The following is a 144179-nucleotide window of genomic DNA, read 5'->3' on the forward strand; positions in this document are numbered from 1 at the left end:
ATTTTTCTAGATTCCTTATGATAAGGAGATTACTGCAGAGCCCTGTAGCTGAATCTTGTGCCCTTCTCACCCAACAGGGCTTTTAAATGCTCAGAGTCTGGCTGGCTGGGGTGATGGCCGGCTGGCTGGTTGAATGGATGGATTGTACCAGCCAAGATCACCTCAGACTTATTGTAAAGCACATGCCGCTATTGCTGACTGGCTGCATTCGTAAGAATCGATGGCAGATATATTCTTGATTTCAGAATACAGAGCAGGGAATCCACAGGCTGAAAATAAAAAACGATGCTCTTTCTCAGAGCACAGAGATTTGCTGAAAACAAACAAACAACAAAAAAAACGTCATCCCGAGGCTTTCTCATCGTTCACCTCTCGGATTAGCAGTTCAGCCCTGTCCCGAAGGGAGCAAATAATAATAATAATAATAATAAAGAGCTGGTTAAAAAGCCGCCCTGAGGACAACAGGTCTCCCGACTTCTCTGTCTCTGTCCCTCCCCACCGCCCCTCCGTGCCCAGCCGCGGGGACCGCCTGCAAACGCGCCCCGCGCGGCCTGACCCGCACTCGCCTCCCCTTTGCCTTTCCTCATCCGTGCACAGCCGGAGCCCGGGCTCTGTTTTATTCCTACTCCTTCTACAGCCTCGTCCCCCAGCGGCCCCCCGGAAGGGGTGCGCTCCCAGACTTTTCTCGTTGCAGCTGTGGACGAGGAGGTGAGGGGGCGGCCCTGCTGGCCGCGGCCTGTGGGGGCCAGGGAGGGGGCCGGGGAGTTCCCCCCCCCCCCCCCCCCCGCAGCCGTGCTGTGGACAGGCGAGGGGCTCCCATCCCATATCCTATCCCCTCGCACTTCGGTGGCACAAATCCTCCACTCTCCCCGCCGCCCTTCCCCCCGCCGCCCCCTTCAACCCCTTGCCCAGCCAGGGGTGCATCTCCCGGCTGCCTCGTCCAGGAGGGCATGCTGCCCTTGCTGTCCCTCCCCTCGTCCTCCTCTCTCTCTCTTTATTCCCCTTTGAAATCCTTTCAGCTCCTCTCACCACTCTTATTATGAATATGTTTTCCCTGCTGTGCCCCCGCGCTGGCCATTAGCCCTGTGCAACCTCAAAGGGATGGGTGTCTGGGGTGAGATGTAGCTGGGGAGGAAGACAAGCCTGAGGAAGGGAGGGGGGAGAGAGAGAAAGGGAGAGATTTTGCTGCCGTCTCTGGGCTGATTGGAAGAGACAATCATTGTATCTGCGGACGGAGGATTAGCAGCTAAACTTTTATTGCTCCCTTTTGTGCGTGTGTGTGTGCAAATGGAGAAGTCTTTTCTCAGAAGAGAAAATCCTTTCAGGCTCCCTGTGGAGGGTGCAGTTCAAGGAGGAACTCAGGAGCGGTTTGCCTGATCCATAAAGTGACCAGGTGAGGGGAAAAGACCCCTCTCCTCTCACTCTTCCTCTCCCAGTTTTATAATCATTCTTCCCCCACTGCCGCCACCCTCCTGTCCTTCCCCTCCCCTCCCCTCCCCTCCCCTTCCCTGCACTGAGTGAATGGAAGAGTCTCCAGGATTTTCTTCTGCTTCTCGCCCTGGACTGGAGAAGTGAGGGGACATCTCTCTATCCTCATCCATCTCGCTCCATCCATACCCGAAAGGATTTGAGACAGTGCAATGTGTTTTCATCCTCTTGCCGCTGCAACCACTTGATACTATGCAATGCGCAGGGAGAGGGCTTTGCAAAATGGATTTGTTCGATTTTAAAGGATTTCTTCTCTAATAAGGATCGCATTGCACACAAATATGACTAAATCCCCAATTTGGTAAATCTTTCTTCCCCCCCACCCCTCCTCTTTGGGTTCCCTCCCGCCCACCCCCACCCCTTCAGAGGAGCAAGCACAGGGAGCTGATGACGGACCCATTAATCCCTTCTTCAATGCATCAAAAGAAGCCGAAGGGCTGGAAGTCGCTGGGCTCGGAGTCCTGCAGGAAATGCTTCGATCTGCTTTTGGTTTTGTATGAAACTGGTGACTAGGGGCTCGGCTAGCCCCGCCGCCGCCCGCCGGCACCTGGATGCACGGGTCGCCGCCGCCGCCGCCGCCTTGCCCGCCGCCGCGATGCAACGCTTCTGGTGGTGCTGCCGGTAGCTCGGGTGCGATGGGAGCGAGCCGGCGGTGATTAGTGGAAGGCGGCGAGGGAGAGCGAGCGAGAGGAAGGGCTGCTCCGCTCTGCTGTGTGTGGGCTTCAGGATTTTTTTTTTTCTTCTTCTTCTTCTTTTCCTACTTCCATCCTCTCCCCACCACTGGAAGTCCTCCCGTATCTAAATGGAATTAGTGGAGACCGAAGCCCCTTGTGTAAGGCACAGACATGACCCATGGGCGCAGCTTCTTTCACAGTGAGTATCTCCCCCTCCCCGCCCGCCCCCTCCCCGCCTGAGCTCAGCTGCCGCGCACGGGCTCGTACCCTCCGCTGCCTCCCCAACTCGCCTAACGGGACGCCCAGACTCCGCGCCCTGGAGGCAATCTCCCCCCACCCCCCAAAAAAAACAACCCCACCACCCCTTTCCCCATCACTCTGCGATGCAGCAGAGGGTGGTCGGTATCTCTCAGCGCCATGGTCACGCTCGTGTGGGCTCGTGGCTGTCACCCGGGCGCGACGCCTCTGGTGTTTTTTGGCGTGGTGAGGGTAAAGGGTAAAGCAAGAGGCGGCCCCCTTGCTGTCTGCGCTGCGCTGCTGCCCTGGCCGGGACTCGAATCCGCAGCCACGGGGCAGCGCCGAGCGCCGCAGCGGGGAAGGCCAGGGCGGGCGGGGGTCCTATGCTGGCGACCCCTCGGGAGAAATCCTCCCGGAGCGGCAGGGAGGCCCCGAAATGCGTTAATTATTCGTCGGAGACCTCGGGCTGAGTGGATGGGACCCTCTCCCCTGCCACAGTTTTGCAGAGGGTCCCCTCTGCCGAAGGGGCTTGGCTGGACCCTTCCTTTCAGCACATCACTCTACGCCCACACCTGTAAAACAGCAGTGCTATGGGCAGGTACTGCTTTTCCCAAAACTCTTTTCTAGGCTAAACCGTGTCCATGCCAAATCATAGCCTCTAAAAAGCTGCCTGGAAGAGTGATAAATCTCTTAATATACAACTTGTGATGAAAAAAATGCATGGATCCATAAAGATGCAAAGATGCGTAATCAGTGGAACTAGAAAGCGTGATTATAATTACACTCTTGATTAGGAGAGAAAAGTGGATGAGGAAGACAGAGAATGAAACAAAAAATGTGGTGGAAACTTCTTTGAAATAATTCCCAAACCCAGATAATGCCAATGTTGTTACAGTACTGTCAAAGCTTCCCAGGTGACAGCTTTGAATGAATAAAGACTGTGTGACTGATCTCTTTGGAATCTTCTTCTTCCTTCCTTCCTTCCTTCCTTCCTTCCTTCCTTCCTTCCTTCCTTCCTTCCTTTCTTTCTTTCTTTCTTTTTCTTTCTTTCTTTCTTTCTCTCTCTCTCTCTCTCTTTCTCTCTTTCTCTCTTTCTCTCTTTCTTCCTTCCTTCCTTTCTTCCTTCCTTCCTTCCTTCCTTTCTTTCTTTTCTTTCTTTCTTTCTTTCTTTCTTTCTTTCTTTCTTTCTTTCTTTCTTTCTTTCTTTCTTTCTTTCTTTCTCTTTCTCTCTGTCTTTCCTTCCTTCCCTCCTTCCTTCCTTCCTTCCTTCCTTCCTTCCTTCCTTCCTTCCTTCCTTCCTTCCTTCCTTCCCTCTTTCCTTCCTTCCTTCCTTCCTTCCTTCCTTCCTTTTTATTTTATACCTCTGTGAGAAGCACTGTTCTTTTCCCGTTGTTTGAGAAGGAAAAAGTCAAGGGGTTATAGAATAAAATGGACTGTCTTGACTGCTTGAGTGAAAAATATTTTGTTATCTTTTCCCATAAAGCGCATAATTGTAATTACTTTCTGGCATCATACATACTTTTGTAATGGTGGTGTTAATGCCACTAAATCAAAAAGATTTTTTTTCTTATTTATTTATTTATTTTAATATGGAAGAAGTATTTCACTCCAAATGCTGGATATGATATGTACAGAAAAAAAGCTTAGAGTCTCTTAGTCTGTTATTATCTATTACATTTTACATTTTATTATCAATACAATTTTGACTCCTTATTAATAATAAATACTGGCTTGCTAATGTGTAAGTGTAGCTCCCTGCTTTGGAATAACATGGTTCTGCAACTTGGAAACAGTCTTTCTAGTGGTTACAGCTGGAATTGAAAAGACCGGTGTTTTTGCTCTCATATCTATAATAATATCCTGTTGACTTGGACTTAATCTCTTTAATTCTCTGAACTTCAATTTTTAACATGTAGAAAAATGGGGAAGAGCTAATAGATAAAGATACTTGAAAGGAAGCTGTTAGAATAAAATATGAATTAATTGCCCAAGAAGAAACATTTCTCATGTAGGGTTTGTTTCGCTGCTGTACCTTCTATTCTAGCTTTCATAAATTTGTGGGAAGAAAGAATGTTGGCAGCTGGCTACATATTCCAACAACAAACCACCTTAAATATTGAGAAATTAGATTTTGACTAGTGAGGATTAAAGGCATAGATGCAGTATGTTCACTGCATGAAACCCAGCTAAGTAAATGAGCGACTTAGTGAATGCGTGAATCCTTCATTGCCTTCAGATTCTGACATAGCCGATGGGCAGAGTCCCAGCTAGGATGTGTTTCCAGAATCTATCCCTGAGGACAGTAAAGGCATGAATGGTTGGGTAGCATCCAGATCTGAGCAGAAGATGTAATGTTCTCACTGAATGCCCATGACACAGAAGAGTTTTTAGCCACCAGCTCTGCCAACATCCGTCTCTGTTAGCTGGGGGATTCAAAAAGACAGGGAGTGTGAGCCCGACCAAGAAATAGTGAATATGCTGCCAAGCCTTCATTTTCCCAGCACTTCAACCTTTCCCTCTTTAATAAGTTAGCCATCATCCAGAGCTAAAGCCCTCTGTCACACAGGAAGAGTCAAAGGCATAGAAATAGAGATCTCCACGTTATCAGAATATGGAAAATACAAAGAGACTTGCTTCCGTCAAGGTAAAAATTGCACACAATTTGAAGTAAAAAAAGCTGGAAAGTATGCAAGCACCATCTTCAAAAGGACCATTTAGGTACCTTCTTACTAGCTCTTGATGATCTTTGGTGTCTCTTGGGGATAAGAGGAAAATCTGTCTTTCAGTTACATTTATTAAAGATTACAGGTCCATCAATTCCTTGTCATAGTCAACAATATAAATGTCAGCAGATCAATCCAAAATACTCAGGATAAATAAGGAACTTCATCTCCACTTTAACTTTAGTGCAGTCTGAGCACTATGTCTGGGCTTCATGCCAAACTAGCTGGGGTCAAAATTCTGAGCATTCCAGGAACTCATGTACCTGTTCTTTCATGCTCTTACTATCCCACTTTCTCCAATAGCCAAAAAAGACGTGGGAGATGGGAGAAAAATATGATCATCATCAGTGCATGTCTGCTTCATCAGATTGCTGTCCAGTCACTTCGGTCTTCCAAAGCAGCCTCATTGCTACTGATCTGAACTTTTCCCTCTTAGCCTTAACACCCAGAAACTCAAGAATTATCTCCAGGTTAAAATCCACATTTGTTCCCAAGCCACAGCTGTCCTATTATGGTTGGAAATAGGAGATTTTTATTTGTAAAATAGACTGCAAATCCACTGCAGCATAAAGCAACATACCCTCGTCTAGTCAAACAAACTAGATTAATGAGACTGTTAAGCACACACAATAATTTATTTCACTGAGGGTTTGCATATGCCTCAGTGGAAAAAGCCAACCCCTCACTTCTTTCATAGCTTATGGAAGTACTTATTTTCAAATATTATTATGCCATGGCAAGGGACCTAAGTGAGACCAGTGGCACTGAAACTTAGTAGGTCTTTGTCTATAAATACAGAGTTTTTTATTATTATTACTGAACCCACTGACGATTATATATATAAATATTGGTAAAATATTTTCTTCTAATATTAAAAAATGAAAAAAAAAAAAAAAGAGGGAAACATCAATGCTTGGAAATTTTGTTTTAAGCCAAAAACTTCTCCTCTTAATTTGGATACATTCATAAAGATGAATACGTGGGCAGATCACCAATAAATAAATAAATAAATAAATAATTTAAAGATGCAAGTAAATGAAATATTGGTTTTGTACAGTAATTTTATTTAATTTATATCCTTTTCGGATAGATGTTTACAGTTGTTTTGTTTGCTGGCCCTATCACACTGTTATATCATCTAATGTATATTTCTCTTTCAGTTGTAGCAAGTCTAATCATCCTACATTTGTCTGGGGCAACCAAAAAAGGAACAGGTATGTAAACATCAGACATTTTTTCAGACATCATATTAAAGCCCAAAGTATGGATTTGAGTTGTTTAGGTCTGTCCTTTGTTCATCTGCTTTTAGTATTAGTGTTCATACACTGTCATAAATCCAATGGTACTTTTTAACAAGTTAGTGAGTTACTGACCTGATCCATGGCTAGATCTAATTAAAGGCTTGGACTGACTCTTGCAAAGGCTGTAAAGTCCTACTACCCGCCCCCCCTCCACCCCCCCTTTCCAGATTGGCATGTTCAGATTGGGTACTGAGCTGTCTAATCTTAAAGTCTTTTTGATTGTTGAAGTAGAATTCAAAATCTGAAATTAGGCATCCTGGCTCCTCCTGCAGTTTTGAGGATAGAAAAAGGTTCTTGAAAACCCTGGATTTTAAGTGTGGTGACAGCCAAGCAGGGAGAGATGATAAACACAGTGTGTGTCTGAATTTGTGTCTGAATGCTCAGTCCCTGCAGGCTTGAATTCATTTTAGGAAACTAAGATCCACACCATCCTTAGCTTGGATACAGACCATGAAGGAAGGGAAATGCATGCAGAGTACAAGGCAAATCTCTTGTGGTTAAAATCATCCTTGGAAGTTTCAGGACAGGAAGAATCATCCTGTCTCTGTTTGCATTGATCATAAGAGCAAACAACTCACCTCTGAACATGAGAGGCTTAAGTTAGATAGAACGGTTAGATATAGGCACCTGATTTGGAGCAACACATAGGAGGCCTTACACAGGAAGCCTGGGTGAGGTCTAGAAATTTCTACTCTTCCTAGAACCTACTATCCTTCAAGCCTAATTTTTTCCCCCAACAAATCCATTTATTTTAGCTTACTAGTTAAAGTCCAATGTTCAAGAAGTGATTCTTCATCTCCTTCAGCCTGAAAAGATTCAAAGCTTTATGTCCAGGCTCTCAGAAAGTGTGCTGAAAGGAATGCAAGAGTTTCAGGGCTAGGAAGAAAGCAAATGAGAAGGACTGATTCTCCTTTCTAGTGACTCACCTAGGAAGAGGAAAGTTCTGGGCTGTGATTTGTGACCCCAGAGCTATTTATTCATTTTACAGCAAACAGCAAAATAAAAATAAAGAATATTTTTGAATCAGAATCCAGGATTGCCTCCATCCATCTCTGTCAGGTGAATCTAGAGTGAAGCCACAGTAAATTAAAAACAGTTCTTACATTCTATCAGTATGATGTGATTCATTTATTTCTTCTTGATTTTGTGACTCTGATGTATTTTGGTATTACAGCCTGAATCTTTCTGACAGGGTACATGTTTGAGTCTTTTGAGATGTGAGTGGGAAACTCATGTTTCCCATTCTTGAGCATATGTTTTTCCTACAAGGTTGTTATTTAAAAAGCAATATAAGTATGACTTTCCCTAGACATCCAAGCCTCTTCTTTGTTTAAAAAAAAATATGTTTTCAATGAGAATTATATGTTCATACCCTTAAAGAACTGACTCATTTCTCTCCAGATCAATGATCATACATGATCATACATGATCAATGATCATGTTTCAACAGAAAAAAGCTGAGAAGAGACCACCAACAGAAGGAACTGTTTTATTGTGTAAGAGATTTCAAAGCCTCATAGGAACATAACAATTGTTGAGTTAACTATATAATGCTTAATGTGATCATTTCACAGAAAAGCAGACTACTGCCGAAGGACAGAAACCAGTGCAGTGTGGAACTTGGACAAAATATGCAGAAGGAGGCGTCTTCACTTCTCCCAATTATCCCAACAAGTATCCTCCTGACAGAGAGTGTGTCTACATTATTGAAGGTGACTAACAAAATAATCTTTGTATTCTATCTTCAACTGATTCAAAAAATCTTTACTTTGCTACTTGTGAAGAGTAGGTAAAGCCTGTAAGATCATGATCAATCTTTTCAAGAAGCAAGGTTTAGGGAAACTTTTTTCTTTTCTTTTCTTTTCTTTTCTTTTCTTTTCTTTTCTTTTCTTTTCTTTTCTTTTCTTTTCTTTTCTTTTCTTTTCTTTTCTTTTCTTTTCTTTTCTTTTCTTTTCTTTTCTTTTTTCTTTTCTTTTTTCTTTTCTTTTCTTTTCTTTTCTTCTTTTCTTTTTTCTCTTCTCTTCTCTTCTCTTCTCTTCTCTTCTCTTCTCTTCTCTTCTCTTCTCTTCTCTTCTCTTTCTCTTCTCTTCTCTTCTCTTCTCCTCTTCTCTTTCTTCTTCCTCCTCTTCTCTTTTCTCTCTCTTCTCTTTTCTCTCTCTCCTCTTTCTCCTCTCTCTTCTCTTCTCTTCCTCTTCTCTTCTCTTCTCTTCCTCTTTCTCTCTTCTCTTCTCTTCTCTTCTTTCTCTTCTCTTCTCTTCTCTTCTCTTCTTCTTCTCTTCTCTTCTCTTCTCTTTCTCTTCTTCTTCTTCTTTCTCTTCTTCTTCTTCTTCTCTCTTATCTTTTCTTTCTTTTTCTTTTCTTTTCTTTTCTTTTTCCTTTTCTTTTCTTTTCTTTTCTTTTCTTTTCTTTCTTTTCTTTTCTTTTCTTTTCTTTTCTTTTCTTTTCTTTCTTTTCTTTTCTTTTCCTCTTCTCTTTCTTTCTCTTTCTTTCTTCCTCTTCTCTCTTCTCTTCTCTTCTCTTCTCTTCTCTTCTCTTCTCTTCTCTTCTCTTCTCTTCTCTTCTCTTCTCTTCTCTTCTCTTCTCTTCTCTTCTCAAAAAAATAAATAAAATAAATTGCATAGCATACTAAGAAATACTGGCAAATACTAGATTAGTTTTCTGATACTACTAATAAATTAGCTCATGTAGGAAGTACGCACGAGTTCCTTAGTGATAAACAGTATAATATAATTCAGTATTTTCAGAGAATGTATAGAATCTAAAATACTGTAACATGGCAGAAGACAGAATATTTAAAAATGAATAAAATGAATTAAAAAAAAAAAAACAGAAAAGAGTAAATATGAACACGAACCACCTGTAAGACACAATTCTCAATGAGTAGTTAGATAGTTGCAGATCTGGAAGTAACGCAAGAAAGGCTAGAGGTATATTACGAGCAAGTTACATGATTTCTTTTCACCAATCTTAGTACAATGGATGTTGAAGGGATTCTTATAAAAATAAATCTCTGGAAGGTAATAAAGATTAGATACTGTCAGAGCTTAGTAACAAAAAAAGATGAATCAGAAACAGAATTGGTAAGACAATTGGTAAGACATTGGAACCAAAAAAATGCATGCACAAGTTGGGAATACATGCGAAATAGAGCACTGATAATTGCTCTATCCATGCTTAGCTGGACAGAATTATTTATTTATTTTATTAAGAGTGCAGTTGTTTCAAGAAATTTACAAAGGCATATACAGAATTCAAACTGCTTTAGAATCTCCCAAAAGACACAGAAAACAGTCAGTCATTCCAAATCTAGTGATGAGTTAGTGATATAAAGACATTTCATAAAAATCTTCCAGGGAAATAATTGATGGTAAGTGTTGTATATCTTGGTTAGGAAAAAAAAAGTCACAGCAAAATGACTGAGATCTCTGAATTACACTTTAGTGTAATTTAGTCAGAAGCAAAGAGGTGATTATAAATCAGGAAGTCAACAAGCCCTTTGAGGAAAAGTTATGCTTCTCCAATATTCTTCCAACTTGAGTCTAGAATTTAAGCAGATGCGTTGTAAACATATAAGTTCTTTCATAGTTTAGAAATTGTTTTAAAACAACAAAAATCAATAAGTATAATAAACAATGCTCTACTAAGTATTATATTATGATATTTTTCTTACACTTACATTGCTAAATCCACATTTTTTTGTATATAGTAGTCCAATTATCTTCTCAACATTCCCATGAGGCCGGGAGAAAGTAAGCCTATTTCATCTTCAGGAAACTGAGGCATGGAGAGGTTTATAATCAAAGAGAAGAGCTATGGAAACAAAATATGACCACTTTTGTAAACCCTAATCCAGTATCTTAAGCCATGAGTTGTTCCTCTCATTAGTAAGAAGGTGTTTGAATGTTCTTTATAGTAAAGACATGTCTTTATCATATTAATTAATTGCTTATGAAAAGATGGTTAATAAGCTGAAAGGTGGCTTAATACACTATTGAAGAAGACTTTTAAAATAGCTCAAATTGGAAATGTCTAAGAACAATTAAGAAAGGAAATATTTAATCAAACATTTTCTATGATGAAGATGAAATTCCATGTTGACAAGTCTGGGGTAATGAGCAGTACAAGAAATAGCCTGAATTCAATAGACATATTGTTATAAAAAATAATCATTTTTGAAAAAAAAAATCTCATAATTTCTTACAACATTCTTGCTTTCTACTGTGTGTCCAACCATGTTCAAAAGTTTGGATTCTAACTGGCTAGCTTAAAACCTGTGATAATATCAGCTGTATCAGTATGTAATTTGATGAAAACTGTGTATACTGCACAACATATTCAGCTCTACCTGTTTCTGTCTTCTAAAAAGATCAGCAATAGATATGTCTGAAAAAAGTCACCAAAATAAATAAAAATGTCTCAGTAACCATACTTTAAAAAGTGATGGTTTTGGAAAAAGGCAAAAAGAGACACACCGAAGGACAAATATACATATATATATATATACAGTAGTTAAAATAACTTATTTGTTCAAATTTATTCTTTTTACAACATATAGATATGACAGAAAAAGATAACGAAGTGAAAAACTTTTCCTATATCTTTTATGTACTCATTGACATAAGATATTGAGGTTAAAGGGTTAAAAAAGATTAGTTTTTTTACTAATTGCAATATCTTTGAGGCAGGATAACAGTATATGAAGTGGATAATCTTTGCTAATCCAGAACCTAAACATCCGTTAAACTTGAGCATAAACCAGAAACATCTCTATATACATATTATTCCTAAAATTAATATTAAGATTTCAAAAAACTTGGAATAGCTTCTCTCTGCTGTCGAATATCAAGCATCAAACTAGGGGGACTGTTAATGTGATCCAGAATAGCATTCCCACATTCCTCTCTCCTCTTTGTATGTCTTAGATAATTCAGTGTGCGAGGTTCTGACATCTTTGTGACCTAAATTTAAATACATATATGGATCAACAGGTTCTTTCTTGTCTGCTTGCTTTCTTTCCTTTTTATTTATTTATTTATTTATTTTTTGCTATCATACACAATCTAGGGCAAATTCTGGTGGCTTCTCTCAAACACCATTCCTACTGACTTTAAAGGACTTGTGTGAGGACTGTAGCATGTAGTCTGTTGTAATAAAATTGAATTTCATTTAACGATACAATTTTGCCCCCTGTATTTTAGCTCATCTTAAATGTATGCAAGCCTTTTATCATTTCAAAATTACCTTGGTGAAGTAAAAGAGCTGGCAAAAATTGCCATGATCATACACTGTGAGTTTCTAAAAGGGAAAAGGATTTTTGATTGCAGTGGAGCCTATACTAGCAGTCAAAGGCATAAGAAGATCAAACAGCTAGAACTTTCTTTTTCTTTTTCTCTCTTCCCCCCCCCCCCCCTTTTTTTTTTTCCTTCTATTTTGGTAGTAATGACAATTAGCTGTTGGAACAACTAGGAATTTTGAAGTCCAGGTTGGATGCCTTTCTAAAAGAAGTCCTTTAGGTCATCCAGAAGTCATGGACTCAGTACAAAAAATATTATGCTATAGAGGAGCTTCTGGTGAGTCCCATCTGCCTTTCAAAATACATTATTTATTTATTTATTTATTTTGGTTCAGTCTTATTGGGCATATAGAGAATGTAGGAAATAGCTGAGTGTACACTCAGCATTAAATTCCCTGTTGGCCCCAATTTTACCCTTATTTTGCATATTCATGACTCTTACCTGGCAAAATTCGCAGCTGCTCAGAACAACCGCAGCAGCAGCAGCATTAGCCTTTGCCAGACTGCAGAAAATTTGGCACATGTGCTTCAAAGGGAAATATGCACAGGAATTTCTGTAGGAACAGATTTGTTGGTGCTAAAAATATGTGGGGAGAGGGATAGACACAGTTTAGACAATATATTTTAAGAACTGATTTGGAAATCTAGTATCTTATATGTTTTGATTATTTTATTTTTTTTTTTTATATATATATATATATATATGTGCTTGTTTATAAATATAGGTATAGACTAGAATTGATTTATGGAGATATAAAGTAAATCTTCCACTGTATATACTTTTGGATATTTAAAGTTAGCTCTCTTGAAGATCTTCCATATTTTTGACTTAAGACCATTAAACACTTTATTTCTAGATATTTCACTGTACGAAAAATCTCATGTCAAAGACCTCTGGTATTTCATGGTGATTTTTGTGTCCAAAAAGTGTTCATCAAAATGAGGAAAGAATCTTCTTTCAAAAGGAGGTTATAAGTGATTTACTTGTCAATAATAGCTGAACAACCAGAAACATCAAGGACTATTCAAAACTATCAGTTCTGTACAGCCCAGATAGATGGGGGTAGGTGTTGAGTTCAGTGTCTCATTTCCATGCTACTGCATAAATTGAAACAGATTCTTTTGCTTAACTTCAGCTGTCAGTTATGGAGACCTAGAGGCTGATCAGAACTAAAACCTTAATTGCATGTTTGTTGCTGAAAATGTTCTTCTGCAAGTTGGAACCCAATATCTTTTATTTTCATTGAATGTAAAATCTCAAGATAGCACTTGTGTAAGATAATTAGATGAAAGATGACAAGACATGTAAGCATTAAGAAGTCTTTCCATGGTATTAAACATCTTTGAAGACAGATAATTAGAAGCTAAATATGGAAAATTTTAATATTTGAAGTACAATCACTTTATGAGATAGCTTCAACATATTTAATTTGGACTTTATAACATCTTTTTTTCTGACATTGTAACCACCAAAATTTTGTTTGAAGTTGTGAATATGATTTACCTGTGAATGAGGATGCCAGAAGTGACCACTTTGTCCCTTCTTTTCTGATTAGATGGCCAGATTCTGCTCCAGTGTGTAAGAGATATATATTCTCTTTTTATTGTTGTGGCTGCTGGCTGTTTACTCATTTTATTTTTTTTTATAATTATACATTATTCTTAGTCATCATTCTGTACTTGTTATCACTCTATTTCTGTAAGTTTTAAATTTGCACACAGTTTATTGTGGAAGGCAAAACTGTGGCATGAGGCGTGTTCATACAATACCTGCTTGATTCAGTTCACTTATAGCAAAGAAACCCTTTGTAAAAGTCAGAGTATAACTCTAAAAAGACACCTTTTTTTTGCTAAATGGCAGCTAAAGTTGGGAGTATTAATCATGTGTTTCGTTCCCTTACTGTCATTTTCAGGAAGATCTGAATCACTTTTCTTAGGCAGATTATTGCAACCAAAACATCTAATTTTTTGCTCTAAGATGAAGAATGGAAATGTATTTGAAAGCACATAGTGGAAAGGTAGCATGGATACTTGCGCAGTATTCCTTCCTATCTTTGCCCAATATTCTGTAATCACCACAGTCACTGTAGTTACAGAAACACAAAATGTTACATTCCCCAGACAAGTTAGGAGAAAGAACCTAGAACCATTTGGGCTAGTGTGCAGAGCAGGTTGGGACATGGGCTGTACCAGTGCTAATACTAAAACTTAAGTCAGGCCTAAGACTGATTGGCACAGTCTAACATCCTTTCACCTTCCTAGTGAATAGTACATATCCAAACTAGTTGTGAATAGTCCTTGACCGATGAGGACCACCACATCATGCCTAAGAAAGTTCTTGGCAGTTCTGACTGGCATGGGACAAAAACATGCCAGGAGGTGTTTTTAATGGTTAAAGGAGTGAGGACAGTCAGTGGCTCAGCCCCCAGCCTTGTTTTATTTAGCAGTGGAGAAGCAGTGCTGATGAACTATCAATATTCCATTGTTGCAGTGGTGCAGCCTGTATACATGGGAGACCTGGCGAAAAGTCAAATCTTCCTTGAACTTTCCTTGAGCTGGTGTGATTTTCTGTGATCTTTTAACAAGAACTGAGCTAGACTAGAATAAGCCTTATCTTGACTTTGTTGAAAAATAAATAAAAATAGAAGAGAGTAAACTATAGCAACATGTTGATCCTAAAACTAGTTTGCAATGTGAGATTCAGAGTTCTGTATGGATACTGTGAAAGTTGTGTAGTCTTTAACAGGCCATACTTTTACCAAATCAGTTGATTTTATGCTTAAGTTTGTACAACTGAGTTTCATTTACCTTTTTACAAGTCCTTTTACAAGAACTCCTTTTATATTATAGTGAGATTATAATGGACTTTAAGTTTTCTTTTCAACAACAACAACAACAAAAATATGTATGATATGTATAACTCAGAGAGGGCCTTATGCCCATTCTCACCATATGTTAAATGAGTTTTGGGTTCAAGCAAGGTTTGCTAAGGATTTAACTTGCTTGCTTTAACTAGGCTTGCACTGGTAAGCCTTAGCATAAAATGGAGTAGTGAGACCTAACACTGATAGTTTAATGAGGACAAACGTGTTATGTTAATGGCATATACACAAGAACGATGGCAAAGATCATTTTTGAAGCAGGTATCTCCTTGTTGCCATGGAAAGCGGAGTAGCTATATGCTGTGTTAAGATGCTGTTTGACACTAACAGTACTAATGGAATTAATCTTCATATCTAGATTGCAACATTAACAAATTAAAATAAATCTTTAAGTAGGATAGTAACATTATATTTTGGATAGTGAGTATATAAAACTTACAAATCTTAATAAGAATTCTCAAGTTTACCCAAAGTGTTACTCTCTTGGAGTTTCTGATACTTAACTCTGTATGAATGATGAATAGCTCTTAACAAATCTCTTTGCATAGAATAGGGGCATACAAAATATAATCGCAGACTGAAAGGTGATGATTGCTTTCTTCTCCCCTAGTATTTTTTAGTTAAGTTTAAAACAATATTTATTGTAAATATATGACACTGAGAATAGAAACATATGAAAAAAAATCAATGATATCTTCCAGTTATTCAGACTATTTCTATAATCTAAAAGATTTATTTCTGTATTTAAACCTCACCCAAGGTAGCATTAATTGTCTTTACAAACTTTATTCCCTGATTTTAATTTTTTTTCCCACTTCCAAAATAGTTTCATTTCCAGGAACAGTGAATTTCATATAATTCCATATAAAGTTTTAAGTTTTGATTTTTCTATTAAACTTGGATAGACAAAAAGATCACAGGATGAAAGTATTACAGAGAAATACATACAACTCATTTACCTACAACTTCCTTTAAATAACAGTGGGCCAATAATAAGTACTTCTTAATTGTGAACTTGTTCAATTTTATAGCAGTAGGTAAGGAGTTTGTATTTTCTGTTAAATCTTTCAATAAATAGGAATCACACAAACATATTAAAATTAGAAGTAAAACTATTAAAATATTTCTTCTTTTCAAATAACCTGTGTTATTAATTTCAAAGTTAACTCTTCAGAATCTTATAAAATGAGCCTGTATTAATTTATATAAGATAGTTGCAACAGGGATCTGTCTGATAAGGGTATAAGGTTTACCTTGTATCTACTTATTTTGTTCATTTTAATTATTCTCATTTCTTACTTGACTAAGGAGCTCATCCCAAAAAATTCATCTTCAACCATTTAAAAATGTATATGTGATCTATTTTCTGGCCATGTTAATCATTTTCTCACTGTTCCTGAGGTAAGAAATAAAAGGATATTTGGCTGCCAGAGTGGCAGTAGTTGCCATGTTAAGCTTATGCAGTAAACTTGAAGTTGGATCTTGTATATTTTAATGTGAAAAGAATGATAACTTGGGCAAAGCTCATAGCAATTTCGGTCTCTTCTAATATTTGTAAGGTGTAGAACATGATCCCATGAGAGGTGGAGGATGCAATGACACAACAAACCTTTGTCTTAGCAGAAAACTTTATTAGAAAAAAAAGTATATTACACCAAGATCTGTAAACATACATCCAGTGTACATTTTTAGCTATGGACAGGATTAAGTGCAGGAGTACATACCCCAGGGATTCTGCATCTTAAAATTTCTAGACAAAACTATGATTTTCTCCTTTTAACAAAATGCTATAGTTCAAACAATAAGTGTTTTTCTTTTTACACAAAATGCCAGGCAAATCTTGTTTTTGAGATCATTGTGACTGCTACTAGCCTATGAATACTGGTACTAAGCTATGAATAAAGACTATTATTATTGTTGTTGTTGTTGTTGTTGTCTGAGTTGACCACTATAAGTTTCTTCAAGTTTTTTCTGCAGAGTATTCTTTACTCTTTACTTAGTTAATTTTGCTTCATTGTTATTCTTAAATGAAAATTCACTTCACTTTTCCTAGGTTATAAATGAGATGATTATATTCAAGCCAGTCATTGACTGCTGTACATATAGGAATAGAATGTGTGCTTAGTCCTATAGCACAGTTCCGACCAGACTTTTCTTCATCTTTGTGATCATCAGGTTAAAAAGTATTCTGATTAACTTTTCCCCTCAAAACAAGACTGGTTTTCCAGATATATAAGATTCTTTGAAAGATTTTGTGCTTGAACCAATTGTTCCTAGGCTGTATTTTGTTTTACATCAAACATCTCTCTTTTAGTTTCACTAAAAACTACTGTCATAAGCACTTCTAAAAGAAGAACAGATGAGTAAGCTTATGATGCAAAATCTAAAAAAAAATATGCACTAATTTTCAAAAACAGAAAATACTGTTTTTAAGGATAATGTTGATGCATATGTTAAGATTCATAAATATATATATTTAATACTCTTAATTTTTTTCAGATTTTAAGGATTTTGGTTCAGAAAATAATTTCATTTTCTTTTCATTTCTAGCTGCCCCTAGACAATGCATTGAACTACACTTTGATGAAAAATATTCCATAGAACCTTCATGGGAGTGTAAATTTGACCATATTGAAGTACGAGATGGACCTTTTGGCTTTTCCCCAATCATTGGACGTTTCTGTGGACAGCAAAATCCACCTATGATAAAATCCAGTGGCAGATTTCTGTGGATTAAATTTTTTGCTGATGGTGAGCTGGAATCTATGGGGTTTTCTGCTCGATATAATTTTACACCTGGTGAGTACAAAACATCATACTTTTTAATAGAAAAAGCTTATCATACTAATTTTGTTAATGACGTATAATTGTGCCATTGTAACTAGTATTAATGAGGACTATATTTAATATCAAAGAAAGTATTCATAGATAAGAAAATGGTATAAGGTATATATCTTTTGCATAACTAGTAAGGCTAATTCAAGGAAGAAATTTTCAGTACAGTTTTGTCCAAGATACATATACTCAGCCTCTGTAGTTTTTAAAAGAATTGTTTTCAATATAATTTTATAGAAAATCATTCAAAATAATTAATGGGTAGTTATGTGTTTCTTGCTTGATTGCTGGACTGTACAGCTTTTCCTTCAGAATGATCATTGAGAAAGTATTCTAATAAAAAAATCTAATTATCTCCGGAAATTCTATTGTTGTTTTTCCACTTCATCAATCATTTTCCTATCTGAGGAGTAAAGCAAACTGTAGCCATAATTGTGAGATTCAAATACTAAAAGCTATTAAGTATTTTTCTAAAAAAAAAAAAAAAAAAAGGATGTAAATCTTAATTGTAATTGCACAATTATTCCCTTTTTGTCAATTTTTAAACTCAATTCATTAAAATAAGGTAAAATTCTTAGGCAAACTTCCCAATCTTTTTTTCCCCCACTTATTAACAAAAGATTGCTGATCTTAATTTTCATTTTTGGCTGAAGCTACAATATATTGCACTGCACTGCTGTATTTGACGTAGTTCTGTACTTTCTTGTTTTGAGTGATGAGTCATACCTTAATATAGCCTACTCCAAAGCACTATAATTATTATGTAATTTTGTCAATTATGTCACTATTGTTTCAACTAAGTTGTTGTGTTAGGTGGAATGATATTTTTTAGAATATCTACTAAAATTAACTGGCTCAACATTCTGCTTGCTAAATTATTCCACTAGCACCATAAAAGATACCAGGACTACTTGAGTGTTCCTTTCTGTGGTCTTCTCTGATGCAAGGAAAATAGTTATAAAATTACACAGGGTAGTTCAATATTCTTTTAAGTCAAATATACTGTATTCCAGAGGGAAAACATATTTAGAAGGTTTAAAGAGGAACAGAACACAGAATTTCTTTGGAGAATAACCTGAGAGCCAGATAAACATATCTATTGTAAATGCAAAGACAATTTTTTCCATACAGTTCTCAGTGGGTTTTTGTCATTTTCCTCACCATCTTCCCCAAAAGTTCTTTCGTTTAGATTTCATGTCCTTGTTTCAAAGAGATATGCATTATGAGTGAAAAGATGTTCATAGCAGGACCTGAAGCTTCTTCCGACTAAAAAACTCTCAGGTGAAAAACAATTTAATGCACCATGTTTTATCCTCATTCATTTTCTCCTGATGTAAGGTGGTTTTCTACACTGAGATCAATGTTTTTTTTGATCTATATTACTGTAGCAGTATAAATTATTCCCAACTTCAGATGCAATAGCTATCTCGTTTATTATTATTATCTCTTCCTCTTCCTCCCTTCTTCTTCCTCATAGTTTGTAACAGAAAGCTATACAAATGGTAATGGACTTCTATGAATATTGGCCAGAATGAAGATATGATTAATTTAACAAGTGCGAAGCAGCACTGCTGCCTCCTTAATCACCAATAATAGGATGAAGTTATCTTTCTAGACGAATTACTTGACCAGCTGTTTATTAGGTGGAATGGATTAGGCCTGACATTTTGAGATCCACTGTCCAAAGGTTTGCAGTGAAAGGGATGACTGTCAACTCATCAAAGAGTGACAGCATTCAAAAGTGTGTAACAGAGTAGCAGAGAGGCATTGGTTCCAGATATTATCACTCAAACCCTCTGGATCCATTTTGGGTAGTGACTACTTCTGAAATTAAACTATTTGCATAGAAAAGATCAGAAGAAAATTTTCAGCTAACCTCTCTTTAAAAAAAATCAATAATATATATATATAAAAAAGGAAGAATTCTGGAACTTTTCTTTCTAGAGCAGATGTTGCTCAGGGAGATGCAGTTTGTTGCCTCCATCTCACTAAGTGCAAGCAACAAACTCCATCTAAATGCAGTCTTGTGTAGGAGGCTTCCTCCATCCTGGTGGTGAGAACAATAGAGGTGTCTGTTTAGTACCATCAGTCTTTGATGGTCCCCACTTGAGTGGTCCTCACACACTGCTGAAAAGTTCCTCGACTGCTACCTTTGCCGGTGGTAACTAGATCAAGGCTTTTGCTTGTTGCTAAAAAGAAATGTGATGTTGAGTGTGGTTATGTGTGTGTGGAAGTATGACAACTTAAAAAAAATAAGTAAGTAAATTTTATCTAAACTGAAGCTGCAACCATTTATTACTATTTGGCTGGTACATAGAGAAACAGGAAAAGAAATTATTTACTATGTCTCCAGGGTGTACATAAATAGCTAACTGGACGAAATTGGAAGAAAAAGATCAATTAGGGTAACTGGACAAATGTTCCAATGAAGACCTATTAGTCTGTGCAAAAGGAAAGAGCTGTCACCTGAGGCTTTTTAAAACTAGTCAGCATTAAGTCCTAAAAAAATAAATTATATAGAAGAATTCTAAGGAATAAAGTAATATTTTGCATTTACTAAGCCTTTTCTGTTTCATAATTTCTTTGATCTCTTGGAGTTTAAATGGTCAGAGTCCTAGACTCTGTGCAAAGATTGAGCTTCATCAACTAAAGCAAAACACCAGTGGAATTTCAGCAGTCTGTCAACAGGTTGGGATCTCAGGCATCTTGAAACAAGCATCACTGTCTTGTCATAAGCTCCGTTCTGTTTAAATAGAACAGTACTTATTTTTCTCAAAGCACTTTTCAGCACTCTGAAAGATGAAATCTAGCAGAACAAATGAATTTAATAATTCCAGAACTCCACACAAAACCAAAACAAACACTCTAAATAAGAGAAATGGAGAAAAGATTATATTTATGTTTTCATTTTTATAATTTTTAGGGTTAAGCAAAACGTGTTTGAATAAAGCTGTATATATGGTATCATGCCTGAATATTTTTAATGTAAGGGAAGGACTTCTCTTTTTCTTTTATGTTATTCTAGGTAAATGTCAGTAATAACAACATGCAATTTGGATGTAAAATAAAGTTTCAAATATTTTGTACATGTGAAAGTTAAAAAATCTCAGATATGATAGAAAGAACATCTCAGACTACAATATTTTCAGGTTGTTCCTTGGTTCATTCTGAATACAAATCAGATTGGCTAGGGAAAGACAACACAAACTGAATCACATGTTAAATGTCCCTTGCTCTTGTTTCATCATTTTCAGGATCATTGAAAGGCCTATAGCACAAATTTCATTTCACATCTCTGTGTCCTCGTACTCCATCTGTTATCCTCATTTCTCCTAAAATGTTAATGTCAAGACCATTTTCTGAGGTGATGTTGAATCACTATTTTGTCTAGTCCAGTCTTGCTGTTTCAAGCATTACTTCAATGGGACTTATTCTTGAAAACAATTCTTCATGATTCATTTTTTTTAAGCATAGACAAGGATTCAGACAGAGAGAGGACATATTTATTTGGGCTGTGTTACTCAGCTGGAATAATCAGATTTTTGTTTATCCCAGTCCCTGATTTTGCAGGACAGTGGCTTAAGATAGCAAGCACATCATTACTTTCAGTCCCATCACTTAATAGAAACCATCTGTGTTTTTATTTAGCCTCATTAATATAAAGGTCAGTCAGTAATGCTTTCTGTTCAACTGCCTGATAATGGAAAAATAAAAAAAAAAACTTCATACTCGTATGCACTGAAAAGTGGGGCATAAAACTGTCTAAACAGAACAATGGTACTTTTACTTCAACATTGTACTGGTACAAGTAGCTGTAGAAAGTCAGAATATTACAATAATGACATCATTGAGGAAAACAAAAAACAAAATGAAAAAACAACCAGGTAAAATTCACCCTGACTGGGGAAGGTCCATATTTTAGGACTGATGAAAAATCAGTATTATAGGTGCACTGAATTCAACTGCAGTTTGAAAGAAGTTAGATAAGATGTTGTCAAGTCATTTTGACACCTAATGTCCATGTCCTGTCTGTGTATATTTAAGCCTCCCAGCCATCTGGGATAGGTGAAGAATATTTGCAAGGGCTTGCTCACCTGTTTTTATTTATTTTATTTTATTTTATTTTATTTTATTTTATTTTATTTTATTTTATTTTATTTATTTTTTAATTTAATTTAATTTAATTTAATTTAATTTAATTTAATTTTATTATTTATGCTTTCCATTTCTCTTCAGAACTTGGTCTCATTGCTTCCAAGTTAACTTCAGTGACAAAAATTATTAGTCAATTTGTAATCGATTTAAGTTTTCTGAACAATTAACCAGTCGTATATGTAACTGTGAATGTGTCAGTCTCGTCCTTTGGGAAAAGAGTTGGTTTGAAATTAGTGAAATGACTCGCTATAACCTTTTCTTTAAGCTTTTGAGCTGGAACAATATTTTTTGTTTGCTTGTTTTGTTTGAGTTTATTTTATTTACTCAGGTTTGTAGTCCTCAGCACTTCAAATTGCTATAAACAGCTTCTTTGAGTTATGAATTTTTAATGTGTCCATACAAGTGTGCAACAATCAGGCACTACATTGCCATTTATAATAAATGTATTAGGACTTCTGGTCTTGTGAATAAGAATGAATTTCACTGTAGCATCTAGGATGATAAATTTTCTTGTTACAATTAAAATCATGATTGGCTACATAAATGTTGTCTTTTCAAGGGAATTTGTTTTGCTCTGTGCTACAGACTCCATTAACTTCTATGAACTGTAGGCTTACGCCCAGAGTATTTCAGTACCATGCGTATCAGAAGGTAATGGAGTAATATGTTCATTTTAAATTTCAAGTTTAAAAGAATTTATTTCATAGAGCAAATGAGTGTATATAAGATCTTACAGGATTCTCATGTTCCATAATACCTTTTTATCACATCCTTATTTTATTTTTAAATTATTATTATTATTATTTATATTTATTTTTTTTATTTTATTTTATTTTATTTTTTATTTTTTATTTTCTACAAAAAATTAAAAAACAATAGAAATAGAGGACAGTTTTAAGTATTCGAATATTGCGGGGGGGAGTGAGCGAACTATTGCAGGGTTTTCTAACAACTGCTTTCACTGAGGACATGAGAATTACATTTGCGTTGACTGTGTATAAACATCGGAGGGAAGGGGCTTTCTAAGTCATGTAGTGTTGTCTCACTGGGATTGCAAGCAACATGTTTCTAACTCATAGCATAAATATTCAAATTTGTTTTCCTTTATTAATGGATCTTAAAAGACTTTTTTTTTTTTTTTATCTGGTTATTTTCTGCCTCGGACATTCCTATGGAAGCCCTGTGTCAGAATCCAAATTATTATGATTTCTCAGATATAATTATTCATGGCCAGTTTATGTCTTTGTTTTCTTGCACCAATATTACTTGTTGGCTTTGAAATACCTTTTGTTGTTGTTGTTTTTTGTTTTTTGTTTTTTGTTTGTTTGTTTGTTCCCACCAGGAGTACCTGCCACTGCAGCATAAAGATGTTAGTCATATCTTTTTTAAGATGTCAATTTGCTTGGCTGCACAAGCCAAATTCTTCTACTCTCTTTATGCCATGGACTCTTTGTTCCACTTGCCATCAGTACCACCCCACCTCCCTCCAAGAGCCTCTGTGTGTCTTCCACAACTAGCTGAACACAGACTTCTAGAGGAAGTTTACTAGGACAGTGTAGAGTAGTATAGGTACAAATAATTATTTTCTACTTCCACAACTTCTCTTGTTGTATATGTGAGCTCACCAATAAAGATCATTATGGTGTTGCATTGATAAATATTATTTACAGAGGAACCACATTTATCTGACAAAGAATCTATCCTTTCAGAAGCATCTGGGAGGAAACTAACAAAATTAGATGAGAATTCAAAAACAGTACAAGAAAAAAGAAGGCTTTTTAATATTAAGCAGCAGTTTTACAACATGATTCTAATTCTCAAAATAGTTTATAGTATTACTTATTTCAGAAATCTAGAAAAATCTTAGAGGCAAAGGAGGATTTTCCTTAAATATTATCCTTTTCACAGAATCACAGAATCACAGAATCGTCTAGGTTGGAAGAGACCTCCAAGATCACCTAGTCCAACCTCTGACCTAACACTAACAAGTCCTCCACTAAACCATATCGCTAAGCTCTACATCTAAACGTCTCTTAAAGACCTCCAGGGAGGGTGACACAACCACTGTCCCTGGGCAGCCTATTCCGACGCCTAACAACCCTTTCAGTAAAGACGTTCTTCCTAATATCCAACCTAAACCTCCCCTGGTGCAACTTTAGCCCATTCCCCGTCGTCCTGTCACCAGGCACTTGGGAGAATAGACCAACCCCCACCTTGCTACAGTCTCCTTTGAGGTATCTATAGAGTGCAATAAGGTCGCCCCTGAGCTTCCTCTTCTCCAGGCTAACAACCCCAGCTCCCTCAGCCACTCCTCGTAAGACTTGTTCTCCAGACCCCTCACCAGCTTCGTTGCCCTTCTCTGGACTCACTTGAGCACCTTTGTGACTTGTGACATTTCTTACATTTTTTCGCCTAAGGATACAGTTTCATCTTTGCATTATTACTACACTGAATTGGTGAGCCTCAGGTTTGATATGGAGTGGTTTACCTTTGCTTTAAACACTGTTGCAAAGTGTAGAAATAAGTAGTGATCCCATGGCATTTATTTTCCTTTTCAACCATTTGATTTGTCTGTAACATTTGTGAAGCATTTGGAAATAATACAGAAAGGAAGATAATACAGAATTTTTACTGAACAGAAAGCCTGGGTAGTCTTCTTCCACAAGTGTTTGGAAGCAAGTTGATTACTACAAACATTTTCACATATTCAGAATAGCACTTCCAAAACTTATAAAACATCCTACTTGGTATTTATTATTCAAACACTTTTACACCTATGTTCTTCAGGGAAAAAAATAAGAACTTCTTACTTCATATGTAGCAAGTAATGAGTTTTTGAATGCTCTTCAAAGCTGTTTCAGCAGATTTTCTAACAGTTCTACTGGGATGCATTTCTGGGTGATTGTGTTGTGGCCCCATCTTGGCACTGTTGTCTGTTGGTGACCTTGGCAATGTGAATGTGGAATTAAAGCAATTTTTCTTCTTATCCATTCCTTAGGCAGCTAAATTTTCATCTTTATGTATTGTATCTACAGGTTTCTGAGGTTTATGGCCAATAAATCTAGACAATCATCTCAATCCTTTTGTCTAATCAGCATGACTGTGGCCCTTCTGTTAGGCAGAGAAGCTATTTTCTATTGGAGCCACAGACCTGTAAGTGGTCTAATTCTTTAGCTGTCCCTATGTGAAATGATGCTTTTACGTTAGATACAAAAACATGTTTATATCACTTGTTTTCTTTCATCTATATTTGATAATTTGACATCTGCATAAGTTCAAGTAACTGTGCTGTTTTATTTTTTATCATCTGTTCTTTTACTGAAGTATTTCTCAAATCTAACACCAACAAGTAAACCTCCTTACTGACATATATAGTTTTCCATAGCAGGTTTTTGTACTCTTTGAATAGTTCTCTAATTTTCCTTAAAGAAATTGACACAAAACCTTCTTAGTAAGTTCTCTGTCCATTGTAACAAAGAAAAAGTTCTTGCCCAATAAGTAGGAGCTCTTATTCTACATAAAGTAGTCTTTGAAAAAGTCAGTCATGTTTCTGTCCCTAGAATTGAATATTTTTACAACATGCAATGGTTAGTAAATGTGTTAAATTCAAATATACCATCTGTCAGCTTTCAGTATGTATACTCAACAATTGTTTAGCACTTAGTTATTTTCTTATGTTAGTATTTATACTTTTTGTCAAGAAATCGATTCAGAGGGTCTCTTTTTCTTACCAGTACTGAGGTGGTTTTTACTGAACATTGTTTTGTATACTTTCAACTCCAGTGGGTATATGTTGTCATCTTAATAGATATTTTCTGATATTGAGTGTATAATCTATGTTGATTTGTTTATTGGTTGTTAACTAATGAAGACTATGTAATTCTTTCATCTTAAATATCACATATGAGCTTCTTTGGTGCCCATATCCAAAAGTAAGACTGTGCTTACTTCAACTTCAGTAGATATTTTGTCCCACCTTTTATCTATGCATTTTATCTGTTCTCTTTCTTTCTTATGGGATATCAAAAACCTTACAATCTTCAATATATTATTATAGTGGTCTTAAGGGATAGAGAAATACAAAGTATTTTCTGTATGAGGAATAGAAATACAAAATTATTGTGAGGTAGATGGCAACTGTATGGCTATGCATGAAAGCAATAGAAAATCATGTGCTTGAATCAAGTTTCTAAATACATGGACTTATTTCTAGCTGTTTTTCCCTTTCTCTCTCGCAGTCTCTCTGTATAATATATCCTAACTCAAGCTATTGACCAGTTCTTTTTACTACATACACTTTTACCTTATATATATCCATTAAGGATTTATGAATAAAGTCTATCTCAGTAACTGTAACTGAGGTATATAGCAAATTGAGGAATTAAAAAGTTAAGATTTTAAGCAAAATCTTAAAAGAATCCAAACTTTAAAATGAAAATTTATAATTAAGGTTATGTGATGATGATAGTGGATTCATGCAAGTCACCTAATTATTGTGAGTCCTGTGCAATGTTTGTCAATGCTGAGTAGATTAAAGATTGTTTTTTTCTTTCTTCTAATATTAATTCCCTTTGAGCAACGATATTCCTTTACAATCTCATGAGTAGAACATTCTTCAGGTAAAAAGTGTAAGGCTGAGAAAAAGTTCAGTCACCAAATATAGAATGTCACAGAGCATCCCTATTTAAAGTTTGAGAATCCAAAATTTGCCAGCTTCAAGTAATCTATTTCTTCAATGTCAAGAAAGCTTACACTGTATCTTGCAGGTGTCCTACAAGTTAGCTTTGAAATTGAAAATAGAAAGAAAGAAAGAAAGAAAGAAAGAAAGAGAAAGAGAAAGAAGAAGGAAAGAAGGAAAGAGGGAAAGAGGGAGAGAAAGGAGGAAAGAAAGAAGGAAAGAAAGAAGGAAAAGGAAGGAAGGAAGGAAGGAAGGACGGAAGGAAGGAGGGAGAGAGGGAAGGAAGGAAGGAAGGAAGGAAGGAAGGAAGGAAGGAGGGAGGGAGGGAAGGAAGTAAGGAAGAAGGAAGGAAGGAAGGAAGGAAGAAAGGAAGAGGGAGGGAGGGAGGGAAGGAAGGAAGGAAGGAAGGAAGAAGGAAGGAAGGAAGGAAGGAAGGAAGGAAGGAAGGAAAGAAAGAAAAGAAAGAAAGAAAGAAAGAATAGGAAAGAAAGAGAGAAAGAAAGAAGGAAAGAAAAAGAAAGAAAGAAAGAAAGAGAAAGAAAGAAAGAAAAAGAAAGAAAGAAAGAAAGAAAGAAAGGAGGGAGGGAGGGAGGGAGGGAGGAAGGAAGGAAGGAAGGAAGGAAGGAAGGAAGGAAGGAAGGAAGGAAGGGAGGGAGGGAGAGCAGGGAAGGGTGGAAGGAAGGAAGGAAGGAAGGAAGGAAGGAAAGGGGGAAGAGATGAAGGAAGGAAGGGAGGGAGGGAGAGCAGGGAAGGAAGGAAGGAAGGAAAGAAGGAAGGAAGGAAGGAAGGAAAGAAAAGAAAGAAAGAAAGAAAGAGTAAGAAAGAAGGAAAGAAAAAGAAAGAAAGAGAGAAAGAAAGAAGGAAAGAAAAAGAAAGAGAGAAAGAAAGAGAAAGAAAGAAGAAAGGAAGAAGAAAGAAAGAAAGAAGGAAAGAAAGAAAGAAAGAAAGAAAGAGAGAAAGAAAGAAAGAAAGAAAGAAAAAAAGGAAGAAGAGAAAGAAAGAGAAAGAAAGAAAAGAAGAAAGAAAGAAAGAAAGAAAGAAAGAAAAAGAATAATGAAGGAAGGAAGGAAGGAAGGAAAGAGGGGAGGGAGGGAAGGAGGGAAGGAAGAGAGGGAAGGAAGGAAGGAAGGAAGGAAGAAAGGAGGGAGGGAAGGGGAGTGGAGGGAAGGAAGGAAGGAAGGAAGGAGGAGGGGGGGAGGGAGGGAGGGAAGGAAGGAAGGAAGGAAGGAGGGAGGGAGGGAGGGAAGGAAGGAAGGAAGGAAGGAAGGAAGAAGGAAGGAAGGAAGGAAGGAAGGAAGGAAGGAAGGAAGGAGGAGGAGGGAGGGAGGGAGAGGGAAGGAAGGAAGGAAGGAAGGAAGGAAGGAAGGAAAAGGAAGGAAGGAAGGAAGGAAGGAAGGATAATTTTCATTCCTGTAAACCTTTGAAATCATCTTACATGCCGAATGTCACTAGCTCAGCTGATGTCTTTCTTTGCTTGGGAAAGCCAGTGAATCATCTTTGTTTAATATATGTTGAAACAGATTTGCAATTTATATTGTTGTAAGTCCAAATGTTAGGTATTGTTATTTTTCTTCTTTTTCAAAAAATGTCCATTTCATTAAGACCCTTTGGCCAAAATAATAATAAAGGCAACTATAATTTAACATTGTAATCCATCAAAAGTCTCCAAAATTACTTTCTTATACGCCCAGGGATAATTCCAAAGAACAGTTGCTTAAGCTAGCTATATTCAAATACTGAACTGACAAGCTACTAACTCTAGTCCCAGTTTAGCAAAAGACTTCAGGACAAGTCTACCTTGAAGCACATACCTAGATCTCTGGCATCTCACCTAGACATGGGTACTTAAAGGTATGTTCAAATACTGTCTTCCACCTTGCCATCTACTGACCTATGTCAAATTGAAACATTTATTTATTCTGGAGAACTGAACTACCATTTCTTCAACTCTTTTCATGAATCAAAATCTAGTTTTCCTACTTTTAACTCAAATTATATCAGTTTGGTGACTGTCTATTTAACCAATATTGTAAACCTAAGATAGCCTTAAGGAAGATAAGTTTATTCACTAACTCCCTGTTTTCCTTTATTATATTTCCTTTATTATATTCTGCTACAATAAATTGAGTTTTTGTATGTGTTAGAATGACATTTTCTGTGCTATTCTTCTTCTAGACATCCTTGCTCCTCAAAAACAAACAAACAAACAAACAAAAACAAAAACACAAACAAATACCAACTCTAAGTCATCTGCAACTATTTTCCTGTGTATAAAAATAATTCATTTTCTTCAACCATGGTTAGAACAATTCATTCAGCTGTGTTTTTTAGTCCAACTCAGTTTGTCAGTCAGGTTTACCTACTCATAAATGCAGTGATACTAGTTCTTCAATCACTTGCAATGATTAGTGGGTTCCTCTCCTTGGATTTTATATTTTGATATAAAATAAATAGATTTTTGCTACATTCCCACTATGTAAACTTTTGGTAGTGCATCCATTGGCAACTGAGCTTTTTAAAATGAAAATGGAGCAGTATTTGAAGATAATTTTTTGAAAGGAACAATTATCTAATTATAAGAGGCTCTTTTTAAAAATAATTATGCTGTGTGTGTGTGCATTATTATGTGCTCCTTTCTCTAAAACTGGAGTTAGGCTCAGACAAAGTCTCTACAAACAAAAGGTACCTAGAAAAAAGCCAAAAAGATCTTCTGTCCCTCCAAAATCTGATCTCCTTACTCTATCTGAATTTGGAATTCAGTAGAAGTCAGGATTGAGAAGTTGTCTTCCCAAAAATGGAGAGAAACTGAAAACTCTTGATCTTGAGCTAGCACAGCTACAAATCTCTCAGAGAATGGTGTGTGTCTTCCATGTTGTATGCTGTTGACAGTATTTTTTAACTAATTTATTTACTCCTTAGTATCTTCATCTATTTATTCAGCAATCTGGAGACACCTAGGAATTCCTACAACCTCTGTTTTCTTATCTTCTTAGCACATTTAGGAACAAATATAAATACATTAGATGCTGAGATATTTATTGAAATAAACAGAATGTAAGCAAAAGTAGATTTTAATTTTAAAAGATTTTAATTTAAAAAGATTATTTTGACCTGGCAATTCATTATCTTTCAATTAGATTTTATACATTTGCACCGTCTGTCTTTCCTTTCCCGTTTAACTAAAAACAAAACAAAACAAAAAAAGCTTGTTTGCTGGAAATTGCATATTATCTATAAAATATATTTTTAATTTATTAGTGCAAAGTGATACTTGAAGCTACTTTCAAAGTTGGCATTTATGATTACTAAATGAAGACCACTGAATTCCTTAACTCTTCATGTCTTCCTAAAATGTAAATTTTGTTTTTCAAAGTGGTTCCACTGCAGTCCAGTGTTTGTTTAACTAGTATAATCTTATGCATAAAAGCATTGTCTACAACTTCACACAATGCAGAAAAATTCAGTTTAACAGACCAAATTCTTTCCAGTTTCAAGATGGGATTCTAATCATATCATTGATGTTGGATACAGGGTCAGATGTGTTAGATTTAGTCTGGCATTCTGCTCTGCTATGATATTCCCAATCTAATCCAGGAGTATTTTGCAATTGTTAAGGACTGAGAACTTTTCACTAGGAATATATTAGTAATTCATAAATAAATCAAGTGATACTACTGGCAGCAAAATTACATCTGCTACATTTTCAGTTTCTTAAAAAAACAAAACAAAACAAAAAAAACCCTGTGGTATCATAAATACCACAAATACTCAAATACACAAATATATTTTGAAATCAAGAGATCTGGTGCCCTCAAATATTCTTGCTCTGAAGACTCTACTCAGTTATGTCATATGTACTTAGCATGACAAAAGCACAGTCTGTAACTCACTAGATAAATGAGAGTGTGACAATAGTGTTTCTTCATATAGATTTGCAGATGAGAATTTATATTCAGTGAGACAAAATGTCTCAGTCTGAGCTACACAGTCTAAATGGACTCTATTAAAGAAAATTTGTAACGTTTGTGGTAGTAAGATCTACCAAAAAACTGAGAATACAATCTGAACGGAAGGAGAATCATTGCAAAACTGTAAAAATAAGTAAGCAAATGCTTTTGACCAACACTTTAAAATATTGCTTCAGAGATCATTATACGTTAGAGATGCAGAAAGGTTATTTGAATACTTTGATGTCGAAAGATTACAGTGTGATTTTTGTTAAGAAAGATTGCTTGAGTCATGAGAAAGATGATGAGAAAAGAAATGCCAAATATTTTCTGAGAATTAAATTCAAAAAAACTGATGCCATGGCCAATCCGTTGTTAAAAATCTGTGGTAGCATGACAGAAGCAGACAGCGTGAAATGTGTTATTGTGGTCACATATCAATCCCCTCGATGACACTGAGAAGCCAGAAGATGTTGTGTAACAGGACTTACAAACATCATTTGCCAGATGTTATCTGATAGTTGAAGCTCAAGAGACAATGTTATCAAATCTGCTGGCTTCGATATGTGGGTTAATAAAGATCATATGATACCATTTCTTGACTTTTTCCTTTCCTTTTTTTTTTTTCCTGTAGCTCATTTCTAAACCCGATGTTGAAATTAATATTAATAGAGAATGCAGCAAATTATTATCAAAAGTATTTTCTCTTTAATGATGATCTGATTTTATGGATTACGGTTATTAACTGCTATCAACTACAAGTTCATGCTAAATTATGCAAAATAAGAGTGGTGGTTTTTTTTTTTTTTTCATTTCTTTTAATAAAATGCATACTGGTGTAGTAGTTTAAAAATCAGATTTGGATAATTTGAATTTCTTTAATTGTTTATGCTCTCCCCACAATGAAAATTTGTAGCAGTAATAAGTTATTTGTATTCTAAAATGTTCATGTCAGTGATATTCCAATATATGTATATTATATCGAGATCTACTAAGTGCTTTTAAATGAAATGTTTTATTTAGAGTGTTTTTTTTTTTTTTTTTTTTTGTTTTTTTTTTTTTTTTTTTTTTTTTTTTTTTGTCACTAAAGCTTTAAATGACTCTGTCAAATCAAGCTAGGAAAAATCCTGCTGTTTGGCAGCCAGAAACTTGATCTGGTCGAATGAAATTTAATTATTGCCTGCCTGGATAAGCAGCTGACCCCATACATAAAAATCCTGAGTACTGTGACTTATGATCATGTCTGACCTGTTGCTGACAGAGAAAACTGTTCTGATATCTCTTTTTTTTTTTTCTAAATATTACCATATCAGTGGATGAACTGGAGAATTTCTAATCAGTACTCAGTTTGCTGTTCTTTTCCCAGTCTCTTCATCCAGTTAATGGCAATATTGAATATTGTATGAGGTAGACCAAGGGCCTATGAACACTGCTGTCCTGGTTTCAGCTGGGATAGATAGAGTTAATTTCTTTCTAGTAGCTGGTATGGTACTGTGTTTTGGAATTAGGATGAGAATAATGCTAATGACACACTGATGTTTTAGTTGTTGTAGAGCAGGGCTTACACTTAATCAAGGACTTTTCAGTCTATTGTGCTGCCCTGCCAGTGAGGTGGCTGGGGGTGCACCAGGAGATGGGAGGGGACACAGCCAGGACAGGCTGGCCCTAAACTGGCCAAAGGGATATCCATGCTATATGGTATCTTACTGAAAAATAAAACTTGGGGGAATTGGCCAGGGTGGGACAGACATCCTCTGCTCATGAACAGGCTAAGTGTTGGTCAGCAGGTGGTGATAAATTGTGTATCGCTTGATTTTATGATTATTTTATCATTGTAATTAACAATTATTGTTTTTATTTTACTTTTCCTTTTTCATCCTATTAAACTATCTTTACCTCAACCCAAGAGTTTTAACCTTAACCTCCCCCCGCCCCAACCCCTCCCCCCCCCCCCCATTCTCTCTCCCATACCACTGGGTAGAGAGGAGTGAGCAAATGGCTTGTGGTGTTTAGCTGCTTGCTTGGTTAAACTGCAAAAACTGCCTTTCCAAAGCGTCCTTCAATGGATCACAATGGCTTTTTAATATTGAATGCAATGCAGAAGACCAGTTTTCATTCTTTGCATGATACTGAGCTGGTCAATCAATGTAATATTCAATACACCAATTGCTAAATTCATATCATGTTGTGGGCCTAAACCTGTTTATGTTAGAATGAATATAAAAACTGTTAGCAAATCCAGTGGTAATCAAATTATTCTTCAGACTGGTAGTCTTCAAAGAAAAAGAAAACATAAAATCTGTTTTCATGGAAACTATAATTTTTTTAATCTAAATTCCCAAGCTATGACAACAGAATTTTAAATTATGTAATAAGGTATGTGAATATAATCATTGTTTAGCCTGACTAAGAGTGAGGCTTCTGTGGTAAGGAAAACCAGAAGTAACTTTTTTTTTCATTAGACATAAATCTAAATCTGTTCAAACTCTAGATTAAGATCTCCAGTTATCCACAGACCATTTTTTTTTTCCCCTCATGTTTATGACAAACAAGTTTCAGAATCATTTAGTGAACATTGAGCATGTGGCATAAATGATACTCAGAAGAACAGACAATCCATTACAAGGATCTTGTTTAAAGAGAAATTATGAAATGCTGAGGACACTTTGATTTAGAATTTATCACCTTGCTAATTTTTTCATGTGGATATATGGCAAAACTTGGCTTACTGTTACTGATGCACAAAACTTTTATTCATTAATTTAAGTGGAAACCATTTGGGGATAGGATTAATATGAATTATGTTTATTTTAGTCAAATACATAGTAAAGCATACAGTAGGGTTCTCCTCTTCAAATAATAGAAGTCTCAACTGCCCTGGTGTCTTGTTTCTAACAGATTATGTCTACGTTATATCACTACTAGCAATTAATCATGGTTTGGATTTTACTATGGCACTTTAATTGCCTGAAGTGGGATCAAAATGATCTATTCAAACAAAGAGAATGTCATTCATGAAGTTGTAACCAACAGAAAGCAGCTGAACTGTAAGGCAAAAACCTAGCTGTAAATCCTTAGATAGAGAAAGACTTAGATAGAGAAAGACAAAGTGTTTTCCTCCTGGAGTCTCAGGAGAAGCTGAATTTCATAATGCTGGGAAGAGTGGAAGGGTTATTGTTCTCTTCTCATATATTAGTTATATCCTTTAAATATCTAGATTTTATCCTGTATAATGAAATGTAAAATTCATAATTATTTGGGTAATTTAAGTAGGAATTCACAATTTAACACACACAGCCTTCTTTCTGAGAACTGGACTATCCTGAAAATCTTCCTGCTAGAGAAAACTTCTACACTGTGCTGTTAAAAGATAAAGAAGGAAAAGATAGTAAAAGAATATCTCCAAGGCATCTCCTCAGAATATTCTGCATCTAAAGCTCATGAAAACCCATCTTCACATCCTGTAGAGAAGGCTGTGTAAATTTGGGAAAACTGCTGGGGTCAATACCTCAGTGCTCCCTGAAAGAAAATGATTCCTAGGCAATAAACCTCCAAAAAACAGCTGAAAGAAAAGCAAAACTGCTATCACCGAAAGCTATACTGTTATGTGTCCTGGAAGGACAGGACAGAAGTTTTTTTTTTTTTTTTTTTTTTTTTTTTTTTTTTCCCTGAAGATGTTTCTTGGACTTGGTGCTGATATGCTTCCTTCAGCAATTCCTTGAGTTGCTGGGCTTTTAGAGTTCTTCTTATTTGATAAAGTGGATGTTGCATCATCTGTGGTAGGCATACACAACAGCAATTAGCGTAATGATTTGGTTTAATAAATGATATATATCTTTTTCCTTTAGAAACAGTGCATTCAGGCTCCAGTGAAGTAGGGTGAAAATCTAGAATTCTTCCTTTGTGTTAAATGTCTACAGATTTCTACTCTATTTTAAAAAAAACATCCCGTGACGTTGGCTTTTGGAATCATAAAAATATTTTATTATAGGAGAGCTCTACAATATATTTCATCCAATAACTTCCCAAAATCTTGAAGCTGCACAGTGAACTAATGAAAGGCTCTGTACTATGGCTATTTCACCTTCCATTCTAAGGATCATATTTTCAAGAGTATTGTGTCTATTTCTTTTCTTCTAGTATCTTATATGGCCAGATGATTAAACAATCTGTTGTTTTTGCAAACACAGCTCGATTCCCATTCTCATAAGCTTATTCACTTTAACAAAAGTACACCTGGTGCTTTGCTAGGCAGTAAGAGAAAAATATTGGAAAACAAAGAGATCTCCTGTTAAAGTGGAAGTTGAACTGTTCACACATGAGAACTAGAGGAGACACTTGTGGTTCTCATGAAAGATGAAGTTATCTCCATAAAAATGACATAACCTATATGCCATAGCTGGCATGGACAGCTACAGCAAGGGGTTGTCAGGTAGTGTTAACACTATGCTGATGTTTCTGTCTGTATTGGAAACGTGTCTTACTGTGTGGTCAGCTACAGGTTATTCAGTACTACTTGAAGTAACACAAATCATATATTCTGTTGAATATAATAGCTGAAAAAGGTGTAGCTCTTCAAAATAATTGGGAATGTTATAGTGAGTGTATTTGTTCTGGGTTAAAAAAAAAATTAAATACAAGGAAGGCCTTTCTCTTATGATAAATTCACAATGGTTACTTTATATTGCAAAATTATTCCTTTAAGTTCCCTTTCTCTCCTGGTAAATCTACACAATGGACTGTTGTAGCAAGAACAGCTTATTTGAAAAGATTATGCACAGTTATGCAGTGGTAGCAAGCAAAAAACATGTAAATTGATTCAATCTGAAAAAGTAACACTTAGCAACCAGTTGTGGCTAAACCTTCTGAGTCATTTTTCCCTATACACTGCAGAGTGAACTGAAAGTATTATTTTCTTGGAGTCATCTTTAACATATCTGAAACTGAAAGTATTATTTTCTTTAGAGTCATCTTTAACAAATTAGTGACACAAACCCTAAGCCTTAATATTATTATGATGAAATTGCGTAACTGGGCCATATTTAGTATTCAACATCACTCTTGAAAGGCTCTGTGGTAGTTTTATGTTGTACCTCTTTCTTCCTAGTGAAGTTTAGACACAATTAGTCAATCACAGGAAGCCACTGAGATATTGTATTGGGATGACACATATGCAGTACTGCCCTTGATGACTGACAGTCAGTCCTCATGGTTCTGCTGCACTTTGTCAGTAGAGATTGCTTGGCTGCTATTCTCAGATAGAGTGGGCTCCTGAACTCATTCATTCTTGTTTCACACACTTCTGGGCAACTGGCAGATAAAGGTATATGCAGCCCCTGAAATATATACAGCCACTGTGCTGCATGACGGGAGTCTGATTTCCTAATTGGGGCATCCAGGAGTTAGAACAAATATTTAACATAATAAAATTATCTGCCAAATAATCCCACCCAGATCATCAAGGACCCCAGACTTCCTGTTTCCATTGAGCAGTCTCAGAGTATGACATTCTTGCCCATTACTACTCTCCTTTATAGAGTAGGTCTATAATGCAGTATCAAGAAGTACTTCCCACTTTTGGAATTTAGCTGCACATATTGAACAGTCCAAACACTGTTTGAGGACATGACCTATGAGCCCCTCTCACCTTCCAGCACGGTTCCTTGGTTCCTGTCCATACAAAATTTACAGTGGAGAAAGAACCTGCTCTAAATAGGTGACAGAGCAGACAGGGGAGGGAAGCAGGCAAGATATCAAGCAAGATATCAAGCCTGCCATTGTGTACACAAAAAGAGAAATCTAAATTCAATCTCTGTATTCATGTATTCTTTTCTAGTGGAGTTCATTCAGACCATTTCTTGTCTAAGTATTTTTGACCAATCTTAGCAAGATGCTACATAAAGATATAGATTTTCTTTTTCTGATGATACTGTTTTTTCATTTCCAAATGGTGTCAAAGAAACAAGTATTAACTTTTGGTATAAAAATGCCTGGCTCTTGTTAACACTTGCAGTATTTCTCATCTCAGATCGCCATGGTAGTGAAGTTTGTATGTCAGTATAATATACCAGTTACAGCCTACAGACACTTTGCTTGTCAATATGAACTAAGATCAGCAAATATGACATTAGAAGAATTAAAAACAAAACAAAACAAAACAAACAAACAAACAAAACCTCTGGGAGGCAGTCTGTGTTACTTCAACAATACTACAATACTATAAGGACTCAAATTGAAGTAGCTAGGGTAAGTGTATTGTATTTTTCCGTGATTTTTTAAAATTATGATTTTACATCCCCTACTGCTTGCAGCTTTCATTTATAAAATTTCTTCCTAAGAAAATTAGTAGCTGTGTACTTTACTGTGAATCAGATCACCTAACAAAAGGCAAAGTAGTCTCTCCTGATGGAACTACATCTTCAAAAAGAGAGAGAACTTCATCCAGAGTATTCTTTCAACTTACTTAGTTTCACATGACTTCCTGCTGATGTAGGACTTTAAGGTGAAAAGTTAAGAGTCTTAGTCACTTCTACATAAACACTTATTGCCTTTAAATTCTTTCATGACTGTGCTGAGGAGTGAACAATATACAAGCATTGTTTTAGATTATAAATATGTAGCCTCCAAAACATCTGTCATCGCTCACAATATTTTTCAAAAAAAAAAAAAAAAGTACACAGAAAACAAATAGCAAATGTAGCACATACTCTTGCCAGATAGAATTATTATAGAACTGTTTCTTCAGGGTGTAGAGCAAACTGTATATTCTCTTTTAAGATCTTGTTGTATCTTTAATACAGATATAAACATATTAATTGAAGTTTCAATAAGACTACAGGGCTGAAATATTCCTTGGAACAAATTTCCTTTTCAGCTGACAAGACAACAGTTTTTATTTATTTTTATGTGTCTACACCACTTAGTACTTTTGTACTACTTAACACTTTTCCCTCACTCTCTCAGCAGAACATTTAAGTCCCCTTGCTTGTACACCACAAAATGTTTACTTGTAGAATTTTTTTTTCCTATTTTATAATTATTTTTGTGATTCTTTAGCATATTTCAATACTTTAAAAATCTTTTGGTCATCATCCAGTCTTTGCATTGCATCATCAAATACTAGAAGACAACCACGTAAAATAACTTAGAACAATCCTGCCCTTTTTTTCTGAGTTCTGCAAGCTCTGCTTTTACAGAAATCACCACTCAAGAATGCAGGACTGACTTAAGCTCCCAGAAATAATTGTAAAATTTACCTGGTTTCATAAGCTTGAAAATAAATAACTAGTGGCTTGCTAAATATTGCAGTTCTACTTACTTTTCCACAAGCATTTGCATGTAAAATCAGGTCTTTGATAAATTCTATGATAGGCAACAATGTGTATGCATTAAAATTCCTTAAATATTAATAGAATGAAGCTTGAGTGACTATTTCTAGTTAGTCAAATACAAGAAAATGAAAAGATATATCTATAGCTGTCTGCTCAGTAAATGAAATTGAATATTTTCCTTATTTAGCAAATAAGGTTTCTACATACTGTGAATATTTTTGGTATATATCCATTAAAAATGTAGTTTTTGTGTTCAAAAACAACATCGACTTGCTTATGTTTCAAACATCAGCTCTCTATACCATATAGTTTGATCAAATAATTCCTTCTTCTCTTATTTATAGAAAAAAAAAATCTATCAAAATGTCTCACAATTTAATTGCAAAACAGGTTTCATATCCGCACCAGGATTCTGTGGCACACATTTCCTTCATCTTGACTTCTGACCATACATTAATTGTTCATATTCTTTAATATGTATACTTTATTCAGATACAAACAATCCCATGAAATTAAGTAGATCCTAGACCCAAGATATTCTAAGAAATAGCAAGTTAATCTCCACATGACTTGAAACAAATTCCACCAGAGTCTGCCTTTTGACAGAGATTTGTCTAACATATGCTATTACTTTAGATTTATATTTTGACTAGGAATATCATTGTCAGCCACTTTTGGTGTTTAGTTATTACAGTATCACCGAATGATGGAGTTTGAAAGGGACCCTCTGGATCATTTGGTCCAACCTCCTGCTCACCAGGGCAACCTAGGGCAGACTTCCCGGGACCATGTCTAGGCAGTTTTTGAATATATCCAGGTAGATCTACAACCACTCTGAGCAACGTTTTCCATTGCTCCATCACCTGCACAATAAAGAAATATTTCCTCATGTTCAGAGGGAACCTACTGTATTTCAGGTTGTGCCTGTTGCCTCTTGTCCTGCAATTGGTCACCACTGATAAAAGCCTGGCTCCCTCTTCTTTGCAAAACTCCCTCCAGCTATTTATATACTTGGAGAAGGTCTCACCTGAGCCTTCTCTTCCCCAGGCTGAACAGTCCTAAGTCTCTCAACCTCTCCTCATAAGAGAGATGTTCCAGTCCCTTCACCATCTTTATGTCCTTTCTCTGGACTCTCTTCAGCATCTCTGTAGCAGTTTTGTATTGAGAAATTGAATTTTGGACACAGTACTCTTGGTGTGGCCTCAGCAATGCTGAGTAAAGCCTTCTTGGTAGCAAGAGCACCTTTCTGACTCATGTTCACTTGTTGTCCACCAGAACGCAGTATGTACTAGTGCCTGGGGCTGTTCTACCTCAGGTGAAGATCTATGAACATCTTGTTGAACTTCATGAGATTCCTGCCGGACCATTTCTCTGGCCTGTCAAGGTTCCTCTAGATGGCACCATTGACCATCCACTACTCCCAACTTTGTGTCCTCTGCAAACCTGCTGAGTATATGCTCTGCACCATCTTCCAGATCATTAATGAAGATATTGACCAGAATTGCAGCCAATATCGTGCTCTGTGGTATACAAGTAGTTACTATTCTCTAACTAGACTTTGTGACACAGATCACCATCCTCTGGGTCTGGCTGTTCAGCCATCTCTGTTTCCTCATCCAGCCCATTTTTTACAAGTTAAGGAAACCTATAGATTATCATAATTTTCTCCTTGGGCCACTGAATTTTCTTGTTCTGCTTGTTTGTCAGTAACTCAAAATAGCCTGACACATATTTTTACATCTCATAATATTTTTCAAATGTAATTCTGTGCTTCACAGAGATCTTACAGGAAAACTTGTGTTAACTAAACATTTCAGGAATCTATTATTTGTAGAATGGGTTGTAATATATCACCAAAGGAAATTTCTGGATACCCTTTTTGTTTCTTTGTTTGTTTAAAAGAGATATTCAATGTTGAAACAAAGAATACCAGAATTTATTTTGGCTGCAAGGTCTTCCATTTACATAACTTTTACACATTTACACGTTTCTTATATAAATCTCCTGTTTTACAGATTTCATTTAATGACACAGATCCCAATTTAAAAATAAATAAATAAATAAATAAATCCATGTACTACAGTCTTCTCAAGACTTATTACCTCCTGTTTTTCTCTCTCATTATAAGTGATCAATCTTATTTTTCACAACAAAATTTTTCTGACTTGGGATTCTTCCCTAATGGAACATACTTTTCATTAGGTGCAAAAGAAAAGAATATCTGGCTATCAGAAGATCTAGACAGTCAGTATTTAGCTATCATTAAAAGGTTTCTGACTCAGACAAACTGATAATAACAATTTGATTGAATCACATACAGAAGAGCTGCTAAAGTATAATCTATTTAATGGTAGATTATTTCAAAACCAGACATTTGTTTTGGCAATATGTTTAAACATGGTAGAAATCTCAGTATTTCTCATAATGCCTTACTTACAAATTGTTGCTTTTATTATAATAATACTGGTTATTAATGTGTAATAAAGCATGTTATACACTTTATTGCATTATCACTCTCAAAATCATAGAATCATAGAATCATTAAGGTTGAAAAAGACCTCCAGGATAATCTGGTCCAAATGTCCCCCTACCACCAATATTACACACTAAACCATGTCTCTAAGTACCACATCCAACTTTTCCTTAAGTGCTCGCAGGGACAGTAACTCCACCACCTTCCTGGGAAACCTGTTCCAATGCCTGCCTACTCTTCCTGAGAAGAAATTTCTCCTAATTTGCTACTGAATCCCCACTGGCGCAATTTGAGGCTATTTCCTCTAGTCCTATCACTAGTTACCTGTGAGAAGAGGTCGACCCCCAGCTCCCCATAACTTCCTTTCAGGCAGTTGTAGAGAGCCATAAGGTCTCCCCTGAGCCTCCTCTTCTCCAGACTAAACAACCCCAGTTCCCTCAGCCGCTCCTCATAGGACTTGTGTCCCAGTCCCTTCACCAGCTTTGTAGCCCTTCTCTGGACACACTCCAGGGCCTCGATGTCTTTCTTGTACTGAAGGGCCCAAAGCTGAACACAGTACTTGAGGTACGGCCTCACCAGAGCTGAGTACAGGGGAACGATCACCTCCCTGGTCCTGCTGGCCACACTATTCCTGATGCAAGCCAGGACGTCATTGGCCTTCTTGGCCACCCAGGCACACTGCTGCCTCATGTTCAGGTGAGCATCAAGCAACACCTCCAGATCCTTTTCCTCTGCATAGCCACTCTGCCCCAAGCCTGTAGTGCTGCATGGGGTTGTTGTGGTCAAAGTGCAGGACCTGGCACTTAGCCATGTTGAACCTCACCCATTGGTCTCTGCCCATTAATCCAGCCTGTCCAGGACCCTCTGCAAATGCTGAATGGTTGTAAATGCACCTGAATACTTGCATGTCCACTAGATCTACCATATTTCTAGAATGTTAACAGATTTTTGTACTTCTGTGTGATTTTGTTATAACGGTATTGTTAAAAAAATGGGAACATATATTCAGATTTGTTTTGTGGGTTAAATTACATGATTGCACTTCAAATTTATTAAGTTTCTTGAAGGAAGATATTTTGTAAATTAGTTGTAGACAGTAAAACAGCAGCTAGAATGAGTTTGGCATCTAGAACACAAATTTATCCCCCCCCCCCCCCTTTTTTTTAATTTGACTTCTGTGAACTCTGTTTATTTCCAGTTTATTACAAGTTTTCAAAATTATAGCATTTTTTTATTATTTTTATTACCAAAATATTCTTACCAGTCTTGGAGAGCAAAAGACTTCCCCCTCTGCTTCTGTCATTATTTTTACCAAAAATAGAGAAGGAAGCTTTCTAATACAAATCATCTCAACTCTCTAGGGAACACGGGTGGGCAGCCCCAATTTCTCACGGACTTTGTACTTAGACTTACCTCCCCAAGCACTATGTAATGACACAAGTCTATCTCCTGTGTGTAAACCTTCAGAGCTGTCTGGCCTGCACACCTTGGCAAAGGGTTAATGTACACTAATTGTAAGATATGCTCAGACTTAGAAACCTCAGAGCAAAAAGTCATTCATGTTTTCTTTCTGACATGCAGTCTGCCTCCAACATTCTCCACATCCCTACCACCCCACCCCCAATCCTTATTTCTAATATGTCAAGTAAGGCCAGTAAATCAGCAAGGATTCTTGCTATGAACACTCCTATCTATGAAAAGCCTTTCATATGGGAGAAATCCCGTCAGAACTTTTTTCTCCCTCTTTCCTCCTCTCTGCTTTGTAAATGTGGTAGTGTTTTGAGTAAATCAGACTGACCCCTGTAAACTCAGACTAGAAGAAATGCGATGGATACACTAGACATGGTTTGGATATTATTTTGAACCAGTGAAGTGTACTTACTTTAAACACCTTGCTTTCAGCAGTAGATATCAATATCTGAGTACATTAACAGAAATTTCTAATTACATTTACTGTTGTTTATTATCATATCTATCTGCTGATCTATAAAACTGAATAACAATTAATACTAATTGCCTATTAAATTATATTTGCAGTCCCTTAAGTTAATGAGTATTTAGTCAAGACTTATATTGTGCCACTGTAAGAGGAAAACTGGGAAATAAAAAAAGTAGCAGCCTGGTTATAACAAGACAGTTTTAAAAGGTGATTTTATAACTCTGCTTTTGACAGCATATCCTCATTGTTCAGGCTAAAATTGCTGTTCTTGCTCATAAGACACTAGACTTTGTTTTTCATGATATTATTTGGTTATAATTGTTACTGTGCAGACTAAGCAAAGGTTAAAGGGGAACAGCAGGTTTTGCTGTTTTGGTTTGGTTTTACTCCAATTGATTTCCTACTGCCAGACTCATTGTTTTTATAGCTTTGGATACATTGAGTCAATCCTGAAGCAATAAGATGAGTTCTATGAGTATATTCTATAGCTCAAACTCGACCTTGATTTTCTTTCTGTGCAATCCTTTTGAGGCCTGGGTGGAATGTGGCCCAGGAGAAGCTTGATGCAGAGTGTTTGCAAGTGAATGTTTAACATTGATTTCAGAAGACCAGATCCTGCCAAATTTCAAGAAAAAAAAAAAAAAAAAAGAGCAGTGGATTTCTTTTTTGTTCTCTTTCCCATGAAGATCAGGAAAATAACACAGAATTTTCATGTTAAATAGCATAATAGTGCAAGAGATAAAAACTCCAGACAAGACTAGTCTATTTTGAGGAGATAATTGAAATAATTTAGCCCCTTTCACATTTCTGGTTTGGGGCAATATATTCAAACTGCAGCAAAATATTATGAAATGTTGATTTGTCTATGGATAGCTGTTTATTGAGCCATAGATCCATGACCAAACTCATTTCATATAAGAGTTATATCTGGCTATAAAGGCATAATACAAAGCATCTCAGACAATAAATATTATCATGTTTATCTTATCAAAAAATAACACATGTATTAGACTTATTACCTTGTTAACACAGTAAATTCCATGGTAAATTCTTATGATATTTATTCCTGGAATACCAAATGGATTCCTCTGAGAAAGAAAGAGACTCCTCATTGTTGGTAGAGATGGTAGAGTATTCATAACCACATAATGAAGTTGTGTTGTAATAATGCTGTAAAATAAGCAAAGGGTTTCTGAATGGATTTGTAAATATATCTTTTTCATTAGACTGATATCTCTAATTTAACTGATGTTAAAATATCATGTGGGTAGCTGTGTGATGTTCTTGCTTTCTAGTGTGTACAGATTTTATTTTATTTTTTAATTCATTCTTCTGAAAGAGAGTGAGACAGAGAAAATTGTGAAAAAATTTTCAAAGCAGGATTTCATAATGGAAAAATATAAGAACTTTGCATGATAGTACCAACACTTTCTGCATTAATAATTAGTGTTGTCATAGTTTTTAAACCTGTTGCAAAAAAACAAGTCACATTCCAAAGAAATAAATGTATAATTATATCAATGAAGTGTACAATTTTACATTGACATTATATACAAGATATTGAACAAAACTAATTTTCTCTTTCTCAATTTTCAAGATCCCGATTTTAAGGACCTTGGAGTTTTGAAACCATTGCCAGGTTGGTATATCGGTTCTTCCTAAGACTTGGAAGCCTTTGCATTCTGCTGTAGAAAATATTTTTGTTTGCTGTTCAGGATTCATTTTTCTGGTATTTTGTTATTTAGTTTGTGAGTTTGAGATGGGAGGACCTGAAGGAATTGTGGAATCTGTACAAATTGTCAAAGAAGGAAAAGCCTCTGAAACTGAAGCAGTAGACTGTAAATGGTACATCAGAGCACCACCCAGATCCAAGGTCAGTCCTTTGTCCACTTGCTGATTTGCCACTTAATTTAAGAAATTGACTTTTCTAATATGCTGTGCATTTCTTAGTACAGACAGCTCTTGTTTAATAACTTTACAGCTTGAACTTGTAAACTGTTTTTTTCCTTCTGCTGTTGAAAGGTAATTTGTCACCTCAATCAAAATAACCCTCTTTCTCTATAAATAATGATGTGGGCAGCATTAATGTGCTTTTTGTGCCATAAGTAATTTTCTTAAATTCATCTTTAATTTTGCTCATATATTTAAAGAATCAATGTGTTTAGTTAATGGGAGGTGATCTTATCTAACATAGAGACTATTAATGGAAAACTGCTGGGTCCCTAAGATCATTGCTGTTTCTCATCTGAGAATGGTGAAAATGGAACCAAGGTAAATTAATGTTCCTATGTACAAGGTCTTTAGTTCCTTTGTTTTAGAACCACTGACAAAAAGAGAGAGTGTTCTTGTTTCTTTCCCACCACGATCAGCAAAACAGGTCTTTGTAACACAGAGGACAGTGCTGCAATGAATTTAATGATTTATTTTTTTTTGATTTTGTTTGAGTTCGTCTCTCATCCATGGCTTATCAGTTATTATTTGGATTAATTGTTGCTGGCTATACTACTGTTTCTCCTCTCTGTAGTTGGAACAGCTCTGTGCTCCCACCTACTTTCATTTATTCTGCTAAAGATAACTCCCCAGTATATTTTTACTGTCTGTCTTTTATTGGACTAGAAAAGTTTTACAAGGTATAATTTTTATATCCACTAATCTCTGGATCTTTAAACAGGTATGGTTTTTGTGTGTAATCCCAGAGCAGACTGTACTGAATATATTAGACTGTTCCAGCACTGAATAGTGAATAAACAAGATGAAGGGTTTCCAGTAGAGAAAAATGCATTAGTATCAAAATTTTTTCTATTGTGAAAGTTTAGGTGTTGAACAGTTGGCTCATAAGACTAGAGATAAATTATTTCCAGAATATGTTTTAGTCTCATATTTTTTACTTTTGGAAAATTCAATATTCATAAAAGTTTCCAATTAAGTAGATGAAGTTTCCAGAGTAAGTGACTATACATGTGAAATGACTGGACTAATTTATCAGTATTGCACGTTATATACTTAGATATTAGTTGGTAAGAAAACTGATAAACACATTATTAAAATATAGATTCAGTACAATTAAATAAGCTAATAAAATTGCCCCACAGTTTTAATTCCAGTCTGTGCTTAGTCGGTCAGATAATGTCATCATGACATTCTTACTTGATCTAACTCTAAAGTGCCACATGATTTAAAGTCCTCCTAGAAATGTCATATTTATTTATCTGTAGGATTTATCCACAGTTTAGTCCTGATGTAAAAGACCAATATATGTAGCCACATAGCTGTAACCACAACGTTTAACAGAAGTATGCCACACTACCACTGTCAATAGAGGGTTTGTTCCTCGTGAATAGGTTAGTTTGTGAATTTTTGTACTTGGATTTAGCTGTATTTCATCTCAAAAAGCATAGACTAGCTAAAGAGTATCTGGAAGGGAAAGCAATGAGAAAATTGTAAAAGGCACGAGGAAAGACCGAAAGTTTTTAAATATCACATTAAGGTTTTAGTGAAGGAGGGTGTTATGAGACAGTATCTTAAATGTTTTAATAATGAGGAAGGGCTGCTCAGATGTCCATGGCTCAGAGAAGTCATGGTTCTGCACTGGAAAAAGGTAGATTCTGGTTAAATGTTAGGGAAAAAAAAAAAAAAAAGTAGGGAGTGGATTATAAATGATTGGTTAAGGAGGTTTGTTCAGCCAGCATGGCTAGCATTGTTAAAGTGGAGGTAAAATAAATAAATAAATATAAATAAACAAATAAATATGAGACAAACATTACTAATCCTACCTTTAGAAAGAGGGGTGGGCTGGATCATCTCCTGAAGAATCTTGTTCTTCCCGTCTTACAGAATTCTCTGGGTAAAAACATAGAACAATATAACAACACATAAATCAGCGTTTCTTAACATGAAAATGAACGCTTTTTTGGTAAGGTAGGAAAAAAAGCCAGTTTCGAAGCCTTGATTCAGTTTGAAGGACAACTAGTTTAGCATTTGAACTTTATTAGTCTGTTTTTCATATACACATATATATATGTGTGTTTATATACACAAACATAACTATGTCCATGGTGTTTTCACACTGAGAATGTTTGAAAATATTCAGATATTAAGGATCAAATTAGTAGATAATTTTTGAAAAAATCATGTAAGAAGTAAGATCTATGTTAATCTTATTTATAGGTCTGAATTCTGTTGTCCATACTTTACAGTCAGCTTCCTTTGTGCTTATCTACCCTTGAATTAATGACATATTCAGTACAATGTCAGTGACATCATTCTAATTTATAGCAGCTTCCACCTATAAAAACAGGCTTTCCAGCTAGGAACAGTAAGAACTCAACAACTGTCTTTATATCTACATGCTCCTGTACTCTGAGCTGTACAGTTTGTTACTGGGATCTATGCCTAAAAGGTCAGTGTTTCTCAGACAGAATTTTGGACCCTTACATTTTAGTTTCTTAAACTGTGCTAGAGACTGAGCTGTTTGCAATTTCATTTGGCTTAAGCTCATCCAATCTAAACTCTCTGCAGAAGGAAGATACAAGTCCCTTCCATGGTTTGCAATTTCAGATTCAAGCCAAGAGTGAGCTCAACATGTATGCAATGAGATCAGTCAGGGTGAACTTGAGAGCTCTAAGCCTGAACTTCAACCTGACAGTCTGGGTGTAACATTGCTGCTACTCTCAGAAAGCTAGAGTGGGACAGAGAACAGTACATTTCTTGCACATGCTTAAAATACTGAGTCATCACAGATCACATTGTAGCACAAAAATTATGAATTATGCTGAAAATGCATGCAGAACTGAAACCTTCTGGAAGTGCAGAAGACAGCAGAATGCAGCTAAAACACAACTTCAATCTTCATGCAGACTTGCAGCCTTATTTTTGATAGTGACGAATTGCAAAGCATGTGATTAGTGCATTCATTTGAAGTCAATTCCTGCTAAGTAGGATAACTGTGAACCTGGAGTTCAGAAATACTGGGGGTTCTGTACTACATGTAGAAGTAGATTTCAATCAGTACAGAACAAGACTGGCAAATAAAGAAGAGAGCTGCTGACTGAATGTGTCAACCTACTCAGAACAATAAAGAGGTAAAAGAACCTCTCCATTCCAAGATACTTGGCCCTTCACTGCAAAACAAATGCCAAAAGATAAATTAGATAAGTTTATTGCACTGGGGTTTCAAAAACTTTGGAATCATCATTGGCTACAGCTGTGGATAAACAAGCTTTATTTGTGAATAGAAAATTAGAAAATTAAAATAATGATGACAAGCAATGTCAAGGCACATACAAGACAAAGAGGTGATCTGAGACAGCCAGCATGGCTTCATCAAGGGCAAATTGTGCCTGACAAATCTGGTGACCTTCTATGATGGAGTGACTGCATCAGTTGACAAGGGAAGACCGACCAACATCATCTACCTGGACTTCTGTAAGGCCTTTGACACAGTCCTACATGACATCCTGATCTCCAAATTGGAGAGACATGGATTGATGGGTGGACCATTCAGTGGATAAGGAGTTGGCTTGAAGGCTGCACCCAGACAGTGGTGGTCAATGGCTCTATGTCCAGGTGGAGGCTGGTGATGAGTGGTGTCCTTCAGGCATCTCTCCTGGGACTGGTACTGTTTAAAACCTTTATCAATGACCTAGACAGTGGGATCAAGTGCACCCTCAGCAAGTTTGCAGATGGCACCAAGCTGTGTGGTGCAGTTGATACAACAGAAGGAAGGGATGCCATCCAAAGGGAACTAGAGAAGCTTGAGAAGTTGGCCCCCATGAACTTAATGAGGTTCAACAAGGCCAAGTGCAAGGTTCTGCACCTGGGTCAGGGCAATCCCAGACATGAGTATAGACTATTGGAAGATCTCATTGAGACCAGCTCTGCAGAGAAGGGCTTGGGGGTTCTGGTGGATGAAAAGCTTGACATGAGCCAGCAGTGCGCACTTGAAGCCCAGAAGGCCAACTGCATCCTGGGCTGCATCAAAAGAGGAATGGCCAGCAGGTCAAGGAAGGTGATTGTCCCCCTCTACTCAACCCTTGTGAGGCCCCCCTACTGCATCCAAGTCTGGGGCCCCCAGCACAAGAAGGATGTTAATCTGTTAGAGTGGGTCCAGAGGAGGGCCACAAAGATGATCAGAGGGCTGGAGCACCTCTCCTACGAAGAAAGGCTGAGAGAGATGGCACTTTTCAGCCTAAAGAAGAGAAGGCTCTGGCGTGACCTTATTGCAACTTTTCAGTTCTGAAAGGGGTCTTATAAAAAAGATGGAGAGCAACTTTTTGCTCACTCAGATAATGACAGGATAAGGGGGAATGGTTTTAAACTAAAAGATGAAAGATTTTTATTAGATGTTAGGAGGGATTTCTTCACTCAGAGGGTGGTTAGGCAGTAGAACAGGTTGTCCAGAGAGGTTGTGGATTCCCCACCCCTGGAAGTGTTCAAGACCAGGTTGGATGAGGCCCTGGGCAACCTGATGTAGTGGGTGGCATTCTTGCCCATGGCAGGGGGGTTGGAACTAGATGATCTTTAAGGTCCCTTCCAACCCGAGCCATTCTATAATTTATGACTCTATGATTTTCTTACTTTCTGTTTGGGGTGAAAAGGTAGAGGAAAAGATTGACAGGAAACATTTTTCTGTTTTGGATATGTCAGCAGAGTTTGACAAAGTTCCGTAGAAAGAAAATGTATGCTTGTGATCATGTGGTGGTCCCTTTGGTGGTAGCTTCCCCAGCAAGCTACCATCATATTGTGCTTGGTCCTTGAGTGGTTTTGTAGGGGAAAAACCTAACCAACGAAACAAACAAACAAACAAACAAACAAAAAACACACACACCAAAAAAAAAAAAAAAACAACCAAGAAACAACAAATAGTAGAATTTGATGGTAAAAGTAATAAAATATTTACAAAGATGATGTTCTGATTCTGGGACAAAACAAGAAGTGTTCATAATCAAAAACTCTGGGCAGCACAGGAAGGAAGACAAGTGTCCAGAGCACAGACAGACAAGCATTCCAGTCCAGTCCAGTGGAAGCGACCTATTCCTGAGGAGCAAGCAAGAAGCACATTTATACTGGGAAAATGCTGAGGCTGCCTTCTGTACACCTATCACAAGAAATGAAATGAAGTTGTAAGCTAATTACACAAAGTGATGCCTAATTCTGCCACCCCACTTGAGTTTGCTACTAGGCAAAGAGGAGATCTCTGCAGGTTATAAGATGCAAGACTTAATAACAAACTTAAGAAACTGTAAGCTTAACTAACAAGGATCTAGTTTTGACATGTTATCACAATATCCTTAAACCTGGGTTGTCTATGAGTGGTGATTACTGTGGGGGTTAAGGTGAAGACAGCTCTAGGGCTGGAATATGGCCAACAAAGAGAGATTGGCAGGCCTATCCATGGTGGCCACAGCATGGTGACAGACAGGCTTGGCTTGAGAGACTTCTTGAGGAGAAAGACTTGGGGGTACCAGTGGCTGAAAAACTCAACACCAGCCAGCAATGTGCACTTGCATCCCAGAAAGCTAAATGTATTCTGGGCTGCATTAAAAATAGTACAGGTAATAGGTAAAGGGAGGTGATTCTCCCTCTCTGCTCTGCTCTTACAAGACCCCACTTGGAGTACTGCATTCAGCTCTGGGGCCCTGAAGAATAATTATTTTTGCACAATCTGCTTAAAAAAAAAAAGGGTTTCCTAGGCCAACACACTGGAGGTATTATCTGCAAATCACATAGAGCTGAACAAGACATAGAATAAAGCAAATACTGTAACTGGTCACTGAGCAGTAGGGAAGAACATAAAACCATTTATCCCAGTCTTGTGCTTGCAGAAAAACTGACTGAACCTAGAAGCTTAATATGCAAAATCTGGAAGTTAGGCTTTGTTGAAAGTTTTTGTCTCACATCTTAAATACTTTTGGCAGTTGAACGATGGTTTTTTGTTAATTTGTTTTGGTTTGTTTGTTTTATTTTGATGCAATATAAGGGACTGGATGTCTGTGCACACATATTAAGTCTGATATGCTAGGATAAGGTTTGAAGCTTTTCCTGACTGGTCTGATCAATCATGTTGTCAGCACTAACCTTCAGAGATTGATTAAAAAGCAGAACTCATCAAAAGTGATTCACTATGAAGAGATTATAATCTGACTATTTTACTGAAGTGATATATTATTCATAGTTTACAATCCTTTTTTTTTTTCTAATATAAGCAGAGTTTTCTGTCATTTTCAAATTTAAATAAAATAGTAAAACTTATCCAATATTTCCTTTTCCTTTATTATGATGACAATACAAACCTTAAAAGTGACAAGACAACTATTTAAACTAGAATGTGACTGAGTGTAAATTATATATGCCACAGTACAGTGAGGCTTAATCAGTTTTGTTTTGAATGGCATTGGCATTTGTAGCGACATCTCAAAGCTCTGTAAAAGTTAATACTTGTGCACTAGCAGTCTGTTCTTCTAAATAATGTGGATTTGATGATTTGAGGAAAGTGTCTTATTAAAACTTTGTAAGTAAAATGGGAAAGAAGATACAGCCGTTATACTTCTTTCAAATAAGCTGTTCTCTTCAACAAGAAATTACTTGTTATGCTAATATGATGTGTCAGTACCTACAGAAATATTAACATTCCAAAAGTTCTCATTAACATCAGTGGAAGAAGATTTAATGAAGACAGTGGATGGTATTTGAATTTGTGATCTCCTTTTTGTTCATTTATTTGCTTTTGTTGTGAACAAAGTTCGTTATCTACTGCTGGTAGAAGTAATGACTAAGTCCATAGAAAATGAAATAACCAGAATGGTTATCCATATCCATATGGATATTTTTTTCTCTCACTTTATATTTAATTCCTTTTAGTGAGATCCACAGGCCAGTGAAAGTGATGAAAATCTTGCCATTGATTTCAAAAAACTGTGCATCAGGAATATTTTGCATTTGATAAAGTTTTGTTATATAATCAGTTTTATTCTTTCCTTGTGGATCCCAATTTATTAGCAATTTTCTCTGCCAGTGTTGGTCTTACACCCAGTGACAGCAACAATGGCAAATATATTGTAATAAGACCATAAAAATTGGCAGAAGTATGAAGATGCAATTAAATTACTTTCAGCTCTTTAAAACAAAATCTGATTCAATATTATGATGTCAGCTTGTATTATCAGTTCCCAGTTTTAAAAAATGTACTCCAGCCTTAATCCATAGGTCTAATCTAAATAAACTTAAGTAAACGTATTTCAGGTAGCCTTGGATCAATTCTTCATTGTTTTATATAAAGTTTTGGGCATAGTTAATATGGAAATTAAATTCCAGCTCAACTCAGAATATCACAAGTTTATTTTCTCTAATTTATGAAACTTCATGCCATTGTAGAAGGTGCCATCTTTCTTCTGAAGAATGGACATAGATTTTTAAGCCAACTATTAATTTCCAGTACCTATCAAATCTATCTATATATAATGAACTTATCTGAATTTATCACACACAAAAATTAACTGGTGTCACCAAAAGCAGAATTCAGTCTTGGGAAGAGCTTAAAGTGTTGGCTTCTTCACTGAAAGAATCAAAGTGAAATGCTAAGCTATTGTTCTCTTTATTCCTTCTCAACATTTATAACTGCCTACTCTGAGAAATATTTTATTATTTTAAAAAGCTAGCATGCCACCAGAAGCTAAAGAATGTCAAAGGATGAGCCCAAAGTAAGACTTTGGCTGTACTGTGATAAGAAGAGTCTATTTAAACAGATCAGGAATAACTGATGAATGCTGGAAACTGTTGTGAGAGCTGGTATTTTATAATAGAGAGGATTTGTTCACATTTCTTGTAAGAATGAAAACTGTTATAAATTACATCTCAATACTGAAATGGTACACCATGTACAGACATATATATGTTGCACAAATACATATAAATGTACATTTATAAGACTGCAGGATAAAAAAAGAGAACAAGCAAACAAAAGTGAGAGTTCCTTGCCCCATTTATTTATTTATTTATTTATTTATTTATTTATTTATTTTTCCTGGAGTAGGTTAAGAGTTTTCCTGAATAGTGGAATAAGATAAAAGTATGATCTATGTACATTACATTATATCTGTATGGGCTATTAAACATGCATATAGTCTATTATACATATGGTATGCATGATATGCATTTAAGGCATAAAAACAAATTCTCATGACAATAGTGTATGGGAAGCCTTCTGTGCTTTCTTATGAGACATGTTCATCTGAGAGTACATACACAGATGTACTTCATTACTTGGAAAACAGTCGTGTATGCAATATTGCACATAATCAGCTGCTGAAGGTTTTTATTCAATTGAATTTTATTCAATGACTTAGACAAAGGGATAGAGTCTACCCCCAGAAAGTTTGCTGACGATACAAAGCTGGGAGGAGTAGCTGACACACCAGAAGGCTGTGCTGCCAGTCAGTGAGACCTGGACAGGCTGGAGAGCAGGACAGAGAAGAACCTGACAAGGTTCAACAAGAACAACTGTAGAGTCTTGCACCTGGGTAGGAATAAGTGTATGCATCAGTACAAGTTAGGGACTGACCTGCTGGAGAGGAGCTCTGCAGAGAAGGACCTAGGTGTCCTGGTGGACAACAGGTTGGCCATGAGCCAGAATTGTGCCCCTGTGGCCAAGAAGGCCAATGGCATCCTGGGGCGCATTAAAAGAATGTGGCCAGCAGGTTCAAGGAGATTATCCTCCCTTTCTACTCTGCCCTGGTGAGGCTACATCTAGAATACTGTGTCCACTTCTGGGCTCCCCAGTTCAAAAAAGACTGGGATCTTGTAGAGAGAGTCCAGAGGAGGGCCACAAAGATGATTAAGGGCCTGGAGCATTTCCCGCATGAAGAAAGGCTGAGAAATCTGGGTCTGTTCAGCCTGGAGAAGAGAAGACAGGGAAGTGATCTGATCAATGTTTATAAATATCTAAACTGCAAGAGGCCAATGGATGGGACAGGCTGTTTTCAGTGGTGTGCAGTGATAGGACAAGGGGCAATGGCCAAAAACTGGAACACAGGAAGTTCCATACAAACATGCATAAATACTTTACAGTAAGGGTCACAGAGCACTGGAACAGGCTGCCCACAGAGGTTGTGGAGAAGCACCTCCCTTCTCTGGAGATACTCAAGACCTGCCTGGAAGCTTTCCTGTTCAACCTACTGTAGGGAACCTGCTTTTAGTAGGGGGGTTGGACTCAATGATCTCCAGAGGTCCCTTCTAACCTATGATTATAATCCCTATGATTCTGTGATTGCGTTAGTGGTGACAAAGCTGGTAAGCACTGAATTGCCAGGCTCAGAAGCAGGAAGTGGAAGAAAGAAAACTAAGAAGCAAATTTAACTCCCCATTCTAAGTGAAATATTATGCAGAGTTGGACTATTTCAGCAGCTTTACAGGAGAGGCTAGGAGCCAGGGTTTCACGGTGCCTGTTAGGCTCTTGTTTGAGCAGGAGTGACTGGTCTCTACGACACAGGAAGCTGTTCTCCAGAGTGCCCCAGTTATGGCCAGTTGATGGATGTATGCATGGTCCTGCTTTCCCTCTATGGGAATACATCCCTCCCTCTTGCAAAATCTTCCACTGCAGGACAATGATGTGCCTGTACCAGCTGGATACTAGGAGCCACTAAAACAAGAGGGCCAAGAGGGCCCTGTCAAACCACTGGAATGAGGAGTAAAAGCTCTTTTCATACTGCCCATCCCAGTTCTGCATGGCTTCATTTGAATCTCTCACTGGTCCAGAATTCTTGTCTGAACATTTCCCACTGGACTTTTGCTGCTGGAAGTGAAGTTCAGCCATCTGCCTGGTGGCCATGGAAGCAGCTGATGTTGTATAAATGGAAAAGAGCAGCAGATACGTTGAAGACTGGGAAGACCTGAGGGGCTAAAGTCATCAGACATCAGTAGGACATAATGCTCTAAATAGCTGGAGAACAGCAAGAACAAGAATTTGGAGCACAAGGAGAAAAGAGTCAAATTCCTGAGCACCTATTGAAGGGAGGAAAACAGTACAGAATGTAAGAGAGATTTTCAAAGGGATATAGCCAGTGCAGAGAAACTTCAGAACTACTCTCCCTGTACTCAACGGATTTAAGAATTCAAAACAAGCTTTTAAGTATGACTTTGCCAAGGCAGCAGGTGACCTGTTTTAACAGGAATGGAACTGTATGCCCCCCAGTAGGAGAGGAAATGGCAAGACATTTCAAGACAATACATTTATAAAATTGGTGGATACTGTGAGAAAATTTCAGCAATGCTGGATGACAGAACTCATAATTTTTCATTCCACTGCAAGAGTGTAACAAGTAATACATAATAATAATAATAATAAACACTACAAAAACTATTTCTTCACATTTGATTTTTGCTATCTGAAGATTATTACTTTATGTATTGCTGTTAAACATTCCATTTTGTAGTGATCAATAGAAGCAGCTTCCTTAATTTATAGTATTAAAAAAAAAAGGGTGGGGGGATGGAAGAAGTATGAAAGAAGGATTCACTTAACTACTATTTAATTAAAATATGTTTCTCACATTTCTTTTGGAGGATGGGAATGTTGGAACAAAATTAAGATCTGCTGTAAGAAATAACATGCTAGAGAAAGGTCAGGCAGGAAAAATGAAATTTAGTATACTAAATTTCATATGCTAGTAAAAATTGTCTTGCAAATATTCACTTCAAAGAGACCAGCTGCAAAGCATAACAAGGAAAAAATGTACTATTATACAGTATCTAAAAAAAATCATTTAAAAATCTGAGCTGTTTTTAAGCAGCATCAAACTTTTTAATAGTACATAATTCTCAAACCATGTGAGTTCTAATATATCAACAACGTGAAGTGTTGAGCCCTGTATGCTGCTAGGCTATGCTGTTTGTGTACTTTATGTGAATTCAGAGAAGATTTTTAAGCAACTGTTCTGTGCATGGAAAGAGCTACCTGAAGTTAATAAGACCTTTTGTAAAGAAGTAAGTAGATCTGATCTGTAATACAGTGGAGTCCTTTTTTGGTTATTGTTTCAAGATGCATACAGCTGGATGCTGAGTATATTTTCTTTTCATGCTGTTTCTGCCCTCCTCCACCTTTCTGTATCATTCTCATGAGGTGTCGTGGGTGCCCTTAGCAGTTTGAATATGTACTGTATGTCTACTGAAAATGGTACTAGTTTCTCTGTTACTGGAATATTTGATGTTCCTCGTATTAGCAATTGGTTTTAAAATGAGTGTGTTTTCCTGTTAAAGTGCATATTGAGTTGTGTATCAAATAATATCATTTTCTCCCCACCTGTGCTTCCTTTTAGGTAGGTTTAAAGAGTTCTTTGTAAAGGACAAGACATCTACTACATTTATGGGATAACTTAACTGGTATGCAAGAGACATTTCCTTAGGAACCTTTCCAGGTTTCTAGCAGTTTCCATGAAATACTCTTGATTTCGTCCCTGTTAAATTATGAAGATATATATACCATACAGGCTTTGTTTAGAAAAGCTGAAATGGTAGCCAAATTGCTTGAGGAAACATGAAAAGATTAATGATTGAGTTCTGCCTGGCTCCCAGCTTCTCACTTCCTGAATCAGTGTAGCTGAGACGTATCACAAAGATGACACATATTGACTCTGGGGAGGGAGCAGCAATTATTTGCCTTATTATTTTCCATGTCAGGGAAGTAATAGAGCAATACTGTGCCAGTGAAAGAAGAAATTTCTAGCTTGTCTGCCCTTCAGCTTGAAGGACTGTTGTACACACTTCTCATGGAGAAAGAAAAGAAAAATCTGGATCTTCCACTAGATTCTACTTTGAAGTAAGACAAAATACAAGGAAGAATAAACTGTGCTCACTTTCTGTATTATACCCATCCAGGAAAATGACCAGGAAATGAAAATTCTGGATCTCCAGCTCCAGAAAAATTATTTTGATGTTGTTGTGTAGTCTTTCTCTCACAACACTGAGCAATGTTGTTTAATGTTTGTTTAGCCATTTGCAAATGTGTCTACATGTTGCCTTTTTTGTTTGTTTGCATCATAGATATACTTGCGATTTTTGGACTATGAGATGCAGAATTCCAATGAATGCAAAAGGAATTTTGTCGCTGTTTATGATGGAAGCAGCTCCGTGGAGGATTTAAAAGCAAAGTTTTGTAGCACTGTTGCTAATGATGTAATGCTGCGGACGGGTCTCGGTGTGATCCGCATGTGGGCAGATGAAGGCAGTCGAAGCAGCCGATTCCAGATGCTCTTCACATCTTTCCAAGAACGTAAGACCTTAATTAACATGCCCACCTTTCAGTTTGTTAAATGACACTAGTCTCACAAACTGCTAATGTTTTCTTCATGCAGAGTAAGGATGAATAAGTAATATCAAAGGATGCTCCTGAACAAGCTACGTAAATCACCAGAACAGTTTAAATCCATGCATAGTGTGCAATAATTTGTAACAAAGTAAGTAGAGCACAGGATTCAGAGACAGAAAGATGGGTATAGCTAGTCACAATGACCACAACTTACCTGATCCCCAAGATACTAGTCCACTCTGTCTCAGTTTTCCTCTACACAATTGGAAAATAATATAGCTCTGAAGGATTTTAACAAGCCCAGTCCTTTTCTATGATTTTGATTTTTTTTTAAATCTTACAATGATGGGCACTTGAAAAACACCTTATGATTATTTTATCATAGATGATGAATATGTTTGTTCATATGCCAGAATGCATATATCAATAAACACATATCAGATAGTTTTAAGCAAATAATTAATGGTGGTTTTGTTGTTGTTGTTGTTGATATATGTATATGCATATATATATAGTAACATAAGCTATCTGAAAGCTTAAATGATATCTCTGTTTACAAACATAATATTCTCCCTATGCAGATTGCATTCATTTATATTTATATTCATTTATGTTCATTTATATGATTTTTGAGTTCAAGTAATAGGAAAAGTAGCCTTTGAAAGAAAAAAAAAAAAGCTACTTATTGCCGATTTGAAAAATAAACAAAACCCCATCAAACCCAATAATCTCATTCACTGAAAATGATTAATTCAGTTAAACACCTGTGAAAGATATTGGTTTGTTTTCTTTAATGGAAACAATGCATAGATGGTCTCTTGAGGAAGGAGTATAAGCATTTATTTTCACATGCTGTTTCTTTTTCTTTTTTTTTTTTTTTTTGACTTGTGCATCACAAGTTTCACAGAAGATTTCTGTGTGACTGTGTTACTGAAATGAAGGCACACTCCTACCAAGCATATTCTTCATCTGTATTCTGTGTGTGTGTACCCTGCAATGAGGCAATGAGACTCTGTTGAGAACAGCCTCCATAATTCCTTAATTATGGCTCTGATTAAAAAATTTCTGACGCTTTGCATGCTTGAAACTACATATGCCTCTGTAGTCTCACACTGCACCCTTAGGGTGGGTTATGTTTTTCTTGTCTGCAAATCAGGCCAGGGTCTAAATGATACTGAGAACCCTCAATTGAGATGATACTGTCCTTTTCTCATTTCTGCAACTGGGGATGTCTTGAATATTCAAGATCTGATTTTTTTTTTTTTTCTTCACAAAGCATCCTTATCTGTTACCTTAGAAACAACTGCATAGACACTGGAGGTTCACAGCATTAAAAGAATTGGAGAGTGAAATACTATGATGACTAACCTGAGATGAGGGTTTGCATAAGTGTGTTTGCAAGGTTTCATATTTTAAAAGAAAATAAGGACAGATAATTTTTTTTTTCCTTATAGCATTCCTAACATGGTTATTTGATGACTAACCTGAGATGAGGGTTTGCATAAGTGTGTGTTTGCAAGGCTTCATATTTTAAAAGAAAATAGGGACAGATATATATATATATTTTTCCTTATAGCATTCCTAATATGGTTATTTGACATACTACAGCTTATGAGCTACTCTGTTCTTGTAAACAGCTAACGTTTTATAATGTATTCTGACTGGGAGGTTAAAAATATTAACATGATGTGTCTTCTGTAATTCTACCGTGCAAAGTTGTTGCAGACTAAAAGTTGTAAATTTACAAAGGGTGAAATTGTGCTTTGAGATGTCTACACAGCCTGATCATAAATATTAGGGGAAACTGCATCTGTGTTTTTAATGCTGTAAGTTGATGTTAAAGGTTTAAAGGTGATGACAACTGTACTTTCTATGCCATGTCAGCTGTCCATAAGTTCTGTCCTATACTGCAAACCGGTGTTGACTGTAAGAAGTAAGGTAGAGCAGATGTCCAGTCTGAGCACAGTGAGACACAGCACATAGCATGCAAACTGTGAGGTCTTTCAGTAACACGTGGGAATAATTAGATCATCTGCGTGGAAAAGAAGGAATGTCAGACTTCATTCAGGGAGATAAGCATCAAGCAACAGACACCTGTGTCCTTGCAAAAATGCAGAGACAAAGAAAGAGGGAAAAAAGCTAGTTTGTTCACTTAGAGCTGTGGGGAAAAAAAAAAAAAAAAAAAAATATTTTTGCTGTGAAAGAGTGACAAAGTAAAAGTTCTTTTTTATTGTTGCTGTGGTAATGACCAGGAGGTGTTGTTATGTGTAGCTCCTCAAGTTCCTCTCCTTAGTATGGGGTACTGTCTGTAGAGTTAAGTGAGACTGAGTCCACTGTAGTCCTCTGTTACACAAAGCTCTGTGAATTGGAAGTGTGGGGTGTTTTTGTTTGTTTTGTGGAAACAGAAACAGGCTACTTAGCCTGAGGAATCTTTTCTTCCTGTCTAAGTCTGTTCAGTGTAAATTCTTGTTACAGAGCTGTTTCCTGGGGACTTGACATTTGTGTAGAACAGAGAAATCTTAAAGAGATTTCTTATATGACTATTTTCATATGGTTTGATCAGCGCTCTCCAATTTCATCTGAAATATATGTATATATGTTTTTTTTTTTTTTTCTTCCCTCTAAAAAGTGGTCTTACAAGTTTCCAAACCTCTAGTGGTGATGCTCTGCAAAGCAGAAGTGCTGTAAATATATCTCAAGAAAAACAGGCATACAATGCAAGAAGTTGTTAAATTTACTACTCCAGAAAATCAGTAATGATTCTTACATCATAAAAGTAGCAGTAGAGCTCTAATCAACTTTTAGCAAACAAATAATTCTTAATAGCTGATAAGGTACAATGATGATAGATATTTTGTGATCAGTATTATCAGCTATTCCAAATATATATTTTTTTCTGTTCATGCCCTTACCTTTTCAATCTTTTATACAACCTGTAATCATATACATTTACTTCATACTTTTCTGTATGGTAGTATGTTAGTCACTGTCTACAATACATTTCAAATAGCAAATACATTAATTTAAGAATCAGAAAAAGAAAAAAAAAAGAAAGAAATCTAGTATCATCAAAAGGCATATGTTCATCTGTTAAGAGGACTTGAAAAATGAATCCTTGTTTTTTCACCTACTAACTGTTCATTTCACTTTCCATGGTTGTGACAACGATCTCAAGCCTGATTAATGACAGACATGCTATACTTACAGCTTCTTCAAAGAGCTGTTCATGAGCAGGCACACCTACGCTTTAAAAAGCAGTTTCATAAAACCAGGGCATAGGGGATAAGAGAAAATCCCTCTATATGCAGAGCACACAAGATGCTTATTCTCTCACCTGTGACAGCTATTTGGTAGCACTGCTTGCCTCTATATCCACAACTTTTTTTTTTTTTTAAATACAAACAGAAAAATATTATTCCTTCTCTTATTTTGTTGCCACTTTGAGCTTTGAAGGTGTTTTTAAAGCCCTATCTCATGGTGTTTTCTTAAAGGATCACAAATTCTATTATAATTGCTTTCTTTTTATTAACAAAACCCATATTTAGATAGAAATCTAATGCTATGTTTAGGGGAGTAGTGCACAGCTTTATAGAGTAACAGCAGTCAAGTCCTTATTTACAGCCAGAATCCCTGAAGATGATCATCCCAGCATGGGCAATTTTCTAACGAGTAAAAGGCTCTGTAGGTATTCAATATTAATGGCTGTGTTTATTGTGATAATGCAAAAGGAACAACTGAGAAAAGGAACAGCAATGCAATCAATGCAATACATGCAAAGAGATAGTTTCCACTTGGAAGGACTTAAGAGTGTAAATAGATTACGGCCTTCTTGGTTTTGTTCCCTGCTTCCACACACATATATATAAAAGAAATCATTTTGATTGCCTCCTTAATGGTGAATATTCATCTGTGATTTTCTGCCCCTCTGTTATATCTACAGCTATCTGTAGTCAAAAACCCTCACTGGCTAAGCAACCCTATGCCTCTCTGTTCCTGAACAAAATAGGTGTCTGTGGTGCCTAGAGTGTATAAATTGAACATTGAATGGAGTTCTGAGCACACACTACTGAGCTGACAGTCTCTGCTGATCTCATATTGACATGTGTCTGGTATTAACACTCAAAAAACATTGTATTTATTTTGAACAGAGTTGTCTGAAGGTGGCTGAGAAGGAAAATTCAGAATTAAACACATTCCATTTTCAAGTATCTAATAGCTATATTTTAATAAGATTTTTTCATTAATGGCAAATGAAAAGACAAGTAATTTTACTTCAGATAACACAGTTTAGTGTGCATTACTAAAACCACTGTAATAATTTTATTTTAAGAAAGTAAGTGAAACTGTCTGTCAGCATGAGTGATGGACTTTTCCTTGGGGAGGCTGAGAGAAAACTTCCGTTTCAAAGATGATTTGAGGAACATCTGAAGAATTTCATTTTTCTTTCTCTTGTGAAGAAAAGAAAGCTCTATTTTTCAGTAAGGAACAGTGGGAAATTCCAAATGATCTATGCCTAAAGAATTAATGTGCAGAGCATGATGCAATAAGCTATCTTGAGAACATGAGGAGTAGGTGTGAAATGTGTAATGAGTTCAGCGGAAATTATTTTTCACATCTAACCATTTTTCAGACTTCAGAATTTTCCCATTCACCCTCAGGAGAAAGCAAGACCTCTCAAGAAATGTTATGACAAGAATGGAAGGGGTGGAGATAGAGAAGCCTGAAAATAGTAAGTAGAATAGGGCATTCATCTAAGATTAAGGAGTCCCGGATTGAAATCCCTACCCTGAAATGGACTCAAAGGGCAAGCCCACAAAATTCAGTGAAGTGAGACATAGACACCCAAGCTAGCTTGCTCAGATCTAGTGCACACCTCAAACAGAAGGTGTGGAGTTAATGCTAACTCTACCTGGTGCTTAGAAACAGTGTAAATACACTGGGGAAGGCTGAAGTAGAACAGCTAAGCTTCACACCAGGTCCACAGCAAGTTGGATTTTGACTTCATCATGTAAAAATATTTTTACACCGCCATGTCTGCATTTTATACCCAAAGTATCCTCACTCCCCGGAATTATGCACAGCACACACACACAGATAATGTATTTTGTTATTAATGCCACTACATCACGATCTAATAATTATTAATAGCACAAATAATGTTTGCTGTAGTGCTGTATAATATTGCTATTTTATTTTATAAATGGCCATATACCACTTGCAATTATTTATTTTACTGCCCTAGTGAAAGCAGTATTTTCTTGGAAAAAAATATAAAATATGAATTTTTAGTTCATATTACTTTGTAAGCATGGCATATGGAGGAACTATTAATACTCTTTATGTTCCTCTGCCTTAGGGCTATTCAGGATTAAAAGAAGTTGTGATCATTTTTCATTAGTAAATGAAAAAGTATGGATTATTAACTTCATGTGCATTCCCAGAACCTTCTAATAGTAATAAGATATAGACAACTCCATTAGCTCAATTTTTTTAACTTTGAAAGCAGTAACATTCAAACGCTGAATCCAGGCTTTTTTGAATACTGAGATGGTAACTTTTTGGAAATATGATTATTGTAACAATCCTCTAATGTCCTAGTTTGTCCCCATTAGAAACAAAAATATATTTACAAGTCATTAAACATAAATAATATAATTAGTCTAGGATTTTTTTAAGTATAGGATTTCTAAACCTGAAAAATTCAGTGGGTTACCAACTCCATTCCTGTTAACACACTTGCTTATACATGTTCTAGGATAAGTGCTCCATCTTGTGTTCAGTATAAATACTTGTTGAAAAGTGGAAGACACTACGTTGTTTTTTTCCGTAACTAAAATATCTGTGTATTAAGATACCAGTTATACCTACACACAGATATAAAAAATTTAAAGATCATATTGAAATTTAAAATGAAGGGAAAGGTTTTGAAGGTTTATATGTATATATATGTCTCTCTATATTTAATTTTATATATATCATAATTTTACAATAAAATAATATATGGTTCAACTCCAAATTGGAAAAAGACCTTTTGGTATATATATATTTTTTATTGGCACTTTAATTAAATTACAATATTTCATGCTGTAAAAGTCCGATGTTTTATGAAAAAATTACTGTAGTTAAAATACACCAATGTGAGTTATAGGAATAGTTAAAATTTGCTCACTTCGTTTCATTATCATTATACATTGTTCATTGTGCCGAATATGTTACCTCACTTTTTTCTAGGCCAGTACCTACCTTGGTAGATCTTAATTCAAGGCTGCTTTAGGGCACAGTAAAAATAAATGTGCTTGTGTGATCTAAGCTGTAACTTTTGATCTAACTATGTAGCCATCTTTTCAGAGCGAGACAGAATGGCTGAGGTTGGAAGAGACTTTGGGGTTTGGACTTTCTCTGTTGAGGGCTGTGGGTCTGCATCCCGTTGGGTTTTCAGTAACCCCAACACAGTCTTCACAACCTCTCAGAGAAACCAAATCTTGCCCTGTGAATGACAAGCCACAAAGTAAAAAAGTTTGTTGTGTGTAAATTAAATTTCCTGCATTTTATTTAGTGCTCATTGCTTTTTTTTTTTGTCTTGTCACTAGGCTCCACTGAGAAAATCCTAGCTCTGTCTTCTTTACTCTGCCCTGTCAGGTATTTGTACACATTGACAAGATCTCCCCTGAGCCTTCTCTTCTCCAGTCTGATCAGTCCTGGCTTTCCTAGGCTTTCCTCATATGATTATCTAAGTCTTTGATCATCTTCGTGACCTTTTGTTAGACTGACTCCAGTATGTCCATGTCTTTCTTGTGCTGGGGAGCCCAGAACTGGACCAAACAGATGTGATTCACCAGTGCTGGGTAGAGGGGAAGGATCACCCCTCTTCACCTGCTGGCAATGATCTTTTTTTTTTTTTTTTTCCTACGATACTCTGTCTTTCTTTGTCACAGGGGCACAGTGCTGGCTCATGGTCATGTTACTGTACACCAGCACCTTTTCTGCAAACTTGCTTTCCAGTCTGTCATTCCCCAGGACTTAGTGGTTCATGGGGTTATTCCTCCCCAGTTGCAGAACTTTGTATTTCACTGTTGAAATGCGTGTGCTTACTATAGACATATTTCTCCAGCCTGATAAGATCCCTTTCTACAGCTGTCCAACCAACTGTTCTATTAACCAGCCCTTATAGGTCTGCATTGTCTGCAAACCTGCTGAGGGTACACTCTGCCCCATCATCCAGCATATTAATGAAGGAGTTAAACAGTACTGGCTGTAGAACTGACCCCTGTGCTAAAATGTTAGTGACTGGCCTCCAGCTGGACTTCATTCTATTGATCACTTTTTTGAGCCTGGCTGCTCAGCCAGTTTTGGTCATAGAATCATAAAATCATAGATTGGCCTGGGTTGGAAGGGACCTCAAAGACCACCTAGTTCCAACCCCCCTGCCATAGACAGGGACACCTCCCACCAGACCAGGTTGCCCAGAGCCTCATCAAACCTGGCCTTTAACACCTCCAGGGATGGAGCATCCACAACCTCTCTGGGCAACCTGTTCCACTGCCTCACCACCCTCTGAGTGAAAAATTTCATTCTAACCTCTAATCTAAATTTCCCCTCTTTTAGTTTAAAATCATCCTCCCTTGTCCTATCATTATCTACCCTAGTAAAGAGTTCTTTTCCGTCCTTTTTATAAGACCCCTTTAAGCATTGAAATGCTGTGATGTGATCACTCCGGAACCTTCTCTTCTATAGGCTGAAAGGAGCCATCTCTCTCAGCCTGTCTTTGTAGGAGAGGTGCTCAAGCCCTCTGATCATCTTTGTGGCCCTCCTCTGGACCCACTCTAACAGGTTAACATCCTTCTTGTGCTGGGGACCCAGACCTGGACGCAGCACTCCAAGTGGGGCCTCACAAGGGCTGAGTAGAGGGGGATAATCACCTCCATTGACCTGCTGGCCATTCCTCTTATGATGCAGCCCAGGATGCAGTTGGCCTTCTGGGCTGCAAGTGCGCACTGCCGACTCATGTCACTGTTGACTTATGTCATGAGTCTATGCAGACTACTCCCTTCTTGTCCTTCATTTTTTTTGGAAATGGTTTCCAGGATAATTTGCTCCATCATGTTTCCAGGGATTAAGTTGAAGCTGAACAATCTGTAGCTCTCAGGATTCTCCTTCTTGCCTTTCTCAAAGACAACGGAGACATCTGCTTTCTTCAAGTTCTTAGGAACTTTTCTCTATGGCCATGACCTTTCAGAGATAATCAAGAAAACAACATCAGCCAACTTCTGCGGGCATCCCACAAGTCCGGAGTCCATGGATTCATGCCTGTACAGTTTGGTTGATGTTCTCTGACCCAGTCCTCCTCCACTGAGGGTAAGTCCTGCTTGCTCCAGACTGTCTCCTTCATCTCAAGTGCCTGGAACTCCAAAGGGCAAATCCACCAAAAAAGATGGAGTAGAAGGCGGCATTTAGTACCTTATCCTTTTCCATATCTCTTGTCAACAGGTCCCATGCCCCATTCAGCATCACACACATTTTCCCTCACCTTCCTTTGGCAGCGAATATACCTGTAGAAATCATTTTTGTTGCCTTTCACAGTCCTTGCCAGATTCAACATCAGATGGACTTCAGCTTTCTTAGCTATTTCCCTGTATACTTGGTCTATGCCCCTATACTTCCACTGGGGTCACTTGACCATGCTTCCACCTCATGTACGTGTCCTTTTTTTGTCTGCATTTAGTCAGGAACTCTTTGTTTATCCATGCAGGCTAACTGCCACCTTTGTTTGATTTTCTGCTTGTCTGGATAGACTATTGAGCTTAGAAAAGGTGATCTTAGAGAGTCAAGCAACTCTTCTGTTGGACCCCTTATCTTTCCAAGTGGGATTTTTCCAAGTAGATCCCTCAACAAATTCTGCTCTCCTGAGGCCAAGGGTTGTGATCCTGCTTTTTCCTTATTCCCTCCTCTCAGGATCCTGAACTGCAACATCTTGTGATCACTGCAGCCAGGGCTGCATGTAGTGTTCACATTCCCAACCAGTCTTCTGTGTTTGTAAAAGCATGAGTCCCAGCAGAGTTCTCTAAAACAGCTCCCTGTATCAGGAAGTTATTATCAGTGCTCTCCAGAAACCTCCTGGGTTGTTCGTGCCCTGATGTGCTACCCTCCACAGGTAGTTAAAATCCCCTGAAAGACCAGGGTCTGTGAATGTGTGACTTCTTCCACATTGGTCTGCCCACTAATCCTGACCCAAAAACTATCAGTCTGCTCAACACAACCCAAGGCAGAGTTCTGTTCATTTCCACTGCTCTCTCATGTAAGGACATTTAGATAGTCATAGTGAAGATTGCATACTGATAGATCAGGACTTCTGCTTGGTGGAGAAGTTTGCCTTATTTTATCTAATTGAAGCTAGTGATACCAGTAAATTCCTTTTGTGAAAACGTTCACACCCTTTCTTCATTTTTAAATTTTTTACGTATTGAGGCAACACCACAGATGTTCAAAGGTTAGGTTAAGCTGTCCAGTGTTGGAGCCACATGCTTTGTCTGCTTGATTCCACTCCCACGCAGGGTTCTGTAACAGCCTCAGGAAAGTGTTAGGACCAGCTCCACCTTGCTGAAGAAGAATCCTGTTCACTACCAGTTCATGTATCTTTCTGCTGTTACTAGAATATCCTCGGTACTGCACCCTAAGATCCCTTTACTGTGCCTCTTCAAGAGCAATAAAATAAAATAAAAAAAAGCTAATTCCTTCAATGAAAATTGGGACTGACAAGTTTTCAGCTTCCCTTGATGTTTTCATTCATTCTAACAAAAAAGCCTCATTAGAGTGGGGAAAAAATATTGATTTCTTGTCCAGCTTGATCACTCTAGGCTCAAGGGACCACAGAGAGGATTTGACTATTCTAATTTTAAAAACATAAACAGAAGTGTACTGTTTATCTTTAGATTTAGAAATCTGCCGCACTTGGGTTTCTCCAATGCTAAGACTTCTGTACTTGTTTTGAAATTTCTTTGCTGTCTATCCATCTAGTCATGACATTTATACACATAGCATTTCTTTCCTCCGTAGTTCAACAGCACAATTTAGAGAAGCAGAAGCTCTTTTTTCTTCCTTGTTTCCTCATCTGTTGTTTTCAGATCTCCCTGACATCACTTTGCATAAGTATTCTGTCTTCTAAAATCTGAAAGAAAAAAAAAAAAAAAAGAATTGCTCTTATCTTTTCTCTCTTGTTCCTGAAACATATCCTAATATTCTCACTTGATACAGTATCTTGTCATTCATTTCAGTGCAGAATGCCTAATATTTAATTTATTTTGCTGTCTTGCATAGTTCTCTCATTCTTCCTTTTCCTTTCTCTTCCCTTACTTCCTCCCTCCAGGTCTTCCTTTTCTATTTAACAAGTGTATGCTTCTAGATGCCCACATTTCTGCCCACACAACTGTCCTTCCTTCCCCTAAGTTGTCCTCTATTCTTCTGGGGGGCTGTTTTCCCACTGTTATTCCTTTCTTTGCTGTCACATTCAGGATTAGATCAGCTTGGATTTAAAGTGGGAAGGGAAGTCATATGCATTTAAAAGGTTCTGCCCGCTGAGACAGCACTTTTTCCTCACCACTTCACTTGTAACGCTTTTCATGACAGTCTATGTTTTGTTTGTTTGTTTTCTTTATGTCTTTATTAGCATAAACTTTCCTAATGCTGCACTTTCCCCCCCCACCCCTGGCCCTCCTTGTGCTGTTCACACTTGTCCTTTGGGTCTTTTCTTGGTCTCTTCTTATGTATTCTCATATATTTTGATTGGTGGCTAGGTATTTTTAGGTTTCCCTTAACTCCCTCTCTGTTTTTTTTTTTTTTTTTTTTTTTTTTTTTTTTTTTTTTTTTTTTTTTTTTTTAGGGCAGGCAGTAAGACTGCCAAAAGATTACTACCTTGCCCAGAAAAGGGGCTTATGGTTTATGTGTGAAAGGATGATAGTGCCTCTGGAAGGTCCTCTATACCATGATGTGACTCTGTCCCCAAATGGCAGCAACAGATAAGGACTGTCCCAAAGCACCCTCTGTTTCTAATACATATATGTATGCTGATCTGCTCTTTCTATCTATTTTTAAGTAAAATATTTATTGTAACAAACTTAGCACCTGATCAGGGTCTCTGCAGGATGGAGGGATGTTGTACAGAGGTTTGCAATAACTGAACAGTGCTAACTGGGACAGAAACAATTTGGCCAGTTTGTGTTCAGCATTGGTTTAGCAATTGTGGTGGTTTTACTCAGCTGGGCAGTGGAGCTCCACCAGAACCGCTCTCTCACTCCTCAAAGTGCAAGGGAGAGAAAATAAAATGGAAAGGGCTCAAGGGTTGAGAAAAGGACAGCAAGATCACTCAACAATTACCATCATGGGCAAAATAGACTCAGCATAGGGAGATTAATGTAGTTTATTACCTATTACTAACAAGCTAGAGCAGTGAGAAACTAAAAGCAAACTAAAAACACCTTTCCCCCATCCACCCTCTTCTACGCCCTCCACCTTAGCAGCGCAGGGGAATGGGGGCTGCAGTCCGCCCCTAATGCTTTCTCTCTGCTGCTCTTTCACGGTCACTCTCTGCCCCTGCTCCACGTGGGGTCCTTCCACGGGACACCATCCTTCCTGAACCGATCCTATGTGGGTTTCCCACATGCAGCAGCTTTTCAAGAACTTTTTCAGTGTGGGTCTGTACCACAGGGTCCATTCATTAGGAGCAAACTGCTCCAGCACAGGTCCCCCATGGGCGGCAGCTCCCCCTAGACCCCCTGCTCCTGCATGGGCTCTTCTCCATGGGCTGCAGCTCCGGCCCGGGGCCTGCTCCTGCGGGGGCTCTCCATGGCCCGCAGCCTCCTCCAGGCCACATCCACCTGCTCCACCGGGGGCTCCTCCACGGGCTGCAGCGTGGAGATCTGCTCCATGTGGGACCCATGGGCTGCAGGGGGACAGCCTGCTCCACCAGGGGTGTCGCCACAGGCTGCAGGGGAACTTCTGCTCCTTGCCTGGAGCACCTCCTGCCCTCCTGCTGCGCTGACCTTGGGTTCTCACTCACGCTCTCCCAGGTGCTGTGGTGCAGTAGTTTTTTTCCCTTTCTTAAATTAGCTCTCACAGAGGTGCAAACAACACCGCTTATTGGCTCGGCTCTTGGCAGTGGCGGGTCCCTTTGGAGCTGGCTGAAACTGGATCTGATCTGACATGGGGTAGCTGCTGGGCTCTTCTCGCAGAGACCACCCCTGCAGCCCCCTGATACCAAAATCTTGCCACATAAACGCAGTACAGCATTGCACCCAAATCTCCCCCCCAGGTCAGGGAGTACCTGAGGCCAGGTACTGTGTAACCACAAAACTCATGCTGAAACTCAAGCAGAAGGAGCATACAAAACTCTAAGCATTACATTAGATCTTCTATTGTGGGACTGTAGCTATTGTGACTAAGGGATATTTTAATGTATTATATACATTTTCATGTTAGCTGCTACTTTTAGAAAGCAATGTAAATGATGGAGACAAAAGAGCTGTTATGTCTTACAGTTCACAAATACATAAAGCCAGTAGAAAACCCTTCTACAAATAAAATATGTACTTTTTTTTTTTTTTTTTTACATAAGTATCTGCATTTTAAAAATGTGTTATTTATATATTAGACCAATAACTGTTTAAGCTCCTGACAATATTAGGGTTCTGGTGAAGTGCGTAAAAGTGATGAGTGAGTAAATTTGAAAATATATGCTATTTGAAATTGCAAACCTTTGTGCATGCTATTTTAGTATATATGTATACTATTATATCTGATTGGATGGCAGTGTTTCTAGGGACAAGTTTTGATGGTGTTTATCATTTCTTTAACAGACTATAACTGATCTGAAGAAGCCATTATAGTCAGTTATGGATATCTGAACTTAAGCAGTTATTGAAAAGTGGATTTCTTGACATGATATATGGAGTCTTTAAATTCTGCAATCTAAATCCTTTGTACTGTCCTTAGTTAACAAACCACTGAAGCAGTCCTCTGCTCTGAGCCAGTGTCTGTGCTAAGGATATATGTTGTCATAGGAACTGCTTTTAAAATTGCAGAAGAGAAAAATTGCCATGAAGCATCAAATTCTAAATACCAAAATTTAATAATGTGAGCATCATAACTCCTTTCTGATTAGTAAGGGTCTTAGGTTACTTTTTTAACTTTCCCTTAGGAAAGGAAATAGTTATAATATCGGTTTTCAGTTGAGCTAAAAAAAAAAAAAAAAAGGAAAAATAAGCTCATTTTTGCTGATTTCACACTGATAAAATGTATAGTTGTTTTTGTTTGTTTGTTTGTTTTTCTTATATTGAGGAAGAGCTTCTGGTTTGTTTTTAATGAACAAAATATGAGGAGTAAATTATCTTTACTGCAAAGAATTTTGGAGTACAACCCAAACCTCAACACCTAAGGATCTCTAGCACTTGAGTTTAGCAGCAGGTACAATTCCTGCTGATGATCTCCAAAATGCCATCATGGTAAAGGTTTATGTCCTTCAGCAAAGACTTCATCCTGTAGCTTTAATCCTGCATGATTCTTCTAGATCATGGGCTCCTGGGACATTGATGACTATTTCTGTTTTTAATCTCCCCATGTAATCAAAAGGATACTTTTTTACTGTAGTCTTTTGTATGACTGGAGCCATTAGACACACTGCAGCCATTAGAAGCAAACTATGGGAAAGAAGTCCATAGTCAATGCACTTAGACAAAAGTGAAAATATCTTTTCAAAGAATAATAAGTGTGTGACTTAAGTGCCTTTGATGGTGCATGTCAGATATTAAATATGTCAGATATTGAAATAAACAAGGAACCTCTGCTGTAGAGTTTTCCTCTAGTACAGATTACATTATTCTTCCTTGATGTGTCAGTTGTGGAAAATTGAATGACTTACTATTTAATATCAGCTTTTTCTCTTTGTTTTTAGCCCCTTGTGAAGCCAACACATTCTTTTGCCACAGTAATATGTGTATTAATAATACATTGGTCTGCAATGGACTCCAGAATTGTGTGTATCCTTGGGATGAAAACCACTGCAAAGGTAATGTGTAGGACTGAAACTGTTAACTCATCAGACTGCATGAGATACAACATATTATTCTTAGTTTCTTGTTAATATCTGTCAGAGGGCTCAGGAGGAATAATTCAGGGTCAGCATGCATCAAGCAAGAGAGAAAATGGAGGGGGTAAAATACAGATGGATTTTTCTTTCAATGTTTACAATTGTTTTGCTTGGTGTTCATTTGTGGTGGTTATAGCTTTTTGGCAGGCTTTCTGATCACTTCGTTTCTGTACAATCTAGAATGCAATTAAAAATAATGTTTTAGTTCCTTTGTCATAGTTACCTTCGTAGTGAAGTAGCATATGCATAACAGGTGTCTTTTAGCTGCATACCATGTCCATAATAGCCCAGGTGGGCTAAAAATCCCAGGTGAAGTAGAACTAACATTGTAGAAAAAAGCAGCTAAATCCGTATATAGTCCTCCAGTGAAAATGAAGTGCAAGGACATCACATGAAATTAGGCATAATGTCTATTTCATAGGTAGGGACTGATGTTCCCTACCAGGTGTTAACAATGGTTTCTAAATATTACTCTGTATTTAAAAAATAAAATAAAATTAAAAATCATCAGCATCTTTGCTGTCTTCAGAGGAAAAAGCTTAACTAACTTTCATTACAGGCTAGAGAGACAGTTTGCTTTTTTTATTTTATTTTTATTTTTATTTTTTTTCCTCCTCTGTTACAACAGATTTGTTCCTGAAAACATGGGTAATGCCAAATTTAGGAACCAATCAAGAAAATACTCAGAATGAGGATTAGAAGTCAGCCCATAAATCTGCTGAAGCCTGTCAAATCTTGACAAGCAATGCAGTAGGGTAAAACATAAATGAAGTCATATTTCAAATGAACACAACAAAACTGTGACGTGAAATAATATTCTTAAATGAACTAAACATGGGGAAGAATTATATGTTCGCTGTTTCTTTAGCACAGAAGAAAAAAAAAAACCTTCCCCTCTCTAATTTCCAAAATTATTTTAATCTTTTATTTGCTGAGTGTCTTTCTATTGGCTCATGTGCATTTATCCTGTCTTGTATTTCAGACTAGAAAAATAAGGTTTGCTGGTTACAGGGAAAAAAAAAAAAAAAAAAAAAAAAGGCTGTTTGTTGCTGTGTTGCTTTTTCTAAATCAACTCCTTCTGCAGAGTCTGTGTCCGTCAGAGAAACCCCAAATGAGTCTACAAGAGTAGGAAATAGGGAGTGCTGAAAAGTTCATTGTTGGTATCTAGAAGATTATAAAAAGGTGAATGTTATTTTGGTGTCAATAACTTTCATTTCAAAGGCTTTTTTTTTTTTTTTTTTTTTTTTTTCTCAAGTCCTTTGGTATGTTTTAGGTTGCCAGGAAAAATTACACTCAACTGGGTGTTAAAACTTAATCAGAGATGTCAAGTCTTGAGATGCCTGTAAGAGACTGATGCGAATGCTTTCAGCTTGGCTCAGTCACTGTTTTATCTGTCTGCAGCCATCTGAAAGCAAATCACGGAGAAATATGCAGAACAGGAGAGTGAAACTTTGTATTATTTTACTGCATACTTTTTATTTTCCTTCATTCTCAATACTGAATTTGCTGGCCAACTTCCTAGCAGCCTCTGAGTAAAGGATAGTAGGTCTGATCAGCTTTTGGATTATTGAGCATGTTATAAAAATTTCTGGTAATTAATAGGTTATGAAAAAAATAAACAACTTGCACACTTTTTTTTTTTTCTTTACGAAAACTCCTTTCCTTTCTGAATAACTTTTCTATTTTATTCAATTTAGTTTTAGTTTTTCATTGAGTACAGTCAACAGTCCCATTCAGCTCATAAATTGTAGGAGTTCAAAAAAGTTCCCAATGCAAAGAAGAATTTATTTTTAAAACATGTAAAGGCTTGTTGTTTAATTTATCCTAATGTTCTAGCAGCATATATTTACTAGAGAAGACAGTAAATAACAAAAGAAGCTCCTGCAGAAATCTTAGGGGCTTTAACAGGTGAAAAGACTGTGATACTAAATCCATCTGTTTATTATGGTGGTTGCTTTTTATATATGAAATAAGAACAACAAAACCACATAAATAATTATTTCATCTAGTTAAAAGAGTTTGAAAAAAAAGCACTAACCAAGCCACTAAGTGGAGTCATGTGTTGTTTATTTGGTTTTCATGAATACTTGATTTCTTTTTTCTTTCCCCAGTAAGACTGATTAATTGAACTCAGACATAGACTAGGCATGGCTTTGCAGTAATCTGTGAACCCCTCATGGCTGTTATTTTTGAACTGCAACTAATTCTGTGCCTTTTTTCTTCTTTATTTTTATTATTATTATTTATTTTTTTTTTTTAAACACAGAAAAAAGAAAAGCTAACCTATTGGACCAACTTACCAATACCAGTGGGACCATAATTGGGGTGACATCTTGCATTGTTATCATCCTCATTGTTATCTCTGTGATAGTACAGATCAAGCAGCCTCGTAAAAAATTTGTCCAAAGGAAAACAGACTTTGATCAAACGGTGTTCCAGGAGGTGTTTGAGCCTCCTCATTATGAGTTATGCACCCTCAGAGGGACAGGGCCTACAGCTGACCTTGCTGATGTTACAGATGACTTTGAAAATTATCATAAACTGCGGAGATCATCTTCAAAATGCATTCATGACCATCACTGTGGATCACAAGTGTCTAGCACTAAGGGCAGCCGTAGTAACCTCAGCACAAGAGATGCTTCTGTCTTGACAGAAATACAACCCCAACCTGTAAAACCACTCATTCAGCCCATGAACAGGAGAAATATCCTTGTCATGAAGCATAGCTACTCACAAGATGCTGCAGATGCGTGTGAGATAGATGAAATTGAAGAGGTACCAACCACAAGCCACAGGCTGTCCAGACATGATAAAGCTGTTCAGCGGTCAGTATCCATAGATTTTTGATGAAGACTATTGTGTAAGGACTTGATTGCCCAAACATATTCACTCTTTATTCAGTAAAGACATATTTTCTTTCCTTTCCGTTTATTGTTTAAATTTCTGTTTCTTGATAGTACATACCATTATATTATCTTTCTCTGTCTCTCTCTCATCTCTGCTCCAGTTTCCTGGAAACTTCTGTATCTGTTTTCTATGTGATATCTTTCTTTTTCTTTTACTATTTTATATACATGCCCACATGCGTTCATGCACTGGTCAACAGAGAATAAGTACATTTTTTAAAAAACCAAAGAAGATTTTGTGCAAGTCTAGTTTTTGACAGAGCCACATGCATGTGGTTTCCTTGAAACTGAGGTGGCCTTGAATATCATCCACTGTTGGTCTAACATTTCAAAATCAATACATCAGTAACTATAAAAAACACATCTACCCATTTTGATGTATGACACAATAATGAGAATCACTAACCTGGGGTAAGGAAACCCCTTTTCCCATGAAACATTATCTTTTATACAACAAATGAAAATATTTGCAAAACATTAATGTATGTGTTCCATTATTGATCACAGCATGTTTATATACATAAATATATATCAATTGCAATATGAGACAGAATAGTAAATAGGGAATGCTCCTATATTTACGTAGAAGAATATAGTTGAAAGGAATCTTTCTAATCAATGAAAAAGTTGAGTATGATATTTTTAATAAAAGAGCTATTTCTACTGTATATTACACTCTGAATGACTGTAAATATGAACGGTTAGAAGTAAAAGAAAAAGAAAAGGAGAAAGAGATATGAACCATTTATTTGGAAAAGCAAACAGAAACTTTTTATATATATTTGTGTTTTCTCTTGCATGCATTATTTATGCACTTCTTGTGACTGTTTACATGCTCTCCATATTTTCTTTGCGCATTAAGGCACTTCTATCTCTTAAAAACAAGTTATTTGACTATTTTAACCTAACTGCATGCCAATGTAAATTTCTTCATGAATATTGATCAGATTATCAATGTGTGCAGTTTATTAAGTATCTATATGCATATATTTCTTTTTTTTCTATGCAAACATTATTATTTTGAATGAAATAGCCATAACATTCCAGGTTCTGCCTCATTGGGTCTCTAAGCAAACATGAGTCTGAGTACAACACAACTAGGGTCTAGGAGACAAACTTGAGGTAAGTAAACATTCCTATACAACAAATGAACCATCTGTTCCATTCCATTTTATTTGTTATGTTGTTAAATGTCTGTTAGTCCTCAAGCTTTACACCATCTTGTTCTTGCACGGAGAGAGCCAGGTTTTAATAATGAGAAGATTGAAAATCAGACAGATGACCACTTCAGCACTGTAAACTATGCAAAATCAAATTCCTATCCTAATTAAATTCTTACTCTTGACTGTAGAATCAGTTAAATATAATCCCCCCAAATATTATCTGCATTCTCAACATATCATAAAGACAGATGCTTTGCATGGCTCTAGAGTTTTATTAATTTTTAATTTATGAAAATAAAATTTAGAGTCCCAGCATGAGAAACCGTAAAATTTGGCAATCTAACCCAAGCCATGAAGATATGGAACAACTTGTTTTCAGTTTGTTTTACTCATTCAACCTTGTGAAGTATATAGGAGTACAGGAAGAGTATGTAGGAGAACAGATAAATTTAGAGATTCTGTAGCACTAATGTTAATGCTTTTTGTTGTTGTTGTTGTTGTTTTTGAGTCTTTTCCTAGGCTTTTCTTTTTGTATAATTTGTTATCAACAGTTAATAAACATAATCTCATATTTTCATATTGAAGTTATAAATAGCTGCTAGCCTGTCAATTTCCTTATATACATATATAAGCATATATATGTATATACACGTTTACACATGCATATGTATATAGCATTTTTTTAATGGGAGAGATTCCATTAAAGCTTTTATTGCTTCTAGATAGTTTAGGTAAATATTTGTCTCTATTTTTCTTCACAGGGAGAACATATTTTAACTTTGTTTTGCTTTCAGAGAAACACTATTTATACAATCAAGGGAACTGTGAATGGAAAAATCTATAGTGAACTATTTCAGCTATCAGGAAGAAAGAGTGGACATGTTTCAAATTTCATTTCACTGCCTTTATCCAAACTTAAAAATTACAGACATTTCTTACTTCTTTTGAAAGGGATTCCCACTGCACAATAATATGTTTATTTTGTAATTTGCTTGCTGGCCACCAAGTGCTCCTTAGTTTTTAAATACATTATCAGGTTTACTACAAACTTGAAGAGATTAACTCATGACTGAGACTGTCCCTACTTCTTTTTTCCCCCTTTTTCTTTTTTCTTAGTTTTATTTTAGTTGATATGTTTTAAGTTTGTTATCTACTTGTTTGTTGTGTTATATGTGGAAGAAGATTACATTGAACTTTTGTTGTATGTACATTGTTTTCATTATATAGACTGCTTGAGAATAGTGCGCTCCTGGGTGATTTTGAACATGCTACAATGAAATGTGAAACTATCGACCTTGGAACCACCAGCTAGAGGTTTTATGGACTCTCTGACCAGCTATTCTCATATCATGACAAAATTCAGCAGTGTTGAGTAAAATTACTAGAAGGCAATAAGACTTTCATTATTATGCTTATCAGTCATTTCTCTTTTCTATTTCTCTTTTCTTTTCATTGCAAGTTAAATTCCCAATTTCAGGAACAATTTATTGAAATCAGGTATTTAGCCATTCATAATCACTTCAATAGAAATGTTTGTTGGATAAACATCTAGCAATATGACTGAATTTGACACTGAGAAAATAATTTGCATGTATGTTACTGAATATTTGAGTTGGCAAAAATCCCCTTATTAGACACATTGTAAAAAAGCATGCATTCACAATTGTTGCTGTTACTGTTCTGTTTCTGTGTCATATGCTTGCTACTTGTAACTTTTTATATAAAGATACATAAAACAATGTATAATAATTTCCTACCTTGAGTTTAATGTCAATGTTTTCTTTTACTAAATTTACAGATTTTGTAGAATTAATGAGTTTAACCTGTAGGAACTGGAAAGTCAGACACATCAGAGAATCAGCTGCCTCACACCCCTTACTTATTGAGAAAGGAAAGACATTAATTTCTTGAGATTTAATTGAATTCGTATTACATAAAGACGATTGCTTAATTTCAGTGAAAAGGTTTGTGATAACATTTGTTTCCAATTCTGCACTCTGTATTTTTATGGCAGTTATTAGGAAGTTTGTTTCAGTGCAGCATAAAAGCTGATTTTTATCAGTTATGCAAATATTATGGGAGGACTTCAATTTTAGAGATGCATATAAACACCAGTTCCTCATGCAAGATAAAATGCCATTCATAATTCAAGCCATAAACATTAGTAACCAACACTGAAATCAAATACAAGAGGTTAATTTAGTACGAAAATAGTGTAGGCCGAAAAGCCACAATTATGTAAATTTGAAAAACAAACAAATAAAAAAAACCCCCTTTGTTTGGTAACTCAATAACCATGCGTGAAGTCATAGGATGATCATCTATTTAAACTGTTACCTTGCAAATTCTGTCTCAGAACAAATCCCAATCCTTTCTTAAACATATTGTGTCATTTGTGTTCATTTTAGCTTTTTTATTTTTTTGCCATTTTTTTTTCCAGTATTACTGATAAGTGTTGCTAGTTTTACTGAAAAAGTAGAAATAATTTCATGGATATCCCAAAAATATAAAAAGGTGGGAAAAGAGAAACCCTGGAATCCTGGAATGCTGACATTAAAAAAAAAAAAAAAAAAAAAAAAAAAGATATCAAAAGGTTATCTATATCAGTTATTTATATATACAGAGAAAGTACATCCTTTACATAATTACAGACACAGAAAATCTAATTTCTACAAAACATTTTCTACAAAAGTAATTTAGGAATTACATAAGAGGAAGGAGGAGTTCAGGTATTTTGCCTCCTTTTTTGTACATGATACAATAAATTTTACATAACAGGATTTTAACTTGATTAGTTTGTTTTCATATACAATCTGAAAAACAATCCTCCCTCCTCTACAGTCATTGAGAGTCATTGAGCCATCTCTCAATTACATGGATTTTTTGCATGTGATAATAATACATTTCCAGATGTACTCCGGAACTCCAGATGTACTTCCAGTACTATATCCAGATGTACAGATCCATTTCCAACTTAAAGCAATTTATAATTTTTTTCCTAATCTTTCCAACTCCTATTTCATGATCATTTCTTAAATATACTATGTTAAGATTTTTTTTTTTCTCGCATCCATGCTTAAAATGGATGCAACCATGCATCCATTATAAAGCCAAGGAAGTAGGAAAGACTTGCTGAAAACAAATGTATATACATTTGCACACATTTATGTATATTTATACGTGTTTGCTAATAAGATAGTGTATAAACAAATATATAAGGAGAAATTTAAATATGTGAATTTAGCTTTGAGCTAATTACATTGGTCACCTAGAAAAATGCTAAAGCTGCTAAATTTTAAAGCTGCTAGATATTTAAGTGCCTAAATCCCACTGAAATGTACAGCTAGCCTGGTCTGTACTAATCATGTAGACAAGAAAATCCATTTTATGTGCTTTTTGTTTGTTTGCTTTTTGTTTTTTAGTGAAGTGTTGACAGAAAACTGGAGAAGGCATGGGTATTAGTACTTATGTAACATGCACATCCTTACTTTCTTAAACAAAAAAATAATTGTATCAGGGAAAATAAGAGAAAAACATTAAAACCTATGTAAATATAGCAGTTCAAACAAAGATGGAATGCTTACTTGCTTACTTGCTCTTGGAAACTCCTTAATAAATAAGAGCTAGGTACCCTTACACAAAATTGTCATTATTAATGACAAAATATGTTTTTACTGGGGAAAGAGAGTCAAATTATAAAATTAATTTTTAAAGAAATAAACAATTATGAATTCAAACCAAATAAAAATTATAAAATAGAAAGATTTAATTTTGAGAAATTACATTCTGCATATAGTCAGTGTAAATAATAATCTAGTCTATAACAAACAGTAAAGACAAATTTTGCTCAGTATCACACAACAGTAAGATATCTTAAAGTAATCTATAAAACTCATAATATTAAAATAAAAGGGGGTGTCACTGAAAGTAAAAAGTTTGCCTTTCCTATGAGTATTTTTTATTATCATGAAGCCACTTTTTTAAAAAACAGAAAGCAATTCAAACAAGTTTTTCAGTTTCAAATAAAAGGGGTGCTCACAATTGCAATTTGAACACACTACGAGGGAATTTTTACTTGTTCTATTATACCTTTTCCATTCATTGGAAAAAAAAAATGGTAAAAAAAGGTTTGGCTTATTGAATTAACACAGTTACATGCATTTTGTATATTAATTTAGTAAATAGCTGTGAATTAGATGAGTTGGGCATGTTAGCTTCATGCATTTTACCTTATGTTTGTTTTAAGCTAAAAGTAAGACTAGTAGTTATTAGACTGTTTTGGTTTGATTAGTGGGTGCAATGTGTGTGATGTATAGCCATGTTCACAGTATGTTTACTCCTTACATATTTTTTAAAGATGAGTTTTTGCCACCACGATGCATTGCCATATTGCTCACAGATTTTTATTTATTTTTTTTTCCCTAGCGCCATAGTTTTATGTATTTACTTTTCTTTTTAGATGATAGTCTGAACAACCAGTCTCACCCATTTTTCTCCTATCCAGGGAGTAAGGTCTTTCTGTTTGTGAAGTCTTCTTTCCAACATCATTTAAAAATTACAGGAATTCCTTTTCCTGTAATTATACCTTTTCAATTTTTACATGATACTAAAAACAGCTTGAAGGAAAAAAAAAAAAAAAAAAAAAAGACTACATGGATCTGAGAAATGTTAGTACCATATTCTTCTATTTTTCTCCATTTTTCTACTGGAGATATTCTCTCAGACCCAGCAAGGATGTAACCAATGGGAAAGGTTTCCTGCTAGCACCAAAATAAGGCAGAGGCAAAGAAAAGTAACAAAGAAAGGAATATAATTAGAATAGTAAGAAGGATTTTTTCTCACATCCATTCACAAATTTGTGGACACATGTAGGACAGATAAATCATTTAGCTACCATATAAAAAATATCCATGTCCAGCTCCAAGATAACCGCATTACCTCTGTTTTATGGAAACACTATACTGCAGACAACAAGTTGGTCTTTTGTATTTTCTTGTCTTCTGCTTTCTTTATGTGGACTCTCCCTGCTACCACACAGAGATATTCTAGTTAAGGGAATATAACCAAAGACTCTTTTGATATAAAGAAGGAAAAGTGCATCATTCAGAACTGTTAAACATGGAAGTTTGTATCTGAACTTGGAGTCTCTTACCTCCTCACTCCTGACTCGACATTTGATGTAAAGTCCTGGACTCATGGCTCTGCTCCTCTTCCTTATCATTACTTCAGCATCATCTCTCTTTACTCTTTGATGATGATTTTATGTCATTCTCACTTTCACATTTCATTTTTGTCCACAGTGAATTTAGTTTTGTTCCACTCTCTCCATCAAATTCATTGAAAATGCTGAAATCCTATCAGCTCCTTAACCTTATTATACCCTTTCATTCATCTGGCTCTTCCCCATCTATCACTTCAAAGCCATCTTAACCTTCCCTTGTCCATAAACAGCAAAGTGAAGACATGATCACAGCATATCTTAATTACCTTTAATTTATACAGCACAACAAAAGCCATAAAGATGTATTGGGAAGGTCTTGAGTAAGAATAAAGGCTTATTAAGGATATTGGATTTGTATCTTAATGACTGGGCCTCAGTGTTGTCTGGGCTGCCTACCTCTGGGCTGGCATGCTTGCTCCTTCTATAGCCATACCTCAGTGTGCTGCAAAGAGAAACTCACCTCCATCTATTCCCTGCTCCCAGTGATACCTGCACTATTGTTAAACAACATTTTGCTTCAAGCACTTTTATGTTTTATCCTATGTCCCTCAACACAACATAAATCACCATCCTAGCTTCTTTTACATGTCTAATAAAACACATTTTTGCTGCAAAGCCTTGAAAACACCTGCCAGTGGTATGAAAGAGCTAGCAGCAGCAAGGTAAGAACATCATTTACCAGGAGAAGCAGGAGCTGCTTTCCCAGGAAAGAATCATGTTGATCTGCAATCTCTGTGTCACCATAGGAGAAAGGGAAACCCTATACAAACTGCATCTAAGAGTACAGACAATCCAAATGCTCATGATAAAAAAATGGAAGCAACAACATTGCTCAGATTTCATTATCAAACTAACAGGCCTGACCAACACCATGCATAAACATTGCATCTCTTCATTGTCAGATAATGGAAGACTGCTGTGAAATCCTGCTTTATCCCAGGCAGCAGGACACCACAACTGTGAGTACCGACTCTGTGCAGTGCCCTGGAAAGGACTTAGCAGCTTCTTATACAAGAGTAGGCAGACAAGGATTTAATGGGAGTATAGGGGCATTCTTTGTGATGCCACATGCAGCAGATAGCTCTGCAATATCTACTTATTTAATCCTTTTAAGCTTACCTTTCTTCAATCCATCCTCCTCAGCTTCAATGAGAGATGCAGTAAACACAATCAACTTTTTTTGAAATGGTGGCTTCACTGGAAAGTGGTCATTTGGCATTTAACTGTATTCATATATGAAAGACAACAACGGTGCTTGCTGAAGCTATTGTAAAACAAAAATATTTGGAGTTTTTGCACAGATCCTCAATACAGGTTAAATGAACCATTCAGCTGCAACAACTGCATCAGTAAAGGAAGACACCTTGCATCTGAGATTTTTCTAATAGACCTGCAGGCTCTGATTCATGACCTATTCACATCATCCCTCATGATCCTATTTTTCTCTCTTCAGTGAAAATTTTAATTAGGAAAAAGCAGTTTGTTGGAAGTGAATAGTTTTCAGTACTTTTAGTGAAGAACAGAATGCAATTTATATTGGGGAAGGAGAGCTTCATTCCATGATTTTTTCCTTAGTGTTAAAGGACTTTTCAAAGTCAGTGAAGATATAGGTGAGCTGCTCTTTCTCTTTGTTTAACAAATCAGTGATTCAAAGAAAACTTAATGCTTTATACTAACTAACCCCTGTAAGGTAGAAAAGTAAATGCCTTTCCAACTTTTTCACTCCCACATTTTACTGGATATTTTGGTATAGAAAATGCACTTGGGGTGGTTTTGTTTGATATTCTAAATGTATCTGGCACTTGCTTAGACCAAGCTTGAAGAAATTCCTCCTTCAGGCAAAAGTGTAATGTATTGTTTCTTTACTAAGTTTCATGACCGAGGCCCAGAGACTTGTGTCATCATCTGAGAGTAACTTTAGTGACATAATGGATCTTGTCAACTTTTAGTGTGTTGATGGAAAGTCTTCACCAGCCTAGGCAAATATTGAATATTTTGAGATAGCTATTAATAATAAATACTTTCAGAAATAGTGCAACTATAGCATCTCCATTGGTAATATCATCACCATTTTGGTGACTGAAAAAGAGAAGTGACATTAATTTCAAGAACTTTTAGTTCTTATCAGAAGGGAGCAAAAATGATGGGACATCATAAGTGTTTTAAGATGTGTGACTTTTCTCCCTAAATTCAGCTAGGATTCTTAGTTTTAGTCCTCCTCTTCCATTCCTAGTATAGACACGTTTATGTCAATTTGGTGACTCAAAAGAAAAATAAAACAAAAATCAACCAAAAAAAAACCCACACAAAAACATAAAACTACATTGTGATACAAGGTAATACACAGCTTTTTTAAAAAGTGCTATCAGATGTCATTAGAGTTTAGCTGAATCACTTAATGTGCTGCTAGAAAATGATTAGATCCAAGATGCATAAAAACAGAAACAGGAAAGTACTCTGGAAGCTCTGCATGATTTTACTTCTCTCAGTTTTTGTTATTCAACTGGCTTTGATCAAAAGACAGAAAGCTCAACAAGCATAAAATTTTATAGAAATCTCTACAGGGACATAAACTTCATATAGCATAAAGTTTTAAACACACATCTGTTTGGAGTACATGGAGAAAAGAAAAAAAACATTCAGGAACTTTTTTAATGGTTTGAGAAAATGAGTGGTTCTTCTGCCTCTCAGAACTAGTCAAACAGAATTTGCATAGGCTCTTGTCTGCATAGTTGGCACACCGTGATGAACTAAATATCTAAATAAGAAGTATAAAATCAATCTTTAAGAAGCAAGAGAAGAAAAACATGGTAAAAAAGACTGTTGAGAAGTATGGTGTGTGACTTCAAACCTATTAAATACTACCCTGAAATACTGTAAAACTTGACACCTCCCTTTGTTTTTAGTTTTACTGTAAGCCTTATGGTTTAAAGCTGCTACATACTAAGAACGTAGTATACAATGAAGCCACTAACAAAACTCTTTGCTTACTGAGGCTCTTGGTCGGCTCCTGAATCAAATCTTGTCATCCAGTCTGTGACAGTGGGCTCACAGCCCTTTGTTGCTGATGACACTAAATTGGCTAATGATACAGAGGTGATGTTCTTTGTCTTTGTGACAGACCTATTGCTGACTTTGGTGGCACTTTCAATTCTACCTCCAGCTATGATGATAACAACAGAAGTTAGTGGGTGATGGAGAACTTGTTTCAGTCAAGCCTTAACCATACACACATCCATATCATCTGTATCTGCCTCTATATTTTAGCAGTGAAAGTAGAAATAACTAATTACATTTAAAATAAATTATTGTTTATTCATATATTATTTATTATTTATTATTTATTTTAATTAAATATTATTAAAATATTAAAAAAATTAAAACACATTGTATCACCCTGTCTGGGTCTTCAGCATTTTTGAGACATATTCATATCTGAAGTATTTCTTGTTGAATGCCATGATTCAAAGGACACTTAGTTTGAGCATGAAACTCTGAAGATATTTTTATTATTATTTTTATTTTTCCTGGGATTTTAAGGCTCTCCAAGCCAATCAGGAACTGCTATACTGTTTGGGGCTGACTTGTTAATGATGAGTATCAGCTGGGTCAAAAAACAGAAGAATAAACTTTGCATCTGAAGATTGCTAAAATATTTTCTTAATGTGAAGAATGACCTGAGTACTTGGATCCTCCATGTGGATCCTCCCAATATTAGGGGAAAAAAGAAACTAAAGTTCCAGACACCTAGGTTTATGCTATAGTTTTATTTCTTCCACATTAAAACTAGTTATCCTAGTTATCTTCGTTTGCAAAATAGATACAGGAGAAAGTGGAAAGCAAAGTGGCTGCTAAGAAAAAACACTGAAAAATCCAGCAGTGGTAAGTAAATTAATTATTGTACACTTATGCATACAATTAATGTACAACATGCTGTGGAATGAGACCACTTCTGTTTCTCTTGGAGAGTTTGCAAATCATCTAAGTTTATTTGTTTTGGTTTTACACTTGGACAAGACATTGGCTGACAACTTTTTAATTATGTTTATTTCATATAGTTCTAAGAATTATGAAACCTCTACATTCCTAAGTAGTCAGAAAGCTCAGACACTTTCTACTCTACATATTTTATAAGTCCTTTAGAAACAGGATCTATGCTATAGAATTCTTGTTGTGCCTTGCAAAACGTTGCATAGATATGGCATCTAGCCAGTACTGTAGTCATAATACATTGTCTGATGGAGAAAAATGCAATGATGTAAAAGAAAGTCACTTACAAGGTTCCAATCCATACAACCTTGAAATGGACCTTTAAGTGAAAAGTCAGTGCAGAGTTATTTTTGAAGAGCTTGAATTTGTTCTTTTTCATATGCTGATATCTCAAATGATTAGAGGCATTGTGAAGGAGAAAGGGAGAACAAAAACTTAATCCAGATTTTTTCTTTCATGATAATAGTATTGCTTATCTCTATATCTGCTGCTTGGGTGATGTGCTGTTAGGAGAAAATTCTGTGCTGATACAGGCTTTTGATAATTACATATAATGCTGATGCTTATACAAGCCTCCCCCAACCTTATTGAAGGTTTTTGAAATTCATAAGTCCAATAAACATTTTATCAGAATATTACAGCATTTTGCCTTTGCTGTTTTCAACAGAAAAGAAACTCCAGATAAAAAATTTGCAAGAAGCTTGAGTTTGAACAAAGGTCATGAATCTCCCCTTAAATCATACACGAAGAGGAGTTTGACGCAGACTAATTTGTAAAATGTGGTGCATACGCTGACATATGCAATCAGTTTTGTAATATAGCATGCTTTCCATCATTTAGTATGCATATTTCACAGGTACGTGGATACTTCAGAATGAACACAAGGGTTCATGTGTCCCCAGAGAGCAGTAAGCAGTCATCAGATTGCTGAAAATGGCAAATGTTCCCAAGTTAATGCTGTAAGTATTTGGACTGATATTGCACATAGAAGTTAGACTGAGAAATACAAAGAAAACCTCTCATCCATTTCCAGGACGTTTCATGCTTGGCATTACAAAATGTATTTCATTTCCTATGATAATGAACATAAATTTAAAAGATTTATTAGTTCACTTGCTGAAGTTGCTTGTAATGTTTTATTTGGGGAGGTGGGGGGGAAAGGGAGGAGAGAAGAATATGTAATTAAAATGTCATGATGCTTAGAAAACATCTGTTCTACCAGATCATGACTAAAATATTTTATTTGTATTTTGCTATAATTTTTTATACCTTTCAATTACTCTTAATGAATGTTATAAGCTGCTAGTCAAGGATATGTAATATCTTGAAACTGAATCTTACTTCAAGAAGAGCTTTAATGGGTTGAACACTCACCAGCATAAGTTGAGCAGAACCAAAGGGAATGATGGGTACAAATGGCCTTCTCTGAAAAGTTCCTACATGTCTGTTGTAATCTTTAATCTCAATGTATGTTTGAAACCAAAGCACTGTAAAGAAAGAGCCTCATCTGTAAAAGTACTTCTCTTGCTGACATCAAAGAGAATACGAGACGCAGATTCAATCTCTCTCTGTTATTCTTCTGTTTTGTTAGCAAGTTGTTGTCTGCATTAGTTTTCACAAGTAGAATTGGTCTCTCCTTAAACTGATCCTTGAGGTTTGAACCTTAGTTTCCCACAAGAAATAAAATGGCCTCTAACCACTGGGCTAAGGATTTATACTCTTCCCTACTCCTCTACCTTCATTTTCCCTCTTGTTCTAATGAATGGTTGTTTTTAAACAGAAAGAATAACTCTCATAACAGTAATTTGACAAAGAACTATGTAAGAACAGCTAGAGCTGCATTTGCAGGCAATTAGTTTTAGGATAATTCATTACTCCTGTTGCTTGAATTGCTTGAATTGGCAGCTTTGGGTAACAATATCTGAAACCTTCCAGTTAAAGGTGAACTCTGATATTGCATCCATCTTTCCATGTTTCAGTTCTGCTACTGCATTGAATTTGAAATCTCCTGCTTCTGAGCCCTGGAAGAAAATCCCTACAGAAAATTCCCCAACATAATTAGGCAGCCTTAGATAGCCTTCCCCCAGATCAGTCACTCTCACAGATGACCAGGGTCAAAGAGGTGGCAGCAACTAGTGGCAACTGGAGGAAGGAGACCCTGAGGTGGTGTTGTTTGGAGAGGGCAAGGAAGGTCTTTCTCTGGCCTATTATTACAGGTCTTTCATCACTAAGAGCTAAGTCCTTTTGCATTCAGGAAAGAGGAGTGAAGATTTTTTGAGTAGCTCCTTCTTTTGTGAATTTAAAGCAAGACTGGTAGAGAGGACTGTAAGCACAAAAGGATGAACCCCTTTTTGTCAACTAGTTCTGCATATTTTTCTGAGAAAGGTTCAACAGTTGTTGTGTTAAAATAGAATTTCCTTCTCAGTAAGGTGTTTAGACAGTTCAGGTTTCAGTTCAGGGCAGGTTTTAGACACATCAGTAGAGTTGTAAATTTCAAATGGAAAGCTGAATGTCTAACTCTATTAATTCAACGAATTCATACTCAAAATTACTCTCCTTATAAGTACTTATTTCCTTTGATCCAGGTCAAAATAAACTCAATTACCTGCCTCTTTGACAAATTTCAATAAATCTTTGTTGTTTCTTTCTGCTAGAATAGGAATGTGAAGGAAAGAAAGTAACTTATTTTATCTGAAGTCATTTATTCATTCAGTTTGAACTTCATCTTGGCCCCACTGAACTCACTGGGCTTTTTGCCATGGACTTTAATAAGGTTAGAATCAGAATCATAACACGCAGTTTCTTATTTGTTGCAGATAACCGATTAAAATATTGAGTGTCTCAGGGTGAATGCTTCCTTCTCTTCTACCTCTCCCTTGATATTATGTTATTGCTTTTTCTGTACTTCATTAAGTTTTAATTAAGAGTTCCTTTGTTTGTAGGTAAAGAGGAGTTATTTTATTTTTAAACTTTTCAGAATATGCTTCAGTTTTGATGGTTTTCTAAAGACAGAAAAACACAATTATGAATATGACTTTTCTAGTGGATACCTAGTCTACCAAATGTGTTTGCATGAGGATGAACGGGGAAAATAATGGAGATATGAGAGTAAGCATGCATTCTCTCTCCTCTTCTAATAAAAATAATAATAATAATAATAAAAAAAAAGCATTTGGTTAATAAAAATCATGTGTATCATCAAGCCTTTCCAGAGGAAATAGAAGCCTATTCTATTTTCCATTGTGGAAACAAAATTAATATTACTGATACTCAACTTTATTTCTGAAGTCTCATTGCATTCTTATCCATTCATTCTTCTTTGTAAACCTGTGAGATCAGTGCTTATAATTTTATATCATTGTCAACTAAAAATATTGCCTTTTGATGCAATTTGTGGCAGTGTTTGCTGTGGCTGACAATACTAGTGGAAAGCATGTGATAACAGGGACTACGGATTCAGATAAGAGAGTGAAGGAGGAGATGTGGACGAAGCAATGCTTTTGAAAACATTGAGAAAAAAAAAAACATTCTGAAAAAAAAAAAAAAAAAAGGAAAGAGAAAAGCAATGATTTGGTATGATGTTCACTTTGATTTGTTTTAGTGACCATGTACTTGTTCAGTTGCTGTGTAAGTACCAGTACTATTGCATGGCTAATACATGAATTCATGTGTATTGCCCTCATTTCAGGTACATATATGAAAATCATAACTTTGATCTATGTGAAGACTTTACACTACAATTACTGACTTAGGCTTTGTTCAAGGCCAAAAAGATCAGTACTTGTCTCTCTTCTGTGTAAGTGCACACAACATATTGGTACATGCAAGATGACACTTGAAGACTTTGGTATGGCACTTGAAAATAATGAAAAATTGCATTTTTGCTTCCATTGAATAACTGAAGGGGAATAGAAGAGATAGAGAAGGAGAAAGTAAAACCCAATCTACTGATTTACAAAAGTAACAAGGGATTTCTAATGGCATAAAAAGTAGCTTCTTCTGCTTTAAAAAGCTGATTTATACAGTCTAAGGTTTTAGATGTGTGATAGCAAGCCCTATTCCTCATAAGAATGAAACTGTTGGTTATTTACAAGGTTTTTCAATGAAAAAACTGACTGTGAATTCATTCCGGCCTTGTTTATTGATTTCTTTAGGTCTCCAGGGAACATTACAAACTTACCAGAAATTTCTATTTCTGATGTACATTGAAAGACAGAACTGCTAAAATATATATATATTTAATATGCAAATGTCTCTGACTAATTTTTGATTTTAAAACAACCTTAAACAGTACAATGGATGTCTTCATGACATGAACTTTTCCTCTGATGAAGTTGTTTAAGCGTCCTGTGTGCTTTAAGTTCCTTGCTGTAGGAAGTAGACAAGGAAGAATTTTTTTCAAAGCAGAATTGTGCTGTGAAATCCTCTCTAGCAGTGCTGGACTAATACTTTATCTGAAAACCAATGGGGGAAGTTTTCTATACATTGTACATCTTGGACAACTTCCACAATTTGAATTTTGGATAGTGTCACTACAAGATTCTAAGTGAAGGAATTTAACATTTATTTAGTTAAATAAAATGGGGGCTATAGATCAACACATTATTTATAATCTAATAACCCAGGCTAATTTTAGTAGCCAAGCTATATATGCCTCAGGCAAGCAGTTGCTAAAACTTGCTTGAAAAGCCTTGATATCTGATAATCTTACTGATGATAGCCACACTTTTAATCTGAAAAGTCATAGATGGATATTCTCAGATAATTTGAAAAACACATCAAAGCAAATTAATGGCTTTTGTTCAAATAGATGTGAAAAAATCTTTGATCTATATTGGCTTCAGACAACAGCATGTAAAATGCACAATCTTTCTTCTTTTTTTTTTTTTTTTTTTTTTTTTCAGCTGATCCAGGTGGTGGGAGGCTTTCACTTTTTCCACTACATTTCAGACTATGGTTTGAATGAAATAGGACTGACTAGACATTACTTTACACAAGAATGAAGGGAGAAAAAAAAATAAAGGGAGCTTGTACTTCATTTGTTCAGTGAACTTTCAACTTGGGTTGGCTTTTGTGTTAGTAAGTTGAAGTGGTGAATCTCATCATTCTCACAGAATGCCTGAGGTAAGAAGGGACCTCTGGAGGTCATCCAGTCCACTCCACTGGCAGGGCCACCTGGAGCAGGTTGCCCAGGACCATGTCCAAGTAGCTTTAGAAGATAACAAAGGAGGGAGACTCCATAACCTCACTGGGCAACCTGTGCCAGTGGTCCATCACCGGGAGCTCTAGAGAAGGGCAAATTTTACTTTGCCAAAAAAAAATCAAAAGATTTGTAAGTTTTACATACCTTTATTTTACAGCAAAATCGGCATTTTTTTTTTTTTTTTTTTTTTTTTTTTTTTTAATTCAACAAGAAAGAGAGAAATCCAGAACATCCAATAACATTCATAATTATAATATTCAGGTGTTTTGTTGTCTGACATGATTCATACTATGGATCCAAATATGATTTTTTCCCGTACTTCATAAGAGTTCTTGGATTAGCAAGTTTGTGATTATATTTAAGCAAAAATAATATACTTATCTGGAAAACTGGTATATTTTGATGAAGAGATTTAAGACCTCATTTTTTTATATCTGAAATTAATTAGTATAAATATTATCAACAGGTTATTGAGTTGTTTAAAGTTAAATCTAAGTGGTCAAACAGTGTTACAGAAATGCATCTGAAAAAATACCTGATGTAGAAATGTTTATCTATATTAATGCAAAGGCAAAATTTTTTTTTCAGCTCAAAACTTAGCTTAAATTAATCTATTCCACTAGCTTAGTGGGAGGACCTTTATGTCACTTGCTTTGTTTTTCCATTCATTGATCACTGAATATGTTGATCTGTTAATAGTAAAGCCTGTTGAATTTACGGTAAACTTACTTTTTTTTTTTTTTTTTGAGATAAAATATATCTTTAGAAAGATCTTTATTATATAGTGCACAACAGCCTGGATGATATATATATAATATTTTTTTTTTGAGCCATTGTTGTCAATATAAATAAACAAGGTAAAATAATAAGTATTGTTAATGGCAATTTAATGAAAGGCTAGCAATGGATAACACTGGGTTCTTTTGGAATGTCTGATTTGCCCAATGGTTTATTAGAAATTTAAATTTTAAATAAGAAAAGCACAAAATATATTTGTTTCAGATTTTTATTTTATATAAAACTGATCACATATATATATATATTTATCTGATTTATTGACACTGTAGTAATTCCATTCATTTACTGTCAAAGCTTATACTAACATAACCTTATTTCAAAATTTATATCGGCAAGTTCAAAGAACTTAGGGGTGTTATTACTGTTTGTGATGTTAATAACTTTCTGCCATTTTTCATTATGAACTTATTGTGCTTTGTTGTGCAAACTGAGAAAACACTTTGAGAATCTTTGTGCCATGCCTTGTCTGTTAGCTTAAAAAAAAATAAAACTAAAACCTTTATATATTTAACTGCATTATATATAACCTTTTAGCTTCTCCTGTATAGTCAGGAATTATGTTGATCTCTCCAAAACCATAGTGTTGCATTTATTCATTGATCAAATCAGCCTACACTGTGTTTCTGAAGCATATATGTTCAGGACAACATATATTTCTTTAGCTTCACTTATTCTTGGTGTTTTCTCATTAGGATGCCTAAAGATTTCTACTGAACCGGTGGGTTTGTCTATAACTAGGAAATGAAAATGCCCACAGTCAAAGTTTTCTTATTACCAAAAAAAGACCTCAGCTTCATCTTTCAAATTCCAGTGGACTGCAGTCTAAAGTGAAATTGATGGGACCTTAGGTACTCCAGGCTACTGGACAGTCATCTTATTATTAATCCTGCATTAATGAAGAGATTGGACTTAGGGCATGATCCAGAGCCCATTGTAGTCAATGGGATTTTTTTTCCATTGACTTCAGCGGGGTTTGGATCAGGCCTTTACTTCCTAAAATGAATAGACTCCTAGCAAAAGTCTGCTCTAAGCAAGTGGCATCCTTTCCTCAGACCTTAGAAGATCTTGAAGATATAATAGTTGTGATGTGATTAGCAAAATGGTTATATGTATGGCTCACTGCTCATATTCAGAATACTTGATCTAGAAAGCAGAAATTTATGTTCATATAATAAACTGGTAAATTATGAGAAACAATGAAGATACATATCTAAGTATTTCTTAGTTCCCACAGGACAGGGGAGAATTTAAGTTTAAAATTCCCAGCACACTAGTATGTGAATACTTGACATACAGATATAAAAATATTAGTGATATCACTAGAGATTTGACTTTCTGTCACAAGCATTGTAATGAAAACTAATAGCACAACCAAGAGTTATATATTTCATGAGAAGTCACCATTTTCAAAATGTCTATTTATATGAAAGGAAATTAGACATGTTACAAATTGAAAGAAAACTTTCTGAAGGAAAGATTTCTTTAAAAAAATATATTTTAGGGAGATAAAAAGGTCCTTTTTTTTTTTCTTTTTTTTTTTTTTTTCTGTATAACTTCAAAGATTTTTCCTAAAGTGAAGAGAAAGTACTAAAATTAAATTCTCCCCTACCTCTTGAACCCATGTACATTCAAATGGAAAAACAAACAAACAACAACAAAAAAATGTATCAAGTCATGTAAATGTGTGAAATCCTGAATGCCTGGGAGTACAGACTGAGCTAATGAATTCAGGGCTTTTAGCTTCTCATTCTTGACATGATGTCTAATTAAGACATCTGCAGGACTGTCTCAACATCTGATCTAGTTTCTCAAGATTTCTCTTATAGATTGTGTGGGCACTTTTGTAGCAGAAATCTTATCATGCTCATGAAGTTATTTGAAGTAGATCTGATGAACTAAGTCCCTAAACCACATCTCCCTCTCCACTGACTATGAAAAGCATAAATATGACAACTTAAAAATACATGTCTACATTTGAGCACGATTTGCTTCTGCCTCCCTCTCCAGTTGATATAAAAGGAGATCCTTAAAACTTTGTGAAAAGGACCAACAAAAATCTTGTACTCAAGGCTACAGGCTCAAAAGATGTGTGGCTGGACTTCCAGTTTTCACCTCTGGACTTCCAGAAGTCATTATTGTAACAGTGAGAAGGCTTGGACACTGCCAATCATAATTTCCATAGCTCTAAAACAAGTAATTTTCAAAGGCAAGAAGATGGAGCTTGAAAGATTTCTGCCAGATGTGTCCCAAGTCCAGACACTCCTGACACTTTCTCCTTTTTCTCCTTCCACATAATGGTGCTCATGTCCTTCCATTTCTGCCCAAGAACTTGAAGTAATCGCTTTCTGGTACTTTGGAGAAAAGTCAAACAAAATTTGCCTCTTTTTATCAGTCTTTGCTCTCCCTCTCCTAGGCATACAGATATGCATTGAGTGAAATAAAATGCCTCTGAAACTTTTGTTCTATCTGTCACCTCTGAAGAGAGTAACCTGTAATTTTTAGCTAGCACAATCTTCAACAAAACTAATCATTTCTGGTGAACAAATAGTAAAAAGTGGATTCTTACACATCTGAGGTGGTTCCATCCTCTACGATACTTCCATAAACCATTAATCCTCTGGCTCACTACAAAGGGACTTTACAGGAAATGGAGCTGTTTGAAAAATCTGTTTTGTAAAGAGAATGATATAGTGGGACTCCTAAATAATTCTTGTCTTTTCCGATTAGAAACGGAATGCATTAATTTCATCATTAATTCACAGAAAGTTCAAGGAAAACTTTATAATCAAATAATGCATCTTAATTGGCATCACTGATATTTTGCCTGCTAATTTGTTCTCTTATAAAAAGTTGTGTTTCATACCAGGTGACTCTTGTGATAGTTCCTATATCTCTTGATTGATGTGAGCCTAACTGACCCCGTTTGTGCTGTTAACAGTGTTGTATAGGTCAAAAAGACTCTCTGAACACTGGAAAATTGCACCATTGAGTTTTGCAAAGTTATATCCTGTGGGGCAGACTGGCATTACTGTAGATTATGACACAACCAAACTGTAAATCTGTATACATAAATTGTAAATATATTCCTGAGGTTCACAGTGGGCTACTGGATATTTGAAGATTGCTCTTATATTATAGTTTTCTAATAAAAATTACACTTGTGCTTTTATTTTATATAGTCTCTTCACTTTGGTTTATCATTTTCTTATGGCTAGTTCTTAGACTTCAAGCAAGAACACAAATTAAGTCTATTAATATTATGCCTGACATAATGAATCTCTTTTCCTAACTTGCAAGAGAATGTTGGTGGTATGCCATGCTACATTCTTAAAACAACAACAAAACAAAACAAAACAACAAGAACACAACCTGGGATCACACTGTTGAAAATTTTTGGAATATTATTCTTTTATGCTATATAAATTACTTTAGTCGTTTATATTATTGAATTTTAATTCAGTAAAACTGAGTTAAACTATGAAAGGTACAGACTACAAACCTTTCATCAGTATTGGCAAGAAAAGTTACTCAGGGAAACCATTTGTACAAGTAAGAATGGGGATTTGAAGGACTATCTGTGTGAGTGATGTTATAAAAGAAGAACTGCATTTAATATTATGGTTAATGACACATCTTCAGCTTGAAAAAGTTTACATATTTTTTACAAAATGTGATAATTTAAAAATTATAGGGACGTCAGTAAACTTCCTTTTTTGGTGTCTACCTAAAATAAAACACTTTCCCTTTCCCCCTCCCTTTCCCTTTTCCTTTCCCCTTCCTATTTCCCATTTTTTCTTCTTTGTGATAACATACAAATATGAAATGCTAGAATTCACTCAAGTATGCCATTGATGGTGTGGTATATTACATATTGTTTCTACTCAGATAGGATGCTCTGCAGAAACTTTACATGTTGTCTCTAGAACTTTGCAATATCTACATGTAGATCACCTAAAACTTGTCACAGTCTTATCTTTAAGAATCTTTTAAGAATTGTTAACTATGTAGCTATCTTTAAAACCATTACTGTTTTGGATACATCAGGATACTGATGACAGGATACATCATCCTACTAGTTTCCCACGTCAAAGTAATGTTTGTGCATTAGCAGAGAATAGAGATGCAATGGCTGAATATTAGAAAACCATTCTGAAGGGCAAGTTGGCAAAGAAAATTAACTGAAAATTATGAGGAACTGAATGGCTATAGGGGTTTGTTATCTCATTGATTAAAGTTTACTTAGGAAAATAACCCAAACATATGCAGAAATATAACTCAACCTCTCATATACAAAAGGAGAAAGAATGTGTGCTGATATGGAAATTAATTGTCTAAATAACCATTACACACAAGGGTATTGAATGAAGCATAGTTGTTGGCAAACATGATTGATTTCTCTATATTGCCATATAATGATTTAAATAAGACTATAAAACAATCCATTAATGTGAAGAGACATCTCTTATGAGTGCTAGAGCATCAAAGTTGATTTTGTACACAAGGGATAAAAGTTAGAAGAGAAACCAAATCAAGACCTCTTAACCTGACAGCTTACATCACATGAGCAGAATAATTATTATGATTCAAAGTTGATAGTCTCAAATATATTTATGTAATTGTAAATTAGTTTCATTGTTCCTAGCTGGTATATCCCAAAGTAGTACTATGTAGAGAATCTGAATATTGAGAGCCTGAAAGAAAATCTCAGTTACCATGCTCACTTAAATATGCAAGGAAAAAATGCTGTTCTTAACTGAGCTGTGGAAACGTGATACACACAGACACACAGGCACACAGCCCCTGCCCACACACACAGATTATACTTTTACTATTCACTGTTTTGATGATTCAGATTCCGTACTTCTGATGTACTTTTTGAGAAGGGAGGATGGACTTTTTTGAAGGGAGATCTTCCATGAATTACACAGACAGCAGATAGAGATTTGATTTTGGTACATGTAAGAGTTAAATTTAGGAACAGATAAAGTACAGTTTCTGTAGTATATAGCCCTAGAAACACTTGCATAATGGTACAGGATCCAACATGGTCTGCAGATATATACCCAGCCTGGTAACCTGCATTGTTGGCTCTGTTAAACCTCTGTCCTGGAGAGGACATCATGCAGCCTGGTCAATTGTGGATCTACCATCACCTCTTTATTCTGATGCACAAAAACAGAAACCTGGATCTTTCAAAGGTTTCATTGTGCATAAGAACTGCATCCTTTAAGTCACTACAGTGGGCCTCTCCTATTACTCCTGTAATTATCTTAGTATCATAGTATGGTTTGGGTTGGAAGGGACCTTAAAGGTAGTTCCAACAGTTCCGACCCCTCTGTCATGGGCAGGGACACCTTCCACTAGACCAGGTTGCTCAAAGCCCCTTCTAACCTGGCCTTGAACACTTCCAGGGATGGAGCATCCATAACATCTCTAGGCAACCTGTTCCAGTGCCTCACCACCCTCATAGTAAAGAACTTCTTTCTAATATCCCTCATTATTCCTAATTATTGGATTATTGAATTATTCCTAATTATAGAAACTATCAAAAATAAATATTTTAATGTTAATTTCTTCCACATCCTTAATAAATTATTATCACTAGTAAATTCTGGAACTGATAGATATATATTGTTCCTAACTGCCACAAACTGCGAGATGAAGCTGAAAACTGTTAATGTGATGCAAATAAGATGTTGAAGATGTGTTGTGAAGTAGACAACTACTGCAACTATTAATTTAAATTTATATCATTATTTGATATCAGTACCACTTAATCTCCCTGACTAGCACTGAAGTTGCAATGTTGTTGTTTTTTTTGTTTGTTTGTTTGTTTGCTTTTTTGTTTTTATTATTTTCATAGAGAACAATCTGCCCATCTATTCTCTAGGGTATATTAGTTTGGAAACAAAGATGATGAAGGGTAGTTCAGGTTTAGACTAACAGACTAGAATATTTTTGTTTTAGTCTCTGCAAGCATTAAAATCCTAAAATTGGACAGGGAAGAGAGATGTGTTTTTTTTTTTTAAATTACTTTACTTCAAATCCACTTCTATATTCTGTGAATCTTCTATATACCATGAAAATATAGGATATAATTTTGTACATTTTGAGAGGTGAGCTGTCAAACCTATCTTTTGCTTTAAGTCTCTCAAAATCTTACCAGTTAATGAGGAGGTAAAGGTTTCAACAAGGCTCCTTCATTTTGTCAGGTTCTCATCTATCAGTGTGCATGTGTTCATCTTAAATTCCAATTTTTTAGTTTATGTCACTCTTTCTTTCACACTTCTCACTTATATCTTTTCCAGGAGTGACCCAGAGAAAAAATACCAAAATGGATCAGATTTTGCATATTAATTGTCACAGCTCTAACATAAAAGCATAGATCCTTTTAGCCTGTGGATATATTGAAAGTATTGTATTCTTTCATAATACCAGATGGTTTCTAATTACTAAGGCAGTTGCCTGAAAGAGCGTTTTTAGTCACTGACAAACAACTCACATCCATTTGCATTTAAATGTCTCTCAGATGTGCCTAATAGCTTCACAATACGGTGTCAGTAGGGACGTAATTCTACACTTCAGTTCTATATAGTAGGTACATATTTCAGTGTACTACATTGCTACCACATTGCAGCCTGTCTAAAAAGTGAACATTTCTGATTGAGGTAAATATCTGTGGCTCTAGTGTGATGAATAGTTACCTGCTCCTTTATTCTTCAGAAGAGCTTCCCAGTCCAATAAGCAAACCTTTATCTTAACACCAACCATTCTTCTGACAACCTCTTACACTTTCCATTGTAACTTTCTCAGGGCTAATACGGTTTCCCCTAACTAAGTGAGTGACTTCCAAGTACTACAGGTACTGTGCTGAAAAAAAATCTTCCTCTTACTTTGAAGCAGAGGCAAAAAATCCCCATTTGTTTATGTAAAGCTTTCAACATAGCATTACCAATACAGACTGATTACTGCATTTCATCTGCAAACTGACTGAACTTACGTTAAAAAATGATTTATCTTTGGTATAGGTTAACTTCATAGAATAGATTATACAAAACTGAACTGTGCTTCAAAAGCAACAACTTCACTGTGTTGACACTCTGTTGACAAAAAAAAATGTTTGGAGAATGTGTGTAATATAAAAATATGGATATTTAAAAGTTTAAGCAACCATTGTACAGACTTGTACACTAGTGGTCACTGACACACAGAAATTGCATTGGTATTATTTCAAACATGCTTCTGAATTTGGCTAATCTAAGAGCACAAATTCAGAGATAATTGTTTCTGATTTGTGAAAATGAAGTTGGCAGGGTGTCTATTAAATGAATGTGATTCTGTCTTCATTGTATATGTTAAAAGGAAATCTGCATTATTTTTCTATATACAGAAGTTTCATTTGTTTGCAAATTTACCATAAGATTTTAAAAAGTATTTATGCTTATTATTATAATTCATAAAGATAAGAAAAACACCAACTCCTGATTGTTCCATCATATCAGCTAATGGCATGAATTTACTTCTGCAAGCTCTTTTGAATTTCTGTTTCACTGATTACTCAATACATCTATTTATATTGCTATAGCAGATTTACATATGGTTGCTGTTGAACAATTCCAATGTCAGCAAAACGCATGGTCACTGTCCTGAATCTGTATGAAAGCCCATGCTGATGTTAAAAGAATTCTAAGATGGGCAGGTAATTGTTTTCATGTGAGGTATTGTTACTCTAAGTACTTTTAGTAGCTTTCGGTCTTAGCCCACAAAAAGAGGGGCTTTTCTGCAGCAAAACCTCTGTAATACTGTTCTATTGATGTTGATGTTACAAGGCTCACTGAACTCAACAGGCCAGATTTCACCTCTGGTATTTATACTCAACATAGACTGAAGTAAAAGCAAAAGTTTTTGTTTTTTTTTTAATTGCTCTGCTTTTTTTTTTTTTTTTTTTTTTTTTTTTTTTTGGTGGGGGTGGTGGGGATGGTATATTGGAATTAGCCAGATATGATTGCAGACAGTCAGGACAGAATTGTTATCATGACTGAATGAGCATGAATCATATACTGGATTGGGAAAATCAGCTGCTAGATTTTCCAGCACCTGCAGCTTTAAAAGAAATCCGTAGTTTGCTGAGGCACATTATTATTGTATAATTGGAGACAGTAGTCCTACAGCTGCCAGTTCACATGGAAAAGGCTGGAGGCTTGATACATCTGTGAGCAGTGGGATTTTTTTCTCTCTAACTTCAGAATGGTTCTGGAATGAACTGTTGGTCTTTTCTATCGTTTATATATATCTTATTTTGCTGAGTTACCCCTGCAGTCAGTGGAAAGCCATACGCTTCCCTGAAGAGTGAATCATTCCATCCAAAGGCAAGTGTGAAGAAGTGTGTGGAGGATGATTCACCTGAATTATTTCCATCCACCCACTTTGAGGGGAATGAAAGCCATAAGTAATATCGGCAAGTCAAAGATTCAGATCTCTAATGACTCTTGTAAATGGGCTCTTCAAAATACCTTATTGAAAAATTTGACATGACTAAATATAACTAAATTAAGTTTAAAATTATTCTCAAGACCTACAATCACAGAACCACAGAATGGTTGAGGTTAGAAGGAACCTCTGGATGTCATCTGATCCAACCCCCCTGCTCAAACAGGGACACCTGTTTGACACAGAGCAGCTGCCCAGGATCATGTCCAGGTAGCTTTTGAAGATCTTCAAGGAGGGAGACTCTACAACCTCTCTGAACAACCTGTGCCAGTGCTCCGTCACCCTCACTGTAAAGAAGTTTTTCCTGATATACCTTCTGTGTTTCAATTTGTGCCCTTTGCTTCTTATCCTGGCACTGGGCACCACCGAAAAGAGCCTGGCTCCATCTTTTTTAAACCCTCCCTTCAGGTATTTATACACATTCGTGAGATCCCACCTGAACCTCCTCTTCTCCAGGCTGAACAGTCCCAGCTCTTTGAACTTCTCATAGGAGAGGTGCTCTGGTCCCTTGATCATCTTGGTGGCCCCCCCACCACCACTGGACCCTTTCCAGTGTATCCATGTCTCCCTTAAATGTCAAATTATGATCAACAGTCTTTAAGTTAAGTGGGAGAGAAGGATGAAAACGTTTTTCCTTGTCTGGAAAACTGAAACCTTTCCCACGTCTCCTTCATAAGGTGCAGGCTGTTTTTCCTTCCAGTAGCACTTTTGAAACTAGCTTTCTAAGTAGGGACGTTCAAGGGTAAAACTCCATTGATATCTGCCAGCCAAACTAGATAGATATATACTCTGTATTGCTGTAGTGATATAAAAGCAGGCATCATCCCTCCCTGTTGTCTGGGAAGAGAACTGATCTACGAATCTACATAAAATCATTGTTTTCCCAACGTGTTGATATGACTTGCTTAATTCTAATGAAAAACTATTTTTGAAATTGGTGATGTGATGGCTTCTTTGAGGAGCTATAATTCTGCACTGATGCTGTGAAAATATGAAAATATTGGAAATTGATCCTAACTTGAATAAATAACATCAAAATCTAAAAAGGCTACATCGGTTTCTGGTGCTGTCACAGTTGCAATGTCACCTGTATAGGAAAAGGAGAAGGTACTCTGGTAGGTACTAAATATGATATGTTGGCCAATAAAGAAAAAGAAGGAAACTGTAGAGCCAAGATCCAGGTCCCACATTAGGAAATATCTGTCCAGCAGCACAAATTTAGTATATGCTTTTCATCTGATTGGACTATTAGCAGGGCTGAGTGCTTAGAAGGTATTCAGAGAAGCCCAGCAGCTCATCTCTTCAGAACTAGCAACAAAAATAGCATTTGCTGGAGTTGTTCTCCTGACAAAGTACCAGAATGAATTAATCCTTTGCATATATTAGACTTGCTTCCTGTTGACGGCAATGGAAATATTTTGTAAAAATATGTAGCACATCTGCTCATATATTTTTAGGCCAGCTAACAACTATTAGTTACTTCTAGACTAATTGCCATGTCAGATCAAATGGAATTTATGTGAGAACAAGAGTCCTAAGACAACACTGCAGTTAGACATAGAATCATAGAATCATTAAGCTTGGAAGAGACCTTCAAGATCATCTCGTCCAATCATCACCCTACCACCAATATCACCCACTAAACCAAAGTCCCTAAGCACCAGGCCTAACCTTTCCTTGAACACCCCCAGAGATGGTGACTCCACCACTTCCCTGGGCAACCCATTCCAATGCCTGACTACTCTTTCTGAGAAGAAAAGTATGCTTCAAATTTTAACAGCTGTGAAGCATTTCTGGAAAAAAACAAACAAAAAAAAACCAAAAAACTTTTCCTAAAAAATCTTCACCAAAACTAATTCTTTATATCCTTAAGACTAAGTTGTATAGACGAGAACAGAAAATTTGCCTCCCCTCCAGCCCCCAGCCTGAGCCTTTATTTTAATATTCACAAATTTTGAGGAATTTGAGAGTTAACTGGTTAGGAACAACAATACACTAAATGTTAAAAGAATTGCGATGAAATCATTACAAAAACCAATAGGGGTTAGCTTAAAACAAGGAGTTTAAAAAGTAATTTTAACTTCAAAGTTTAAAAAAATTACAAATTAGTAAAGAAATGGTTGTTATCTCAACTGTGATGACAGCCTTATTAATAACAGACAGAATGAAAGCTAAGGCTAATATCTTACTCATTATGGTCTACAAAAGCCTACTTTTTATACCTTTATATAAATTAATCTCAAACAAACAACAAAACAACAACAAAAACAACAACAACAATAAACAAAACAGAATATTAGTGTAGATTGTTAAGGAACAGATATAATACACACCAAACATTATATACTTAATATTTTTTGATAAAACATATGTGAAAAGGCATAGATTTGTAGATCTCTAAGAGAGTTTGGGGGAATATTTTGCCTCTGATCCACAGCAGAAAATGTGACATTCTGAAAATCCTAATAAACTAACCATGTAGATAGCTGATTGACTTGCATTTTAGAAAGAGTATAAAAGGCTTCTTCAGCACAAATTGGCATTGACTTAAGTGAAATCAAGGATTGGACAGGAGTACACCCCGTGTCTCTGAATATGACTATTGAAGAAGCACAGTCACTATGAAAATTCTCAAGCTGGGCTAAATTTAAAGTGTTTGAATAAGTTTTTGGCTGGGCTCATTTGTTACTCAGTATGCACAGAAGGGATCAGAATCAGGAATTTGTTTGCTAGTAGTTCAGGTTACTATACTTGAAGAAAGATAGCAAAATTTTGTGATACTCAGGACAAAGTGGCATAAACAGAGAAGGCTATTTCCCAGACAGGGAGGACCTATGATTGACATGAAAAAAAAGCCCTTGGTACCAGACTGCAGCCATGACTGAAGCCACTAATCACTGGGGCTGTGACCCCACCACCTAGGCCAGAGCACTGCACAGTTTTGAGCAGTGAGCTTGGATCTACAGGGATCTACCACTCTGATCTTTTCTTCAACCCCTTTTATGCCCAGCCCCTACCTTTTGAGGCAGTGCAACTCTGATTTTATAATCTCCATTGCCGTTTTCTTCCTAGAAAGAGGCAGGGGTAAGTTGTGAGAGCAACCAAGGAACTTTGGGTTATCTGGATCCATAAACTATTTAGAAAAAAATTACTGGATGGCAAGTTTTCTGCCATGTCTGCTGCTTAGAAATAAGATATATATTTTTCCAATGTATTTGCCTGCTGTGCCATTCTTCTACATTTGTTTGCAAATGAAATGGCTGTCCTTCTTTAATCCTTCAATATCAAGCATCCTGGTGTATATAAAAAAAAGAAAACTGCATTTACCAGAAGTATTTTTCTATTTTAAATCAAGACAGTGGAACAGTGTTATCAGCTAAATCTATTCATTTCATTCTTATTATGTCAGTCTACCTGAACCCTTTTTTTTTTTTTTTTCATTGTCATTTTTCCTATTCATCAGTCAGTGCTTTTAGCTATTTCTGCTAACCAGTGGAACAATATCTCATTTTTTTCTATAATTAAGAAAGTACTGTGTATCTATATGAAGTATAAAATGGTGTGGATGGTACATGAATTAACCATCAAACAGACCACAGGCTGATCCATTTATTCATTCAAGTACTGTTTACTTCTGGACTTGTTTTGAGTTAAAAGCAATTGACTGTCTGACATAATTAAAGGAATAAATCTTTTTGCTTTATAGCATTTTTCACTAAATCCAAAGCCTCTTTCAAAGCTGAAGGATGATTTCACTCTCTTTAGGGAATTACTTCCCAACAGAATTTAATATGCATGTGTATGTATACATATTTAGGCTAGCATACTTGCAGAATTTCTGTTGCCTTTTTCATAGCTATTGCTTTAGTGAGATACATGTCTTGGTACAGCACTGTGACCTTGAAAACATATCAAGAAAAGCCTGTACATACCTGATAACAGTGAGTATATGAAAAGTCCTCTCAGTATCATATTTAAAATTTTGTTGAACACAATGAACACATCAAAATGACTACTCCTCATTCACTTGCCCACATGAAATTGTATTTGTGCAAAACTGGAATTTAAAAATCATCCCTGATTATCAACTGAATGAATGGCATTAGATCTGAAACATAATGTGTGAGTTTTTATCATCTAAATCAATAACTCCTGAAAGACATCCACTTAAATGACTTCAGCAAATACAGAAACCAAGTAATATAAATAGAAATCTGGGCAGATTGGTTTCCTTTAAGGTTATGTTATTTGTTTTCTTTTTAATATGGTGTTGTCATGCTACAGTAATCAAAAACAGCAAGGAGTTTATGGAGTGTGGTATGGATTTACGATGATACATTTGTGCATAAATATACTGTCTTGTTGTTAATTACTTGAAATTATTGTCTCCAAGACTGCCTTACCAACCCAAAACATTCTATGATTCTATGGTTCTATGATCATTAGTCAAGCACAAAATAAAGAATTGCTATTTGATTTTTTCTGGACATCTCTGTCCAGAAATTTGTCCCAAGAATCTCTCTAGATGTATATACTCATGATGACATTTTCAAACGACTTGTGAGAAGTGTGACAATTCTGTGTAAGGCATATTTCCCTTAAATAGGACATTTTTAATTGAATGGATCTGTCACCCTATATATGCTTTAGATAGGAAATGCCTCTCCCATCATCTTGTGGGTTGGTAAAATAAGCCTGCATTTGTCTGGCACAGTTTGTTAAAATTCTGGCGTTGCCTTATCTTTTCGGAACAGCTGGCTGCTAAAAGTTGCATATTGAATTGCTTGAGCTCATTCATATTTCAAAGCATGTTTATATCTGTCAGTGAGCAGTTTTATAACATCCCTCTTATATTTTACATCAACAGTATTAACTACAACTCTGTTTGTTTGCTATTAAAAGTAACAGATGGTACACTAAGCTGTTTTTTCTTCAACATAAAGCACGCACTCAGTTGACATTAAAATGTGGTTCTGTCAGAAAAGTGGTTTTCATAAAAGCTTATTTTGTGGATTCCACATTTATTACTTGTCAATGGTTACCAGATGAAATCATATATTTTTACAAGTTAGAAATTGGCTTTTCTAGCTGTGTGCAAGTTTGTGTGGTTTGCGAAAATAAAGCTGTCTTTAACTGTACCAGAATCAACAGAGGAATAGACTTTGCAATGAGGACTTAGGTACCAATTACCTTCATGTCATTTGAGTCAGGTAAAGATTCTAGTTCAGTACTCAGATCTGTACTAAACCTACTAAACATAGGGGACCAAAATATAAGTACGCAAGACAGAATGTCACCAACCCTTCTTTCAGAAACCAGCCAGCAAAACACCGGAAGTTTTTCTGTCAGTGTAGTGGAGTCCACACCAGCCCACAGCTGGATTTTCTTTCATAGTCTGTCGCCTCTCAGAAAATACCATGGGCTGCTGGTGTTTGCTTAGCAAGAATCTAATATTTAGGGAGTTCACCTGTCTTTGGCTAATTGGGCAGTTGAGTTTTCCCTACTGCTCAGATAATAAAAATTATTATGGAAAACTCTGGTGTCTCTTTGCTGTCTGTGTGAGGGCTATATTTTAAAGTTTCTCATTTAGTTGTGCAGCTTTGATGAAGCTCTTGATGTAATGTAACAGTCATTGCTGAGAAACAGTTCTCTCTTTCTAATTTCTTTTCTCTTTCCCTCTGAAAATGTGATGATATGGAGGCATCTAGAATAGAGTGATCTGAATGGTTTGCGTTCTAGAAAACTTTTGGAAAGCTATAATGTGGAGAAAATCAAATTTTTGTGCATTCTGATTAGAAGAACAGTGTACAGTTAAATGAGGGTGTAGAGGCAGTGAGGACATAGAGATTCATGCAATAATCCATATTTTATCATTGTAAGACCTTATCTCCCTTATCTCCCACTTTTGCTCCACTTGAGGTGTTCTGAGAGAAGACATTCAGAAAATTGCTGGAAAAAAAAAACACTTTTTTTTTGATGACTAATTTTATTTGGACTCCAACAAATTAGTATTAAAAAATTTCTTCCTTTGTGTTGTAACACAACACTGAAAATTTTTCCTTGTTAATTGGCATGTGCATTTTAACAATAACACTTTTTAAACTACTAATATTTAACCTAATACATAAGCTATCTCACAAATAAAAGCATTAGCAAGAGGGATAACAAGACTTGTCTGAGCACATTTTAAGAAACAATAGAAAACACACAGCATTGGTGTTTTTCAAAAGATAACAGAGACACCTAATGGCAAAGAGATAGAACTTGGTTGACATTAATCCTTCTGAACAAAACGTTCCTTTTGGGGAAATTTAAGGTAAAAGGGACTATGCTCTAAAAGAATTTTTCCTTGTGATATTCTTGTCTGATTGTAACATAGATGGATGCAGAAAAGATAGAAGTTTATGCACTTGGGAATAGTTAATAATATTGGTTATTACCTGATAATTTATTTGGTTCAAAGTTCTCACCTCCAAATAATTATTTCTAGTTCTCAAATTTCTATCTTATCTTCTGTACAAATATAAATACAGAAATGTTCTGTTAGTCATGAGAGAAATATATATTTAAATTTTCATTTAATAACGACAATTCAATCAGAAAGTAGTGCTTTGACAAAATTTCAATGTAATTGAATAGGATTTTTGATCCAACTCCAAACCATTAGGAAGATATAAAGGAACTTTATCTGACATTTTTCTTAAAAATAAAAGCAAGCTGTTGAAATGGACTCATCCCTCTCCTCTGTCCTCTTCTTAAATCTACAGTGAAAGTGGAAATTAAGTGAGAATTGAAAATCTTGTTCCACCTGATCATGAGCAAAGATCAAAATCAAACAAACATGTCAGATTCACATATAAGCCAGATACAGACAGTACCTGAAACTCAATGCATGTGGAATAGCTGCCTCCCAAGGCAAATGCTACTCTGCTGGCATCCAGAGCTCACCAAAATTACAGTGATACATGTGAGAATGGAAATGGGTAGAGACTAGCAGTCTACACCCTTTATAAAAATTCCATGGATATACAGAGTTGCTTAAAATATGGTGAACTCTCACACTGTAACAGAAAGAAATGCATGGACGGTCTTCAAGATATTTAAGATATTATGTTGTACAAAAGAAAAATACGTGGTTGACTGCTGCTGTTTCTCCTAAGAATCAACCAAAGAACAAGGGTAAGTGTGAGGTCTCCTCTGCCATGCTTAAGCACCAACTAGAGCAAGGGTGAGAAATTAGCAAAAAAGATTATTGTAAAGTAGTCATGCCAGCAAAAAGAGAAAAGTGTGACTCTTGTTCAGTCACCTGTTCATCCCTGGGAATGTCTGACTATTCCTTAATTAGGTTGGATTGTAGGGTTATGATACAGCCTGAGGTGAAAGTGCCAACATTAGTTACAAAGTATTTAAAGGCATACATAAAACTGCACAGTAATGTTATAATTCTCTTCTGATTCCTTTGCTTTTAGATAAATTGCTGTAGCACACCACTGACTTCATTCCTGCTAGACTAGCTTGAGAAATAAATATTTTCAGTGACTTATCTAAAAAAGTGTGCAAAAGATTGTTCATTATAAAAGGTGTCAGAATTAATCTTTCTTCTTTCTTTTCCTTTCTTTTTCTTTCTTTCTCTTTCTTTCTTTCTTTCTTTCTTTCTTTCTTTCTTTCTTTCTTCTTTCTTTCTTTCTTTCTTTCCTTTCTTTCTTTCTTTCTTTCTTTTTCTTTCTTTCTTTCTTTCTTTCTTTCTTTCTTTCTTTGTTTCTTTCTCTCTCTCTTTCTTTCTATCATTCCTTCCTTCCTTCCTTCCTTCCTTCCTTCCTTCCTTCCTTCCTTCCTTCCTTCCTTCCTTCCTTCCTTCCTTCCCTCCTTCCCTCCTTCCCTCCTTCCTTCTCTTTCTTCTTCCCTTCCCTTCCCTTCCCTTCCCTTCCCCCTTCCCTTCCCTTCCCTTCCCTCCCTTCCCTTCCCTTCCCTTCCCTTCCCTTCCCTTCCCTTCCCTTCCCTTCCCTTCCCTTCCCTTCCCTTTCCCTTCCTTCCCTTCCCTTTCCCTTCCCTTCCCTTCCCTTCCCTTCCCTCCCCCCCCTCTCCCCTCCCCTCCCCTCCCTCCCCTTCCTCCCCTTCCCTTCCCTTTCCATATTTGTTTTCCATATACAATCTTCTAATTCGTATATATATATATGTATATACTGTGCTGTCTGTCTATGTTTTTCTATTGTACCTTTTCCACAGAAAAAGAGAGAAAGGAGGAAGACTGAGGAAAAGTAAAGGTCCCATTTCTCTTCTCCTCTCTCTCAGTAATTAAAGATCTCACACTCACAACACAGGAAAAACGTGTGGAAATCAAAAATTGTTTTTCTTCTTCATTGAACAACTCTGTTCAAAAATAGCATATTACCAAACTTGTCATGTTTCTGCTCATCTGTGTTAATCCCTGCATTAAGCTTTCATTTAAACACTATATAGTGTCATATAAGTGCTTATTTGCCTCTTCAATTTCAGTGTCAGAAAATACAAACCTTAGGAAATAGTTTTGTCTAATATAGAGAAAAGCAAGCTCTTCAGTCAAAAAAAAATATATATATATAGAGAGAGAAATTTAACATACAGAATATATTTCCATTTTTCCATGTCACAGTTCTCTAAAGGTCATTTCCTTTATCATGGACTTTAGTTGTGAAAAATATGTTCACGGAGAGGCAACAGATAAGATGGTGGGTTGTTGGGCTTCTTACACCTTTCTCCTTAGAGAATGTCTATCAACTGACAAATCTTTCCTAGTCTAAAATTATGTGCTTGGTCTGACTAGGAGTTTTTCCCACTTCCACACTTACAACACCTCCTACTTACAGTGAGCTTTCAAATTTCTAGTTTGTCAACACCAATTTTAAATCTGTTTCATACAAACAGGATTGAGTCCTATGGTGTCGTCATGTGAAAATAATTATGCCAAGAGGCAGCTGAAATAAAAATTTGAACAAGGAACCCTACCTGGACAAATTGTAAAATTGTTTTGGTTTCAGACCCCATGAACTACATGTCCACATGTGCCCAGAGGTGTCTGTTGACTTCAGCTATATCTTTAATCCTAACATCATCCTTAGCTTTAATCATAGCTATGCAGCCCCTGTTAGTCTCAGACCAGCACAAAGCTTGCTGCACCTGGAGATGCGTGAGAGAAATTTATACTACTGCCCATTCTACAATCAGCTACAACTCTAGATTATCAGATGGCTGTAACAGTCATCCTGTACCAGTTTCAATTCTAGAAACCAAGCCAAACCAGCCAATCAAACAAACAAAAATCAGATTTTCCCAATAATCTATTTCTCTCAGAGGCAGCAACTAAGGGTGTGGCTCTCCAGTCCTGTCAGTCTGAACAACAGAACCATCCTTGGCAAACTCAGCAGATTGAACAAGGTGTCAACTATGGGTGTCAGTTCAAAACTGGCTGCCTTAGACTTCACTGCCGTAGGAGGCTTTCCAACCCTTGTTGCTTTCAGCACCAATATTGAACTAGACAGCCTCTCTAAACACAGCCCTTAACATAATTTACAGATCTTTGGTAATCTGAACAATATTTGCAATCCTAATCTTAGCTTTAATTATGTCCAGAGTCATTAGCAGTTTCAGAGCAACGCAAAGCAAGCGGATCTCTGCTGATGTATGTGTTGGTACTATAATGGTGAACTTAAAAGCATGCAAACATAGCCTTACATAATTTGCCCTCTGTCCATCACTCTGCTCTGGTAATCTCTGCTAAACACAGAGCCAATTCTAGACTTGTCCTTGTAAGCAGCAGACTCAGAATAGACAAAGCCTAGCAGCTCTTTCTGGCCTAGTCATAACTTCAGTTTATTAGCTTCTCCCCATTTGAACCTGACATTTATCCCTAGATGCAGGCTGAACACACTTCTAACATCTTAGACTTGATGACAGTTTCCAAAACCTTTTCTCCACATATAACACTTGGGGAAAAAAAAATGACCCAGACTGGGATTATTGCATCTTGACATTGAGGTCAAACGGCTGTTTTCTAGGCTTTCAAGGGAAGGTAAATTAGATTGACTGACCTTGAATTATTGAAGATTTTACAGGAAAAGGTTTTCAAATCTTTATTCCTTAAAAGTGGAAACATGCAATACCTCAAACATGGCAAATGATTCCTATGTCCAAAGACCCACTGAGGAAAGAGACTGAAAAAGTGTCAAGGATGACATCCTTGTCCTATGTTTAAATATTTGCATTAGTATTTATTTTGTTCTAGATCCATCAGCTGGATAAAAGGATACTTTATTAATATGCCAGCAAATAAGTATTATAAGTTTTATGAATGTAAAGAAGATTTCATGTTTTGTCTTGTATGTGTTGATTGCTATTTTTGGTTAAGTTTTATATGGTCAAATCTAAAATCAGTAGGTAATAACTGAACTAAAGGACCAGAGTTTCGTTTCTAATAACTATGATACAGCGAAGATCAGCATTCAACATAAACAGCATATCCATCCATGAAGAAAGCACAAAAAAAAGTAAAAATAAATACGAACAGTATATTAATTTTTCCTTATCAGTTTAAGTAAAATAAACATACATTTTCATTAGAAGAAAAATAAAAAAGACTTGAAGACAAGTGACAGACATTAGCAAACAATATTACAATATTACCTACATTGAAATCTTAACTGACATTTTCAGAGTTTCCCCCCTCAAATCTGAACACCCTGTCCTGCATAAAGAGACCTGAAAACTAATTTTTTAAGGCAATTTCAGATCATTCCTATAGTAAGCAGCAGTGCAGAACAGTGAAAGCTTCCCAGACTAAACAATGTCAGTGTAAATGTAAATGAATATTGCAATAATATATTTATGTTGTTGGTGATTAAATTATATCATAGACGTTTAAAGGAAGACTAATCATTTTTTTAGAATTAGTTTGTGGTGGAAGTATCACCATCTTTAAATTGTTGCAATCCATAGCTGAATTATTACCTTGCTAAAAAAATAGCCTGTTTTCCAGGTGAAATGTGTCAAGACAAAAGCTATCTCACCCATAAATTGTATACTAATTGTATACTTCTAATCAATACAGGGGTTGACATAATCTTTGTAAATAAAATTTGGAGAGCTTAGCTGAAAATAAAGGGGGTTTAGTGAAAATGAGGATATTCACATCCTATCATCATGTAAACGAGAGTATTCTTCATTTCCCTCTGTTTATATTTCTTTATGAAGCATTTATCAAATGCGTCTAATATGGAAGTAATGCTACTGTCTCATCATACTTTGCTGGGACTTGTAATTTTGTGCAACTTTGTAGCCACTCCTTTGCTGGAACTTTCAATTTCATCCCATTTTTGTGACTCAGTGGGTATCACCACTGGAAGAGAGGAACAAGAAAAAACAGAATTCTCTGCTGCCTCCCCTGCCTCCCCCAAAAGTGGTAAATGACACCTAAATATAGTATTGTTTCAGATATGGGCCTTGCAAAATACCTTCCAAAGGGAACAGTATTAGTGATAAGGAAGAGAATAGTTTTCTATGAATCACTGAATTTCTTTTATATGTTGCAATATATTGTTGAATTGGATTAACCTTGATCAGCCAGAGGTCCTTAACATCTTTGAAGTTGTCTCAGCTTTGAACAGGGACTTGGACTAAGTGACTTTCAAAGACACCTTCTGGCCCATATTTTTTGTGGTATGAGGTTTAAGAATACAAATTTGAGAGTATTACTTCTAATGCTTCTATTTAAGGCCTTTAATAATCAAAATAGATTGTAGAATATATGCTAGATGATTGTGTTGGTAGGACAATAAATTAGCAGTAGGAACTTGATGGAGATAACCTATGTGACACGACAAATCATTCTGTAAATCTTGATTTCAGTTTTGCTGTTTGTGAGGTGGAGATAGCAGTCATCATCTCCTCTTCATAATGGTGATTGGAGTAATCAAGAGAGCATTAAATATTGGTTCACTTGTGAAACTGGCTCCAAAATATGGTGGATCTCCCTGCCAGGGAGCAAATGGATTTATCCAATTCCTTCCTTTCCGAAGAGAAAAAACAAAGCATGATATAATGAATTTCCACAAGAAGTGACAAGATGGGGTTGGTAACATGGTTTTTGTCATGGGCAAAAGATAAAGACAATTCTTTCAATTGAACATGGTCTCTAAATTCTATAGTATACAGGTAAATTACATATTTTTAGCAAACAGCTCAATACATCAACACAATTATTACTAAGCAGCTGAGATGGATGTTGGGGCAGCATTGAATAAACCACTGCTCCCACATGTACTTTACATATGTGAAGTGCTGGCTGTGAATGACATGATTCTGCAAAATCAGTCATCTCTACCCCTCTAGTTCTTGTGCTGTCAAAGTAATTGCCATGACATTCTCAATATTGTCAGCAATAACGCTCCATTGACAAAAAGAAAAGAATGAGGGCACATGCGGCCCCAGGTCTGATGATATTTGCCTTTTCGCCCTTCATAATATGACATGCGATGTGCACAGTTCTGTGTGTTGCCCTTTCTATGAAGAACTGCTTTGGGGAAGCTTATATAATCTTCTGCATGACTGGAAAGGCACCCACCAGTAAAGCTGGCTTTCTTGTTCTTACATATCAATCACACCAAACTGAAATTTGAATTAGATTAGCCCTGTCATTGAAATTATACCTTCTATTGTAAAGCTCCTCTACCCCCAGCAAAACAAAACAAAACCAAAACAAACAAACAAACAAAACACCACCATCACCACCAAAAAGATTTAAATTCTATCTTAATGTTTACTGTGGGAAGGAATACATGGGTAAGAAAGTGAATGCAAATTTCATAGTACTGTTGTCTTCCTGCTTGACTTCATTTTAATTGCCTACAGTGTTTTTGGAAATTTTCAACATTTTAAACACAAAGAAAAGGTAAAAATTTGGGCTGCTCAATCTCCTCTCCTCCCCTCCCCCCAAAGTCTTGAAAAATTGTACTGAGAACAGGAATGTTTTTTCCAGTCTTTGACTCTCTCTGGAGAGCATGGTGGGTTGAAATCTAAACAGTTTGATGGAGTATAGTCTGCTTTCAGATTTGAGAGACTGACATTTTTCCCAGGGCTTGTAAGTGATTTTGTCATCATGACAGAAACTGGTACCTTCTGGCACTGCATTTGGGAAGAGCTCTCAAGCAGTAAGACCGACATACCACCAGAGGGTGCCAATTACTTTCATAAGCAGGACCCTTGAAATAATCTTGTCAGATAAATGCTACATTATCTACAGTGCGGGCATGTTCAGAAGGTTGTGCTGGGCATTTTACTGACCACCAGAATCCTCCAGGCATGAGCACAGAAGTGAGGCCCTTGCCACTGAGCTGAAGCATGCAGTGCACAGCTGTGCAATCGAGGGCCAAGTGGCAAATACCTCTGGGTCCTGATTTCAGAGACAGGATCAGGTGTTTGATTTGAATGACTACCTGCAAGAGCTATTTTAAAGCATATGATGTGCCATAGCTGAGAAAGCTGCAGGCAAACGGGTGATTAACAAGGTGTGAGGATGCGGTAATGAATTAGGACCTGTCTTCTTGCAGAGTAGTCAGTGAACTTGCAGTGTAGCATTTTAACTGTGGTATGTGCAACAAGATTGGTCATCTTTGCACGTGCTACCTGCTACATGGATGTAATTTAAAGGAGCATGATGGCACGGGAGGTTTCCATGTTACAGAGCAATGTGTTTGATAAGTATCTTATCTTCCTTTGCCCTTCTGTCTCTATTGCTGCAGCTGCTCTCTTCTGCAAATACTGCTATTACAAACAGACTTAGTGCTTCTCTGAGCTGCCAAGACAGCCATTAGGTAGGAAACACAGAGAAAAGAAGACAGGTTTGGGGGTAATTTTATGGAAGGTACAATTTATGAATTATGAGTATTTTAAAGTCATAGTAATCTCTTAGAGTTCTGCGATTATAGAGTATTAAAGTAGTCAGTGCTCCAACAAGTAGGATTTTTGTTTTGTTTATGTAATATGTACCCTGAACTTAAAAATTATATAATACACAAGCAGAGTATAATTGAAAAATACATTGGTGGCTCTGTTTTTCTGGTTCTATTTTTTTCTTGGAGAGTGTGGGGGGTAGGTGTGGGTTGAGATGTTGACCCTGCCTGATGCCCACCCAGCTGCTCTCTCAACTCCTTTCCTAAACACAACAGGGAGAGAAAATAGGTCAGGAAAAACTAATGGGTCAACATAGGGAGATCACTAAACAATTGCTATCATAGGCAAAACAGACTTAACTTGGGGAAGATTAATTTCATTTATTGCCGTTTAAGACTAGATTAGGATGGTAAGAAACAAATACAAACACAGAAATCTTTCCTCCTGCCCACCCTTTCTTCCCAGGCTTGACTTTGCTCCTTCAAACCCTAGCTCCTCTACCTCCCCTTCCAAATCCTAGAAGCAAAGTTGGATGGGGAATGGATGTTGCGAACAGTCCATAACTCCTCTCTGCAGCTCCTTCCTCCTCACACTTTTCCCCTACTCCAGCAAGGGCTCTCCACAGGCTGTAGCTTCCAACTGGGCCCATCTACCTGTTGCAGCATGGAGTCCACTACAGGCTACAGTGTGGATATCTGCTCCAACATAATCCTCCATTATGTTTGCAGGCAAACAACCTGCTTCAACATGGTCCTCTCCACAGGCTGCAGGAATCTCTGCTCTGGCACCTGCAGCACCTTCTCTCCCTCCTCCTTCTCTGACCTTGGTGTTCACAGGGTTGTTTCTCACATTTTTTTTTCATCATTTCTCACTGATGTGCAGCATTTTTTCCCCTTTCTTAAGTCTTTTTTCCCATAGTGGCAGCTGGGCTCAGACATGCCCCGTGGTGTGGCTGTTGGAGTTGGCTGCAACTTGCTGTGTCTGGCACCAGGAAGCTCTGGCCTCTTCTCAAGGAGGAGCCCTGCCACCTACCATTGCCAACAGCTTTCAAACTATACCCAATCCAAAGGATTAGGGGGAAAATACAACATTTAAATACCAAGATGAGAGGAGAAATGGAGAACAGACCGAAGGGGCAAGGAGCAGATACTAAGTCAATCATGAGGCTGAGGTGTCCTGGCTGAAAGAGGGAGCTGCAGACTGTATAGCAGGGCACTTGGTCCTTCAGAGCACTGGGCAGGTTGTGCTCTGAAGCTCTGGAAGAATTTTCTAAGGGTGAAATGGATGTCCAACAAAAGTAAGTGCTTTAAAAGCTGAATAATAACCTTATTTTAAAGGTTGTCTTATTCTCTCTGAGAGATTATTTTCCAAGGGAAACAACAAATAATCAGTTTACGAGGAAGATGGGGCAAGAAGGAAGGGGAGGTAAATTAATCTCAAGACTTCTTAATTCCCTGTGGCAGTATGTAAGGCAATCCTATCCTTTTGTAAATTTACTAGTTAGTTTTACATTTACTCTGTAGGTTCTTCTGTGTTTTATCTGTATGTGCATAAATTAATTTATGTGTCCAGTCACATCCCATGCCAAGCCACTGTCTGACCCCAAGGTAATGTTATTGACATCTTTTCCACTTTTGAGCAATTAAGGTTCTTCCCGGACAACATTGATAAATCAATTAATTGTCTAGTGATTTAGTTTTAGAAAGGTTAAAGCTGCAGGTAAACAAATATATTTGTGGTAAGTAGGAAATCTCATTCTTGGCTACTGGGGACTGTTAGTAAGTAGTTTTTTGCCATAACCAAAATGCAGCAGGGAAGGATTTTCATATTGCCTGCTGCTGTAAAGCATCTAAGATACCACTACTTTAACCATGAAATCTGTCCTATTTTGACTGTGGTAGGACTTTTACAGGCTTAAAGTTGAGCTTATGCCTTTGTTGAGTCTCAGTCAAAATGATGCTAGGAAGAGTTTGCATAACTAATATGTTTGTGGCACATTCCGTCTGCCTCCAGCTTCAGGAAGTGTCAGGTATTTCCACACAGCTGCCCTTGGTTCAAGCTGACCAATCAGAGAGAGGAAATACATTAGAACTGAATAGTGTGCATGTTGGGAAGCATTAACTCTTATGTCCCTTTAAAGCACAGTAAGTGCCCATTAGTGAGGAAGTCATCCTCCTTCATTTGTTCTCAAGAGGGGTATATCAACACTCACTGCAGTATTTGTTTTGCAGACACTGACCTTGTAATGTGATCCATTCCTCAATTCTTTATGACTCCCTATCTGATCTGAGCTCATGTGACTGGGAATGTCATCAGAAAGAAAGAGCAGTCCAGATTTGCAGGTGTAGTGAAACACCTACTTTTCCTCATTCTTCTTGATATGTAAGCACAGAATTCGTTCTCAAAAATCTGCATCTGTCCACTCAAATGATTACTGTTTTTCATCAGTTTCAGGCTGCTTCTACTGCACATGGTAATAGTTCATTTTCTACTTATTGTCATTGGCAAGATGTAGGGTTGTTTAGACTGCTAGGAGTGTGGTAGAATGGTTCAGAGAGATTGTGGCAGGAAATCACCTGTCTGGGTTTGCATAGCATTCCTGAGACACTGACTGCAGGTTCATTCATGTTACAAAAAACTGTGTCTTTGTCTTTAGATTCTTGGAGACAGCAAAGCCATATGAAGAGGCTGAGGGAACCACAAATGATTCGTGATGTCAGTGGGGCATAAAGGAGTTCATGAAGATCTTTTTGGGGATGGAAAGTGGTTTTAAGTAGATCACCCGTTATTTCTGACCTGACAAGAGTGTTTGAAATGTTATATGGAGGAGTTGCAAATTGATTTTTACTGATTGTCAGTTTGGCTGTGGGTGGGATTACACAGGGAAAAGCATGTCATCCCCCAGTGTTAATGAAATTCTTCATTTATTAGTATCCGTATGAAATTATTCAATATTAATATCTGACCTTAGTACTCTAAGAAAAACTGCCCATAACTTGTTATCTCTTTTGTTATTTCTGATGCCTTTTTGCTATAAATAGTACAACTTAATAGGAAGATGGCCATCAGGAGGGATGATATTTGAGACTTTTCCATCTTTATACATAATTATATAATGTTAGTTCCTTAAAAAATGGATCAGGCAAAGCCACTTGAAAGGGAGATTGTTACTTGCCTTTAGTGGCTACTGATCCTGGTCAAATACAGAAGATAGAGGAGATTGAAAGTCATGGCAGGAATGGTGGTCACTAGTTCAGACAGCAAAATTGCAAGGCTGCTGAAAGGGGTGGGGGAGGCCAATTATAGTGAAGAAGGAAGGGCTTCTCTAAGCAGCTCAGAAAGTTACTGAGTGACTTCCTGCAGCTCAGAAAGTTACTGAGTGACTCAAATCAAGTCTGGAAGCAAGACTCATTTACAAGACAGTGGGTAAGTTGGATATGAACCGAAGCATCCATGTTATGCTTGCTCAAGTTACTTGAATTTTCTTAATTGAAGTTCATGATCTTAGATTACAGATTAATAAAATTGGGCTTTCAGTATTTAAAAGTCTTTCAGTCCTTTTGGGGAACTCTCTATAGAAGAGGATCTGGACATCTGAACATCTCAGAGCTCTCACCAGCTCAGGCATCCATCACAGGCTTTTAGGACAATTGTTTCTGGTCTTTCTCTTTGTATATCTGAACTCTTCCTCTGTCTGTTTTGTCTATGCAGCTTTCATTTCTTCTTCCTTTTATTCTTGTTGATATTACAGCACAACTGCCAATTACTTTGTCAGCATACTTCCAGTTGATGCCTGTGGGCTACAGTGAGATTTCTACATCTAATTTTGTTTTTAATGATCATCAGCACTTTAAACTTAATAACTGAAAGTTATGGTAAGTTGCAAAAGCCTAGCCTAATGTAATCTTACTCATTTCTCTAAATTATCTATTGAAATGTCTGAAAACTGAGGAAGACAAAATTCTATATACAGTTACGTTTACTTCTTTGTTATTAAGGTCTTCCTTTATCAAAACAACAACAACAAAAAAAAAACCAACATATATTAAAGGGAAAGGTTGAAGTGCTACTTTAATCCTGCCATGCAAAATGGGCATAAATTTCCTAGAACCTGAATGACTAAAAATTTTAACTCCATTTTCAAATCCATATTATCTCAGGCACAAGTGACAAGTAGATATCTACTATCATATTTTATTCATACTCCTTTCCAGGTATGTAGGCAGTTCTCTATAAAACTTACTCATTTGAATTTACAGAATTCTTTCTCTCTGAACGTAATTAATCAAAATTTGAATGAAGAAAAATAAATACAAAGATGAAATATTATTATTTGACAAATATTTTTACCATCTATTTCAGAATAAAACAATTTATTAAAACCATTAAAAAAATAAACGATATATCTAGAAACTAATTAGTAGGGTTGCAGATTTCATTCTCGTTTTCTCTAAAAGTAACTTTAATTATCCAAAGGCCTTGATTTCAGGAAAGGACAATTTAAAGTGGCAAAACCCCATGTTACATTTTAGGCCAACTGCAAGAAATGTAGCACAAAATGTAAATATATTTACATAATGTTCTCATAAATGATTCAGTGTTTAGACACCAATCTAATTTTGTTTAACTGTATCACTTGTAGGCTACAAGATTTTGAAGTTTGAATTCAGCTAATGGGCAACACAGACATAGCCTGTGGTTGGATTTTTTTCTTGTTTTTACATTGTGTTATCTTCATTGTGGAGGAAGAAAAAATAGCTTTTGAAGGAAGAAAAAAATTAAAAAGAATAGAGAAAGGTGTTCCCGAGTAAGCAGCTTCTCATAAATTTGTCTCCATTTGACAGTATGTCCCCACTTAAAGCAGATGTTCTAGCTTTTTCTTTTGTCTCTCTCCTATACTTAGTATTTTCAGGGGGGAAAAAAAAAAAAAAAGGAAAAAAAGTAAAAGTCGCATTTAGTAAATTCAGCTAAGCTTCTCAAAACACGCTGCAAATAGAAGTGATAATAATGAAAATAAATTCTGTGAAAACAACGTGTATGAGTTACTTTAATTGATGCACTAGCTCTGTGTAGGTGAGTATGATCTGCTGTGTTATGTTCTGTATACCAACCTCAGGGCTGCTCAAGATTTTGAAGGGACCCAGTTTTTGCAAATTTCCTCTTTTGTACAGATGTGGAGTGAAAACCTCTCCCAGAGAGAGAATATCTCCAAACAGAGGAAGCCAAATGCCTGGATGCTTGTCCTTCTTTGTGTAAAAAAAATTTCCCCTTATGGAAAAAGATTTGTCATTCCTTAATAAAGAAAATATGTTCCACTGAAAAGATATACAGAGGTTTCCCATCCCTAGAAAGAAATGCACTTCAAAAAACAGAAAGTGCTTCTGGGGACCTATCATTCTTTTGCTTTCAAAGCCACTTGCATGTATATATGCTTTTTTAAAAAGTGTAAAATGCAATTTCTTCAATTCATTATGTAAACTTGGTTATTTTTAGTTTCCAAGAGTCTGCCTGTTTCTTGAAATTGTCTCACGAAAAGGCTATATTGCTCAACACTATTATTTTTGCTCTATGTACATGTTGGAGAGGTCCATTCAAATGCATTTAATGTGCAAGTTGCATGTGAAGGTTTCCTTCTACCCAATATTCTCTATGTGTTTCTGTTTCCATTGAGCAAAACAGGAGGCTCTGTGTGTGTGTAATTGTCCTGAAGAGAATGCTCTGCTACAGCATTCAGTAAAATGATGTCTTCTGTGTAATAAAGTCTCAGCAATGGAATAAAAATTTACCTTATGTATAAGAAATTTTAATTAAAATACAGGAAGTGCCATGCAGAAGAAGTTTTTTGTGTTTGTGTGTGTGTGTGTGTGTGTTTTGTTTGTTTGTTTCTGTTTTTGTTTTAAATTGGCCCTTTAGTCAACTGATTAAAAAACTGATAAAAACACGGAAAGGTTGAAGGTGGTTCCTATCCAAGTAAAGTTTATTTTTAATTGTTAACATTTTATATTTGTTTTGCAATACTGTCAATGTTTCTGAAGGGGAAGAGAAAATCTCAGCAGGGCTTATTACCTCATCTGCAGGTTCCATCCATTTAGACAGAGATAAAACCTTTTCTTGTAAATTAGGTTGTCTGCGGTGGCTTTCCTCCCAGCTCCTATCCCAGCTTGATATGTGTGCAAATAAGTGTACAGAGTATTTCACTGGAGGTTCCACGAGAGCCTTGTGCAACAGCCATACTTCTTCCCTGTTTCAACTCTGAATATTGTATTTTTTTTCATTTTCTTTCCTTTTTCCTGACTAAAGGAAATGTTCCTTGTAATTTCAGTCATTCCGAACCAAATGACAATGGCTTTGTTGGTCTCTTTTGTATATCTGTTTTCCTGAATTCAGGCTTGAAGCCTTTTAACACCACTTCTGACAGTCTGAAACTTTTCATAAAGGAGAGTTTTTATCCTTTTACCTTACTGTTTTATTAATTGTGTTCCCAGCATTTTAATTACAGTCTGATTATTACACCTTTTCTTGTTGTTCCACAAAATGAAATCTGTGGGATCCAAAAATAATTGGAAGCATGATAAATCTCAGAAGAAACTAAAACTGAGTCTATGATTTATTTATTTTTTCCTACAAACTCTTAAATCTGACAGACAGCACCTTCAAACATTAGCATTTGACTAGTCTGAGTACTCCTGACATCTGAAGACATCATAAATAAAAACTTAACATAACAGGCCTTGGAGATTTGAAAAATTCCTGAATAAAACTGATGGTTTAACTTTTTTTGCTCAGGCTTATTCTATAATATAATCTCAATTTCAACTTCAGACTGAAGATAGGTATTATTTATTAAGAAAAAATGTTAAAGACGTTTTGGTGGGGGGGAGGAAGGAGGTCTTCTACTGAAGCGAGAGCATAATGAGTTGAACGTTGTCATTGTAGTTTAGGTCTGATATTCCAGAGATATTTGAGATATCTGGAAAGCTATAGGCTCTGGCAGCTATAGGTGACTATATAAGTTAAACTAGACAGAATTTTCTTTAAATTCTTACACAGTTAATTTTTTTTTTTTTTCAGTTAATAGTATGTTAATAATTATATGTACAGGGTTAATGAGCCTTGTCATACAGCTGCCTAAAGTCTCATTATACTTGTACCATTATTTAAAAAAATCTCCTTTCATGATCAAAACAATTGTCTTTGAAACAGCAATAAAAGAGGATACAGAGCATATTAACAATGTCAGTTTGGGAAAGACGTTTTTTAATACTGCTTTATATAGCAAAAGAAATAAACATTATACATAGAGTCTTTAATTAATACAATAGCTTTTAAGTGTTGATAGTTAGGATTAATGATGTTTGTTATAAGGCTCCATTTTTTTTTTCTGCCATGTGCATAATACGGGGTTTAGATACTGAGCATTTCGATGATGACCTTAATTTTCCCCCAAAGCAAAATAAAGTATTATGCTGACTCAGACTCCTTCTGTCTTCATGCCTGAATGGCATAGACATTCATTTATATATTTATTTTCTTTGTATTTACCTAACTTAGTATGTAAATTGCCATTATTTGAAGTTTGTGCTGCTTTCAGCTAAAATATCTTAATACAGCACTTATAATCATTGCTGAATGTTAGTTCTTTGGTTTAGAGGATAAGAAATAGAAGAGACAAAAGGAAACAAATCATCCTTGTAACTCATGTTAATTAGGTGTTTTATTAAAATAACATAACAATGAGCTCTTAGTACGTTCTGAAGGCAAAAGAGTAAAGTATATGGAACTGCCTTCTTCAAAACCACTCTAATGATGTCAACCCCTAATGTACTTCTTATATTCATGTTTCCCTCAAGCACCATAATATTCAGTCTATAAACTCTCATTGTTTCAAGTCTCATTGAAGATAGAGAGGAGAGGCATTACAAGCTAAAAGTTTGGCTTTCTTGCTTTCAGCACTTTTAAGTATGGCATGTGAAAGGATAATGGAAGCAAATCCATGTCAGCCTTTCTTAATGCACAACTTTACCCCATGTTATGGCTATGCTGTGAAAACAGCACTGAAGGATTCAGTCTTGAAGCATGAAAGCTTCCACCTTTTTCATAGTATCTGCTCTGAAGATACCAAGTCAGGTTTTGATTGTTATCCACAAAATATGAGGACTAACTCTGCAACTTGCACTATTCCTACAGTGGGGTGTTACAGTAAATCACGGATGTCAGCCTCTTGGGTTTCCTTAGTAGCTTAGTCCTAAAATGAAGGACAGCTGTCTTATCCATTGTCTTCGCGTTGCTCTCCTAAGCTCTACAATGGTGATTTATAATTCATAAATTATGGAATGTGAACTCTCTGCCCTGGTTATTTATAGAACTTACTCTCCATTTTTGATAAGTATTTTAAATTAATAATGTAAAAATCTATTGATTTTACTTAAGCGTTTCATTTAATATACAGGAATATTTGTTGGGGTATTTATGGAATAGCAAAAATAACTCACATGGAGAGGTGATGGCTTATGTTTAAAGTCTGTTCTGGAGAGGAATTTGGATTGTTGTGACATTAAATTATTCTTGTAACTTTTAATCCTCAAGACAGAGCCACGTACACAGACTATGAAGTACTTTAACTAAAAGGGAGATATTGCAACAGTTTATCTCACTCCTTTTAAACTGGTGAATTAGAATTCCCTGAAAAAATTCAACCTTACATTATTAAATACAAGATCAGAACACAATGGGTGCTGTTATCAGTTCTTGCAAATTTATAAAAGTCCTGTATTTTTTAGTGTTCTATTGCCTTTATATATTGATTACAGGAACTAAGTGGTCCTTGAAGAAAATCAGCACCAGATTTATTTTGAGTCAAAGAGCAGGTAGACGTTACTCCGTACTCTGAAGAAGGACCATTTCAGGTGATTTTAAGCAGGTATATTGTTCTGGCCTCATTGGGTCTTCTGGTATGTAAGAGTATCTATTAACCAAAATGATACAACTTTCTTGGCATACTTTGATTCATGCTCATCCACTGACACATTTTCCCTTGAACCTTATAGGTTGGTATTTCGTAAAAGTTAGTACAGCATTATAAATACTTTGGGTAGAATCAATTTGTACTGAATACTTTGTGTAATGTAATGAATATTTGTGTAATGTAATTTGTGTAATGTTTAATGTAATTTGTGTAATTTGTGTAATGTAATGAATACTTTGGGTAGAATCAATCTGTATTCCTGTTTTCATTATGTTTTTCGTAATATGCAAGATTAATGATGAATATTTTGCAATAAGTTATTAATTCTACGTTGTCCAGATAATCTCTGCAGAGAGGTTGGCTGCCAGCCTGGGGCCCACATTCATCATACTACAAAGTGGCTACCCAGACTGGTGGAGCCAGAAGACTACCACCTGTTCCTACTCTTTCATGTAGGAACAAATGAGGCTGCAACAGAGAGACTCTGAAATATCAAAAGGGACTTTATGTCCCTTGGAAAGATGTTAAAGGGATCAAGATTCCCACAACATTCTCCTGAAGAAACTGGCTGCTCAAGGCTTGGGCTGGCGTACACTTCGTTGGGTTAAAAACTGGCTGGGTAGCTGGGCCCAAAGAGTTGTGGTGAATGGAGTTAAATCCAGTTGGAGGCCAGTCACTAGTGGAGTCCACCAGGGCTCAGTATTAGGGCCAGTTCTCTTCACTATCTTTATCAATGATCTAGATGAGGGGATTGAGTGCACCCTCAGTAAGTTTGCAGATGACACCAAGTTAGGTGCGTGTGTCGATCTGCTCGAGGGTAGGAAGGCTCTGCAGGAGGATCTGGATAGGCTGGACCGATGGGCTGAGGCCAACTGTATGAAGTTCAACAAGGCCAAGTGCCGGGTCCTGCACCTGGGGCACAACAACCGCAAGCAATGCTACAGGCTGGGAGATGAGTTGTTAGAAAGTTGCCTGGCAGAGAAGGACCTGGGAATACTGGTTGATAGTCAGCTGAATATGAGCCAGCAGTGTGCTCAGGTGGACAAGAAGGCCAACAGCATCCTGGCTTGTGTAAGGAACAGTGTGGTCAGCAGGACTAGGGAAGTGATTGTACTCACCTGTACTCAGCTCTGGTGAGGCCGCACCTCGAGTCCTGTGTTCAGTTTTGGGCCCCTCACTACAGGAAGGACATCGAGGTGGTCAAGCATGTCCAGAGAAGGGCAATGAAGCTGGTGAGGGGTCTGGAGAACAAGTCTTACGAGGAGCGGCTGAGGGGAGCTGGGGTTGTTTAGCCTGGAGAACAGGAGGCTCAGGGGTGACCTCATCGCTCTCTACAGGTACCTTAAAGGAGGCTGTAGCGAGGTGGGGATTGGTCTGTTCTCTCACATTCCCAGTGATAGGATGAGGGGGAATGGGCTAAAGTTGCACCAGGGGAGGTTTAGGTTGGATATTAGGAAAAACTTCTTTACTGAAAAGGTTGTTAGGCATTGGAATGAGCTGCACAGGGAAGTGGTTGAGTCACCATCTCTGGAGGTATTTAAAAGATGTTTAGATGTAGAGCTTAGTGATATGGTTTAGTGGAGGACTTGTTAGTGCTAGGTCAGAGGTTGGACTAGGTGATCTTGGAGGTCTCTTCCAACCTAAATGATTCTGTGATTCTGTGAAGCGTACAAGCAGAGTTCTCCTCTATCCTCCCAGTTGGTGAATGGGACCGAAGAAGAAGGAGAAGAGCAGACCAAATGAATGACTAAATGCCTGATGAAAATGAACAAGTACAAGTTCATGGCATGCATCCCAGAGTTCTGAGGGAACTGGCTGATGGAGTTGCCAAGCCTCTTTCCATAATATTTGAAGAGTCCTGGCAGTCAGGTGAAGTCCCTGGTGACTGGAAAAAGGGAAACATCACTCGCATTTTTATAAACGGTAGAAAGAAGGACCCATGGAACTACAGACTGGTGAGAGTCAGCTCTATGCCTGGAAAGATCATGGGACAGATTCTCCTGGAAGCAATATCAAGGCACAAGCAAGACAAGGAGGTGATCCAAGACAGCCGTCATGGCTGTCTGACCAATCAAATCATTCCTGACCAATCTGGTGGTCTTCTATGATGGGAGGACTGCATCAGTTGATGAGGGAAGGCTTACTGATGTCATGTAAGTGGACTTCTGCAAGGCCTTTGACATGGTCCCACATGACATCCTGATCTCCAGATTGGAGAGAGATGGACTTGATGGGTGGACCATCCAGTGGATAAGGTATTGGCTTGAAGGCCACAACCAGAGAATGGTGGTCCATAGCTCTGTGTCCAGGCTGAGGCTGGTGATGGGTGGTGTCCTTCAGGGGTCTTTCTAGGGATTGGTACTGTTTAATATCTTTATCAATAATGGGATTGAGTGCACCCTCAGCAAGTTTGCAGACGACACCAAGCTGAGTGGTGCAGTTGATAAAACGGAAGGGATGTCATCCAAAGGGACCTGGACAAGCTTGAGAAGTGGGCCCATGTGAACCTAATGAGCTTCAACAAGTCTAAGTGCAAGGTGCTGCACCTGGGCCAGGGCAATCCCAGATATGAGTACTGACTGGGAGAAGAACTCAATGAGAGCAGCCCTGCAGAGAAGGGCTTGGGGATTCTGGTGTACAAAAAGCTTGACATGAGCCAGCAGTGCACACTTCCAGCCCAAAAAACCAACTGCATCCTGGGCTGCATCAAAAGAGGAGCGGCCAGCAGGTCAAGGGAAGTGATTGTCTCCCCCTACTCTGCCCTTGTGAGACCCCAGTTGTAGTCCTGCATCCAGGTCTGGGGCCCCCAGCACAAGAAAAATCCATTAGAGCAGATCCAGAGGAGGGCCACAAAGATGATTAGAGAGCTGGAGCACCTGCCCTACAAAGAAAAGCTGAGAAAGCTGGGGCTGTTCAGCCTGAAGAAGAGAAGGCTCCTGGGAGGCCTCATTGCAGCTTTTCAATAGTTAAAGGGGGCTTATAAAAAAGATGGGGAGCAATTTTTTTTTTTTCTTTTTCTCAGGCAGATAATGACAAGACAAGGGGGAATGGTTTTAAACTGAAGGAGGGGAGATTTATATTAGATGTTGGGAGGAAATTCTTCACTCAGAGGGTGTTAAGGCACTGGAACATGTTGTCCAGAGAGGCTGTGTATGCCCTACCCCTGGAAGTGTTCAAGACCAGGTTGGATGAGGCCCTAGGCAACCTGATCTGGTGGATGGCATTCCTGCCCATGGCAGCGGGGTTGGTACTAGATGATCTTTGAGGTCCCTTCAAACCCAAGTTGTTCTATGGTTCTATGAAAAGTGAATACCTTTAAGGTAAGAATTAATACGGTACATTTCTATTATTACTGAATGATTTGTGTTGACCTGTGACTGAGGTTACACTCTTTTACAGGCCAAACAGTGTCAAAATGCAATTTCTGACATTTTTGTGGACCTAACTCATATTAAGGGCAAAACTCAGATATTAAGCTCCAAAAAACATTGCAGATAAAAACAAAAACAGCAAAAAAGCCATGTATAGGTCAAACAATCACTTATTTGGTACAGTATGTAATTATTGTCTGCTCTGACATTGTTTTGCAGCTGTTAATGCTTTTCTTAATTTCTTCAGTGGAAATACAGCCATTAAAGTACAGAAGAAGGTCCTAAAAATGCTTTACCTTCAGGTACCAGGGAAAGGATGTAAACATGTTTTCACTGGGCTGTTTTCCCCTAGGCTGACACTTAATTTCGTGCTAATTTTTTTGTGCATGAGCTGAGGTGCTCAAATCACTGAATGTGAATCTGAAGAGATGTTAGTGCAAGCAGTGAAGTTACACAAACTTATTTTTCAGATTTTAACTAAGGTCTCTTGCAAGTCAGACTTCTATCTGGGTGGTATGTCTATGTGCATGAGCAGAAGGTTTATTTATTTTTATTTCATGCCTTCTCAAGCAAATTTCATCTGATTACATGAGCTAGAAAATGCATTTCTAGCATTACTACATTCTTAGTATGGTGCAGCCAAAGCTTTTTTGGTAATCAGTAAGGTTCCTGTAGAAGGATTCACTTAAAGTATTGCACTGATTTCTTTGGATTCATAAGGCAAAAAAAATATTTCTAATTTTCTTTGCTCTTACGACACTGTTTGAAAGTCTTTTTTAATCTTGCAGTGACTAAATATATTACACAACAATGTCTTGAAAAGCCTACCAAGGGGAAGACTTTCAGTGTCATATGTTTAAACAGAGTATGATGGACAGAATTTTTATACTTATTTTTGATACTTACCAGAGAAACAAAGGAAATACTAGTATTTCTAACTTCTCTAATGCTGCATGGTTTGATCTATATGTGCTTTGTAAATATTACAAGTAAGTATTGTCCTATCATGAGTAGTGGAAGTACCAAATCTGATTTCATCCTTTCATATTAATATTGGAGGAGCAACACTGGAAATTTTGTTTCATTTGTATACCATTGCCTAAAGGCATTTTCTCTCGAGTCATAGATTGTTGAATTGATTCTAGGGTAGAATAAGGTTAATGCAGCATCTCTGAGACCCAGATATTTGGTTTGTGTCCCAGTAATCATGGGGAAAAAAAAAAAAAAAAAAGTATTTATACGACAACAACAGAATAGTTGCATTGTTAATACTGCTAAATAGCAGGCCTTTTTTTTTTTTTTCTCCTATGGCCTGGGTTGAAAGACTCTAACATTCCAAACGTTAAACTATCAAGACAGGCAATTATGTGTTAATTTCATTAGTCGGTTCAGCCTGCTGTAGTTCTTAGACTTTGCTTGCTGTCTTGTAGGCAAAACACCTTTCAGAACACCTACAAATCTTGCTTTATTTTGCTTGTATGTCTCAAATAACTACAACAATTTTTATAAAGAATAAGGCACCCACCTTCAGTATTCTAATTTTATGTATACTCTCTTATTTTGCTACATTTTGGTTTGTTTGTTTGTTTGTTGTTGTTTTTAATCAACTATGTTGCTCATATTTATTGGGCTAAGGATTATAATATATGTATCATTCTTAATGATACATATGTATCATGTGTCATGTATCGTTCTTTCAGCTCATCTGGTCTTCTCCTGACCTCTTTCCAAGTAGTAATAATAATAATAAAACTAAAACCAAAATGCTTATTCAAACCTTACAAAAAAAGGTTTTTTTTTTCCCCTTCCCAACACAGCTATTAGACCATTCATGCTTTTCTCAGTGAATTTTATCCACTAATTAATGCAGTTTTCTCCACAGTTACTCATTTGCCTCTGAGAGGGTACCAAAAGTCTTGATCGATTAGGTTAGGCAAAAATAAAGAACTTTGATTGTTAATAATAATACAGGAAATCAATGCATTGAGTTTTCTTTGTATTTACCAGTTCCCACCTTTTTTCAGCCAGATGTGGAAGTGCTTCTAATGTGCTTCTCATCTGGGAAAAGTGTTGACAGAGTATCCTTCTCCAGTGGATGCAATATATATTGACAGCTTACTTAATTATGAGGCAGTATAGCAGCCAGAGACCATTATGAAGAGAAAAATCAAAATTCCAACTTGGGATTTCCCTGTGGTTTTCTCAAAACAAACATAGTCGGATAAAATATGCACTATTGTCAGATACACAGAAAGCTCCCTCAATCTGTTAATTTAATTGAAAGGTAAAAGGAAAGGAAAAATTGAGTTGCACATTTCAGTACCTTCAGGCTCAATGCATGTTCATAATAATGTGTCCTACCTTGCTGTTTGATTTAGAGTGCAAGCTAGTAGGATTTGCCTGGAACATTTTCCTTTTGTTGCAGATAGAAAATATAAAATAGGTCTCAAAAATAACGACTTCTATAGAGAAAAAAAAAAAAAAAGAGTCCTAAGATAGCAATACTTAGAGCAGTTGAGGCCAGAGAAAAGTTTGAGCTGAACATTTTAACATTATTTTCATCTTTGTCAGAAACATAAAGCTCTAGCGAGATGGTGAGTTTTTCACTCCACATAATGTACAGACTTTGTATAAAAATAAAAAAATAAAAATAAAATTAAAAAAAAATGAAAAAAGGTAAAGGTTGCTCAGGTCTAAAAAGATACCATATTGCTCAAAGGAAATAATTTAGAACTTGTTCCTGGTAATGTGTAGTATACGGTTGCTGAAGCCATGGCCAGACTCAAGAAGCACATAGGTGATTGGGAACACCAAGCACAGGTTCAAAAAGGGCAAATTATGCTTGGCCAACTTGACTACACCCTGTAATGAGATTATTGGCACTACAAGGTGAGAGCCATGTATGTTGTTGACCTTGATTTCAGGAAGGCTTTTGACATGGCCTCCAGTTAGAGGCAAATTGGTGAGATAATGAATGGATAGATGAATGAGAAGCTTGATGTAAAATTACTGGAGCCCTGAATTGAGAGTTGTGATCAGGGTTACAAAAGTGGGAGTCAGTTAGTAGAAGCATTTCTTAATATCCCACTCTGGCCAATAATATTCAACACCATTAATAATGACCTGGATAATGGGGCAGAATGCAACCTCATGGAATTTTCAGATTATACTAAACTGGAGAGAACAGTCAATACTTTGGAATGCAGAGCTGCTCTTCAGAAGGACCTTTACAGGCTGGAGAGGTGGGCTGACAAAAACCTAGAGAAATTCAACAAAAGGAAATGAAAAATCCCATACCTGAGAAGGAATAACCCCATATCACAGTACAGCCATAGAAAGCAGCCCAGTACAAAAGGACTTCAGTATCCTGGTGGTCCACAAGCAGTATGAGACAGCAGTATGCCCTTGTGGTGATGTACAGTTTGGGGCTCCCCAGTACATGAAAAACATGGACATACTGGAGTGGATCCAGCAGAGAGGCACCAAAAAGAACAAGGGACTGCAGTGCTTGAAGTGCAAAGAGAGGCTGAGAAAACTGGCTTTATTCAATCCTAAAAAAGAGAAGGTTAAGAGATCTAGCTGCTGCCTTCAAATATATCCTAATAAAAGGTACCGTTGAATATGGAGCCAGTCTGAAAGGCACAGGGACAGGATGAGAGGCATAAAAAAAAAAAAAAAAAAAAAAAAAGAAAAACCTGTAACAAGTAAAATTCTGATTACATACTAGGTAAAAGTTTTTTTATTGTGAGAAAGTACAATATAGGTGATGAGCAGTCTGACCTAAATTGTCCCTGCTCTGAGAAGAAAGTTGAACCAGATAACCTCCAGAGGTCCCTCCAACCTAAATTATTTGGTGGTTATCTGCTAAAACATATTTTCCCTTTCTGCGCGGATACTTAACTAATATTCAAGCTCATAAGATAGCTTTTTGTTAGATGTTCACCTGAATATTTTATTAGTACAGCTCTGCTTATTTAGACAGAACATGCGAAGAGAATATACTCGTTCTTTGAACCCAGCAGGGGCAAATACCAGAAAGCAGTTTCTTTGCTCATGGTTCAGACTTCCTTTTCTATCCAACTCTGTTAAAAGAAATTCAGAAATTCTCCATCTGCCTCATGGTCACCATGCTACAGATCCTCTTCCCCTGGTTTCTCAAGGTTTTATTTTCTTTCTTTCTTTCTTTCTTTCTTTCTTTCTTTCTTTCTTTCTTTCTTTCTTTCTTTCTTTCTTTCTTTCTCTTTTCTCTCTTTTCTCTCTTTCCTTCCTTCCTTCCTTCCTTCCTTCCTTCCTTCCTTCCTTCCTTCCTTCCTTCCTTCCTTCCTTCTGACAAAAAAAAGATAGGTGACATTCTTAACACAATTGGCTAAAAAAAAGTAAAAAAAAAAATAAAAAAAACACAACACTTTCTTTTGAAATTTGGTGGAAGACGTTATCCTGATTTAGAAAAAAAAACTAAAAGCCTTGGGATTTGGTAACTACATGATTTCTTTATGGAAATGTTGACATTCTCACAGGAAGAAGTGAGAATAATAAGAGCCCATAAGACAGGCAGTTGAGTTACCATTGCATCAGAATTATATCACAAGATAGGAATCTCATTATGGATGTGTTTTCTTACTGTGATAAGTTGATTTTAAACCATAAATTCATATTCATTCTAAAAGTAACACCTATAAGTTCTTTCAAGGTCTGTAAATGCTCATAAAGGAAAGATGACATAATTGTGTAAAGTCACCAACAACCTCTGTAACATATACTCCATAAACTAGGAGTATATATCTTCTTCAATTGAAAGATTTTTCAGCCTTTTTTAAAGACATTTATAAAATGTCACAGGGTTTCAGAATTCAGTGACACAAAAAGACCACCTAAGAAACATTAAGTGCTTCTTTCTTAAGATATAAATAAGCTCTGGATAGACAGAATGTATGCCAAATATATGTTAAATAGGGAAAAGTTACATTAATCTGATAGTTTTCTTCATTTTTTACTGGCATACTAATGTACAATTAAAACAAACAAACAAACAAACAAACAAACCAGTGAACTGAAACAATTTTAGATATACAGTTCTTTAATGAAAAGTTCAGGCCTTCCCAACTTGGCAGGTGTATAGCTCCACGTTTCAAATAAGATAATTATGTATAGTATATTTTAATAGACAATTTTTTTTGAGTTCTTTTTAAAATTACTGGTGAGTAATGCATTTTCTGTGTGTGTGTGTATGCTGGTTCATCTTGGATGTCTGAGTCATATTCTGCAATAATTGTGTCGTATAGGAATCCCTGTATATGACAGACTGTAACAATTGGTATAAGTGTTGTATCTCAACCAGTTCTGTGATATACATATGTCTCTCGTTGGCTGCTTTTGCACTTCAGCACCATGTGACTCCTCCATTTTGGACTATTAGCAGTAAAAAGCCTACCTTAACTTTTAATTTTTTTACTTGTATAACAATTCCTCCTCTTGCTCAAAGGAGGAGTGCATTCTGACATAAAAATGAAGTATGATTGAAAAATTCTCAGGTGAATTTTGCCTTTATAGGAAAAATATTTACATCAGACTTTATGCACTGACTGTCATATGGAGTGACAGCTGTCCTGTAAGGTTATGGCAGAACAGAAACAGGGTGCTGGAGAAAGATTTTTCCAGCAATCCCACGTTGTTCCTGAATGTTTTGAAGCAATATACCATTGCTTTTTTTTGTTTGTTTGATTGATTTTTTTGTTTGTTTGTTTGTTTTTTGTTTATTTTAACATCATCTCTGAGAATTATAGATAGATTCAGTATAGTTTTAGGGTGCTATGTTTCCATAGACAAGCTATAGTTGGCTTTATATGGTCATCTGGTTTTTATGTTTTCAGTAGAAAGAATAGTCATTCCAGAGTAGAAGATGATCTGGTATTTTTAACAATCACAGGACTGTGTTACAGAGAAATCCTTAGTATATAGGTAAGAAATACATATTTCTTTTCTGATACAAGATTTTGAAAAATAATAATGCAGCTTCAACCCTGATAAAGTGAGTAGAAGATTTGACTTTGGCTAAGACAAAATTTCATACCCAGAGTTAAAATATTAAAGAATTTTCTCAACATCACTAAAAAATGTTTTTCAGAAGAGATTTTTTAAGCTAAAAAGTTTTAACTATGCAAATGATATTTCATTTTGAAACAATAAAGGATAAAGTCTGACTTCATCTCTTTGCATTTTCACAGGGAAATAACACTGCTTTCAGGCATGTTATCTATGTTCTCAGTTTAGTCTAACAGTGCAGAAGTTTTGAACAGGAATATAGGGCACGGGTGGCCATAGGATAGTTTTCACACATTTTTTGAAGAATAAAATTTTTCCTGGTTTCATATCATAACTTTTTTTTTGATGTGACTTGATATTTATGCAGAATAGAAATGGAAATATATTCAGAAATACTGAAATAAATACAGAATGGTAATTCCTGGCACAATTTTCTTTATTACTGAACTAAAAATCATAAGCATTTTGAATTTAACCTGCAATATATTTTAAAACAAAAGTATTTGGTATTGAACATCAGGAAGTAGTTAAATACAAATGCATTTCTTATCATATTGTCTATGAAGTTAAAAAAATTAAAGCCAAAAACCATTTCAGCAATTAAAGGACTTACATCTATACATTTGGCATATTTATATAAATATGAGAGTGTGTAAACGTGAATGTCTGTATATATCTATGTATTTGCACAGAAAATTCTTTGTGTTTTAGTGCCATACATGTGTTTTAGCAAGATAGATTTGAGGGACCATGCTAAACCAGATTTCTTAAAATCATTTGTGCATATCCCTGAAGAAAATATGCATTTTTAAATGTAATAGTTGTTTTATGTTTAGGAACAGTCTTCTTTAGAGACCATTATTTTAGCCCACAATGGATTTAAAAGCCATGGATAGGCCTGTTAAGAATTGCTCTTGCCCAGACTGTCTCTGCTTTGTGGAAAATACAGAAATAAGCATGGTACAATAACCATGTGTGTTTGTGTATGCAAGAGAATGAATTTCTATAAAATAGTACAGCTTCTAGTTTCACAGCTTATAGTCCTTCAGACTACTTTCACTCTTGAATCAATAAAACTAAATCAGATCTGATCCTTTGATATAGATTAGCCTGGACAACAAACTAAATTCTAGGAAGATGTTAACAAATAGTAAAGTTCAAGCAAATGGATTTAATTTAATAAAAGTGTCCCTAAGCATATTTCAGCACTTCTGTATCAGAATGTTAAAAGTAGAAGAGCAACCATAGACTTGTGGATTAGATGTGGTCAGCCTCCCGACCTGGAAGTCTGGGATGAGGAGCAGAAGAACCCCTCCACAGTTCAAATGGAAACAGTTAGAGACCTCCTGTTCCACCTGGACTGTCACAAATCCATGGCACCAGATGGGATCCACACGAGGGTGCTGAGGTAGTTGGCAGATGTGATTGCTGGGATGCTTTCCATCATCTGTCAGTGGTCTTGGTCATCTGGAGTGATCATGGATGACTGGAGACTTGCTAATGTGATGCCCATCCATAAAAGAGTCGTAAGGAGGACCCAGGGAACTACAGGCCTGTCAGCTTGACCTCGGTGCCAGGAAAGGTGATGGAACAGGTCATCTTGAATTCAACCACGCAATTTATGCGGGTTCACTGGCAGATAAGGCCCAGTCAGCACGGGTTCATGAAAGGCAAGTCCTGCCTGACCTACCTCATCTCCTTCTATGACTGGGTGACGTGCCTGGTGGATGAGGGAAAGCCTGTTGACACAGTCTACCTAGACTTCAGCAAGGCCTTTGACACTGTCTCCCATAGTATTCTTCTGGAGAAGCTGGCAGCCCATGGCTTGGACAGGTACACTCTCTGCTGGGTTAAAAACTGGCTGAAGGGCTGGGCCCAGAGAGTGGTGGTGAATGGAGTGAAATCCAGCTGGCAACTGGTCACCAGTGGTGTTCCTCAGGGATCGGTGTTAGCGCCCATCCACTTTAATATCTTTATTGATGATTTGGATGAAGGAATCGAGTGCACCCTCCGAAAGTTTCCAGATGACACCAAGTTGGGGGAAAGTGTCGATCTGCTGGAGGGTAGAAAGGCCCTGCAGAGGGACCTGGACAGGATGGGTCAATGGGCAGAGGCCAATGGGCTGAGGTTCAACATGGCTAAGTGCCAGGTCCTGCACTTTGGCCACAACAACCCCATGCAGCGCTACAGGCTTGGGGTACAGAGGAAAAAGATCTGGAGGTGCTGACTGATGCTCACCTGAACATGAGCCAGCAGTGTGCCCAGGTGACCAAGAAGGCCAACGACATCCTGGCTTGTATCAGAAATAGTGTAGCCAGCAGGACCAGGGAGGTGATCGACCCCCTGTACTCTGCTCTGGTGAGGCTGTACCTCGAGTACCGTGTTCAGCTTTGGGCCCCTCAGTACAAGAAGGACATCGAGGCCCTGGAACATGTCCAGAGAAGGGCTACGAAGCTGGTGAAGGGCCTGGAAGACAGGTCCTATGAGGATTAGCTGAGGGAACTGGGGTTGTTTAGACGGGAGAAGAAGAGGCTCAGGGGAGACCTTATTGCTCTCTACAACTACCTGAAAGGAAATTGTAGGGAGTTGGGCATTTGCCTCTTCTCACAGGTAACTAGTGATAGGACTAGAGGGAATGGCCTCAAGTTGCACCAGGGAAGGTTTAGGTTAGAAATTAGGAGACATTTCTTCTCAGAAATAGTAGTCAGGCATTGGAATGGGTTGCCCAGGGAAGTGGTGGCATCAGTGTCCCTGGGGGTGTTCAAGGAAAGGTTGGACCTGGCGCTTAGGGACATGTTTTAGTGGGTGATATTGGTAGTAGGGTGATAGTTGGACCAGATGATCTTGAAGGTCTCTTCCAACCTTAATGATTCTATGATTCTATGATTCTAACTTGACCATTAAATTTATAAAAAGATATCTTAGATATGTATATTCTGAAGAGCAGGTCAGGAGATAAACTATAGCATTTATGTTGATATTAATAGAGTACAGACATTCTGATAATTGTTAAAATATATACAACAGGAAAGCAAATTAAATGACAGAGAAGGGCTTATTATTTAGGTTTATAGGGTACAAACATAGATTTCTATGGAGTTTGGTTTTAAGGTTTGCATGTCCTACTCTAGGATATACACTTTGTATACAAAAACAGGCAGCTATTTTTAGACGTGACCCCTCGTATCTTGCAGGTAATAACACAATAAACACATACATTTTAGGAGTAAGGCATGATAGTTTAAAATATTAAAATGTATGTGGTGAACATTTGTCTTCTGTTGTCTATAATAACATTCATTGTCATGAAAATGTAATGAGTCATGAATGACTTCCTTTTTCTCTCTTCTCTGTAATTTCATTTCCATCAGAGAAAAGCAGATGTCAGCTCCCTGTAAGAGAAAACAATGTTTGTTATCATAAATAGTGGCTGTCAAATCAATATATCCCTCAATCTGGCTCAAGCTAAATGTCATATTTGGAGTCTATGAGTGAAGATGATAGGAGAAAATTTTCTTGAATATCCTTTCTGGATCTCTCAGAGGAAGCAGAGTTCTCTTCATTTTCAGACATAAGATTGTAAACTTATGTCAGAAAGTAAAAATCCACTTCTGGTGCATGCATCTAAAGTAACATTTTGAATAGCTAATTGTGTTTAGATCATTTTGAAAGCTATATTTTATTTTATTTTTTTTCAAACTGCTTTGTTTCTCAGAGTAGGGCAATCTCAGGAGTGTAAGAACTAGATTTCTTTCAGATGAACTAATCTGGAAGATGTGCACTAGGACCACATTAAATGCAATCCAACAGCTATTGGGAAATTAGGTCTCAGGATCAAATTGCAACAAATCTAAAGTAAACTTCAACGTAATATTAGTGGTGTGGACATTGGATCTTTAGCACCATCTGTTTCACCTGGTAGATTCCCTGCTATTGAGCTGCATTACTTGCCTATGTGTACATAATATTTATGTCCATTTGTACATTTATGTACATTTATGTCCACTCTTCTACAAGATTTTTTTTCAGGAATGATTCCGTTATCCTTTCATCCATCAAATATTATTGGTCTTAATCATTTAATTAATCTAAATTCTGGCATTCCAATACTGAGTCAGGGACAACGCTTCCTGGAACTCCATATTCAAGATCAGCTTTTCATTCTGATCTGTATCAGACCAAAGTAGATTCCATCTCTGGGCCATCTAGGGCATGTAAAAGACAAAAACAAGGAATTTAATAGAAAGTGTAGCAGCCCTCTGCAATCCAGCCCCCTGCTGATATAGTTTTTAACCACATGGCAAAGTTAAACTCTTGTCTGTTCAGACAAGAAAAAGGTGATAGATGATTCAGCAGTGCTGTATTTACAGATCAGACCTTATTAGATAGATGTCCACACTTCATATCTGCATTTGAAAATTGTATCCATTCTGTTACTAGCAGTTCTTAGCTAACTTAGCATTGTATTTGACTATTCAGACGATTTAAGTTAAATATGAATATTCCTACCTATCTAATTCTGGTTTCTAGTGTAATATTAATGTCATATGACTATCTCTCTTTATAAAACCTGGAAGTACTCCATCACTGGGTAGCAAAATAATAATTCAACTTCCCAAAGCAGAATCACATTTGTTATAAAGAAACAAAAAACAAACAAACAAACAAACAAACAAACAAAAGAAAAAACAATGAAGAAGAAGAATGGAGCAGATTATCTTGAATGTCATCACGCGGCACTTGAAGGGCAATCAGGCGATCAGGCCCAGTCAGTATGGGTTTATGAAAGGTAGGTCCTGCTTGACAAACCTGATCTTCTATGACCAAGTGACGCACTTGGTGGATGAGGGGAAGGCTGTGGATGTGATCTACCTTGACTTCAGCAAGGCTTTTGACACCGTTTCCCACAACATTCTCCTCAAGAAACTGGCTGCTCGCGGCTTGGAGTGGCGTACGCTTTGTTGGGTTAAAAACTGGCTGGATGGCCAGGCCCAAAGAGTTGTGGTGAATGGAGTTAAATCCAGTTGGAGGCCAGTCACTAGTGGAGTCCACCAGGGCTCAGTGCTGGGGCTGGTCCTCTTTAATATCTTTATCGATGACCTGGATGAGGGGATCGAGTGCACCCTCAGTAAGTTTGCAGATGACACCAAGTTAGGTGCGTGTGTCGATCTGCCCGAGGGAAGGAAGGCTCTGCAGGAGGATCTGGATAGGCTGGACCGATGGGCTGAGGTCAACTGTATGAAGTTCAACAAGGCCAAGTGCTGGGTCCTGCATCTGGGGCGCAACAACCCCAAGCAGCGCTACAGGCTGGGAGATGAGTGGTTGGAAAGCTGCCTGGCCGAGAAGGACCTGGGAATACTGGTTGATAGGCAGCTGAATATGAGCCAGCAGTGTGCTCAGGTGGACAAGAAGGCTAACAGCATCCTGGCTTGTATAAGAAGCAGTGTGGCCAGTAGGTCTAGGGAGGTGATTGTCTCCCTGTACTCAGCTCTGGTGAGGCCGCACCTCGAGTACTGTGTTCAGTTTTGGGCCCCTCGCTACAAGAAGGACGTGGAGGTGCTCAAGAGAGTCCAGAGAAGGGCAAGGAAGCTGGTGAGGGGTCTGGAGAACAAGTCTTACGAGGAGCGGCTGAGGGAGCTGGGGTTGTTTAGCCTGGAGAGCAGGAGGCTCAGGGGAGACCTCATCGCTCTCTATAGGTACCTTAAAGGAGGCTGTAGCGAGGTGGGGGTTGGTCTATTCTCCCACGTGCCTGGAGACAGGACGAGGGGGAATGTGCTAAAGTTGCACCAGGGGAGGTTTAGGTTGGATATTAGGAAGAACTTCTTTACTGAAAGGGTTGTTAGGCATTGGAATGGACTGTCTAGGGAAGTGGTTGAGTCGCCATCTCTGGAGGTCTTTAAAAGACGTTTAGATGTAGCCCTTAGTGATATGGTTTAGTGGAGGTCTTGTTAGTGTTAGGACAGAGGTTGGACTAGGTGATCTTGGAGGTCTCTTCCAACCTAGACAATTCTGTGATTCTGTGATTCTGTGATTCTGTGAAAGCTAATCATGTACTTTTCCTTCCAGGAATGTTTTAAAAAAGAGTATGTGGACAGAGTAGTTCATGTACCAAAAGCTGACTCAGTTTCTGGAAGCAGAATGGCTGCAAATTAACTTGTCCAATATGGAGATCTACTACTGTTACTATTACCTGATTAACCTCTATGAAAGTTCGGTGATTTGCTATTTTTTAAAATCTTTCCCTACTACTGGCTAAACTGTCTTTCTATATTTAATATTTTCTCCTGTCTCAAAATCTAAATCATTTATGGTTTATAAGTCTTCATTTATACATTTATATATATTTTCCCTAAATTATTTTCCTGTAACTTATCTTAGTGCAATATAACATGAACTGTTTTCCTCCTGTCTCACTTTTTGTGTCACTGTTAACTGTTTCCAACCACTTTTTTTATCTTTTTATTTATTTATTTATTTTTTCTGTCTTGCTGAGCTAAAACCCTCCCTGAACATTTTGTTTCTCTTTTCTTCCCAGGGATTCTTTTCCCTGCTTCCTTACACAGAAAACCGTGGTCTGTCCCTGCCCTTAGTTTTTTCTTTGGTCTGTTTGTTTAATTATTTATTTTGTGGTGGTATTTGTTGTTGCTTATATAGATATATTTATACATGTATATATATATTCATTTTTCCAACCAGTGAAAACTTTAAATCTAATCTGTGTATTTGGATATGGATGCATATACTGACATGAATTTAAGGAATTGCAGGCACTGTGAATCCCATTCTGAATTCTTTGCCAATATGTCTGTTTTAGAAGGGTAATTTAAGCTTTTGAGTTTTCTGTTGTAGGTGAATGGCTAATAAATCAGATCAGACGGGTATAAAGAACCGAACACAACTCTGTATGATGCCTAAGTACATGCGTTTCTGTCAATGAAAAGATGAGCTTCTCCCCCTACTAATCTTTTTGCATTACCATAATCTGACACATTTTTTATAATAATAGTAGGGTAGAGGGAAAAAGAAAGACAAAAACAAAACAAACAAAAACATAAAAAACAGTTTGACTTAAAAATGGACTGAGGGCTTTTAAGTGCCATCATTTGCTTCAGCAAAAAATATAAAAGTGCCTTTATTCTTTCCTTTATGTGTCAGGTTTCCAGCTGCCTGCTTTGTGGATCTCCAAGGGGTTTATTTTAGAAATGTCAATCCATAGTACTCCTGCAGGATGGGCATACTTTGAGATGAAAAAAAAAAGAACAAAAACACTAGAACAGAAAACACCAACAACCTTCACCCCTGCCCCCTCCCCCCCCCCCCCCCCCCCCCCCCCCGCCCCTTCCCTCCAGTTTTAATCTAAATAGAACTAGAAACAAAAATTTGCCAAACTAAAACTGCTCATTTGTGAGACTGGTATCCTTCCTCTTAGCAGTCATATGCACTGGGGGTGTCAGAAGAGGATAACCTTTTGCTTGTGGGGCAGTGATACATTATGAAAACTAATGAGGCAGGAATCCCTTTTCAAACATTTACGAACCATTTCATATCCTGGAGCAGTGCTATGTCTGTATAGTCTCTATAACAGCAAATATTATGTCTTAAAACTAGCCAGCCATATGCTGTGAAAGACAGGAAAAAACACTGCAGTAAAATATAAAGAATGAGTTGTCCACAATCAGAAATGCTATTGTATTTTGCTTTATTAACAACATTCTTAGCAGGGGAGAAAGAAGACTCTCAAAATAACTAGGATTCTACATAAAAATTACCTTTTTATCTTTCATTAAATTAGTTCCTTAATATCTCTGCAGCATATTAACCTATACCTGTAGTTTTACCTAGGATGTGAGCTCAGACTTGCTGCTTCTCAGCATTTACCCTTTAGCATGACATTTTGTTGTTCAATTGTTGCACTCTGATAATGATCAAAAGATTTATGTGACTCTGAAAGATCCCTCAGCTCTCGGAAAGATCCCCCACAAATATCAAGATCTTCATGTGTTGTGATTATTGGCATGTATTACTGGTGCATGAACGGAAGTGTTATGAAATGACACAAATGCTATCAATATCATTTGATTTCTTAATTAACATTGCATGTTAATAAGTACTTCTATATTTAGTTCTGCTTGTCTCTGATGAAGAAAATGTGTATGATGTGGTTAATCACAATACATGCTATGCATACACTATAAGGTAGGAGTGGTCATCACTGCATGGTTAATTATCCCAACCTGTCTTCTATTCTGACGAGCTCTCAGGGTTTACACCTTGTATTAAAGTACCCTGTACAATTTGGGTATCCCTCATGAATTATACACTGATATTGGCTGGGCTGTTTTTCCCTTTTATTGAAGGTCTGTTGTTTGTTTGATTTTAATATATATACATATATATATATATATATAAATCTTTTAAGGTATCACTGATAAGAAAAGTAGTACTTAATCACCATCTTTAAGAACTGCTTATTAGTGGTTTGAAAAGTGAAATGCCATTGCAACTTAACATATGCACAAAAACTACTTAATGAGCTGGCTCCGTTACCATTTCTATACTTATTCCCAACAGTAAGAGTTTTAATTTGGAGGGAATAAAGTTCTTATAAACTGTAGGTGAGCAGAGAAGTCAGGTATGTTTCCATGACATAAGACCAATTAGGATAAATAAGAATAACACAATATACATCAGCTAACACAGATATAGGCATGGCATAGGTTTATAAGTCCTAATGAAAGGTCAATGTTTTTTATTTATTTTTAAAGAAATATTGTGTGTCCTTGTTTCCTTTTTATTTATTTATTTATTTATTTATTTATTTAATGTTTAAATTATTTATTTATTTGTTTGTTTGTTTAAATTTCTGATCTATTTATATCGAGCTGAATCAACAGAAAATGAATGTAAATTTTATTCATTCATAGAACTCATCTTTCAGATTTCTTTCTCAACTTTCAGATTTGTGTTTTGTTGTGAGTGATCTTTTGACAGCTTCACAATGTAGTAAGTTACAAAGGTACTGGTTTGAACAAAACTGGCTGATTTCATATTTCCAACCCATCAAAAGTGCTCTCCTCCTCAAGAACATTTTTTTTTTTTTTTTGTGAGATGGACTTAATATTGACAAAAAAAAAATAAATACAAAAGACAAAAAAAATAAAAAAAAGGTTAGTCAATGATTATTCAGATAGTTAAAACAATCTATTAGAAAAGAAAAAAACAACTGTTTGTAATATTTATTTATTTTTAGTCAGTTTTAATAAGACTTTCAGTATGCCATACCACATTAATTTGTGTAGAGAGGTTTTGTTTCTTTGTGTTTTAGGGGTTTGTTTTTATAAGATAAAGAAAAAATTATACTAAATGAAAACTGTTGTGTACAGTTTATAAAAGTTAATTTCAATGAAAATAATTTTCGTATTTCCTGTTAAAGACTGATATCTCACTATAACTAACATTTTCCTGTGAAAAATATGATTTAATTATAACTTTATTTTTGGTTGAGAAAACTCTATGTGAACAATTTCGGGGATATTTAACATTCCTTTCTAAATTAAATGTTAGATCAAGAGATCCACATCTCACTCAGAACTTGTCTATAAGAGATTAGACTTTTTAATGTTCTCATGGGGAAAAAAAAAATGTAGATATGTATTTTAAGCAAATGAAAACATTACTGAACATTTTTAACTCAATATGAAAAAACTTTAAGCCTCCTTTTGTGATATCCTTATCTTTTCTTCTTAATTGGCTTAACTTGGGACCCTCAGTAGGGATAGGGCATATTTTAAAATTTACAGTGAAATTTTCAAATGCTACAATCTTGGGGTAAATCCAATTCTGCTGAACTTTTTTTTTTTTTTTTTTTTTTCTTCCCACCATTAGAACACATTTTAAAAGGAAAATACCTATATTTTCTTTCAAGCTCTTGACCTAGTATGATAAGATAAAATTGCAGGGGGTAAAAGTGTCAGTGATCCCAAAATGTTAGACAGCCTCTGAGATTTTTACTGCTTTCTGAAGTACCTTGAAGTTTCTAAGCTGTCAGTTTTTTGAATTACTCTGTGGAGGAAGAACAGCAGCAACTAGAGAAGGTAACAACATGCTGTTGATCATACAGTTGCATGATATGGAGTAGAAATGCGTAGTTTAAGCAATGAGTGAACTGGAAAATTCTCTTTTGCCCTCTCAGAACATTGATAATTATTTATCTGAGAAAATTTGCCTGGCACAAGCCATTTGGGAAGCAAGCCACTCTGCTTCAACAAGAATGATAACCCTGCTGAGATCATGCTGAAGAAACAGGCCCCTGCTAACCTACAGCCGCATCTTGCTATCATTGCCACTTCTCCCCTCACCCCCACCCCCTATTGTAACAAGATCACAGAATTGTTCCAGAACCTAACATGAGGTTCTGTTGCTGATTTTCACATAGTGAAAATCCCTTTCTCTGCTAAATAGCTGGATGTGATGGCATTCTCAGAAATGATTGATGACATGCTAAATCTTTTCTTCCAGTCAATACAAAACATAGAGTTATGCCTACAGACAAAGCAATAGCAAATGAACAAACCAACTTAAATGCCTTTTATGCCTTTAGTGAAGAATAAAAGAAGTGTCTGTTAAAAAATTCTGGTCTGAAATAGACTGCTTAGAAAGCATTGAACACTGCAGTGGTGTTATGTTAATCTATGTCTCACTGATGCCTGCCAATTGCCAATTTACTCCTTATATACCGTAAGTTAATAAATATGTTATGCACTGTTAATAGATCCAAAATATGAAGTTCCTTTTGTAGAAGTATATTGTGCCAAGTCATCCAGACTTAATAATGAAAAAGCAAAAAACATATAATAATATTGAGTTAAAGTGCTTTATGATTTCTCAGAGTGTTTTTGTACTACCCATCCCAAGCACTTGGTTGTCAGTAAAAACTGCAAATAGAACTTTCACAGTCATTTAATAACAAGCTTGTTGCCCAAATACTCCCTAATATTTCTTAATCATAGCTGCAAAAGCTATTTGAGATTCCATGCTTATTATATCATGTATGAGTAAGAAAGGAGCTGCCTTAAATCTTTGACTCCATTTAGAATAAATCTTTGACTGGTTTATGAGAAGCTCTACATGAGCCAGCAATGTGTTCTTGCAGCCTGGAAAGCCGACTTGGGTTGCATCAAAAGAAGCATGGCCAGCAGGCCGAGGAAGGTGATTCTTCCCCTCTACTCTGCCCTTCTGAGACCCCACCTGGAGAACTGTGTTCAACTCCCGGGCTCCCAGCACAAGGACATGGAAGTGTTAGAACAAGTCCAGAGGAGGGCCACAAGGATGGTTACTGGACTGGAGCACCTCTCCTATGAAAACAGGCTGAGAGAGTTGCACTGGTTCAGCCTGGAGAAGAGAAGGCTCAAGGGAAACCTTGTAACAACCTTCCAATACCTAACGGGGGCCTACAGGAAAGATGGGGAGGGACTCTTTGTCAGGTAGTGTAGTGATAGGGCAAGGAGTAATGGTTTTAAATTAAAAGAGGGTAGATTTAAATTAGATACAAGGAAGAAATTCTTTACTGTGCACTGAGGCACTGGAACAGGTTTCCCAGAGAAGCTGTGGATGCCCTTCCCCTGGAAGTGTTTAAGGCCAGGTTGGATGGGGCTTTGATTTGGTCTATGGGAAGTTGACCCTGCCCATAGCAGGGGGATTGGAATTAGATAATCTTTAAGGTCCCTTCTAACCCAAACCATTCTAAGATTCTATGATTTCCTTTTGTAACTCTTAATATTTATGTAGCTGTACACGCACTGTTAAGGCAAAGAACTAACTTCCAGTTTAACTTATATTTCATTCTTCTCTTTGTTCCCACACTGTTCCTGTACATTTCAGGCTTTGGGCTTAAATGCTTTGTCCTCTACGTTTTCAGAGTTCTTTAAAGAGTCAGTCACAGTCTTCCTTCAAAAGAAGGTGGCTTAGAACCAATTTGCCAAAACAGCAAAATTAGGAATATGCTCAACCATACCATGCATATAGTTCAAACAAGTGTAAGAGCTCTGCAGAAATATGATTCTATTCAAGAAAAAAGATTTCTATACATTTCTGCTCAGGCTTCTCTTTCATTTACCAAGTTACACTTTTGTCTAGAGCTGTAAAAGTTTGGTTTCTAGATCCAATCTAATGTAAAGACAAAAAAAAAAAACCTTGATAGTTCGATGTACGTCAGCACTTTAAATTTAACCACCGACTAGCAGCAGGCAAGGAATTAACATACCTTATTATACAACTATTACATCAGTTATTAACACTTTTTATTTTTTTAACATAAACAGCTAAAGATTTTTTCTTCTGCCTAAATATCATAAAGATGCATTAAAATAAGTACTTTTAAAGGAGATCAAATAAATTGACACTTGTTACCTAATTAATTTATGTTGACTTTGATTACCTAGCTTCACCAGGAATGAGAATTAGGTTGCTAATGTATAATTACATTCTGTAAGGATTAAAAACTAATTAATATACTTTACAAACTCTATAATTTATTGTTAGAAAAGAGATCAAGGATCTACATAAAAAATAACAAATGTGCAAATTTGTGCCATGTCTAAGGGACTGCAAAAATGACTGCCTTTTAGCCCATGTTTACTACATAAATCATAGATATTTGCTCCTTTCTTCTAGCCACGTTCCAGTTTATTTTATTACTCCTATAACGTCAAGAGACTTTATTTTCAAGATGACTTTTATCTGTCATGCAAAATAAAATGTGCTAGAACTCTAAACAAAATAATGTCAGCTACAACCCTCTGTCACTTTGCTCAATTATCCTTAGAAAAATCAAGTATATTTGTTAAACTAGAGCTGCTTTCCCTGAATTCTTACCGATCTGGAATTTAATGAAACTTGCTCCTTCAAAAGCAACTTTCCTAACACACAAACTACACCTCAGTTAGATACAAAGGATTCAGTCTTACAAAAAGAAGAGGTGTTTTAAGTTACTGAATTCTAAATAAATTTGTAGGCCAATTCTCATAATTATCTCTCTTAATGCCTGTTGAGATTTGTAGTATTTTACATCTTTGCCGTGCTACAGTAATACCCAAACTTAAACATAAAAATAAAAAAAATCAAACACAGCAATTACAATTATGGACTGTCATCACTGAATTATAAAAGAAAGAAAAGAAAATCTGAAGGGGGAGGAAGAAAAAAACATAACAAAGGCACAAGAAGAAATAACGATCATCTCAGTCAGAGTGTCTTTTGTAAATCCTTTCGTTAGAGAATTTGAAAAATCTCAAAATTGTCACGGAGAAGCTCTCCATCCACAAATTCAGAGACAAAGTGTGTTATTTCTAAAATTAGAAAGCAGTTTTCCTTGAGTAAGCTTTCCTTGGTGAAGGGACTAGAGGGGAAGACATACAAGGAGCAGATGAGGTCACTTGGTTTGTTCAGCCTGGAAAAGAGGAGGCTGAGGGAAGAGAAACCTCATTGCAGTGTACAGCTTTATCTTTGCTAAAATACTGACACAGTAGCCTTGAAGTGATATATTGCTTGGGAAATAAATAAATAAAAGGCTGAGGCAGATGGTCTAAGGAAATCAAAAGAAAAATATGTTGCTGCCTACTCAGAATGGGTACAGTTTCCATTGTAATAAATGTTTTTTGCAATCTTCTATCTTACATGTACCCATGTTAGACTCCTCAGTCTCTTATGTAGGTCTC

The 144179-nt window shown here is 36.6% G+C and overlaps 1 protein-coding gene across 4 annotated transcripts; it reads left to right on the plus strand.

Annotated features, from left to right (window-relative positions):
- Positions 1-1504: 1504 nt before the first annotated feature.
- NETO1 (neuropilin and tolloid like 1) lies at positions 1505-76397 on the plus strand. Of its 4 annotated transcripts, none has more exons than XM_040549578.1 (11): positions 1505-2361; positions 6283-6336; positions 7998-8135; positions 17149-17397; positions 43554-43595; positions 43702-43829; positions 55991-56219; positions 70198-70311; positions 72659-73217; positions 74346-74420; positions 75258-76397. In XM_040549578.1, exons 1-10 carry the CDS (start codon positions 2334-2336, stop codon positions 74404-74406), a joined length of 1602 nt encoding a protein of 533 aa, XP_040405512.1. In that variant the 5' UTR covers positions 1505-2333; the 3' UTR covers positions 74407-74420; positions 75258-76397. The 4 variants fall into 4 exon arrangements, with proteins under 4 accessions (XP_040405512.1, XP_040405513.1, XP_040405514.1 ...); XM_040549579.1 differs by having other exon boundaries at positions 75689-76397; XM_040549580.1 differs by having other exon boundaries at positions 74370-74420.
- Positions 76398-144179: the final 67782 nt, after the last annotated feature.

Source organism: Cygnus olor, chromosome 2, assembly GCF_009769625.2.
Source record: "Cygnus olor isolate bCygOlo1 chromosome 2, bCygOlo1.pri.v2, whole genome shotgun sequence".
NCBI classification, from domain to species: Eukaryota; Metazoa; Chordata; class Aves; order Anseriformes; family Anatidae; genus Cygnus; species Cygnus olor.

Bases quoted from the DNA above. Each gene is read 5' to 3' on its own strand.
- NETO1 (XM_040549578.1), top strand. From the start codon at position 2,334: ATGACCCATGGGCGCAGCTTCTTTCACA. The intron at 43,596-43,701 runs GTTGGTATATCG...TTTGTTATTTAG, and splicing joins AGTTTTGAAACCATTGCCAG to TTTGTGAGTTTGAGATGGGA. The intron at 43,830-55,990 runs GTCAGTCCTTTG...TTTGCATCATAG, and splicing joins GAGCACCACCCAGATCCAAG to ATATACTTGCGATTTTTGGA.